Source organism: Dermacentor andersoni, chromosome 4 (genome assembly GCF_023375885.2).
Source record: "Dermacentor andersoni chromosome 4, qqDerAnde1_hic_scaffold, whole genome shotgun sequence".
NCBI lineage: Eukaryota > Metazoa > Arthropoda > Arachnida > Ixodida > Ixodidae > Dermacentor > Dermacentor andersoni.
Window position 1 is genome coordinate 49,662,785 of NC_092817.1, and position 127,636 is coordinate 49,790,420.

At 44.0% G+C, this 127,636-nt stretch overlaps 6 protein-coding genes across 17 annotated transcripts; 1 reads left to right on the forward strand and 5 right to left on the reverse strand.

Moving 5' to 3' along the window:
• Nucleotides 1-4,043: 4,043 nt before the first annotated feature.
• Nucleotides 4,044-6,044, reverse strand: LOC126536721 (uncharacterized). The gene has a single exon (XM_050183738.3). It carries the CDS (start codon nt 6,042-6,044, stop codon nt 4,056-4,058), a length of 1,989 nt encoding a protein of 662 aa, XP_050039695.2. The 3' UTR covers nt 4,044-4,055.
• Nucleotides 6,045-13,780: 7,736 nt separating this feature from the next.
• On the forward strand, nt 13,781-15,643 carry JMJD7 (Jumonji domain containing 7). The gene is made up of 2 exons (XM_050184258.3): nt 13,781-14,948; nt 15,373-15,643. The coding sequence occupies exons 1-2, from the start codon at nt 14,261-14,263 to the stop codon at nt 15,633-15,635; spliced, it is 951 nt and encodes a 316-aa protein (XP_050040215.2). The 5' UTR covers nt 13,781-14,260; the 3' UTR covers nt 15,636-15,643.
• Nucleotides 15,644-15,727: 84 nt separating this feature from the next.
• On the reverse strand, nt 15,728-32,055 carry Nf-YA (nuclear factor Y-box A). Of its 7 annotated transcripts, none has more exons than XM_055073718.2 (10): nt 31,968-32,055; nt 31,832-31,896; nt 25,224-25,445; nt 23,422-23,559; nt 22,616-22,663; nt 22,071-22,182; nt 21,857-21,963; nt 20,726-20,974; nt 18,932-19,120; nt 15,728-17,705 (listed from the first exon to the last, which is right to left on the reverse strand). In XM_055073718.2, exons 3-10 carry the CDS (start codon nt 25,386-25,388, stop codon nt 17,613-17,615), a joined length of 1,101 nt encoding a protein of 366 aa, XP_054929693.1. In that variant the 5' UTR covers nt 25,389-25,445; nt 31,832-31,896; nt 31,968-32,055; the 3' UTR covers nt 15,728-17,612. The 7 variants fall into 7 exon arrangements, with proteins under 7 accessions (XP_054929693.1, XP_054929694.1, XP_054929692.1 ...); XM_055073719.2 differs by having other exon boundaries at nt 20,726-20,965; nt 31,968-32,053; XM_055073717.2 differs by having other exon boundaries at nt 18,923-19,120; nt 20,726-20,965; nt 31,968-32,053.
• Nucleotides 32,056-34,857: 2,802 nt separating this feature from the next.
• On the reverse strand, nt 34,858-64,354 carry LOC126537113 (cholinephosphotransferase 1-like). 5 transcript variants are annotated; one of them, XM_055073713.2, is made up of 11 exons: nt 64,157-64,354; nt 63,372-63,400; nt 62,382-62,532; nt 60,927-61,056; nt 56,099-56,243; nt 47,424-47,565; nt 44,778-44,862; nt 42,924-43,064; nt 42,412-42,558; nt 41,389-41,523; nt 34,858-40,278 (listed from the first exon to the last, which is right to left on the reverse strand). In XM_055073713.2, the coding sequence occupies exons 3-11, from the start codon at nt 62,522-62,524 to the stop codon at nt 39,979-39,981; spliced, it is 1,368 nt and encodes a 455-aa protein (XP_054929688.2). In that variant the 5' UTR covers nt 62,525-62,532; nt 63,372-63,400; nt 64,157-64,354; the 3' UTR covers nt 34,858-39,978. The 5 variants fall into 5 exon arrangements, with proteins under 5 accessions (XP_054929688.2, XP_050040216.2, XP_050040217.2 ...); XM_050184259.3 differs by lacking the exon at nt 63,372-63,400; XM_050184260.3 differs by lacking the exon at nt 63,372-63,400 and having other exon boundaries at nt 64,153-64,354.
• Nucleotides 64,355-68,594: 4,240 nt separating this feature from the next.
• LOC126537115 (uncharacterized) lies at nt 68,595-95,720 on the reverse strand. 2 transcript variants are annotated; one of them, XM_050184263.3, is made up of 12 exons: nt 95,642-95,720; nt 94,695-94,790; nt 92,198-92,314; nt 89,438-89,594; nt 87,108-87,235; nt 86,661-86,711; nt 84,243-84,353; nt 81,273-81,474; nt 78,341-78,520; nt 76,647-76,847; nt 72,560-72,774; nt 68,595-69,679 (listed from the first exon to the last, which is right to left on the reverse strand). In XM_050184263.3, the coding sequence occupies exons 2-12, from the start codon at nt 94,773-94,775 to the stop codon at nt 69,491-69,493; spliced, it is 1,632 nt and encodes a 543-aa protein (XP_050040220.2). In that variant the 5' UTR covers nt 94,776-94,790; nt 95,642-95,720; the 3' UTR covers nt 68,595-69,490. The 2 variants fall into 2 exon arrangements, with proteins under 2 accessions (XP_050040220.2, XP_050040219.2); XM_050184262.3 differs by lacking the exon at nt 95,642-95,720 and adding an exon at nt 95,424-95,610.
• Nucleotides 95,721-100,912: 5,192 nt separating this feature from the next.
• On the reverse strand, nt 100,913-121,868 carry LOC126536722 (neprilysin-1-like). Its single transcript, XM_050183739.3, has 16 exons — nt 121,567-121,868; nt 119,090-119,217; nt 118,043-118,282; nt 116,966-117,043; nt 116,609-116,877; nt 115,481-115,639; nt 114,699-114,820; nt 110,657-110,885; nt 110,087-110,263; nt 109,040-109,140; nt 108,902-108,960; nt 107,855-107,906; nt 107,657-107,724; nt 105,323-105,606; nt 103,475-103,548; nt 100,913-101,076 (listed from the first exon to the last, which is right to left on the reverse strand). Exons 1-16 carry the CDS (start codon nt 121,647-121,649, stop codon nt 100,977-100,979), a joined length of 2,223 nt encoding a protein of 740 aa, XP_050039696.3. The 5' UTR covers nt 121,650-121,868; the 3' UTR covers nt 100,913-100,976.
• Nucleotides 121,869-127,636: the final 5,768 nt, after the last annotated feature.

The following is a 127,636-nucleotide window of genomic DNA, read 5'->3' on the forward strand; positions in this document are numbered from 1 at the left end:
TTGGATGAGGGAACAAACGCGAGTTAATGACATCTTAGTTGAAATCAATTAAAAGAAATGGGCATGGGCAGGACATGTAATGAGGAGGGAAGATAACCGATGGTCATTAAGGGTTACGGACTGGATTCCAAGAGAAAGGAAGCGTAGCAGGGGGCGGCAGAAAGTTAGGTGGGCGGATGAGATTAAGAAGTTTGCAGGGACAGCCTAGCCACAATCAGCACATGACCGGGGTACTATGAGAAGTATGGGAGAGTCCTATTTTGTCCTGCAGTGGGCGTAGCCAGGATGATGATGATGATGATGATGAACAATCAGGCATAAGAAAGGAAGCGAATAAAAAGTCAAAATAGAATCCCGATTCCTACCTAATTAAATTGGTGCCAAAAAACGTGCACTCGCCAAAATGAAATAAAAATAAAAATATTTTTGTTTTTATTTTTTTCTTGGCGAGTGCACGTTTTTTGGCACCAATATCTTTCCTCCCCAGAAGAGTTCTCGTCGAACACTTGACTATATCTAATTAAATCTAGCTTTGCCTGTGGCCCACTGGTGGAACACGAACTGGTAAAGCTAAGTGCAGGGCTGCCCTTTCAGGAGTGCCGCCCTATACATGGCCTACACAACGAAGAGCCCCTCGTCCCGGAGGTCTCCATGTGCAGAGGATATATTCAGTGTGCCTCCTGACGTGTGTGCCAGCGTTGTTTCTTCCGCCAACGCGCCGACATGTAGCAACAAACGAACAGGACATACACCTTGCATCATAAATTCTATATGTCGTGTACGTATACCGTGCAAATGCGCTATACTTAAACCCTGGTGTTTACACTACTATATTGTAGTTTGTTTTAAATATTGGCACAACTCCTGCTCCTTGTTAGCTCAGATGGTAGAGCGGCTGCCTCGGAAAGGCGGTGCTCCCGGGTACGAGTCCCGGAGCAGGACGAATTTTTCTTCAACTTTGAGGCTTTTCTTTCGAGGAACCCGTATGGGTTTCCTTTGTAGCAATTGCTACGAACGGGTGGATGTCTGATTTTCCCTTTATTAACCCATCTCAATATAAATGTCGACGGCATTCAATAGAGCGACACAGTGCAGTCTATATATCAATCGATCAGTGTAATCGATCAACCTAATCAATATAGCGACACAACGTATTGCCACCGTGGAAGCGAGTTATGTGGTCTCCGAAATGAGAAACGCGCGTGACCTCCTGCGCGTGGCAGCCGAATGCTGTGAAACGCGTGGCAACCCGGCTCCTCTCGCGCTTCGGATGGATGGATGGATGTTATGAGCGTCCCCTTTGGAACGGGGCGGTGGGTTGCGCCACCAAGCTCTTGCCATTATACTGCCTAATGTCCTACCTAGGTTAAACAATAAAAAATAAAAAACACTATGAACTACCACACCCAAATTTTCTGATCCCCTATTTCGAACTGTGTTTTTGCACGTCTCCGTTTTTTGTCGTTTCCCTACTTTTCTGCCACCAATCCTCCAATCGCCTCTTACTAATTCCTATTGCGGACATGTTTACTTTTCCATTGCTCTCGCTCAACCCAAGGGCTACAAGGAGGCCAGTGGTGCCTAAATCGACCGCTGGGTAGACGTCTTCACATGCTAATAAAACATGCTCCGTCGTTTCCCTAGCTTTACCGCAGCAAGCACATGCTTCTTCTTCCTTCTTATATCTCGCTTTATAGGTGCGTGTTCTAAGGCATTCCGATCTCGCTTCGAAAAGTAATGAGCTTCCCTTTGAGTTATCATAAATTGGTTCTTTCCTGATTTCGTTTTTTCCCCTTAAGTAGTTACTCATGGCAGGTTTCTTTCCATTGACGCCACCCATGAGATTATTTCAGCTTCTCTGACTTTCCGCTTGACATTCTTTGTTGCTGTGTTGCTCGCCATACAGGCCGCATACTTGCTGGTAAGCTTCCTAGTTCTTTTCCTCCACTGTGAATAAATGTTTTTCCTGTGCAGATACCTGAACACTCACCCAGCCCATTTACTTTCTTCCATATCCCTCAGCCGTTCTTCATACTCAATTTTACTGCGAGCTTCCCTCACTTCAATACTAGTCCAGCCCATATCACCCTGCACAGCTTCGTTTGTAGTCTTCCCGTGAGCGCCCAATGCGAGGCGACCCACTGACCTTTGGTTCCCGTCGAGTCCTGATTGTACCCCTGATTTAAAGCAAACAACCACATTTCCAAAAGTAAGTCGTGGAACAATTACACCTTTCCACATACCTCGGAGGACCTCGTACCTATTGTATCCCCATAGCGCTCTGTGCTTCATTATGGCTGAATTTTTCTTCCCCTTTACTGTTATGTTTTTTTTTCCTGTTTCCATATATCTATTGCCTTCGTTTATCCATATACCAAATTATTTATATTCTGTTACCCGAGGTATTTCCCGGCCCTGTATCTCCACTGTCTGTTCACTGTTTTAATTGAATACCATAACACCTGATTTTCTAACACTAAATTTAAAACCTAAATTGTTGCCTTCCTGTCCACAGATATTAGCCAGACGTTGCAAATCACTTTGCTTGTTAGCGAGCAATACAATGTCGTCCGCATAAAATAAACCTGGGAGTTGCTGCTCTACTACTGTACCCGCCTGTTTGTATGAGAGATTAAAGCCGAAATTACTTCCTTCTAGCGCCCTCTCCATCCTCACCATGTACACCATAAAAAGCAGCGGGGATAAAGGGCACCCCTGCCTCAGTCCCTTGTTGATATGAACTTTCTCCTCGCTCCTCATCCCTCCCCATTCAACGCAAACGGCATTTTCTAGGTGAATCTCTCTCAAAAGCTGTTGACAATCTTCGTTCTGGACACGCTGCGCCATCTAGTGGCGCTGTCGAGAAGTCAGGGCGTGGCCTCCGAGATTAGAAACGTGGCGCGTCGGTGCCTGCGAACTCGGAGAATTCCGAGTTCATTGCACTCATGGCGCTGTGGCGTTGTGGCGCGGTTTGGATTCCGCTGAGCATCGTAGAAATACAGTCCCAGTGACCAATGTCGGCGTGAAAGAGGTCTGTTGAAGAGCAATACATATGTTTGTTCGATTCAGAAAAAGGTGCGCGGCACCACAAATGAAGAGGTGCAGGGGGTGCCAGTTATGGTGTGCCGGGCTGCATGCACTCGCTGCAAGGTTCAAGGGTGCACTGCACCGCGGCGGCACCTTGCCTTGCACCCCGTTCAATCGAGCACTGGAGTGCAGGGTGCCCCGCTGAACCTCGGGGAATCCAAGGCCTAGGTGCAGTGCACCGTGAGTAGGTGTAGGAGGTGCAGAGAAACTTGGCTGAATTGAATAGACCTATTACACCTTGCCAAATACTCATTGACCCAAGTTGGCGGAAAAACGGTTACATACAAAAAAAAAGAACAACATGGATAACCCCTGAAGCGTAAGTGAATGACGCGAATGCTAACATGTCAAAATTATTTCAATTTTACCGGCTGTGGGCGGAGCCGAACTCGCGTCATAAATATTCATGCAGTATGTATAGCATTCACACACGCGCCACCCGGGGACTTTGCTGCGGCGACACTAGATTGCGCAGCGTGTTCAAAGGGAAGCGCGAGAGAGCATTCCGGCTGCATACATGCCTAATACATGACGCGTTTCAGTGGTTGCAATATACAGTGTCTCGACACATGGCTTCAACGCTGGTCGCATTAACCTCGACATCCGTCCTGAGATGGGTTCTGCCGGATTTTTGCGGTCCGGGAGCGTCTGCGCAACCATGTTCCTACACTGTACGATATTACGTTTTCCTCCTTAACAGCTCCCGCGCGCTATTCACAACGTTGTCCCACCACGTAATACATCTACATGTATTTTCGTATATGAAAGTGGCATGTGCTGTTTCACGTACGTGCTGGTGACAGCGTAGTGCGTGCAATACGTTAATTTTTAGCTGCTAATTGTGGATACAGAAGGGTGAGAAAGTGTGTACAAACGTTGAAGGTTACCACAGGCAAACATATGTATGGAGGACTGTCGCTCACCAGGAAAAGTAACGAGCTACAACTAGTTGTTAATTAAAAAAGATATTACATTCGCGATAAAGTACACTCAGCAAGAACTACTGCCGCCAGAGTCAACGCGAGAAGCCAAAGCCGAAATGGTAAAGTTTCCCGCGGCGTCGACGACCGGTTTAGAGACTTGCACGTGCAAATTCTCTCCCACTTGCTTCTGGGCAGGCACGTGGTCTTGCTGCCGTACTTGTCCAGCCTCAGTACTAGGTCCACACGCTTATCCGACGAAGACAGGTTACCGACAGTGCCGTACACTTCGAAGACCGCCGCCGGCACCATGGTTATCTGCATCCGGAGCTGCACCGCACCGGCCGCGAAGCCCCCGAGAATGGAGGCGTCATCGACGCTGCCGAGCCGCCAGACGACGCAGCGTTTCTGGAAGTACAGCTCCGCCAAGGCGTTGATGTGAGCCACGGCGTGATGTGCGAAGGACAACGACACCTCGAGATCGTCCAGCTTCCGGCTCTCGTCAAGGCAGGCGCAGAACTGACGTGGTATGTAAGCGTCAGCGCACGTCCTCTCCGGGGGTATCGGGCCGAAGAGACTCAAACCCTTTTCGGTGGAGCTCGTGTCAAGTTCGGGCAATTTGGACAGGGCGATCAGCGTGGCATGCAGGTCGTAATTGGTGATCAAGCGGCGCTGATTCACCTCTAACTGGGCGGCAGGCACCGGGTTATCCGCCAGAAAGCGGTTCGGTAGCGCTAAGAAACAGAAGGGGTTCTTGTCCTCGTAGCGACCGATCTCGGTACCCCTGAAGTCGCCCATGCGCAAGCCGTGGTCGCTCATGAACAGTAGAGCAGTGTTTTCCAAGATGCCGTATGCCGACAGCTCCCTGAGAAAGGCCTCCAGTGAATCGTCCATGAGCTGAAGTCCATTTATGATATCGTGAGTGACGTGCGAGAACCAGACAAACGAGAACATTGGCCTCTCGCGATTGAGTTTCAAGACGTCAGCTAAGTACTCGACCAGTATTCTCGTCTTTAAGCGAGAACCCATGCACTTTGTTTTGTTCCCATCTTGGTCATCCATCAGCCGTAGGATAGAACTTGGGCAGTAATCGGTAGGCACGCTCATAAACCCAGCATAAGTTGGCCTGGAATCGTCTGTGGTTTGCAAGACGAAAAGGCCTGCGATCTGCCATTCGTCTATGAACAGTGTCGTGTAACCTTTGCGCTTGTAAGTCTTCCAAACAAGCGGGAGCACATCGAATTTTCCATATCGTCTGTATATACTTTCCGCTTCGGAGCCGGCCATTCCTGTGAGAAGGGGAATCAAATTGGGATAAGTATTGTCCTCGACCTTGTTGAGCGCGAGAAATTCAAACGCGTTCAGTTCTTCTTTGAGATATCTGCCCGTCTTGACCATCCAGCGATGGAAGTTCATCCTGGACGTCGAGTCAAGGCCGAGGATTAGAACGCTCATCGTCTTGTCATCCCCTGGTGACCTTTCGTTTGGCCCCGCTTCATTTGTTGCGAGCGGTTTCGATCGAGGCAGAAGAAAGTATTCCTTGAAGAGAGTTTTATTGTACGCCTCGCACGTGACTCGCACGTACTCCGCGCTGAGTCTAGCCCCAAGTTTCAGTGGCACGGCTGGTCCGAGCATCGGCGTGTTGTCGGGCTGCCGAGCACTTTCATTTCGAAATACCTCGCGGTAGTAACACGTGATGCTCCGCTCAGATACATTGTAGTTGCGGCGAAGAGCACTGGCATTCAAAGTGAGGCGGTCGTACTGCTGGACAAGGACAGTGGGCTTTTGGCTCGAGCACATCCTTTCGTAAGGAACATCTTGGGCTAACGAGGGGCCAAGGGTCCAATGATAGGAGTCGTAGAGCGGAAGCGAGCAGCCGGGGGTCTGTAGCAGATATCCCTTGGACAACGGGCGCGTGTCCTTTAACAGGGGCCTCAACACGGCCACTACGACGTAGAAGAAAACGTAGCAAAATGCACTGCATAAGACACAAAAGAACTGCTTCTTCTTGGTAACCTGAACCCACAAGCGAGCCATGGCTAATCGACGTCGTCTTCTTCTCGTTCTTTTTAAGTGGTTGTTCTCGAAATTAATACAGTGGCGCAAAACCACTGCGTACGAAGGATACGTCAAGGATCTCGCGGTATGCGGTGCATCCACATAAAGAAAAAAAAATACAACAGATTTGTGCGACCTCGAAGAAACACAACCCAATTTCCAGCAAAGCTGATGATGATGATGATGACTGGCCACCCGACTGGCCACTTGTGGCACTTTGCTTGTATAAACGTACTTATTTCACACTCGGAAAAACATTATTTTATAGAGTAAAGCCTTAAGCAGCGCGAAGAAGACGAGAACAGGAATCGAAAATAAATTCAACAGGACGAGCTGTGTACTGCCGATTGAAAGACTAACCAGCTTTTATAACATGTTAAAAAAAGAATAAAGAACAATAATCAAGTAGGTTAAAAGGCGTGCGTACTGTCTACAAATAGATGAGCTTATTTAGAAAATTTCTCTCAAGTTTTGTTAGGCTGAACGACACTGTGCTAACACATGAGCTGCTGCTACCATAATGTAGCACGTATTGAGCAACAGAAAGCTGTATCGGGAGTTTATCATGTTTCTCCACAATTTTGTCATTTACATTTTTCATCTAACTATAATGTTTCAGATGTTGATTATTTATTAAGACTGATTTGGGACTGGGCGGAATGCAAAAAAAGACATAGAGAGAGAGAAAATAATGCAGAGAAAGGCAGGGAGGTTAACCAGAGGTAGTTCCAGTTGGCTACCCTGCGCAGGGGGAAGGGTTAAGGGGGATAAAAAGAGAAACAGAGTGGAAGGTTGAGATAGAAAGAAAGGGAGACAAGCACGAACAAAGCGCGTACGCTACAGAGCGGTAGGGGCCGGCATTCTTAAAGTCTGTCGTGAAGCCCCGCTGACCGCAAGAACCTTAATAGCGCGAGTAACGCCTTCAACGCGGATGTTCTTTCGGAGCATTGGCCTAAAGCTTTTAGTTCTGAAAGTGGACGATTGTCCAACTGGTCCAGTACTCTGCACATCACTTATCTCTCAGCACTGTATCGCGGGCAGACACAGATAATGTGTGCGAGCGTCTCGTCGATGTTACATGTGTCGCACGTGAAGCTGTTGGCCATTCCAATGAGGAAAGCAAATGAGTTCGTAAAGGCAACGCCTAGCCACGGACGGCAGAGCATGATCTGTTCACGTCGTGGTTACCCAGGCGGGAGGTACATCCGTATGTCCGGACACAAGGAACGCAACCGACACATAGTGAAAACATTTGAGTCCCACAGGGGCAAAGTGCACTCACGGGACATCAATCGCAGACCAGCCGCAGCGTCTGTTCGCGAAAGCGGAATGAAGACTCGTTGACCACTTTCATGTGCAGATCGGACGGCTTCGTCGGCGTGGTCATTCCCGCTAGTGTTACAATGTCCTGGAAGCCACTGAAAGATTATGTTGCGTACCTTGTCATGGCTTTGATGATATATGTGCCGAATTTCTGAGGCCAGTTGTTCATTGGGTCCGTGGCGCATTGGGCTTCGTATGCACTGAAGGGCTGCCTTGGAGTCACTAAAGACTGTCCATTGTTGGACAGTCTTTAGTGACTTTAGTGACTTCTGCTTAATGAAATCAAGTGCAGTACGGAGCGCCGCGAGTTCTACACCCGTCGATGTGGTCACACATGAAGTTCTTAATTTGATTTCCTCAGATTTTGCCGGGATGATGACTGCAGCAGCAGAGCTATTGAGTTTTACTGAACCATCTGTGTATACATGTTGCCGGAATCTGTGCACGTTGTGAATGTGCTCCAAAGTTGCTTGTTTCAAAGCTTGCAGTGGCGCTCCAGCTTTCTTTCTGATTCCTGGAATTGTCAGTTGCACTTGCGGCCGGTGCAGACACCACAATGGATCTGACAATCGTGTAGCGGGCGTAAATTCTGATGGCAAGTAGAACTGATGTCTTACAATAGTTTTAGCAGAAGCTGAAAGTGGCCTTTTTGCTGGCAAGCAAGCAAGATAGTGTGAGGGAATACGAGTCAGGTGTCGAATGTGTGCTCTCAGGACATCTGTATCAATGTAGACTGTCAAAGGAGCGTCTCTGGCTATGGCCACTGTCGCAATCGATGACGTAGTTTTAGGAATACCGAGACAAGTCCTGAGTGCTTGGGCTTGCACGCTCTGGAGTTTGCGAATATTCGTAGTGCAAGTATTTCCTAGTGCAGGTAAGCTGTACCGCAGGAAGCCCAAAAACAGTGCCTTATATAGTTGCAACATTGACGGCACTGCTGCGCCCCAGGACTTCCCGCCGAGAAACGCAAGAAGGTCCACAATGGCGGCCAAACGCTTTGTCATGTACGAGATGTGAGGGCTCCAAGACAAGCCTCTATCAATGATGACGCCAAGAAATCGGTGCGTTCGTCTATATCGTATAATTTGGTCATTAATCCGCAAAGCATACGGGGCCATCGCTTTGCGAGTAAAAGCAACGAGTGCACATTTCTCAGCGGAAAGCTCCAGGCCTTGTCTTCTTAGGTATGTTGACACAGCCGTTGAGGCTTTCTGAAGTCGTGCGCGGACTTGTACACATCACGTATGAAGCCCATATGCAAATGTCGTCTGCATATACGGAGAGCTGAACGGTTTGCGGTAACGAATCAGCGAGACCAACGAGCACCAGGTTGAAAAGGGTAGAGCTGAGTACTCCGCCTTGCGGTACACCACGATTGGTATAGCTAGATGGTGTTTGTCCGTCTTCAGTCAAAATAAAGAAAGATCTTCCATTCAAATAGTTGCGTATCCAGCGAAAGGCGCGTCCACCAATTCCTACAGCTTCTAAGGAGTCCAGAATTGCATGATGATCTACATTGTCATACGCACCTTTAACATCAAGGAATAGCGCCGCAGTGATTAGTTTCAGATGTTTCTGGTGCTGTACGTATGTTACCAGGTCGATAACGCTATCTATTGACGAGCGGGCGCGTCGAAAACCAGCCATCACCTCTGGATAGACGTTGTAAAACAGCAAGTATCATTCTAACCGTGTAAGGATCATTCTCTCCATTACCTTGCCGACACAGCTGACCAGTGATATTGGACGGTAAGATGACAATTCCAACGGGGATTTGCCAGCCTTGAGGAGTGGAACAAGCCGACTGGATTTCCACGTTGTAGGGACCAGGCCGTCACGCCATGATGCCTTGTATAGGGCAAGGAGGGCATCTCTGGCCTCTTGACCAAGGTTTGCAAGCGCAGAGTATGTGATGCCATCGTGTCCTGGTGACGAAGATCGCCTGCACCCAGCAAGTGCGGCCTCCAGTTCTTCGATGGAGAAAGCAGCGTCCATACGAGGATCTCGGGAGCAAGGGGGCACAATGGGAATAGGTGCGCAAGGTGAATACGTGAGCGCCGGACCCGCGATCATTGTGCGGTAATCTTCGGCTACCTCGACTTCTCGGCGTCCTTGATGTAGGGCTAGAGTCTTAAATGGACGACGCTGTTGAGGAGCTGTTCGAACTCCACGGATTGTTCTCCAGACAAACGACAGAGGTTCACGCGGGTCGAGAGGCTCACAAAACGATTTCCAGCGTTGATTTTGCAGTACAGCAAGGCGACGCTGAATTTTCTTTTGAATGCGTCTGGCCGCTCTAAGGTCGTAGAACGATTCAGTCCGTCTGTACCGTCGCTCCGCTCGCCGCCGGATTGCACGGAGGCTCTGTATTTCCGAATCAAAATCTGTGTATTTCTCTAACGGCCGAAATGAGCGCATAGCATCCTGCATAGCCTTGGCGATCTCAAATTCTAGTGTCGACGAAATGCCTTCGCGGCATGCGTCTTCCATAAGTGATTTAAACACAGGCCAATCTATTGTTTGTTTAAAAGTTGATGGAGCGGATTTGGTGAGGCCTTTTATCTTCAGGTAGGTAGGGATTCTATATCTGTGAACCAATGGGCGCAGCGAGTGAGGCATCGCGAAACAAAAGCTAAGTCTAAACAACTACTGTACGTCCGGCCGCGCAGAAACGTGGGACTGCCATCATTTAGACAACAAAGTTCATGATCGCAAGCAAAGGACAGGAGGTTTCTTCCTTTGGAATTTATCTTGTTGCTTCCCCAAAGTGGGTGATGCGCGTTGAACAACAATCCATGGACCAGGTGCGATCGCATCTATAATGTCACTCAGTCTCTGCCTATCGAAACGACTTGATGGAGAAAGGTAAGTGCCCACTAAAGTAAACGCAAGTTTTTGTTTTTCACGGTCAAACACACATACTGATTAGTGTCACGTGGCCGCACTGGATGAACAACGTAAGTCAGTTCACACCGTATGTAGATGATCACTTTGCTAATGTCAGTACAAGTCGATGACACATGAGGTCCATAGCCTGAGATCCGGACAGGTTTCTGTAGCTTCGGTTCACAGAAGACAACAATGGGAAATCGATTAGTGAAAACGTAATGGCGAAAATCACTGCGGGATTTCAGGCCACGGACATGCCATTGCATAATAGATGCTTCCTTGACTTGTCTGAAGAACGGCTGACGCGGTAGAGCCATTGTGCTTGTTACTCGAGGCTCACAAGAACCGGATCCAGGCCGTCCAGCACTTGTAGTGCACCTCGAGCAGATGGCGTCTGCATGTCATTTATCAACACGCGAATGACTTTCATTGAATATTTTATTATGGCGATTACTTGCTTGTCTTGACCTCGCACGTGATCTGTACCCTCATTGGTTCGTCAGTAGTCCGCCGTCGACCTTTGTAGGGCTGGAGGACTTAATGTCGGAAGTGCAGGCCAGTCGTTTGCAGTAGAGGTATTCACTGCGTCATCAGACACCGTGTTGTTAGTGTGGGTGAGCGCCTTGGGAGCACCAGCCTCAGGAAGTAGCGTCTGTCTTGCGACGGTATCAGTATTTCTAGTAGACGAAGACCGTCTACGGTGACGGCGGACACTACGCCGTCGCACTTTGGCGGCGGCCTCTCTGTGAGTTGAGTTGTCTCTCACCATTTGTTTTAGGACTTTCCGCTCTGTCTTGTGTCTCGGGCAGTCTTTCGACGATGCTTCATGGGGACCAGAGCAATTGGCACACTTGAAGTGAGTCGCACGGCAAGCACCAGCACTGTGCTGCTCAGAACATCTTGCGCACACGGTTGAATTTTTGCATATGCCGCTGACATGCCCGATCTTCAAACAATTACGGCACTGAAGTGGTCTTGGAACGAACGGTCGCACTGGATGACGAAAAAATCCAACTTTCACGTGGGACGGCAAGCTACCTCCCTTGAAAGTTATCCTCACACAGCGTGAATCTCCTAGGCGACGGATTTCAATAATAGTTACATCTGCTGTGGCGGGTTTGACCAAAATAGGCAGATCGTTGTCGCCGATTGACTCATCGACATCATAAATAACACCTGATATAGTATTGCTGTCCTGTGGTATTATGGTGCGAACATTTACCTTGCCCAGCATTTTCACTGTACTCAAGTTATACAATGCTGCTCTGTTCTTGACATCAACCGCGAGAATGTTCTTACGGGTGTTAATTCTCGTATCCGTGATCTCATTTGGAACTAGGGCCTCGAGTGTGACAGATATGGCTTGTCTGTTTAGCCGATTCAGGTTGTCGGTCGGCGTCTCGTGCAAGAAGAGGATGGTATGAGCCGTGTCATTGGCCTTTGCTGCCGCCGTCGTCCTTGTTGAAGACGAGGAAGCAGTGACGATTCTCCTCTTTCCTTTTTTGCCTCCCAACTGTCAAGTAGTCGCCGTCATCCGACAGATCTTCTTCTGAAGCAGAGTAGTACAGCAAGGTGTCCTCGCTGCCTGTGTCGCTCATCAGGTGATTGCGCTTCCTCGGAGCGCTTGACGCTGTGACGTCGGTCTCCTCCGGACGTCTAGCTGACTCCGCTTCCATCGCCGAAGGTCTCGGAAGCGGTGCCTCCCGAAAACACGCAAAAATACTCGCAAAATGAGAGCAGTAGAAAACGGGGTTCCACACAAGAGCCACTTCTTCCGCAAAAAAATAATACTAGCAAAAAAATCATTTTAGTATCTCCAAGTGACAGCAAACAACATTACCTTGGTTCTGTCCAGCAACGTGGCATTTGCATATTTTTAAATCGTGGCGCGTGGTATATCTTGGTGCATGATACCTTGTGTGTGTAATATATATATATATATATATATATATATATATATATATATATATATATATATATATATATATATATATATATATATATATATATATATATATATATATATAATGACCTGTTCGGAGGAGAAAACGCGAATCGCAGATCAACGTGGCGCGAGCGAGTTTTCAGTGTGGCACACAATGTATTAACGAAGAAAAATAAAGAAACCTCTCACAAGTTCTGTTGAGTACAACGAATCCTGACAGTTCCAAGTAAACAAGCCATGAAAAACATGATTAAATAGAAGTATACTCTTCTCTCTTATCGCGTGAAATCGTTTCGCCTCGGTTTGTTCCACAAAATTTACCAACACGAGTCTAAAACGCGAGCTCTTTTCGGCACCTTCATAGCTATCTTCACGTACTGATCACGCGCACAAAGTAAATGTCCCTTTCGTCCGTGCCAATTCCTTCTGTTATTCGTTTCTTGTGAACAAGTCTAAAGAATGGAATAACCTGCCGTCCTCCGTTGCAAATCTTGCCGATAGTGCTGCTTTTAAAACCGCTGTCGAGCATTTCTTTGCATCTAGCTGATTAACGGTGTGTGTTTTTTTTTTTTTTTTTGTATAATATTGTAACATTTTTGTGTGACGTGTTTGAGTTTCCGTGACTGATTTTGTGCTTTTGTTGTCATCGTAATTGTCGATTTTCCATGTATTTTACCAGACTTTTTGTTGTTGTTGTTGTTGTTGTTGTTCTGTAATATGTGAGTAAACAACCACTCCCTTCTGTAACGCCCTACGGGCCTTGAAGGTATTGAAATTAATAAATAAATACTGCAAAGTTAATTATATTACTTTTTTTTTTCTTTTCGGCAATGCGTGCAAGATAATTCGCGACAAAACGCGATTGTACCCGCGTTGAATGGCGTAGCCAGAAATTTTTGCAAGGAGGAGTGGGCACGCATTTGGCAGGGGACGGGTGCAGGACACTAACACAGCAATATCCAAAGTGGGCATGTACGCGGTGTGCCACCCTCTGGCTATGCACTGCCAACGTTTACTATATCTCAGGTGCCCAGGCTGCACCAAGCAGGTTGCTAGAAGCTAGAACACGTCTGTGAGTTTGAACAACGCTCTGAGATCTATACAGCAGAGCTGCGATCGACGACGCGTGGGCAGTTTCTTGTGAGTTATGTGCCCACGTAACGCAGCACTGCCGCACGCTCCGAGGATCTCATATGACTCTCAGTGTTTATAAACGAATATGGCCTCTAAATGTACGGTAATTAAGTACAGATGCATACGACTTGCACTCTCTCCGTCCCCTTTCGATCAAAAAGAAATTCTACTTTTGCGAGCCTTTCGTGGCTTATCCGCTCGTATTTCAAACGTTAACTTTGCGCACTATCTGAAAACAGGGTTCTCACACGACCCAAAATTTTATTTGCAGCTGGCCTTCAATGCATTTTGAGCACCAGGGTATGGCAGCAAATTCTTTTCTAATTGCCTAACCCACAGTGACAGTTTAGGAATACAATCTCCAATTAATGACGATGAGCAAAACGAGAACAAGGTGAAAGCAGGAGCCAACGTTTCTACAAGTGGACTTGTCTTCTTCAAGTTCTCCTTGTTCACCTTGTTCTCGTTTTGCTCATCGTCTTGAACTTCCATCTCCCGCCTTCCCCGTGTTTTCCCTGCATCTCTAATTAATACCATTATGCACTGTAAGCTGCTCCCGCGCAAATTCAAGTCCGCAGAACGTCTCGGCTTGACTTACGACGAAACTCCGTACAACTGAGTCAGCTAGTAACAAAAAAAAAACAAAAATAAAAATAAAAACTCATGTGAGGCTTTTCAGGGTAAGTGCAGCCACCTGCCGGTGCATTACGACAGCTCCGCGAATACGAAAGGGCCGGAGAAAAAGCACGTGTGAGCGCCTCAGAACACCCAACCACCCAACACCTACCTCCATTTGAGCACTGCCGTCATGCTGCCGTGTTGAGCCAGCGTTGGTTGAGCACATGTTTTCGAAGACGTTGGCGGTACTTCGTTCGCGCAAGTGGAAGTACACTGTGAGCGCCAAATGAATGGGATGGAATCGGCACCTCTGCATGATGCACTGGGACGCTTCAACGAAAACTGCAAGGACTTATTTCACCCACGCACTGTGGCCGAAATCACGGAGGTGCCGAGCCCGCTGGAGTTTCACAGGCGCTGGGTTTCGCCGAACCTGCCTGTCATCGTCCGCGGAGGCGTGTCCCACTGGGCTGCTGTGAATAAATGGACTCGTGCATACCTGAGGGAAAAAATCGGAGACCTAGCGGTCACCGTAGCTGTCACTCCAAATGGTTTTGCGGACGCTGTGCACGGAAGTGTATTCGTGACTCCTGAAGAACGTGTCATGAAATTCGGCGAGTTCTTGGACATCCTCGAAGGCCGCGAGCGCCCAAATGCGGTCTTTTACATCCAGAAGCAAAACTCGAACTTCACCGACGAGTTTCGGAAGCTCGCAGGGGACGTTGAGACGGATGTTTGCTGGGCGACAGCAGCTTTCGGTAAGACACCCGACGCAGTCAATTTCTGGATGGGCGACGAGCGGGCCGTCACTTCCATGCATCGTGACCACTACGAGAACATCTACTGTGTGGTTTCGGGCCACAAGGACTTTATCCTGTTGCCGCCGACCGATTTACCGTGGGTGCCTTATGAAAATTATAAAACGGGACAATTTCGTGAAATCGCAAACGGCCAGTTCGACGTAATCGCTTCAGGTATACCTGTGTGTGTCGTTTCGTATTTTTGTTCTATGTTGTACACTGGTATGTTCAGTCCTAAGAATTTATAATCAAGAGTTATACACAACACCGTACGACCATGTGCAATTGTTAGAAGAAAAAAAAATTGATCACGTGCGCATCGGCCAGTCTCATTTCTAACAATCTAAACGATAGTTCGCAATTTGTCCGCCGTGTACCTCGCTCATTCATGGAGGTAGCTGCTTACAGGACTGGACCTAGTTTCCTTCCGCTTTAGCATATGCGTAATCTGCCACTCAAGTCGTGTTCACGCAGTCGACAAATAGCGAATTACGCATTGTGCTCCAGCTTCGCAGTCAGCTTTGGTTTAGCTAAAATTTGCACATATTGCTCTGCTCTGTTACAGGCAACGTTACAATTTACCTTCACCATTGTGCAGGTGACTGTTCATCGGTGCCATGGATTTCCCTAGATCCAGAAAATCCAGACTTCGACAGATATCCACACTATCGACATGCATCACCAGTCAAATGTAGGGTCAGTGCTGGTGATATACTGTACCTGCCTAGCTTGTGGTTCCACCACGTCCGACAGAGCCATGGATGTGTTGCACTCAATTACTGGTATGACATGGAATTCGACATCAAGTATTGTTATTACAAGCTTCTAGAAGATCTTTCTCTAATCAGTAAAAACTGTTGAAGTGTTCATTTCCCGTTGCATGCTTGATGCCCATTTTTACAATGAGTAGTAGCAGCCTGACTGCTGAATGAAGGTGAAGTGCAACATACAACTTGGGAGTCGTCAATAAGAAATTTAATTGTAACAAGCACACATTTCAGGCTACTGCAACAGTACAACACAAAATTAAGAACAACTTGCTCGTCGTATGATCAGTAGAGGGAACATATTTCCATTCGTACAACTACAAAAGTGCATATGTTAGTTGGCATAGCATTTAACTCTAGACAACACAATGTGATGGCTAAAGCCACGCAATACGTATGCTGGCCAAATTTCGCTGAGCAGCTCTAACTGAAACCAGTGTGAAACACCTCAGGAGATGTACAATTTGCATGCTATTTCATTGCATTAAGTACCAGTTCTGTTGATAATGCGAACGAGTGGTATCAACAACACCTGGAAGCTTTCCTCCAGGAAGCTTTCCTCCAGAATGTAAATTGCCAATGCCATAAACAGATGACCACGGTGACATTTGAAACACTGCAGCAGACGTACAATTTGCATGGCCTTTCATTGCATTAAGTACCAGTTCTGTTGGTGATGTGAACATGTGGCATCAACAACTCCCGGAACCTTTCTTCCGGAAAATAAATTGCCAATGCCATTAACAAATGACCAAGGTGACTTAAACGACAGGCATTGCTGAAGTATATCTTCACTTGTGAAACAGTGTAAAACTCACCTCTCAACTCATTTCATTATATGTATATAAAAAAAGAAACAAAGCATACTGGCACTTGTTTAACTATTTCCCAGCGTATATGTACAAAGCTTGCATTAGCGTGTGCTTGCTTGCTTGAAATTAGGCACAGGCCTATATTTCACTACTAAAACAAATCACACAGGACAACACTTCAATTTCCATCCTCTCAATGGCATTTACCCATCGCGCCTTTTGCTTAAAAGGGCAACATCAAGCACTGAAAAGACAAGGTACATGGACCATACTAACCTGTCCGTAGAACTTGCAATAATTTTAGCCAGCGCAAACAAAATGCTGCTGTTATCAGAGCACAAACAATAAATGTGTGCACGACACGCATTGACTTTTCCAAGCAACTCATTAAAAACAAAACCCAGACTGTAGCATGCTTGCTTTCTTATTGAGAAGTTTATACATGCACGTTTACTGTCGCACACTTTCACACTTGTAAGCAAACGAGGTCTAACTCGGCAGCAATGGCGCTAGCGCGTAAGTGTGGTACCAAAATACCCAGCATTTCACACAACACGAAACTTTCAAGCTCTCTTGGCGCAGAATTCCATCGTTTCAACTAGATTTAGTGCTTCATTGATGTGATCGTAAAGTAGTTGTAGGCTCAGAGCACGAAACAATTGCAACAGGCAGAGCAAAGGTTCACGTGTTCAATAGAAAAGAAAAGTAGTACTTTAATTGTTTGTACATTTTCTGACCTTGCAAGTAATTTTTCAGTTCTTGAATTACAGCACACAAATACACTTCATCGGCAATCACAAATTTGGAATCTAACCTAAAAACACATTTTCACTAATGTGTTGGCATTGATATGTTTTATACTGCAACCCCGCATGCTGTACACACAAAACAAATCCACGACAGTTATCTCAGAAAATATAAAATTGTCGAGAAACAAACCATTACGTATAGTTCTATGATCGGCACAGAGGGAAACGGGAGGAGCACTTGCACTGCTAGACTTTCATCAACCGCCATGCACAGTCCAAGCAGACTATCATAAGCAGTTGTCGAGGTGTCAAACACACGCGTGGCAGCATCAAATGTCTTTCTTTCGTCGACAATGTCAGTAGCTTCTTTTTGAGATATGTACATATGGTTGCAATGCATTCTGAATGCCAGGTGTGGTGTCCTTTGTACAGATGCGAAGGTTGAGTGATGACGGTGATTATGATGATGATGACAAAGTTCTGATGATGGTTGCTGCTGGTCACCGGCTGTCAGTTTGAATCTCCACTCGCAACCATAAGTTCTGAGGGCATCACGTTGATGAGACCATTCTGCACAGTGAAGGTGTACTTTGACGATTGGTTCTGCAACAAGTGATGAAAGGCAGCCGATTAGTAACAGGTGGTAATAAGCAAAGCCAGCAAAAGGGCTCCTAAGAAATGCTTTTTGATGTCAATATGCAAAAAGCAGTTGACTTGTTGAACTACATACTGTATTAGTTGGTGATAAAATGTAATAAATGCCTATTTACATTTTTTAAATTTAAATAACTACTGTAGCCAATGTACCTTGTTAGCTCGTGTACTTTTACTGTTTGCAACACCTAGTTTTTAACAAATTTCAACATACACTGTACAAGCATTTTCGAAACTTGCTGACACTGACATCAACTTTGAAAACTAAATGTGTGTATTGAATGCAGCTACACACTGGCGCAATGAACCGTTGATAATATTTGCAATATAACGCAAAGAAAAAGATTTGTCTCCTTTCACTGTGACTTGCAAGTCAATTTTGCATCAGAGTTTCGATTTAACAAAGTGTTTATACCCTGCATGCAATAGGCATCCGAAGGAACTAAAAAAGACAGAACAGACTTCGTAATTAGTGCACATGTAGAAGGATCGACATTTGGGCGAGTTGGTACTGGTTGAACATCTTGGAGGGGCAGCGCAATAAGACGATGACAGAAGGCAGCGCTGTCCTGTGTGTTCCTGCCTTCTGTCATCGTCTTATTGCGCTGCCCCTTCAAGATGTTCAATTAATGCACATCTTTCTATCTGAAAATTTTGCTGACAAGTGGATGCAGAGTGAAATGCAGTGCTCTGTCTTTTGTTGCCTAGAGCCAAAGCTGTGCAGTCTCATTCCCATATTAGGAATGCATCCTAATTTGAAGCTTATCTATGCTTGACTTGATCTTAATGACGGCTGTCATGAACGTGGCGAAGGAAACGCAATGAGCGTCCTGGGCACATTCATGCCAGGCTTCATGTAGATCAAGTCAAGCATGTACTCCAAGTTAAGGTGCAACTTCTGAATAAAGGGGTATTCTTGCCACTTGTGAACGCTATCATCAAATCTTTTAATGCCAACATAGCTCTTTCCAGCAAAGGCCATCTCAGCACCATTACATTAAATTGCTGACACTCACTAGAAAGCACCTCCCTTTGACACCCACTTGAAAGGTCAGAAAAAAATAACGATCTGGTGTTCTAGATTCAAAGGTGTATAAACAGAGCTCCCATGCGGGTCCAGTATATGCATGCAAATAGCAAGCAATGAAAATGTCGTTTTGGCACACCTCGAGTACCTCAAGGGAGTGAAGCCCGTTAGAGACGTCATCGTGTTGTGAGGAGCCATCCACGGAGTTGTGGTTGCTGCCAGCATCACCAGGCGAGTTCTCTCCATGATCCTTGCGCGAGCTACCCGAATGAAATCGCCCACCCTCGCCGCGGATCCGGTTCATGGCGTGCCGGTGCCGCGACTCGTGTAGGTACTTCTGCAATATGCCAACATGCGACGAACTCGTGAGATTTATAAAGGTCAAGGCGCAAGTGCAAATTTGTACGTTTACAGGCTTCTGCAGAGCTGGCGACGTTTGTTATGCTTGTGCACATAAAACAAAACAAAGTGATCCTCAAAATAACTTGTCCTTAGTCAAGCTAACTGATACTTGGTGAAGGCACTGTAGCAAACACACATAGAGGACCGGACATCACAGGTGCTACGCTCAGAACTGATTTATTCCAATCATCTAGAAGACCAGAAAAAAAAAAGTATGTAATAGTGCCCATGCGTACACTTTCATCCTTGGAAAGAAAAAGATTTTAAAAAACTGAATGGCACTTCCAGACAGACAGGCAGACATGTCACTGAGGCAATGAGTTAGTGTTGTGAATGCAACAGCTGTGGCATCCAGTCTTGTGTGTGTGTGTGTTTTGTTTGTGCTAAAATAGCTTCACTAAAGCAGGCCTCGCATGCTAAGGGTGAGGAAAAGAAACAAGCTCAGTACGTGGCATGTGTTGAGGAAAAGCCTGTTTGTACATTCAGCATGTCAAAGAGCCAATGAGAAAAAACTCCCCTGCAACTTTCTCTACATAACTATGGCATTCTGTTGTGTAATTTTGAATGCACAAAGTCTGAACAGTTTAGATTATGTGTACCACTAATTCTGGGCGACTTTCTTTTGGTGGCGACACTTGCCATGCATGATTGCACTGACATATTGAAGAGATCACTTGTAAAGTAGTACTGAAAAATATACAATGGTAGAAATGAGAAGGTAAACGACGATAGTCGTCATACAGCAACTTTGAGGTGAGAATACCAGTTTAAAACAAGTAACGATAAGGTTGTTCGAAGCCAGAAGGACGAAGCTTAGACAAATTTATGTACTAACCATAATTTCCATGTCTAGGGAAGTCCTGCTATGGCGGCATGTGTAGACACTCTAGTGCTGGATTTCCCTTCCAGTAAATTTCGTAGGAAAATCCATCGAATTCACTGTGCAACCCCTGCCACAAAGGATGCCACAAGCTGTGATCCCTAGCAGGCTATGCTGAGGAGCACAAAGATCTTTCTTTAACCATGGCAAACTGGCTTTAACCTTTGAGATGATGAGGCGGGCAAGTGAGAATAAAATTATTCTACAACACAAGCCACGCTAAGAAAGCACCCCTCCCTTTAATACATTCAGTGGAAAAATCCAAAATGGCATTCCCCTCAATAGCACCTTGAACCCAAGTAAAGCGGGAAAGTGGCAACTACAGGAATCATGGTATGTATCAGCAGAGCAGGTATGCTGATGTGGTGAGTCGAGTCTATTATGCAGTCCCCTTCTTTCACAATCTTTGCATCAACTGAGTCATGTCTTGACATAAAACAAATGTTGCCATCTTTCTGAACAGGTGGTCTAACATATTTAAGATTGATTCAAAGTCTTCCTTTAGCACCCTTTCACTGCGATATGGCAACGTTGGACTATCACAACTCGCAGTGCAAGGACAAACATGGCTTTTTGGCAATAAATGAGCTTTCGTGCATCAATAAAGGTGAGGTGAACAGTTCTTTCCACGAGGGAACGATGGCCAACAGTAGCACTCACCCTCCGCTCCTTGGGTATGCGTCCTTCGGCTTCGAGTCGTGCCCTGGCTTGGCGTCGCTTAAGGATGCGATGGTACTGCTTGGCATTGACATACAGGGGCTCCTCTTCCACTACGTCGGCAGGAGCGGTCGTGGTGGTCGTGGTGGCTCCTGGCAGCGGGATGCGTTGTACTGCCTGCAGCGTTGCTGCCCCAGCATTCGCTGCCTGAGCTGCCGCCACGGCGTTATGGTTGGGCATCACCTGTTGGAACTTCGCTGGCGTCAGTGTCATTCACTACACCAGCTGCCACATGATGATCCTCAATAACATTCGGTGTTCCATAGCACTGGCTAGATGTGTTCTTTTCAGAAAGCCCATTTGCATTAATAAATGGCAGGTGAAATCATTTGTTGTGGGCAACATCAAAGACCAATCAAGACATATGACTGGGGGATTTAAACTAGCAAAGTATAAGGCTCGGTTTGAAGATTAATATGCAGGAAATTAAAGTAACGTCTCATTGTCTGGCAAAGGAACAAAAGCTTTAGATTTGCGGTCAGACTACTGAAGCAGTCACAGGAAACCCATGTCGCAAAATATCTCATGATCTGGTTGAAGCATGTTTGGCCCACACTCTGAAGCCGTGAACAGCAGCTTACCAATATTCTTGAAAAGTATATAATTAGTGCATTTAGTCAATACTAACTTACAAGGCTTATACTTGGGTGTTAGCTAAGAAACTTAAAAGGAATTAAGGACCATGTAAGATGTGATGGAACAGAAAATGGTATACAATGCAGTATGGGTTACAGAGCAAATGCAGATAGCTGATACAAATGCAAATAGCTGATACCCTAGTTGAGATTAAAAGGAAGAAGTGAAGTATGACAGGTCACGTATGCATTGCACAGAAAAGATGGCTCATGATCTATTTATTAGGAGTAATGAAATCAGTGCAACGGAAAGACAGTCAAAGGCAGGAAAGGTTTAGGTGGAGTGATGAAATTAAGAAATACACAGCACAGAAGTAATTAGAGCACCTTCATTTTCCCCTTAAAACAAACAATTGTGTATGCAATTTAACAGCAAGCTTGCAATGCCTTCTAGCATTAAGTCTGCAAGAAACTAAAACATCAGGCAAAAGCCACCCACCATGACAATGTTTCCTCCGCCCACAGAGGATGGCAGGGTTATGGTCTGTGGTGTTGCCTGTGCTGCCTGCACCATTTGTGGCGCACCCTGAGGAATCTGGATTATGCCTGAACACAGGAAAGAGAGATACAAATGAATTGGCAAGCTTCACACCCACACATTGCCACAACTGCACTTTGCAGCAAAGGCAGTGCCTGCCATGTGTTGTACACACCTCCAGGGCCCTGCACAAAGTTGGTGCCATCTACTGTGACAGGCTGGTACACGAGCGTTTGTCCATCTGATGTTTGCAGAATTTGGCCTTGCTGGGGTTGCTGGATAATGATCTGTTGGAAAGAAAAAAAAGAAATGAGTCTTTTACTACATAGACGTTAAATGTAATGGAAACTTGTTAAAATATGCAGGATTGCATCCTATTGTGCTTCCTGCACGACCGAGTTGGTGATACAGAGCCAGTCACAAATGGTTGCTTTGGTCGAAAAGCAGTTGTTTTGGGCGAGTTGCTCATTGTTTGATATTTCAGTCATGTTATTAGAATCGCAAAGCTGCCGAACCAATCAGCAGCACCAGTCGCGAGGTAGGGCGACGGGCAGGTCATGCTAGCCAGTGTGAACACGGTTGCTGCAAGCTGCAGCTTCGTTGCCAGTCGCAGTCCATTGAGCGACCTCTGTCAGTGTGAACATGCCATGAGAGCATGGCAGTCAAATATGTACCACACAAGAAACACACCAGGAGTCCACTGCTTTGTGGTGTACATACCTGCTGGCCCTGCTGGCCCTGGAGCTGGCTAATGGGGATCACTTGAAGCTGCAGAGAGGAGAAAGCAGAGAACTTCACTTAACATTTTTTTACAGTCACTTATCCATACAAGAGTGTCAAATTATTATTATTGTTGTTGTTTGTATGTGCGTGTGTGTGTGCGCTGGCACACATGACATCAAAAAAGATTCCCCTTTGTATTGACACTCTTGGTTCAGTACATTCAACGAATACCTGGAGGTCTTATTGTACAGTAGAGCATCGTGACAGAATAAATGCTGCCTTTTAACGGATGTCCACAGTGACCACAGGTATTACAAACTTGGTAGTTCTGACAACTGTGACCTGCCTAGCGCATGCCCTCTTTGGTTCTATTTAATTAGGACAAATATTCCCACATAGCAATCTAAAAATAGAAATCTCTCTTGAAGTAACTAAGCATTCAGGACAACACAGAACATTAAAGGACAACACATGGACTGCAGTCTTCATCAATTGCTTTCATGTGGGCTAACACACAGGACGATACACCACAGCAGTGATAGGGATCTACTGACATTACTGTCTCTATGGTGCTGACCCTGTCAACACACTTGACAACAACACATTATAGAAATAAAGCTAATAACAAGCATGCTGATCCCTAGGTTTGTGTCACCACATTCAGTCCTGGTCATTTCTTAGGCCTGTGCACATGAAGAGTTATGCTGCAAAAGTGGCTGGTCTAAAATAAACAAAATGTGCTGAAAGTTCAAACAAGTGGCATAATACACGGCACAATAACAGAAGCGCGAGTTGGCATATACCTGTGGTATCTGCTGGCCTGGCTGGCCTTGTATCTGAATGGCAGCAGTCTGGCCATTTGGCAATGTCTGCACCATGATCTGCTGGCCGCCTGCTTGCAGCAGCTGAGTCTGGCCATTGCCTTGGGAGACTTGGAGCACCTGGGCAGTGAAGAGCAATGTTTACTCATTAGGTGGCTTACACGTGCCAGTTGAGCATGGGTTTTAATAAACGATAATGATTCACACTGCCACATGGCTACAGGATAGGCAACATTTATTCTCAAGAAAAGTTAATGCTTTTATTTATTTGTTCCACTGCTAAACTTAGATTTATGTTTGAAGAAAAAGAAAACTGACTTATCCTGGCATCTGTTATTTCAGATCACTGTATTTTACTTTCGTTTAGCACTGATCAAATGTTTGCTTTTTTTTTTTTTTCATTGCTGTAGCTCAAGCATTGCTCATTACATGGGTCTGCAGGCTCATCAAGCTGCCTACTGGCAGTTTTTTTTCCGCTGTCCTTTATCTGTAATGTAAATGGTGGAAATAAAGATTTGATTTGATGTAATACTCTCACACTCACAAGTGAGCAAATTTTACACTACCAGCAACTTTGTTTCTCTCAGTATGGCCTTTACAGCAAAGGCCATACTGAGAGAAACAAAGTTGCTGGTAGTGTAATATTTGCTCACTTGTATGTTATCTGTCACTAGGAAAGCATATGGTGCGTAAACACAACAGTGCAATGTGAATTTCCACATGGCCACCTGTGTCACTGCAAAGATCATGTTGTACAGACAGTCTATAGTCATAAGATTGCGATGCACAAAAGTATCCAGATGGTGCTATTGGCTCCGACGCCATACAACGCCTTCGCAGTGCAGCCAAATGGCTGAATCACCTCAAGAGGAGAATGGGCTTGCTGTCCCAACTATTAACTATATAGGATAACATATTACGCATTGACAGTGTGATTGTACATCGAAGAAAGTATTCTCTCACATTACATGATCTACATGTTCCCTGCAGCACCAAAAAGGGGGAAACAAGAGTTTATGCATTATGAAGAGGGAGTTTTAACACATAAATGGTTATCTATCATAGATAAATGAGTACTTTTAAATATTAGCTACTCAGCACTGAAAGAAAGATGTTACCTCCAATATAAATGCATAATGAGCAGTTACAACCGTGAGATTTTCAGAAATAGTTCTAAAATATTCAAGGTCCTAAATAAAAAAATTTTTCCCCGACTAACTTTCTCTCTGAAATGTAAAAACATTCATTCAAATTGATCCAGCACTCCTTTCATAAAAGCATTTCTGTGTTTTACATATATCTGACGAGGACAACCAGAGTTGACCCCTAGCTATAGCCTCCTCTTAAACAGCAATCTATAATCTCACACCCTTAGTAGCTACAAATGTGAAAAATAAGTACAAGCTCCAAGCCTCGTCATAAGAAAATGACTGGGCTGCAAGCTTCGTTTCAGACTACACTGCACTAAACATTGAAGCATCAACATGAAAGTGTTGACATCTGCCACAACTCTTGAAAAGGAGCATTTCTGACAGGTGATACACATACGGATGAAAGCTGGAAAGCGTGTTAATGATAAAAGCATGCCTTGTTTGAATTGTAACTCAGTGCATGTTAAAGCGGTACTGACTATTAGATCAGAGAGCTAGAAAAATCGCGAGAACTGACAATAAGAAATCGCAGGGATGTTGAAGTACGACAGCGCAGGAAGTGTTGGTAGTGGGCCAATGTATGGTGCCTACCTCTGACATGTCTACAATTGCAAGCATCACTGGCACCCTCACCTGTGGCTGTGCAGTAGTGACATGGGCAATGGGCGTCCCCGAGAGGGACTGCATGACAGCCACCTGCTGCTGCTGCTGTTGGTCAGTGGCAGCCACAGCCAGAGGCTGCCCCTGCGAGGGGCTTGCCCCGACCGAGCTCACCACCTGGTACTGCTCCATCTGCATGCTTGCCCCCTCGGCCCGTCAAGCCAGGCTCCTGCCCTTCGTGCCCCACCTGTAGCACTGCAAGTTGGCAAACGTGGCGGCAACATCAATGTACATGCCTGCGGCTGTCACACATTCAGCTGTAGGCAAGAGGTTCCAGAAGTTGCGCCACACACCTAATTGGCATCAGTGGCACTAGATTTAGCGACTTTTTCGTCTATTTAGCAATTGGCAACATTTTAATGGCATGACATAACAATTTGCAACATCTTGGCGACCTTGAATTTGAAGTTGATTTGGAAATGGCTTTCAGTACGCACTTTTCTATTAAAAAACTACAAGAAAGCAGCCCAAATTGACCTTATCGCACATGATATTCACGACCATGATTAAGCAACAGTTCTCTTCTCATTGGAGGTGTCCACATGTGCTTCAGTTTCACAGCACGCTGGTCTGAACAGGTTTCACAATATGAGTCTTCTCATTTCGTTTTCTTGAAGAATCTTAGTGCTGCATGCTTGATAGTTTCAATAAATATGCTCAAGGTGAACATTCGCAACAGTAGCAGTAAAAAATAACCAGAACTAATTGCAAAAACGTGTATTGTGAGATTTAAAATGCAGCAGATGCATAATCGGACAGATTGACTATAGAAAGGCCTGCATGCCAGAGTGGCTGGGCTGATCCATTCGAATCTGAATGTAGCGCTTCAGTTTCTCACAACTTTCGGACAAATCAGTACTGCATGATGCTTTCAAGTGGCTCAAGAGGTAGAGGCTTCGTATTCGGCCTAAATAAAGATCACACAATTGTCATCACAGTGTTAAAAACATAAGACTAAAGGCATGTCAAAAAGATCTTGTTCTCTTTTGTAGAGCACATGAACTATAAAATTGGCTAAGATTATGTGGCCCAAGCAGCCGAGTTTTTGTGCTAAGAAATTAGATTACCCATGTTTCTTGTTTCTTTTTTGTCCTAGATGTGTAACCTTACAATATGATGGTAAACATAACATTCCAGCTTCTTTCATCTGTTGTTGTGTAGATATATTAGTCAATTAACACCCCTATACACCTTGCCCGTAAACTTGTTGCTTATTCCTCACCTCCACAGACACTACTTGAAATGAGTTGGCAGATAATTAGCACAATGTTAGCTGATGTTATAGTGTTTCAAAATGCCTGCGTAACTTCAAATTCACTCGACAGCTTTAGCAAACATTTGGAGACCTTGAGCAACATTTAGCAGAAATTTCATGCCTTTTTTGTCTAGGTATAGTGACACACGCCAAAAAGATACGGCGACAGTGATTGGCATGCATACAATTATCAAACATTTACAGACCATGGGATTCGAGAAAACAATAAATTTTCTAGCAGTTTGTGACCATAGCCAGCAAAAAACATACATTGATTGCATATATTAGTACAGCTTGGAAATCCAAATCCCAGGCTGCAGAAATATTTAGCCTTGTCTCTCAGATTCCACAGTCCATAAATATTTGGTGCCAACAGTACAGTGTGGCCCAGTATTAAAAGAAACATTCTAACTTGCACTGTACCGGCACTCTAGCTGCAAGTGCCAGCTGAAGCTATGCTAATGCACTTACACAAGTCTGCACAAAGGTGCCATCCTCACAAAACCACCCTGTCATCTGCTATAAAGCCGGGCAATTGTTCACTTGCCAGAGGAAAGAATTTGCGTGTCCTCAATAACTGCACCGTACAACAAGACGTTCATATTTATCTTGTTGCCAAAAGCAGCTGCACATACTGTGTGCTGCACCACAATACAGATACATATAGGTGGCTTGTGGTCTGCACTTTGGAAGGAGTGAATGGCAGGTTTGGATGAAGCACCCAATTATAATCTATTTGTGATATTAGCATGATTAAACTTGTTTGCTGATGGCTGCCCTGGTCCCCATTTCACTCACCAAGGCATCAGCAAGACATGCCTGTTGCAATGTGAATTCACTTAAAGGCACACACAAGGCAAGCACTGGGCTGAAACAGCAGAGGCTGCCCATAGATGCCAACAGATAACATGAAGTCCAAGAAAAGCCTGGCTTACAGCTTTTAAAGAAGGACTGAGACAAAATTTCAAATCTGAAGTGTTTCTGTTAACCAGTTTCTATAGGTGCCAGCACTACTGGTATTGTACATTCTATTAACTCCGGTTAGTTCAACATGACCTGACTCAAAATGACTTTTAATCTGACCATGTTGATGTGTTCCAGAAGGCATCCATTCATGCTAAACATTTCTCATTCAGATTGCGTTATACGACAGATACAGCATGTCTGTGAGGGTTCAAAGAAAGAAGCAGCAATGCCTTTTTGTATGCACCAGATCTTTATAAATTGTCTGTGACAGATAACATAATTCTGACTCCGTAGTGGGATTACTTGGCTAGGCACACCATCTTGAATAAGGAATAGCAAGGTTAAATTAGCTAAATAAACGTGTACTTCAGACGATCAAGGCACACCCATATTGAGGAACCGTGAAATTAGCACCATTTAACACATTGACATTCCACCTATATATTTTCCACAACACACTCTTACAGCCTGCAGGATAGCTACACGGAACAGCAATGCAATTCACTGCGAGTTTCTAGGAAAGATATATTGAGGCTGGCAATGGTCTCTTGAGTCTAGACACCTATAATTGAACATGCCTTCAGCATGACTGGCTTGCACTACACAAATGCAACATGTCTACTGAAGCAATAAACATTAAATTTAATTGGTACCTTCTACCACATTTCCATTATTAAAAAAAATAAATATCTGATGAAGTTAGAAGAAATATAAAAGTTTCACAGTAGTTTGTGAGCAGTTCGACTATACTTCGCATTTTAACATGCGTTGTACAGCTGTCTGTTCACAGGTACTTGGGGTTACACTGTTATTTTAATTTAATTAATAATTCAAATATCGAGCTTTGGAATTTCTTTACAAGATCGTATTTCGTGCTCTATTTGCATTGTATTGTGTAGTTCCATTTCAAACTTTGTGTAGCGTTCCAACCCACTCTGTAACAGCTGAAGAGCCAACAGTGTTGTATGTAATATGCAAACCACCACTGATGACTACATTTCATTAACATTTTAAAGCGATAGTGTTAAGGACCCCATGGCGCAGAAAATCTGGTATCGGCGCAGTTGTCCATGAGCAAAAATTTCCATATATATTTAGGTACATGTATATGCCGCGCCTTGCTATGTGACATGCAATATATGTGGGTTATATTGCCACACCATTCTATCACTGAAGTTGCTCATACCTTGTCTTACATTCTTGACAATTTTATTTCTCCTCAGAATGTTGAGAATGACAGCGCACTAACAAATGTCATGAAACAAAACGCTAACAGCACATGCCTTTTATGTTAAATCTTCTCAGACTTATATATTAAAAGTGCGAGAAATTAACAGAAACCTGAAAATGATGCAATTTTTTTGCCGCAGCTGTGCACTACCTCAGGGATCGGCACACGCAAGAGGCCGTACTTCTACCAGAAAGCTCGCCACCAGCATTGCCCGGCAAACATTATGGTTACATAAGCTGCAGTTACCGGGAGGCATGAGAAGCAGTCGGGGAACTTTGAATGCTATCGCATTCCGCTCTTAAAGCAGAGCTTAAGCGTCCTCCAATTTTCTTCTGTCTGTAAAAAATATTTACTTTTGCTTATAGGTAGTGACTGTGCAGAGCAGATAGAATCACCTAATGTTTTACTTGAAAGGCTGATCATTAGACTAACCGCAGCTGAAAGTGGAAAGTAAGAGCAAGCTCTTAGTGTAACCATATAAAAGAAATTTTTCACTTCCAGTTAACATTTCCAATAAACAATAAATTTTTTTCAAATAATCATTGCACATTTATTTTATGCATCTAAGAAAAAAAGCATTATTCTATATGCAAATCTGACTTACCTTGTTTATAATGCCAGCTAGACTATTAAAGTTATGTAATATTGTTATTGCACCTCATTTATTATGCAGCCTTACCATACTGTCAGTCAACTCTGAGGTAATTCATTATTGCGGTAACGTTTAAGTGCATGTGCATTCATTAATCTGCTTAATTCAAACAGACTATATTGATAACTTAAACTTCTCAGCTCAACCCCCCCCCCAAAAAAAATAAAAATAAAAACATTGTAGCTTTCATGGCCTAAGGAGGGAGGTAGAGGTCTACGGTGGCTGCAGGCCACCACAGACCATTTGCCTACATGCATGCCAGGTAGGCAAATGATGGCAGCCGCTTTCGATGAGTGATATGCAAAAACACTTGTACTTAAATTAGGTACACGTTAAAGAAGCCCAAGTAGTCAAAATTAATCCAGAGCCTCCCACCACGGCATGCCCCATAACCAGATGATGGTTTTTAACATTTAAAATAAAACCCCAGAATTTGATTTGACTTTAAATAAAGGTGTTCACAGAAAATTTTATTTTGAAAATAGCATGCTCACAAGGTAATTAACTACACAGAGCTTTATAATGCAGGTCATTACAAAGGCCTGCCTGGCAATGTTTGCTTTTAGTCCTGATGACATTGGACATGTCATTCTCCAAATGGGAGTTGTGAATTTCAGCATTATACTTATTTTTGCATATTTCAAAACCGGCCATTATAAACTAATAAGTGTGGTCTCCACAAGTCTGGCTTAATGTAAATCGAACGCCTTATGTTTAAAGTCACAGCTGGAATTCACATTTTGTAAACACTTATAGAACAATAAAAATGCTACTTTCTGCTTGATTGATCGGCTCGTTTGCTTCATGCCTTACAGCTCCGCTAGGAACATCGTCACGTGTAGGCCTCTTGCGAGCGTATCACTTTCACAAGCAGCTACAAATATGTTTGAAAAGGTCAACAGGTATTGTTTACAGCAAAAGTTAAAGCCGGCGCCGCCACGTATTAACACACAAGTGCATCGATGGAGCCTGTTCATGCATTGAAGTGCACACTTCCAAAGTGTGCTCCAAAGCAAGATCGTGTTTTTGAAGCTACGTGACTCATGCAACGATGGTCTGGAAAACGCGGCGTGCGGTACACAAAGTCACGTGAGCTCGCTCCACGCAGACACGCGCTCGTGCCACTGCTCGCGCGTTCTTCCACAGCTGGCTACGATGACAATCATCATGCCAAAAAAAAAATGCAACGGTAAGTAAGATAAGAGTTAATTTAGGCACTCGAACCCTCGAGCTTATGTGGAAGTCGAAACCACGACCTTTGGTGCGAGAAACACGTAATAAGTAACAACGTATTCGAATGAGATCGTCAACTAATGTAGTTAATGTCTCTTGAGTGCGCAGGCCTTCATCTCCACCCTCTTTGGCGTATGCTAAAGGTTTTCTTCTTTTTTTTTTGCACTCCTAAGCTTGCAAATCTGTATTAACCACTCATAACAAATGTTTCAGGCCACGTGTCGGCCGGGCCGTGATGTGCTTTTCACAGTACTCCGTTAAAACGTTCCAAAGCTTTATTGGTGGAAGTGCACAGCGGACTGGAGAACCACGAACGTATCGCGCGTCAATTCTATCACGAACACCAACAGGAACCCCGAAAACTATAGGAACATGTGAGCGATTAGCTCCCAAAACGCCGAATGCCAGTGGTAAGACAGCGCAAGAAAATTCCAATGCAGGAAACCAACCTACCTAAATGTGAATGCAAATTCAGGTTGAGATTCTTTCCTAGCGGATTACTAGCCACTACGCCGAGGAAACATTTTGCATTAACGAACGCACTGCACACCTATTTACACCACGCCGCGACTTTCGCTCAATGCACAGCTGCGGCGGAAAGGTTATTTACGACATAACGGAACAAGCATTGCGCGTCTCCTCTCCGAGACGGGTCACTTTTTTTTTTTCAATTGTGCCATGACCAACCAATGATGCTGATCACAGTCATTTTGCTGTTTTGCCTGCCAAAATAACGCATCAGCAACGGACCTTCTTTCTTAACGCACGGGCAAGGTGAACGACTGCTAGGCGGCTCGAATACTTGGTTGCCACGAAGCGAAAATATCCCGGGCAAGGTAGGCCTAACGACATGCAAATGGATAAAAATCTCGCCACACGACGACGCGCAATTTAGCTGATAACCTTTTTTTTTACGAACACTGTAACACACGTCGCACGCTCGCGGCTATTTACAATCGACGAATGTTAACATACGCGCGTTTAAGGTAGCGCACGATCATCCACACACGCAAAAGTGGCTTGCACGAAAATGTTTGCGGAAAGTGAGCGCTTCGCATGCTTTGTCTCGCAGGGGAAAACAACGCGAGAACGCCATTGCCTCGAGAGTCGAAACCACACGAGCATTCCTCGGGTCAAAATACTGAAGTTCACACGTGAAAACAGGGACCACAACGCAAACACCGCGCCAGCGAATCCCGAGCGAAGCACCCGCGGTCTAAATCGAAGATAATTTGCCAACTTACATTCGTAGAAGCGCACTGGTTCAGCGGGAGGTTCTCTTGATTGGCTCCGGTTGACTATGGAAAACCTGCGCCAATGGACAACGAAATCATTCGTCATAAAAACAAGAAGCTTCGTCTTTATTGGCGACCAACCTACCGGCTTCTTTCGCATGCAGACGACGCATGGAAATATTTATGTCATAAAAATAAAGCGTTAAGCACAGTATGGAACGTCTAAAGGCCAAATAAATAAGCTTTAGACTGGTCTTGCGCTCGTTTGATAGGGGTGACCACAGCCCGAGAACAGCCAAGATGGCGCCGCGCGCGGCTAGTAATGCGAATACGATCCTTGGTTACGATAAGCGCGGTAGCGATATGATTCCTTGTTCTTTGTGGCTTTTTTTTTTTTAACCTTTTATTTTGCAACTGAGTACTTAGATGCACATTGTGTCGCATAGAGCAGGATGCAGCAGATGCCGTCAGGCCCCGCACACTCTCAAGTTCAACAAATGGCCACAGAGGGCGAAAAATCAATCGAGGCGCGTTTCAGCGTAAGCGCGCAAGTGGAGCTACTGTAATTTGGTCGACTACTTTAATTTGTGCTTTCTCTGCTAGGGGCGCTGAACATGCTGAATTTTTTAATTTACACAAACCATTGACATAAACAATCGAGGTGTCTAAGGATGCTTTTTTACCTCAGGCAAATAGGCAGTTGACTTTTTTAAAAATTTGATTGTTGAAGCTGCTTTTTAGTCATAGCGTCAAGGTTTTTGTGCTCGATTAACCACCGACAGCCGACAGCCTATTGGTATCGATGTGTTTCCTGGCCGTTGGCGTTCGAATACTACGGCGGTAAAACATTTTCGAAAGCATGCTGGTTTCGTCTGCGAGTCATTACATAGACTTGCTGTAAAAAGGTCTACTCTTGGCAAAGAATAGTGCCTCATTTTGTTTAGGCGTTGATTATCATAATGAATGCGGCGGAGGTTGAGGGAGTACGCTTGAAGGTACGTTTTTATGCCGTTGATCTCCATAACACCGCTAGTACGCAAACCGATGTCACAGAACACCCGATGCATCATTGTGTGTTCTCCGTCATCGCTTGTTTGCTGTATGCCTACTAATTCTTCATTTCTTCAAGTGTTGTATCCTCCTTTTGTCCTTGCTCTCTTGTGCTTCACTTACAGTATGTCGTTCCGTCAGCTGTAATGCGCATTTGCAAAACCAATACGTTTGATGAGACGCAGTGGTTATCATAATTTCACTACACGTGTATTAAGCTGGCACATATGGTTCAGATACAGATACCTGTATGCGAACTTGCACGACGTTGATGCGGAGATTAGGATAATTATGACACCCGTAAGGAAGAGGCAGCTGACGGCCGTATAAGCGGTTGCGTTCTTTCCGCCAAACTACCCGGCCTGGTAGTGCTGTAAGGATGCTGTATAAAAGTGACACGCGGTGACAGGGAAATTATTATACTTAGCAGCCGACCGTACGTTTTGTAGCTTAGGTCTTCTTTCTTGTGCGTTTGTGCTACCCTTATTAATGAGCCATTTCTTGGCTATGTAACCGCGTTTGTGTGGATGCGTAGACGTGTGCTTTTTGTTGTACTTGTAAAATGCAAATAAAATATTTTCAGGCTTACTCAATCTTTGGTGTCGTGTGCGTTTATTCCAGTCGAGGCCATCGTGCCATCTGGAAACCGCATTCTGTCAGTAGCCCTACACGAAATGCAACAGCTGGAGCGCGGCGGCACAATTTAACTCAGGGTAACGGCGGCGTAATAAACGAAAAACCGCTCGGGATAAAAGTCAGGTTAGAGTGTGCCTTAACTCGATATGACTCAGCGCTACATGTATTCTGCTGCGCCTCGATCGTGCTCCCGCCAGTTTGGTTGCTGTGTGGCAAACGTAGCGCCTATATGTAGGCGCTACGTTTGCCACACAGCAACCAAACCAGAACCAAACTGGCGGGAGCACGATCGAGGCGCAGCAGCCAGGAACCCAGTAAAGCAACAGAACACCTGGTAAAGCGTGTGCAAAACCCCGTTTCCGTTTCCTGTTGTACAGCGCCACCTGTGGTCGCATACTTTAGTTCACGACGCCACCGCTATGCTTATTTCCGTAGCACTGTGGAAGGTACAGTTTCCCTTCTCTAAGTTTGTATAGGTGTTCTGTGATGCCGTCTTCAACAAGTTGCATGATTTGATTCTCCACGACCATTTGCGAAGTCAGATTCCGAACTTCCTTCTGCGGCCAACGTGATGAAGAAAATTAGGCATAATCTGCCGCACTAGTTCGTTTCAATCGGGCAACAAAATTGCTTCTGGTGCTATGCAGGCAAACATGTAGTCCTCCATGCACTTGCTGTGCGGAAGTAATTTCTTTCCGTTTGCCTCAACGGCACTGGCCAACTCTTGACTTAGTAGTGGGACGAAATTTCTTTTTAACTGTCCTTTATCCTTTCGCCCTTCATCATTGGCTTGTACGACGCCGTTATCTCGAGAGCCAGCCACTCGCTATGACAGATAATATAATCAAAATCGAAGGGAATTGCATCGAAATACGAACCAAAATACGGTAAGCGACCGCTTGCCAGAACGCAGAACGATATGCAGGAAGTTCACCGTCGCGATTTTGTAAAGCTGCCGTAGCCCCCAGTACACGTGCGCGTTGTACTTGCGATATTATTGCGTTAGCGTTGAGAAAGACTGCAAGCTTTATAAGTCCGTGCAGTGCAGTACTGGGGCGAACTTTAAAGATGCTCAAGCAAAGTTACCGTTGCCTTTCACGAAAAGGTTGTCGCTACCAGCTAGTCACCAGAAAAAGACCAACCTGCAGGTCGTCATATGTATTCCCAATTAGTAATGCGAGCTAGAATACGTGTAGGGTGTTCTCTTAAGTTTGACCCATGCTGTACACCTTTGCGTGCACTATGTAGCATGTCAAGAACATAGGTCTATGTTGCAATAAAACGGGCACGTGGACCCACTGTCTTCGCAGTAGTAGTTTGCGCATTGCTGAGTAAACAAACGGGGCAAGTAACAGTCGTACTGTTTTATTCAAAACGGCACATAACAAGTACATCACACTCTTATGCACTGCCTTTCCTTCTTCCCTTCTCTCTCTATGCACTTCTGATAAATCATCATTATAAAACTAAGAAAAAGCACAGCAGCGCTTTACAGCACTGTGTCAAGCCAAGAGCAGTACACTACACCGTTTGTACATAATATGCAATGAAAGAATACAGTAAGAAAAAGGGGAAAATGTTTTTATATCTTCATGAAGTGACATGTGCAAAAATGTAAAATATTTGTTCAGCATCTATCACCACATCATACTCTCGCCTGCACACTGTTCCTGAATAAGCTTATTAATGGTGCACCCTGATCTTGATCTGAAGCTTGAGCATTTTTTGTCAATTTCTCAATTTGGTTTGTTAATGAAACTTATTGCAATGAAATTTTGTGCGTGGCAAATGCTGGAAGAAGTAACACCATGCTCAAGAGAGACTGAGTTCATGTCCTGTACTAATGACACTTCGTAGATTGTGCGAAGAGACTGGAGAATTTCAGCGTAGACATATGTATACCAGTGGATGCAGATGAGAGTAGCAGTGCCGGCAGTGACACCTTGTGGCACTGTTTCGAAAACATCCAGAACTTATTTGGGATAACTAGCTAGCTGTATTCCGTTTTTCTGCTGGCATATGTGCAATCACCAGATGGGTACTTTTGTATACACCTTCAACCTTGAAGAAACAGCTTTGGGGAACAAGAATGTTTCTAGAATGTTGTGGCTAGTGATAGCATAGCATCCAAAGATATTGCCATTAGTGCTGCCCCACATCTTCTGCCATTACAGTATGTCTAAGCTCTCGCACCTCTATTATGCTATATATTTCTAATAAATGTAAATATTTCGCCCCTGATATGCTTGCACAGCACATTAAGGCATACTGTAAGTAGAAATTAAGCATGTGCACACTATCATCTGAAGTATTGCTGCACTACCTTTGCCTGCAACTTGTGCATTGAGAAAGCAAGCCACGCTCAGGTACTCTCAAAATCACCAGTCATTATCACTTGGGACTAAGCATGTTGCAGCAAGAGTTGATATTAAAGTTCAGTAGGACTAGCTCTAACACACACCTTGGCACTTCCTGCTGCCAAATATAAGCAGCCTCCATCTTTATTCACAGCATATTGACAAAGACGACAAGAGGCGACAAACAACCAAAATGAGCAACGTGCACAATGAAGACCTAAAAAGTTAAGTATGAAAAACTCGCTTAAAACAGGTAGACACAAAAGTTAAAACCTTGAGTAAAATAAAACTGGAAAAGAAGCGAGCTAAAAAAGTCAAGCAACAGAAACCATCCAAATGCTGATTAGAAAAGAAGCTGCAACGACCACAATGTAATGTTGAAGGCAGCACAGAGTACATGATTTCATTTGATTGTTTTGGTCATTCACCCTACTTTGAATTGCGCACGAGTGCAGAACACAAACAAAATGTACAAAAATATATTGCTATAACTAATTCAGAAAAATAAAATTAAGCTGCAAGGACCTCTTTATGCCCCTCATCTTACAGCATTCAAGAGAATCATTCCTTTAGACTACACTATTTGCACTAATAAAATGCTCTGTGGCTCCTGTTAAAGTTTTATTATAATAATAAACTACAGCCTCACCATAGCCGCATTTGTCTGTTTGGAACTAAACTTAATGCAGCACACACCTGCAAAAAGATGCACCAGACTAAAAGAAGAAAGTCTTGGTGACCTTCACAGACAAAATAAAACAAAACTGGCTCTCAACAACCAGACCAGAGCGTGTTGGTTCCAATAAAAATTTTTGACATGAAACTAATACAATCTGTAGCAACTTCATGCAAAGGGCACGCTACTCTATGCTGCCACAGCATACTGCTGTCTAGCAAATGCAACTAAGCTGTTTCCATAACAACCCTAAATTGTCTTGTCAGCAATGTTCAAAAGTTTCGGCCAAACCTCACCGCATGTAAGCACGTGCCTTGCCACACAATTGCCAACAACTTTTGCCGCACATCGCATACTTGCATCACAGGCACAAACCACAGCCCATTTGATTACTTCCCCAACTTTGGCTTCCATCACATGCCATGCATAAGGTCTCGCATATGCCATACACACATCACATATCACATCCCATACCAGCAAAGTCAATACGGGTTCACACTAAAAGGTTACCAAAGGCAAACATTCTGTTAAATATATTGATCAACAAGACAGAATATCTCATCATTTCTTTTATACCAAGAGACAACTTAGTTGACGCAAAAGAAATCCGAGCATGTCACCGGGGAAAACAGCAAATGCATCGCAATGTCGAAAATCATGCTCTGCTGAGTAATACTACCTCGGTGATTCACGGGAGGGTGCCAAATTCGTGCAAGCAGTACCAGCAGAGCAGTACTGAGAAACATCAGCAAATTTTTCCAAAGGGAAGTTTTACAAAGTTAGCCAGACTTAGATTTTCTTTAATGGTGAAATGAAATGTAGTTATCGTATAGTTACAAATTACCAGCAGTTGACAACTATTTACCATACATGAGGACACCACCAGGAAGGAGCTAGTGTATTTCGCAATAGTGCTGTACAATATTAATGCTGGCATTTCAAAATCTGAAGCCACATTTTTGCAATGATTCTGCCAACCTTGCCCTACATTTACATCACTTTCTAACTTGGTAACATTGGATATTCTAGAGAAGCAATCACCGGGTTGGCTTGACATGCTTTGCTTTTGATACCCCTTTAGCAGACTGCTTTGGTGCAATAAGCAGGTAGCCTCCCGAAGCTGCACTGAAGCACTGGCAAACATTGGAACAGAAAATCAAAAGTGAAATGTACATGCACATACAGTTGGCAAACACCTCACAAATATATGCTGCTATTCCCGTGGTAACAAAGCACATAATTCTAATAATGTTAACAACACTATAGAGTCACACACATCAACATGACTTTGATTTGCTCAACAGAAGAGTTCTTGAAGGCAGTGAGTTCCAAAACAGTAGCACAATAAATACTTGCATCACATACCATTATGACACCATCATCTTGCTGCTTTGTACACAAAAAGCTTTTTATTTTTTCAAAAGACCAGCTCCCCAGCTGAGAAACAATTTGTGAAAAGCAAAAGCTTTAAAAATGAAACTTAATAATGACAACATCGGTGTGCGCATGAGTGCATTACCATATCAGGCAGCCTGCCTGTTCTCTTGCAAAATTTAACAAGGTAGTGAAACAAATGCCATTGGTGGCACATGGTTAGTCGTCAATGTAAACAACAGGTCAAAGCAGGGAAGAAGTTTGGGCGTGTTGGTGGGATACATTCAGACTGTGATACATAGCGCAAAAAATGACACAGGGACAAGCGCTCGTCCTGTGTACTGCTTGTCCCTGTGTCATTTTTTGCGCTATGTATCCCAGTCTGAACAGGTCAAAGACCTGATAATCAATATCTAATGTGCACACACTTAGCAGATGGCAAAAGCATGTGGCTGCTCTACCTTAAATTCCACTTCACTGCAGTTGGCAATCTGTTGCGTTTCATGTTGTTTCCATAGAATTTCAAGACCTCCTAAAGAATAAACAAACAAATAAAGGGGGGACGCCGACTACAACAAAGTTTGTAGGATTAATGTTTCAGCTCTCACACGGAAACCTTTCTCACAAATAGTAATCCAAGTAACTTTTGTGGTTGATCTTTATAAAACGAACCTCCCCAATCAGACAGGATTCCATCATCCACTCACATTCATCTAAGCTGCTGTAGAAGCAATCTCTGGCCCTATATCCTTCCTCAATCAACCACAGTTATGCACTAGCTAGATTTTAGTTACAATCGAACAATTCTCTGTTGGTAGCATTCAGTGCGTGAATAACATGCAAGCCTAGTCATTTGTTTAAGTAGAGAACATTACTGACTGCCGAACAACTTTTCCGATGTGAACTATTCTCCACTATATTAAGCAACTGGCCTTGGCTTGTACACTTCACTCAGAAAGTCTGAAGAATGCACAAATAAAGCCTCTTGATGAAAAAAAAATTGCCTTAGAATATTCTGCATGCTTATAACAACGGTTCAACAATGCATCACTTTATGTGGATGATATTGGTGGTGCTGTCTGGGGCAGCAAACAATTTGATGCTTTTCCCTTCTAACACAAGGGAGGGCTAAACTTTCATTCTATTTAACCTTCTTTTTATTTTTATATCTCTAAAATCCTCATTGCATGCTTCATCTTTAGGTAACAATCAAGTGGTCAAAAACTCGCACCTCCACAAACAACCAGAACACACAGGAAACAAGTGTAAATAAACTTTTTTTCATCTCTCTATGAGATGTTTCTTTCCACAAAAACAAGCCTTGATGCTGCATTTCTGCAACAGCGGTTTCTCATCATGGAAGCTTTCTCTACTCTTCCAATTTTGCCTCAGTTAAGTATTATGACCAGTTCTAAAATTAAGGCAAATGATTAAAAACTGCTAGCTGCAGTTTAACCAGGGTTGGCTGGACAAATTGATTGCAATTATACCATAAATTGCGCATCTGCCCTTTCAAACACTTCATTCAAATGAGTTGAAATGTAGATGAAATGAGACTTCATTTAAATGAGTTATATATTAACTTTCCTTCCTCTCTTCCGCTTTCCATCATTAATGTTTGCAGATACGGCATCGCATCCAATCTCCTGTTTTAAAGTATTTCCCAAGTTTTCCCTTTTGTGCGTGAATAAGACTACAGATTCATTATCGTAACTATTTACATAAGTGCCACAATATTAAGTGTTCAAGCCTGGCACAAGCAACCATTCTCATATAATTCCTTGCTTCAGCAAAATTAAACTTCTGCACATCCCCTTGGCACAACTCACCAGTCTGTTGCATTCAACCGAAGCAGTCATTGTTCATATCCAGGGACGGTATAATGCAAGGATTCTTTTCACTCAATTCTATTCATAATCATCTACCGCTCATGACCGGCCCACCCCAGTGATATACTGGAGGATGCCAGTGACAAAAAATCAAAAAGGACTAGCACTCAAATAGAATCGTTACATTATTCCCACACATATCTCGGCATCATCTTCTGCACACTATGGCCACTTTCAGTTGAGGCACTCCTTCCCCATGCAACGACCAAGATGCTTTCGTAGCCTCAGCTTGCCACTCTTCTGCTTTGTGCTAGTGGATGACGCTGCCCCAACACTGGCAGACGATGCTTCAGCACATGCCTTCTTAAGCAGCTCATCATTGTTGAGGCCCGTCAGGTACACGCCGTTATTGCCATTACGACATCGTGGGTCTCCAACAGGGTACTTGAGAGAAAATATCCACACGTCCAGTGCATCCCGCATGTCCCAGCTAGCGTAGGTGAAGTAACGAGCAAAGTCCATCACACTGTACACCTGCAGGTAGAGATGAAAAAACAAAAGAAGTCCTTCCATATAGCATTAAAAAAATATACACTGTCTGTGATTTCATGTTTGCCATTCCAGAATTTGCACATTTGCACAAAATGAACAAACACAGTAGACTTCTGTTAATTTGACTCTGGTTAATTCAATCCCAACTGAAGGGCCCGGCCAGCGCCTATTCATTTCTACGAGCCTAGAGTTTCATTATTTCAATCCTAAAATTACCCTTCACCAGATCATTTGAACATTACCAGTCAGCACGCATCTGCCTGACCCCTACGATGACCCTAACGGTGACCTCTTTAGTGGCAGCGTCTGTCTCAGCGGTGCTTGGGGGCAGTGAATGCATTGAACATTGACACGTCAATCTGCTGTTGAAAACACCTATTTTCAGCCTGCCTTAAGAATATTTTTAAACAATAACCACTGCGCACAATGTCTCATTACAGTTTTACCTAATTCTAATGTGTGCCTTTGTTTCTCAAAAAAAAAAATAAAAATTGGCCGAAAACTGCTTGCGCATTGCTATTGGACACAAAACCAAGGTCAACCTAACGGAAGTCAACTGTGGAGTAGGCCAGAGTTTCCTTTTGGCGTGAGCAGAAGAGACTGTCAAGTATTTAAATTCTGGAGTTTTACGTGCCAAAACCCCAATTTGATTATGAGACACTGCGGCATTGCAGGTTAGAGGCGATGCGGAACTCCGGATTAATTTCGACCACGCGGGGTTCTTTAATGTGCACCCAATGCATGGTGCCCATGGGCATTTTTGCGTTTTGGCACTTTTAAAAGAGGCAATATGCAAAGACGCCACCGTTCGAGATTTGAACCCACAACCTCATGCTTAGCAGCACAATGCTAAAGTCACTAACACGGTTCTCGATGGCTTCGTGGTGGTCGGTTCACCGATTTGCAAGAAGTCCAACAGTCTCAACAGACCCATCTTAACAGATGGGTCACAACCACAGAAAGCACACTTTTTATATAGGTTCAGAATGACATTGGTGTGTGTGTGCGTGTGTACATGCGAGCGTGCGTGTGTGTGTGCATGCGCGCATGTTTCTGTTGACGAACACAACAGCTTAACTCTTGGAGACTTACCATAGCGCACATGAGTGCTGAGGAGATGGGTAGCGAAAGGGGCGTAGCACTGAGCAGAGCATTCAGGCAGAGGAACAGGGGTGCCACCAGGCTGCTGTCCCAAAGGTCCAATTCTCCGTCGGACACCGTTGTCAGCTGCAAATGTGCACACAATGAAACTAACAGCATCTGCAAGGTATGATGGCACAGAACAAAGCGTACCTGTAGTATGATTATAAATTCCTGGCACTAAGTTCTCACTTATGCTTTTAAAGATCAGGTTTAAAGGCAAACTTCAGCACAAACTTGAATTGTGTAGAAAGCCTAGTTTCAGATAACGTAGATACAGAGCACTCTCACAGCAAAATTAAACATTTGAAGTACGAGCGGGCACGTCACAAAACGCTAATGAATATTGGCACTTTTGATACAAAACTAAAATTGCCGCCATCACCGCTAGCTGGAAATGATGCAATACCTGTGTGTGAAGTGCTCTCCATAATGAAAGACACAGTACACAGTGGTAAGAACATAAAAGGGCATTTATTGCTCCTTCTATGCAAGAACACCAGCTAGTCAATATATGCAGTACAAGGAATAGTATCTTGATGGAACACACTATCGAATCAAGGAAGGTCGACTAACCAGTAGAGGATACTGAGCATATTGTTACGGGGAGACTATGTTTGACTGTGTCGGTGCTGCTTTCTGAAGTTGAACGGGGAACCTTTAGTGGCTTAGTCCCGCATAGCACAGCAGTGAGCACACAGTATATCTACAAGTGCCGCCGCCCCATAGTTAAAGAGAAAGAAGCAAGTTCCTCTTGTGCCAGAGTTGCCCATGCCGTTACATCATGGCAAGCACGTGTGTCGCCCACTTTCATTCTCGGATATTTTCTGGCCTATCAAGCCTTCTCTCAAGGTAAGAGCGGCTCTTTCTTTTATATATATGTATATACTGTAGAAGGGCACAGTATCGTTTTAAAATTCTGAGGTCCTTTAATAAATGCAAACCAAACAATAACGTAAAATAGTTTTCACTCACCACTAGCCTGATGGTGATCTTTGCAAAAGCAAAGCCATATGTGACCAGGAACATCACAGGGTGGGCAATCATGAGACCAGCCTTAAAGGTAGTCCATAGACAAGCAGACAGGCTCAGAAGAGCAGCCAGAGGGTACCATGTGCGCTCCTAAAGAAAGCACAAAAACAAAGCAATTATTCCACATTGAATGCTTCACTGCTGTTCATTGCTGCTTAAAACTGTAAAAGCAGTTTCATATCATTTTGAACTCTGACCGAATCACAAAACAGCATATGTTATGCAGAGACCAAATTGTGGACAAAGCAAAATGGCTGGAAGCAACCAGCGAGTAGTTTTCAGCTAAACATTTCAGTAGCATCATGACCAATATTTCTTACAATCTGTCTTGCCGAGTTGTCAGACTCATCCATAACAACCTGTCAGAGTATAGTAAATTCTTTGGCAAAGGCAAGCATACCCCCTATGTAAAAGTAAAAAGGGGAGAAATATTGTAGCAATAAGTAGTTGCATACCGTACGGCGAGGGATCTTGACAAGGCCATCAAGAGGGGTCTTGCCACCAAGGACAATGCGGATGTTGCCTAATGTCGCAAAGACCAGGCAGCAATAAGACAGAAGCACCATGATCTCGCGTAGCTGAACGCCGTAAAACACCTGCGCAATGAAAGAAGCAACCAACCAGGTTAAAATTATAACACAAGACATTTACTTATAAATAAAAAGTAATAATAATAACAGAGGTTAAGGGCATCTAAAGAGCCTACAGAGCTTAAAGGCATCTACCAACAATAACCTCCCTGCCTCTCAAATAATGTTGACCTATGTAGCAGCCTTACTCGTGCAGATTTTCATACTAAACACACACATGATGCCAAGAAGCTACCATGCCTACACCAATAGAAATTTTTCACTTCATGAAAAAGTCACAGGCCTGTGCAGTACTTGCAGCACAGTCACACCGTAAGCAGGAGGAGCGGCTCCATAGGAGAAGCTCTACTTTCAGCAGCATGAACTAGAGGGCCTTTGCAGCGAAGTATCTTTGCGTCATTTTCGCTAGAACAAACGGAACTGTCCGCCCGTCATCGACAGCGAGCTGCGGCTTGTGCTCCTCTGTGCACAGCGGTCTGCGGAGCCCGACATTGCCCGATTGCAGCCGCGCGCATAGCTCTATGGTTTGTTTCTTCAGCAGCGGTTCGTACCTCGTGAGGAGACGCCATAACATATACCGAAGAGTAAACACAAGTATCGAGACTACGCAGAGCACATGTCACATTCCTTGACATGTGGTACAATATGATACAACTGCTGCATGTTGTGACACCTAGTGGAATACAATGTAACTGCAATGCAAAGTTGGCACGTATAGACGCTACGCAACGCGCATCTCACATCGTGTGACAGGTGGCACGATACAGTGCCGCTGATGCTGATTTACTGGCATGCCCTTTGAAACCGGGCAGTGACAAATAGTCACCTAGCCTGCTTGATTTAATCAGGTATGTTTACATGTTTTTAATTCTAGCATTTTTGTATACATTTTCTTAATCTTCTTCTTCCTCAAAGCTTCTCAATTTACCTTGTACCGCTACCTATGCAACTGCTACAAAGTGTGCCACCTGGTACAATATGAATATGCAATGCAAAGTGTGCACCTATCAACACTACACAGCACGCATCTCGCATTGCATATTCCTTGCGCGCTAGGACGTGTGTGTAGGGCATGTTTTCGCAGCAGCTAGTGAGCACTGGCGTGGCGTCGTGGTAGAGTAACTGACTCCCAGGCAGAGTGCTCAACTTTGATCCCAGAGGGAACTTGGTATTTTCTTTTTTTGCTCATGCGGTGGCGGACATCGTCAAACGAAACACCTGTTTGGATGAGCCTATAACAGCTTCTCTGTAAAACAGTCATTACTATTCTCAAGGAATGAAAGGTGTCAGTTTAGGCCTAATATGCATACTTTCGCTTTTGCTGTCTCCAGTCCATGTTACGTATGTGTAGTTTTGGTTCTTGTGCTTGGATCAGGGTTCATACCACCTTCAGCAATCAGATGCATAGTGGCTTGACATTGCACACTCAATTAATTGCACCTTATTTGGTGTTCTACAATAAAAATTCCCGTTGATTCTGCGAGTACTATATACTAACAGGGAAGATTCCAAACTAACGGAAGGTTGAAAAGCAGCCTCGCATTAAGTCTAACGAAGAAAAGTTATACGAGAATTCAACAATATCTAATTATTACAAGATTAAACAAAGGAGGAGGATTCTGTAGTGGCAAATTGTTCTCGTATGTTAATGAGGTGTGCATACTCATCAAGGTCATAACACTCAGTATCTTTTAGTATAGACTAGACATGGTTACTTACGTTCTGCATCCACAGATTTTGGCCATAGATAGCTGTTAAAAGGTGGACAGCCATCATGGTACACTGACACTCGGAGACGTCCATTCTAGTGAAGAAAAAGAAAAGACCATCGTGTCATTGCCTTCAATCATCTGCAGCATGACAGAATATGATACATTGCCCAAGCACACCTTATACCATTTGAACACCACAAGCTAACATTGCAAATGACTGAAAAAAGAAAGAAAATCGAGACAGCAGCACATATGTAGAGTGGTAAACAAGTCCACAATGGAGTACCTTCATTTCAAATATTTATAGACTATTTCATTAAAGGGCCCTTACACCAACTATGATAATTCAAAAAAACAATTGCATGCTCTTCTCCAGGCTTTAAAGGTACCTTTTCACACATCATGAGGCTAACAGAGTCATTCATGTGACATCACCAGGGAAAAAGCTGTCAATTTGTACATATATTCTCCAGAGACTCCCTCATACATATTACAGTTAAACCTAGATATAACTAAGTCTTTAAAATGGGAAATTTGCTTTGTCACATCGAAATTTCGTTGTATTGAAATTCAACATTTTACACGAATAAGTACAGTCACCGATCGATTTTTCTTGCACGGAAGGGGCCACAAAATTTTCCAAATTATTGGGCAAGTGAAAAAAGCAAATGTGAATAAGAAAGAATATTCCTTTTGTTGAGTTTGAGAGTCAGTGACAAAAGATCCAGTTTCATGCTGTGTCGGCGATATCTTTACATTGGCATTATTAATTAAGCGAAACAAGCCGCATTCTCACATCTACTCTGCCCCTACAGCTGTCAGCGTCACCCGCAGTGGGACGATGCTACCATGAAAAGCACCAGCAGCAGGGAGCAAATGCCTTGTCTACCTCTCGCTTCAATGTGTCTCGAAAAAGAAAAAGGTAATTACATAAGGGGTGTTACGTGCCAAGACCACTATTCTGGATTAATTCTGACCGCCTGGGGTTCTTTAATGCGCAACTAAACCCAAGTACACAGGCGTTATTGCACTTTGCCCATGTTGAAATGTGGGCACAGTGGTCGGGATTTGATCCCGCGACCTCGTGCTCAGCAGTGCAACACCATGGTCACTAAGCAACCATGGCGGGACACATCTCAAAAACTCAATATTACGCAACCTCTAGTACTAAATGCACACGAAGACAGCACACATGATGCTATCTCGGCATGCCCACTCTTTGCACACGCGGCAGATTACCTCTAAAACAGGGTACATGGGCTGCGTAAGTGCTCAGCCGTGCACACAGATGTGTGCAGCCACTGTCATGCTAGAAAAGGGAATGCGCACCAACCTGCCCTTCACTCCCCAGCCCTCGCACGTGCTTGAGTGCATTAAAGGGAGCAACTTCTCTCCCCTTCTTTCCCACTGTTCGCACGGGTAGGCGGCGCTCATCAACACCATCCTTCTTGGCTCACCCTTGCATGTTTTCACTCGCACCGAAAACATACAGTGCGCGGGGTGCGATAGGATCGTATCGCGCTTGCATTTTATATGGAATGTGACGCTACTCCGCTTCAGCGGTGGCTCTTGGTCGCAGGGCGCCAGCAACAACATATAATTCCACTATTTAACATCTGCATCATTGGAAGTTTCCATTTATTGTCTCAGTATTCTTTCATGGCAGCAGTGAAATTTCGTTATATTGAAATCACTTATAAACACACTTCGTTATATTGAGGTTCTAAAGTAGGACGTTCTGGCGGGCTAGTTGGCTCATAGCTTTAGACGTTTCTTCTAACCAAGCAAAAAAAAAAAAAAAAACACGAGGACACAAGAAAGAGCGCAGACTGCCAACTGTTGATTTTTGGAAAGCAAGCAACATACATATATTTCATTCATGAACCTGTACATGTGTCCGCATCGTCACTCTCATATGTGCTGATAAACATAAAAATAACTTTACGTTTTTATGTTTATCGGCACATGTGAGAGTGACAATGCGGACACATGTACACGTTCACGAGTATTCATATTTACGTTAATTTAACCTGGACTGCCATGTCATCATAGGCAACAAGAAGTGCCAGTGAAGTCCGTTCTGAATACTGCAACATGACGAGAAAATACAGGATGCAGCATCAACATGACAAGCCACTATATGGTGTTATGTCTCGATCTTTCAGTTTTACTAAAGAAAAGTGGTTTTTACCATAACGAACCTGAGGAGATCGTTACTTTGACCATGTACATGGAGATGCTGCATACAGCTACTAACTGTGGTGCTTAAATAAAGAAATTAGCTTTTCACGTTCGTAGCGAACCAGTCAATAATAAGAGCCAACTTGGAAAGTGGTTATGCCTTTCAATGTCCTTCAGGTCTCAGGCTGCTGTATCAGGCAAATACTGGAACAATGCATTCAATGCTTCTCTAAACAGATATATCAGGAGGATTCCCACATCAAAGGCAGACAAAATATCACAATAGACAGTACGTATTAGCGACACAATGGTTGCTGACCACAAGGAATTCCTGCCGATAACAGGCCACAGAGTGGTCCACTTATTGACAGAAGAATGTACATGCACAGCAAGAAACGCATGCAAGGCGTGAGTGGCAAGAAGCCTCACAGGCAAGCAGATCAAAGAATGCCAAAACTGGAGGACAACTCACTTGCCAAAGACCATTACATGAGTGACATAGTCCTGCCAGTGAGTAGAATAGAATGCCAGTGCAGACAGAAAAAAAAAAGTGACCAGGAGCGCAGGAGAATCCCCCAGTTGCATGGCGATGGAAGCAGATGTAGTGACAAAGACTGCAAAGACATGCATTTATGCAACCAATAAGTTTATGGGGCACTCAAGTCAGTCCTGTGTGCATTCAACGTGACAGCCTTACACATTTGATCAGAACTTAAATGCAAATAATATATCAATCCATGTATTTGATCATAAATGTCCTAGATAAGTTGTTTGCATCCTACTGCAGGTACATAGTACAGCCTCTGCCAAAAGTTTCAAAGCCACTGCACCCTAGGTAAAAGCTGTGGCTGTTACTCGTGGCAGGACTCTTGTAACAACTCGGGCACTTAGAAGCTCACAGGTATGAGGGGTACTGGTCCTCCAAGTTTCATACAGACTGCAGTAAGTGGAAAACCAATCAATGCTAGGTAGACTCAAAACTATTGGCAAAAGCTGTTGATGCTTTTCTGCTTTTTAATTTTTTTCACCACAGAGCAGCAAAAAAAAAAAAAAAGAGAGAGAGATGACTGCATATTTTGTTTGTGCCCCAGCTGGCACTCTGGGAAGCTGGCTATTTATTCAAGTAAACCAAAAAAAATAGAAAAGCACACACCTACTTCAGTGCCATGTCTAGTGTAATGTATTCGCTTTTACTGATGGATGTGCAGCTCAATGTTGTAAGAATTATCAAAGCAAAATACTTAAGGTTTTCTTCACTGGTCAAGGCCAATAATATCACAAGCCAAGCTTGTTTGCAGAGTTGTAAGAGAAAGCTATGTTTTGACTGATTACTAAAGTTAGTGGTCAACTATCCCAGCAATTCAAATTTGCATGCTTTGCACTTCTGGTTAAAATATTAGTTGGTACACAGCGTCTTCAACACATCAACGCCATGTAATGCAAAATGGCATATGCTTAATTCAAGCCTCTTGTGGCATCATGAAATACAGGACTTCTGCTGAGAAAAAGCAGTTTTGGTAAGTGTTTGTGCCTGAACACTAATATTCACATAGCAGTACAGAATTACTATGATTAAAGGGGCCCTGTGACACTTCTTTAACATGTTAAACAAGCCTGATTAGTTGCTACACAATGGCGTAATGAACCTCCGTTCCAATTAATATTTCTGAACATGCATCATCAGAGACTACAATTTTGCTACAAATAGCTGCCCTTTTTTTTTCAGCTTCCTCATGTACATGCCACACGATGTGTCTGTTATACATCAATAAACACAATGACTTTTAATTTCACAGATTTTGTTAGACAACTAATTAGTGCATCTGAGAGAAGTTAAGTAAACAAAAATGAAATCACTGAAATGAGGTGGTATCATCTGGCGGCAGAGGACGATACTACAGTGTCAACATTATGGCCTCCAAAATTGGGCAGTTCGAAGGGCATTTTACCAGCCCGTCTTGAAGGCTACACCAATATCAAAGCTGGTGGACGTTGTGCTGCATAGTTTAAGTGGCACAACTTCAAGCATAGTAAAAATGGCAAAGGGGAAGACAAGGCCTAACAGCATGGAAGGGGCATCATTTGATCACTTATGCGCATTCAGAAAATGTTTTGCAAGAAGTCCTATAATACCAGACACATTAAATAACTCTCACAGATAGATAGTGTTACAGGCCCTCTTTAAGCAGTTCAGGCACAGATGCACAAGAAAGAAAGGATGTAAAAGTAAATTTTTTGGCACATGTTACTAGCTTCAACGCTACAGTATATATATCTTTTGCTTCAAAATTCACTTGCTTCGTTATTTAGATTTGATTAATTCAATTCCTTGCAATATAATGCCAAACCTTAAACAAGTCAAACATGAAACCTGCAATACGAAAGTATTTGAGTTATCATGAGCCTAATGTAACTACAACAACTTGCACTTACACAGTACATAAGGGCTTATGTCGCTACAAGTGTGCCTGCCCACTTGTTAAGGTTTACTATAAGCAATTCAAGGGCTGCAACATGATTGCTGGAAAAGGATCAAACAGTAAGAATAAACTAAAAATGAAAATGAAACTCGTTAATTTTACAGACAACAGCAGATATAACCAGCAGCAACTTTAGTATTGATAAAAGAACCTAATTAGTTTTAGTAACTGCATGTGTGAGCAATAGCAGCTAGTTAGTAGGCATTGAGATAACTTCCAAAGTGATGCAAATTATTAGCATAAACCTGTGCTAATATGAGCAACAGCAGCAAGTAGTAAGCACTCTGACCATTTTCCACTTTATGCAAACCAACAGCAACCACCTGTCCTTCATGTCATGCTCGTACAAGACCAAAGAGCTCCTTTTCTTCATCTTCTTCTTCTATTCTTTTTTTTTTGCCTCGCATTTAAGCGACTAAAGTTAAAATGTATTGATTAATATGTGAAAATGAAGCTAAGCTGTGTTGTTGTGAAACATAGTTGTTAATTGAATAACTGGCATCAATCAGACGTCCAAACACTCAAATGAATATATTGAAAAGCTTAATTAGAAAGGTGTAGAGCATCAAACAAATCACCTCTAGCCATTGTTCCTCTCACCCCCCACAACTTAAGAAAGAATAATAACAATAAAACAGAAACATGACACTTCCATTTGGAAATTTCCTCCAGAACAGAAGGGAAGGTCACTAAGTAATAATATTATATGACCATTATTACACCGAGATTATCACACAGAGTTCCGTGCTAGGAGTACTAGACAAAAATCTGGTGCCAGTGTCGGCTTACACACTAGTATGGCAGCTAGGACAGCACTGGAATGATGGACTGCTTAGTAATTTGTCTAAGCTTTGTCCCTCTGGTTTTGCACTGCCATGTCGACACTAATTTATAATCACAAATTCGGCATACTGCAATGTTTAGTATCAATTATCCTGCAATTTCCACAATTCAACTGCTTTCAAATGATCACAGACAATTTGAATTCTTTAATAAATACTCATAAAAATTTTTACACACAATAAGCTATAGCAAAGTATCATCCATAACTATAGATTTAGTGGCACACATACTCAAGAATGCCAAGATTTAATTTATGCTCTGAAAATTAAGTCATAAAATGGATCACTCATGAGCATAAAACACTTAAATAGTATCCCAAATAAATATTGTGAGGCAAGCACACTACCTAAATGAACTTCAAAGAACAATAAAGAAACTGTGCTCAGCATTCTCAATGAATCCATGCCAAATAGAAAAATCTATGTGCTACTAAAGATTACCAAGGTCCTTTGGAAATTTCCAGTGCCAAATTTCATCCCAGTAACCCTATTATGGAATCCTTTGGTGGCACCCACCATTTAACGTTGCCACAGCTCCCCTCCCAAGTCTCACATCAGCGGTAACAATCTTTTGCTCCTCTGATGGCTCACGCGGCATACCATCCACAACCTGGCAAAAGCTTTCAAGACAACAGTGTTAGGTATTTGAGTTGATGCTCCGCAACCACTGAGCTGGAAATGTTTGCAAGGTGTCTAGTTAATCGCTCTTTATGAATATTTCGTATGTTTTTCCCGTTGCCCATCAATTATCTTAGTACAATTTTCGGGGCTGTCAAAGCAGCAGTATTTAAGAAGTACACATTGTTTAACTGTTATATCAAATTTCTGGATTAGTATTCATGAGGAAAGTAAAATATAAGAGTAAAGCTAAGCAAACATGACCAGCATTTTCCCATTTATGTAATTATGCTGAGCAGTTTGTCTTTAATATCACTGAAGAGAAGACAACGAAGTCAGTTTAGACTGGTAGGTTATTTTAAAAACACTGTCTGCTCTTATTTAGAAGACAGAAAATGGTTCAATGTAAGTAGAAAAAATGAATGTCCAAATTTTCAAATTTTTCACTCAAACAGCAGCATCACTCAAGTCAATCTAAAGTCATAAATTCCCTAGTATTCTTTCATTTTTGGTGTTCTATGTCACGAATAAGTTGCCATGCTGCATCTTTCCTTACTTAAAATTCAATGCATTTTCATTGTCAAACGTTTTACTAGCATAAAGCAGATGCTGTTGAGAGAGAGAGAAAATAACCAAAGGAAAGTTAGGATAGTTAAAATGAGAAGTGAGCTAGTGTGCTACCCTGCACAGGAGAATGTGAACATAGGAATGAAAAGATAACGAAAACAGAAAACAGTCGTCACTGGCAACTTGTAGTCACAGACTTTCAAGTAAACCTCTCACTTCCAAAATCCACAACATCAGAGAAAGTCAGTCTGCAAATTTCAAGATGGTGTTGCCACTTATCTTTCGCTCACACATTCCTTCTTGTTTAAAAAGCCTCCATTCCCATGAAGGTTGCTAGATTTGCAATTTCTGATATGCAACCTATCAATCTAAGTTATTTCTACTCATATTTTGCGTATATTTGGGGTAGAAATGTGCTTTACAGAAAATTTTTCAGCTCGAAATTTGGCAGAGCTCTTTGGCTATGACAAAAAGCCAAGATACAGAGTTCTGACATTTAACATGTCTCCCATACCGTTAATTTTTTCTGACAGGTTTCCTGACAACCCCACAACTTATCTGAATTCCCTGATGGTTTCATATCTTTAGTTTTCGAGGTCGCTAGACACCTTGCTTAACAGATCCTGAACAGTCTTCAAAAAGCTCCTCTTATTGAGGGGCAGTGGCTTTCCAGATGCAAATTCACATGTTAAAAATTGTACATCAACAGTCTGAAAAATGAATTATTCACCTCATCCTTGTGGAGCAGTGAGCTCAGAAAACCATTTTCTGTGAAAGTGAAAATGCCATGGAGCCAGAGAGGCACATGCAAGGCAACAATGATAACAATGGATGAAGAAGTTCTATCGAATAGCCAGATCATGTCACACATGCCCCCCAAAACAATGGTCTATCCTGTATCCTAGAACTGCCAAAATGGGCCACAGTATGATCATGCCACCTGATTACAGTTAATGCAAGGCCGCAAGCAAGCATTGCTGTTAATCGATTGATAGTCACCTTATCCCCTTTTTGCAAAACTGCTAAACTACATGGCAAAAAGAAGCATGACCTAATACAATACCCATGATCAGGACCTTTCACAACTTGAAATATAACAATCAAGAATCCCTGACAGTTTTGTTGGGTCCCAGAGTGTCTAAAGTGCACTGTACTGTTCATGAAAGTCTACAATAAACTTCAATATATCAAAAACGTTACATAAAGATGGCTGCACAGCTTTACTACCTGCTAATCAAAATTGTGCTCTTCAGAGAACCTTAATGGCCGCTTCAGTAAAAAATGTCACAGGCCTGCACAACACACGCAGCACAGTCACAGCGTAAGCTGGAGGAGCTGTTCCATAGGAGCTCTTTTTTCGGCACCACGTACTGCAGGGTCATTGCGTTGTTTCCACGAGAATAATCTTAACTGTCTGCCTGGTGTCGACGGTGGCAAGCTGCAGATTGTGGTGCGGCTTATCCTGCTCTCTGCACAGCAGTCTGCTCAGCCCAATGTTGCCTGGTTACGGCAGCGCGCGTAGCTCTATGATTCACTTCTTCAGCAGCAGTTCGTACCTTGCAAGGAGGCACCATAACGTGTACCAAAGAGTAAACACGTGTATCCAGACTACGTGGCTTACATGTCACATCCCTTGACCCGTGGAGCGGCACATTGCTTTTGATGATGATGATGATAATAATAGTTTATTGGCATCCCCTTCGGCCTAGTCACCTAGCCTGCTTGAGTTAACCAGGCCCTGCTAAATGCAGCATGCAAGTGCTATATGCGACGGCTACAGGTCGGGACACCTGGCGGAATATAATGGAACTGCAATGCTAAGCTTATACATGTCACTATGCTAATAATGATAATGTTCATTTAATGTCATTCCCTTTGCAACGAAATGGTGACAAAGCGTCGCCTGGCCTGCTTGAATTAATCAGGTATGCCATATATGTTTTACATTCGAGGAACCCGTATGGGTTTACTTTGTAGCAACTGCTACGAACGGGTGGACGTCTGATTTTTACCTTTATTAATTACACCAATATTTGTACGTCTCCAAAATCTTTTTTTTCTTCCTCAAGACTTCTCTATGTACCCTGTACCATTATCTATGCAGTTGCTACATGGCATGCCACCTGATGTAATATTATGCAACTGCAATGCAAAGGGCGCACATATAGATGCTGCGCGGCACGCATCTTACATCGCAAGGCATGTGGCACGATACAATGCTGCTGCTGATGATGACTGTTTGCTGGCATACGCTTTGAAACATGGCAGTGACATAGTCACCTAGCCAGCTTGGTTTGACAAGTGGCACGATACGATGCTAATGACGGTGATGATAATTATTTATTGGTATCCCCTCTGAAACGCGGCGGTGACAGTCACCTAGCCAGCTTGATTTAATCAGGTACACAATATTTTTTTTTCCTAGCATTCTTGTATACATCTCTTTAAGCTTCTTTTTCTTCCTCAAATTTTCCTTAACTGCCTTTAACCTGTGGATCTGCTACATGGTGCTCTACGTGGTGTAATAATATGCAACTGCAATGCAAAATGTGCACTACGATCATTGCACAGTGCACATGTCACATCGCGTGTCTCCTCGCGTGCTAGGACACGTCTATAGGGCATTTTTCCACTGCACGCTAGCAAGCGCTGGCGTGGGTCAGTGGTAGTGTAGCTGACTCCCGCACAGCAGGCCCAGGTTCAATCCCGGCAGGAATTTGGGATTTTTTTCTCATTCCCAGCAACAGTTGCTACAGACACTGGACACTGGTGGCGGCGGACACCATCGCCAACTGAAACGGCTATTGGAATGAACCCATAACAGCTTACGCTATAAAACTGCCGAGGCTGCTGGTGCCTGTATTACTTTATCTGGTAAACAAATAACACGCATAGAATAATCAGCAGTTCTTATGTCAGGTCAAAAACAAGAGTCACAGTACAACAGTGTTAAAAGACTGCATTAATTGGCACTGCTGATTAATTAAATATAGCGATGAAGGTAACTTATAAAAATTTCTAGTAAATCCTGTGCTATGACAGCTTATGCAGGCTTACAGGCAGACAGCCTTCTGTGTTATAGCATCCCAACAAGATAAAAGGTCAAGCCTGTCTGTCCTACAAGTAGATTATCAATTACAGGTAGCAAAGGCACAAATATCATGCTAGGGCAGTTCAAATTAAGGATTCACAATGTAACAGCACAAAAGTGCGGATTTTTTCCAAAAGTTCCTTTCCATGGCTATGATTATTTTATCATTTAAAGCAATACAAGTTCAAGGAAAAGTCTGCATATAAAGAAATCAGGAAACTTGCACAAGTATCGTATTTGCACGATTATAATGTGAGCTTTTTTTAGAAATTTCCTACCTCAGAACACAACTTACATTATATTCAGGTTCGTGAAATGTATAATCACAATATATATTATATATATTGTTACAGGAGGATAAAAGAAGAGGAAGGAAGAAGAAGATCGTGAGACGCTGACTGCTGCGTGTTGTTGCTGGTCAGCCATCTTTAACTACACTGACTCTGCTTACGCATATATTGTAAATACAGTCTTTCTTTACTCCTAACATCCCCGTAACAATTTATTACGTACAAATACAATAGTTACTAAAGCAATCCATTAAATAGCAACTAAATTCCAGTTGCACATCCCATTTGTACCCTGCACAGCAATATTAAGTTAGTAACAGGACTATGTATATAATAATGCACTTATTTTCCACAAATCAAGCTAAACCAGAACAAAAGGGGAAGGTCATGCTACTAGCTCCACTTGCGTCATCATCTAATGTACAATAACAATTATCAAGGATTGATTCTACCATCGGTCTATGTGCGGCAGGTTTTGTTCTATAGTGGTAAATGGCAATGCGAGCAAGATCAGTTGGCTAGGTTCACTGGCCGAGTTCAAATGGGGCACTAGTTTTCTGTTTATTTCATATCCAGCACTGAAGCATCCAGATGTATGTACTGGACATTCTAAGTAGAAACATTTTTGAAATCATGGCTTCAGCCTAAAATTCAATGCTGGGTTTACTACGAGAACAAATGTGCACAGACTATGGAATGCAACCCAAGGCAGGACTTTGTCTCATTTTACAGTAGCACAGGTAATGCCAAAAGCGTTATTAAATGAAGGAGACACTCACATCCTATCAACATGCAAGGTTAGGAACCGATCCTGACAGAGGTGCAACTAAAGTAACTTCTCCGAGGTGTCATGTCAAATGTGTAAGTTCCGACACAAGCCGAGGGCCACATTCTCGACTGATCACGTTTAGCATGTGTTAGTTGGCCAAATTATTAAGATCCGACATGATCACACAAAATTATGAGTAGACACACTCCTCACTACCATTATCGTTCATGTGTACAGATAAAAAGTGCATTGACCATGTGGGCAGCAGAAGTGCGATGAATTAATGCTTGGTGCTAAAGTAAGTTGCCACACCTTATCATTGCAGGGCAGCAATGCAGCTGTCACCAAAAGTAATCAATCGCAGGTACATCTGCCAGTAAAATGCTCAGTGACAGAAGGGAGGTCTACATCTGTACAAATAAGTAATTTCTTTCGACCAGTACTGCAGTGAAGAAGAAGAGTCACTAATTAAAAATGAGGGCAGACTCACAAGTAGACAGGGCATCACAACCATGGTCATAAACTTCCTCCAGGGCGGTATTCTGCACCTTGATGGCCTGTTTGCCATCTAAAGCGTCCAGCAGTTGGTACAGGAACAAAGACAATGCACACAGCACAAAGGTCCACCATGGCGCCTAGTTACCAGAGTAACGGTGAGGGGTAGAGAAAGAGAGAGAGAGAGAGAGAGAAGACACGGCAGCCCTCTGCCTGTTAGTCCAACTTGCGCACTTTGTCCATCGATCACATGTTGTGACCCGTTTCCCTTTTTTTTTTTTTCAGAGGCGAGAAGCAGTAGGATTTTCCCGCAGTGCATGCGCAAGTGCAACACGCTTTTTACTCACACCACAACCAGTGCAGATAGCAGCAAGTAAGAGAATGACCACATGTTCCTTCTTGAAGCACATACACAGAACTCAAGTCTTTTGAATATACTTGACATTATGAGCATTGTTTTCGACAGGACAGGATAGGTGGTTGGCAAACAAACCTAACCATTTATTTATTCATTCTCATAAATGAAGAAACAGTATTCTTTAGAAATTGAGATACGCGAGACTATGAAAGCTTTGGAAAGTGTGAAATACAGCTGATCTGAACACATTTAACAGTGGCATGTGTGTGTGTGTGCCTTTTGCAATGTTCACACTGGGCTCGCATGCATAGCCAGATGCCCTGTTTAGGAACCATTTCTTTCCCTAAAATTGTGACATCTACTCTGACAGTAAACTGAAAAAAAAAAAATTTGCTTTTTTTCTTTTACAAAGACAATTTTAAACTGGCAGGCTACTAAATCCCAAGGGAACCTAACATGCACCAATCTCCATAATGGCATTTCTAGAACATGGAGCTCTATAAGCACAATAACAAAACTATTTTCCAGGCCAAGCTAAACCCAAATCACCAGCGTTAGCATCTCCTAACCAGCACAGGTAGTGGCAAAGGAAAATAATTAAAGACAATTTTACTGTACTTTACCAGCACTCTAGTGGAATGTGAGCATAGCCAATTGTCTATCTTTCATTGTTCTCATTACTTGCCTGTCCATGATTAGGCTAATTTTAATTATGGGCTTAAAATATATAACTGTGCCATATAAGGGAGTTAAGGATGGCTCATAAAATTGAAGACTTGTTTAAACGAATAAAAAGAATTAATTATCCTCTCAGGTTTTATGTGCCAAAACCATGGATTATGAGGCACACATTTATTAATGTGGGACTCCAGATTAATGTTGACCACCAAGGGTTCTTCAATGTGCATCTAAATGTAAGTACACAAGCGTTCTTTAGTTCTCCCCTCATTGGAATATGGCCTCCACAGCCAAGATTTAACCTCGAGCCTCAGCGGCGCAATGTTGTAGTCGTTGAACTTCCACGGCAAGTCCATTTAAACAAAGGAAAAAAAAAAGAGAAAGTTATGGGCAGCTCTGAACAGCAATAAGGCTCTCAATAAAAACACATTAGCTGTTTCCTTTTCTTTTATGCCCCTGTATATAGGTTACGTGTACCTTGCCAATAAACATTTTTGAGACACAGCCACATTTGCTTTCTATTTCTTGTTGCCTTGCTCACCGTGCACCCCCCTCCCTCCCTCCCTATTTAATATTATTTTGCCCAAGCCTCCACTTGTACAGCCTACCATTTCATTAGACCAACGAAAGAACTACAGGTAACATGAATTTCAACATGATCAAAATTAAAGTTCTAGCTCATTGAAGTTAGTATTTCATTTCTGAATCGCACGATTTTCATATTTACAAAGATTTATTTTGGATTAAAAAGATTCAAACTGCAGAGGTTTTTTTTTTGCACATGTTGCGGAACAATAAGCCTTGAACACGCACGAACACAAATACTGCAACAAAAGCAGAAGGCATTTTATTTAGTAAATACAGATTACAGTTTCAGCCCACTTCATTGCACAGTTTCCTTACAGCCTTGATTGAAATATGTCAGTAGCAGTCATGCACAAAATCAACAGAATATGCCTAGCATAGGGCACAACAAAACCAATACAGAAAACAATATATCCCTATAGTCGGGTACAACTTATAAAGGCAGAAGAGGCCTCCGTCCAGATAACTGAAGCACGGCAGCCGAATGTCTCCGCGACTAAATAGTCCTGCTGACGCAACTCCGCCCAGTTCAAAGCACGGATTGCCACAATTTCCGTCGGCAGGGTCACCGGCCATGAGGCTCATGGCGTCAGTCTAGAGTGTGCGCCTATTGGTGGAGGCTTGTGTACATCTGCCTTTGAATGGCAAACACCACTGTCTTCTAAAGCTGTACCCGAATATAGTTTATTGCAACCACTGAGACAGTCTTTATTGGTATATGTTGTAACGCCTTCAGTGGATAAATCTGTTCTTTTCCCAGATGGTATGCATTCTTTGGATATGTGTCAAAGGACTATGGAAGTACCAGCTTAACAGACATGGCCGCCATGGCACAACAGACTCCACCTCTTTGAAATCGAACTGTATGTGATAATATGCTTCCTATTATAAAGGCTCGATGTGCAGTGGAATACAACATGACAGAACAGATTCACATTTAGAGCCTGCAGTGTACAGCACGGTCTCATCTTAAAGGGAACACCTCGCTGGCAGCAAAGCCAATACAACAAACACTCCTACATTACTGAGAGAAAAACAATAGCCAAGAGCATTTATTAGGCCAACATCTATGCATTACAAAATAGTCTGCTGCCTTCGTGCCATATTTCAGCTACACTTGGTAGCCAATACAAAATGGGTGTTCCTTTTAACAGTGCACTATACTTTATCTCCTGTGTACAGGTCCGCATATCAAGTTATAATCCATTCACAAAAGTGATGGCTGCTTGAAAAATAAGTTGGTGTTCCCTTACATATCACTCAAGGTTGTGCACGGTGCCCATGGAAACTCGGTACTTCCCATGTTCAATCAGAGCAGTCAGCAAATTAATGATGTGGCGCATGCAAAAAAATGTACTTCTGGAGCTCACCATATACTAACACGCTTAAATGGGTTGAAAAGTGAGCTACTTCTTATGTCCAGACTGGTGGATTACTTTTATACGACTCTCTTCTGCCATTTTCGAGCATTAAAGAATTATATTATTGAAGAAATTGAACTGCGAGGATTTCCATCTTTGAACCGCAGGCCACAAGAATGAAGCCTGATTACTCTTTCTCCATCTATTCATTACTTGTATTATCATTATTATTTTCTGCAAATAAACAATTAAATGCACATGACACATTTCACAGTAGTACTTTTGCATACAAATGCTGTCTCTCTTTGTTAAAAAGTTAGTTCTTGTCCTGACCTATGGCATGATGTGAAACACCTATGACATGACATTCCAGCGCAGAATTTTTAACGCGGTATCACCCAGTTTCATTGTCATGCCAATCCTCCACTGCTGGTGAACATTGCTCATTTGGTGTGCCATATATAAAATCTACCAGCCTAGGTTTGTATTTAACGTCTTCCACAACGTCCTCACCCCGACTTTTTTTTTTTTTTTTTAATGCGACAGTGCTAGTTCTGCACACTAGATAGCACTACAGTTTGTTAGCCGAAAGTCATTTTAGGAAAACAAAAACTTTTTTTTTTTACATCAGGTTTTCTTTTTTAGATATACTAACATTTTGGGAAACACAGAAAGGAAACATTAAAAACAGCAATACACCCTACACTATATTCATACAAATGTCCCCTTTGTAACGACTTTGCCTCCCTATATCACACCACATGGGCGTGCCCTAACGTGAAGGCCGCCCCGCAAGTACCCAACCCCACACCCGAGCAGTGGGAGGCCATGCTGACTAGTTCGGACCCTCGTAACCAGCAGCAACCGGTGCAGCGGGCCCGGGAGACAGCAAGAGCCGCAAGAGCCCTGGACTAAGGGAGCCTCCCGCACAAGCAGAAAGACACCTGCTTGTCCTTTCCTTTTTTTCTAATAAATGTTTCTCCTCCTCATCTCTCTTGTATCCCGTCTTCTAAGATTAGTGTCATGTTAGCAATTGCTGTTGCCGATATTTGGCCACAAATAAAGCCAATCACTATTTGAAAGGAGTGAAAAGCTCATTTATGCGACAACACACATCGCCTTTAGAACTCACAGGCTGCAACAACTCACGCACAACTATGAAGAATGCAATGAAACAGCTGCATGCGTGCAATGACATGCTTAGAGACATAAATGAGCACAAGGTGTCCCTTCCAGTGACATCTTTATGCGTTGTTTATTGCAGGTTCCAGTTCATCCTTTTCCAGAACTGCCATCTGGATAATAAGTACATGGCATTAAGCCAACTTCAGCAAAAGAAATGGTATGCCCCAACCACATGTTTCCGTAAACATCACACACATGCTGCAAGGCAACCGACGCACAGGAAGGCCACAGAGTTATTTATACACTGCACAGGAATAACAAGCAAGCGGTGAGCTCTCCCACCATGCAAAACCATCGAAACGGAATGCTTGAGAATAGAACAAAAATGATCCAAGCAAAGGTGGGCTGTTTCCGCATTAAAAAAAAAAAAAAGAAGCACTATCAAAAATCACTAAGGCAAGAAAAGCTACATTTCGATTCTTTGAAGTATGCTGGAAATAATAAGGAGGTATTAAGCTACTCAGTTACAGTTGTATTTTTTAAAAAATTTTACCAACCTTTTCTTTTATTTCAAAAAATGTTTAAGGGGTCATTATTTCTTCAGAATTGGTTACTCCCTGTATAAGCTTTCTTTTTTTTTTTTATTCAGCTTGCTGGCGAGTACACAGACACAGTCAGAGGCACGGTCACGTGCATAAGGAAAATGGAAGGCTTACCTCTGAGCGCAGATCAGTGCTGTAGCTTAGCAGAAGCAAGCAGCAACACACATTTATTAGAAGTCCTGAACACGTGAGAACACACGGTGCTATCCTTGCAGGCACAAACTGGACACACCACACCCAAAACCTATGTGGATAAATTGAATATGCTGTTTAGTGAAATGCTGCCATCTAATACATTGTGAAACCAAACTTTTATGACAAAACTCAGATTTGCAAGTTCATGAACATCACTACAGGAAATAAATATGGAACGTGTTAATATGGAAGCATTTTTCACTCTATGACAATAACAGCAGCAGTAGCTAGCTTTAACTTTTAGCTGAAACACACTGCCAAGTAAAGAATGTGCCCCAAAACCCCATCATTTTAATCACGTCATATTAATTACCACTTTATTCACAGTAGTTTGTGGTTTCATTCTTAAGTGAGAGTTTTTTTTTTTATATACACCAGATCACACGAAGTTGAGTGGCAAGAAACTTTTAATACAATGTGGGAGTAGGAACATAAAAGTCAATGTGTTATTTCTGGAAGTTGTACACCTGCACTCGCACACATTTGAAAAGAGAAACATGTTCAACAACAATGTGATGGAAGTGATACTTAAAACATGGAAAGACATTGCAAAAAATAATGACAATAATAAAATTAAATTCACACCGTCATACCAAAAGTTGTCTCGCTTCTCTAGTTTTAGTGGATTAACAAAGTGTGGACCAAGGGCAGTACTGCCAATGCTCAAGTGAGAATGTTTGATGTGCCATTGCAGAAGGTTATGCTAGAAATGTAAGGTAGCTAGGCTAAATTATAGATATCAGATACCTGATGATTTAACATCAACATTAAGGTGAGATTAGTGGCTGTAAATGCGAACCTATGATAAGTGCCATGATATTATAAAAAGAAATCCCTAGTGCTGGCACTAGCAGTTACCCTACTGCAGTTACACTTTTCCTACACTTAGAAATGTCGCACCACGAGGGACTATATTCTCGGTTGATCGTGTTTCAGTAATGCCATTTTCATTGCACATTCACTGGAAAACCCAGCAGACAGCATACCCCTTGCTCCAATGTGATGCATTGTGTCAAACATTAGATCATGCAAAACAGAAAGCATACCAAAGGTGACTGGCCAAGGAAAACTTGTTTTTGGTAAATCTACAATCAATTTTGCCGTAAATCTTCCAGGTTACTATATAGCTGCCTTGGGATTCCTGTGCATTTATCAATACTGGTTATAACAGCATTTTAGTTGTTGCTGCTTCATTATTATTTTTTTGAAAACATATATGCTTTAAGTAAAGAAAAAAGCAAGGAGCAGGCTAGCAACTGCCACCAGAATGGGTACGGTACCTTTCTACTCTTCAGGCACGATATCATGAAGGTTTACCGCATTTATACACAAATATCTTCTTTTTTTTTTTAAAGGTCACTCAGTGACACTAACCTCTGGAGAAATAGAAGCTCCAAAACCGAGCCTGCACTTGCATTGTACACATATGGCTTTTTTTTAAGATTGTCCATCTGCTCGACGGGCAGCACCCAACCACCAAAGTTCTCTCGCGTCTTCGTTGTTTTACCCAGATGCATGATGAATCCTGAAAAGCAAAACAGCTCAGGTCAATGGCAAGTGTTAACTTGCGTACAAATTAACTGAAAAAGGACACCGCACAGCTAAGAAACACAACATAAAATTCTTTTTATCAGTCATAGTTTCACAGATTCACAAATAGTGTATCTGCAATACCGAGACGATAACCAAATACTGCTCCTGCAGGCATTCGATACCATTATCAGCTCCAATAGGCTATGCTAGTGACAAAAGTCCGGGCAAATAAACGTGAGCGATTTTCGATTTTCTTAGCCTGAATACTGCAATGCTTACTGAATGAGAACAATGAAGCAATGCAGCCTAATGCGTATGAGTCTCGTTGTATAGGCCCTGCGAAGGCGCGCTACAAACCGCAATTAACAAACGTACTGGCCACGACTTCCTGGGAATAGACGTGTGTCTGGTATCAGTACCGGTTGTGCCGCTGCGAGGCAACGCACGCGACAGGACCTTTGGCTTATCGAACGCGCACTCGAGATATTAAGAGCTCCACATCCGCCCGTTAATGCTCCCAAGTCCACAAAGTGGGTGGCAGGAAGGAGGGGAAGTCGTAACTATCTGTCAGCCCATGGTCACGTTGCCTATGTCCAAGTACTGACACAACGCGAGTTATGATCGTATTTATCAAGGAAAGACACCGCGTTCTGCATTTCGTCAGCTCACGTGCACGCGCATGTGACTCGCGTCCGGTGGAGAGAGGAATCGCAGCGACAGACAAGCTCCGCCTCTCTGGGTTCAGCTGCATACGGCGGCGATGACGCGCGCGGAAGATTTTTGAAAACACTACGCAACGCCTGGCTGCCGCGATAGGAAAAACAAGCACACCTTCAAGGCCACTCGTTCAGTGTTCCGTTCTGCAAAACATCGGCCTTGATGATCGAAACATGCAAGCGAGTTTGGCAAACACTTAACGCTCTGAATTTCAAGAGCCACATTAGCATTTAAAGGTGTTACGTTCGCTTCTCTTAACCCGTTTTCTTTCGATGCTTTGCAAAAAAAGCATGCGTGTTTTTAATAACTTGCTCGGTTTTCCGTGATCCTCGGCACGCACTCATGGTGGCCTATTGAGTGGCTGGCATCTAGAACAATGTTTTCCCGCATATTCCGCCAACTTTTGGTGCAAGGAAGCGCCGGGCCAAGGCTTCCAGTATCTCGCACGTGAGCGACTTCGCGCACGGTAGCCCGGAAACAAGAGCATGGACCGCTTCTTCCCGCGATGCAAAGAAAAAAAAAACGTTATAAACATGTACGAAATGTATTCCAAGCAACGCACAACGCTGTCAACTAACAAATACGGCATGACGGACCAAGGGGCGACATAATCTTGTAAGCTACAAAACGCCGCACGGTGATCGGAAGCCTTTACCAACATATATGACGGTCACGACTCGCCGTACGAACTCCTCGGCGCGCTTCTAACATAATCTGTTGATGTCAAACGTCAACAAGCTCCGAGGATGGCATACCCGAACAGCTGCACAGAGTATACGACTCATCAGGGAAAATTTAATCCAGTTTTTACAAACACAGAAAGTGCGCGTAAATCGAAAGGCTGCTAGAGAAAGCTCGCGCCTCGCAAGGAAACCGACTGGAGATTAGCACGTACTTACGTAGTAGCACAACGCACGTGAACAAGAATCCTCGGCACGTAGTTTAAGATCACAGTGTCCTTCAGACAGGACAGTGCACGCGCACAATTAACCACAATCTGCGTAAGAGTACCACACAACAGACCACTTTCAGCAGCACGAACACATCATACACTGACGTCCCAGCTAACCTAGCCGCCTATGATCGACTGGCCGATTCACGCAGGAGCAAGCGGATCAAGGTAGAGGGGAGAGTTGGAAAAGGGGAAGGGCAAGGAGAGAGAAGTCGCACAGGAGAAGCGCGGCCAGCGCACCTTACGGAAAAGCGCTCTAATAAAATATTCCCTTGTCATTAAGTTTAAAAAATAGCCATGGATATGGCAAATACAGTGACTCAAACTGTATTATGACTGTGTAGTGACTCAAACTGCTCTGTGGGAGGGACGCTGACTAAAGATTAGAATGTGATACATTCGTTTTGCTCTTGTTCTTCCACTTCATCCGCGCGCCTGCGAGGCTTGGGTGTGGATATTGCAACAGCAGCTTTTGTGAAAGCGCGCGATGAACAAATTTGAATGTGTCAACATGTACTCCACTCTTAAAAAAGTTCGCACCTTTTGAGGCTTATCTTGTCACACAACGATAATCGTCAATTAGCTTGCCCACATTTCCTTTGTTTAACTCTGTGCGCCCGTTACTTCCAGGTCGAGAACGGCATGCGCGTTAGAAGCGTAACATAACATTCTCGACAAGAAAGTAGCAGGCAGAGTTTTCAAGAAGGAAACGCAAGGAAGGCAGATTGCGATTATCGTTGTAAGACATACTTGGCAGAGTATATAGGACACCTCTATCATGCACACGAGCAGGCATGCATCACTCAAAAGCCTCAAGAAGGGTCCTTCCACCGACCGGACAGTAGGGACATACAAACTACGCATCCCGGCCTGCGGCGGTGCCAGACGGGACGCGGGATGGTTGGATGGATGCATGATATGAACGTCCCCTTGGTAAGCGCCCGGCCAAAGGGTGCTGACAAGCTTGGAGTGAAAGATACGCCTCAAAATGTGTTACACTTTTAAACAGAGCGCCGCGGGACTTCCACACTCTTAAAAATGTTTGCACCCTTTGTGCTTATCCTGTCACACAACGCGATAATCGTCATCTGTCTTGCTTGCGTTTCCTTTCTTGAAAACTCGATCAGCACTCGCTACTTTCCGTCTAGAATGCTGTGTCACGCTGACAACGCTCAAGCCGTTCGTGACTTGGAAGTACCAGGCTCCGAGTTAGACAGAAAATGCGAGGAAGACCGATGACAATCGTTGTTATGGGGCAAGATACGACCCAAAGGGTGTAAGACTTTTTAAGAGTGCAACACGTGCAGTTTTCAAGAAAGATACGCAAGCGGCGATGACTATCACTCTAAAAAAAGTTTGCACCCTTTGGGGCTTATCTTGCCCCCAAACGATAATCGTCATCTGCCTTGCTTGCGTTTCCTCTCTTGAAAACTCGGCGCTCGCTACTTTCGTATGGAGAATGCTTTGTCAAGCTGATAACGCACAAGCCGTTCGTGACTATAGGAAGTGCCGGCTCGCAGCATTAAAGAAAGGAAATGCGGGCAAGACAGATATGACTATTAATGTTTGGGGACAAAATACAACCCAAAGGGTGTAACCTTTTATTTTAGAGTGTATTCACGTATGGGGAGGGCTGATCCCGATAGTGCAATGACGGGCCGACCCACAGCGGAGGTGAAGCAGGCGTTGAGTACTCCCCATACATGGGCCGATCCCGAAGATAATGCAGTGCCGGGCCGACCTGCGGCGGAGGTGAAGCAGGCGTTAAAAGGACTCCCAATTGCCGATCCCGAAGATAGTTAAATGCCGGGCCGACCCGCGGCGGAGGTGCAGTTCGTCATTCAGGGGCCCACATACACAGCTTCCCTGGTCATCCTTCTTCACAGATTGGAAGGGCACTGAATTTTTTTAAAGTGCACTCTAAAAAAAGTTTACACCATTTGGGGCTTATCTTGTCTCCTAATAATAATCGCCACCTGCCTTGTTTGCGTTTCCTCTCTTGAAAACTACACTCTAAAAGAAAATTACACTTCTTGGGTCGAATCTTGTCCCACAACGATATTTTTCATCTGTCTTGCACGCTTTTCCTTTCTTTAGCGCTGCGAGCCTGGTACTTCCAAGTCATGAACGGCTTGCACGTTATCAGCGTGACACAGCATTCTCGAGAGGAAAGTAGCGGGCGCGGCGTTTTTAAGAAAGGAAAAGGAAGCAAGGCAGATGACGATTATTGTAGTGGCAGATATACACCCCAAAGGGTGTACCTTTGTCTACTCTTAAGCAAATGTGCTTTTATGTCACGGTTAAGTCGCGAACGGCTTGCACGTAATCAGAGTGACAAAGCGTTCTCGACAGGAAAGTATGCGAGCGCCGAGTTTTCAAGGAAACGCAAGCAAGGCAGATGACGATTATATTGATGCGGGACAAATATACACCCCAAAGGGTGCAACCGTTTTAAGAGTGTGTCTTGCCCGCATTTCCTTTACCACTGCGAGTACGGTACTTCCAAGTCACGAACGGCATGCGCTTTATTAGCGTGACGTAGCATTCTTAACAAGTAGCGAGCGCAGCGTTTTCACAAAAGGAAACGCAAGTAAGGTAGATGGTTATTGTTGTGGGACAAATATACAGCACAAAGGGTGCAACTGTTTGAAGAGTGTATGCACAAGCTGTTTGTGACCTGAAAGTACTGGGTGCATAGCGTTAAAGAATTGAAAGGCACGCACGTTACAGGCTATTGTTTGGGGACAAGATAAACCCCAGAGGGTGCTAACTTTTCTTACACACTTAAAAATGCTTACATCCTTGGGTCATATCTTGTCCCACAACGATAATTTTCATCTGTCTTGCCCGCTTTTTCTTTCTTTAGCGCTGCGAGCCTGGTACTTACAAGTCATGAACGGCTTGCACGTTATCAGCGTGACACAGCATTCTCGACAGGAAAGCAGCGAGCAGAGAGTTTTCAAGAAAGGAAACGCAAGCAAGGCAGATGATAATTATTGTTGTTGCACAAGCCCCAATGAGCGTAAGCTTTTTAAGAGTGTAGAGTGTACTACTGGTCGAGAAAATTAGCTTAATTTCTTGAATTTCGCGCCAAAACTGGTGCTTGCGATTTCATGGAAAAGTTAACAATTTTGCGAGTTTCTCACATTTCCATCCTCTTTGTGGAAGTTCGCAAAATTTGCGTGGCTAAGCTTTCGAAGTGTTTTCAAATTGAGCAAAAATGATTTTTTTATTCAGACAATTACTCGACCAATTGTCATAGACAATAACAGACTCAATTGTTCTATGCTTAATTGTGGCCCACAGTCTATACAAATTCGGCTTTAACAGGTAGCTTTAGCGCGGGGGCTCGTACCTAAATATATTGGAAAGCAGATGACCACTGCATCAAATTTGATGGCTTGTTGATGCATATAAAAGAAAAAGTCAAAATCTAGTGAATGGTGGTAACGAATCTGATTTATGCTGTCAAGTTTTTTAAGAAAGATTGTTGAAAATTGGATTTTCAGAAAATGAAACAATAAAGTTTAGAACTCTCCGATATCACAATTACGTAAATCGTATATAGTAGTGCATCTAAAGTGTACAAAATTTATTTTATATGGCTCTCAAATAGACCGCTAATATGTGGGTAGGACTTCTGCAAAACTCTTGCAAACAATGCATCAAATTCACGCAAGATGTGAATTGACGCATCAAATTTGTCTGCTTTGGGTGCCCTGATGGATGCAGTTCACAGGATATATCTGCATTTAGTGCAGAGCTACAAACTTCGTGCTTCAATTTTTTTCTAACTTCCCAATTTTTGAAGGGCTCTTTTAAAAAATTGCGGTCCTAAATGAAAATTTTGCTTCCAACAGTCACTAGAATTTAACGTTCTCTCAAATGCAACAAGTTTCATTAAAATTGGCCCAGTGGTTACCTTAAAAAAGCACTTCTGTGCTTTACATTAATAGATTTACATTTAATAGGTAGCATCGGAGTAGGGCCCAAGCCTAAAGCTTCCTCTTAACTTATTTCACTTGCAATCAAAAGCTGTAGAGGCCGACAGATGGAAACCACTGTAGAATAGAAATAAGCGGGGCTGGACCAGGGCGGCACGTCATGGACAGGCTGACAGATGTCTTGGTAACTAGGGCTATTTAACACACAAGCCCTGCTTACAACTTAACGTGCTGCATGTCACTGCGTGCAGTTCACTGGGCACAGCATAGCGTCTTTTGAAACAGTAGTGATTATGTTGTGGCCTCTGAGACTAAAGGCATGGCACTCCCACAATCTTGGAGGCCATATAACAAACACGTCAGAACACACCTTCCCTCTAGCTTGGAGTGACAACGCATGAGCACAGTGCAAGTAAAAAAAAAAAACGGATACAACCAGACTACACATTAGCTATATCCTTTATTTCTACACTCTGAGACAACTTCTGATGCACAGCATTAACAATGTCTCGGCATTTTTATACAAAACAAAAAGTGACTCATTCAATCTATCTTTCACAGTCATACATTAGTTTGTGCGCTCAAAGGCATTTTTATTATCCTGTACACTGATTTACATTTGACGAGTTCATAAGGTGACTTTCTTTAATTACAGAAGGAAATTTGACGTGAGATGATCATTCTTGTGATCCAAAATTCCTAGTGGTGACTTACACCAGAAACTGAGTAGACAACAATTCATTAATTAGCAAAGCATCACTTATATACAGACCTTTAAAGTAAAAACATTAGTGAACATTCAACAACTATGGAATTCAGGCTGGTCAGTGATCCACGCATGTTCACTTAGCAGCAATCCTGAGACTATCACCAGTTTTGGCATACCTGTTGCTAGACCAGTGGTGAAACATACCGATGTTCCACATTGTTCAGCAATCCCAAGGAAGGTTTTGTAGGGCAAATTATAGGTAGAAAGCCAATACATTCTGCAATGAGTTTAGGGATAGATATCATGAAACTGGTGATAATCTCCAAATTCCTACCGAGTGGATGTGCTTTCATATCGACCACCTTGAATTCCATGTTTGCAATATCTCCACCAAAGTTCTGTAAAAAGTTGATGAGCTTTAGATAACAAACAACAATTACTACACCACTTCTGCTATAAACATTGGTCAACGAAAAATTGTGACATTGTCTCAAAATCCCTTACATTTAGTAACTAGTGCCAGTGGATGCTGTAATGCCTCATTATATGTACAAAGAAAAAAAAAATAAGAAAGAAGGAAGGAAACAATGAACATTGGTGATGAACACAGATGAAGGCATGCCAATGCTCAGTGGTCGGACATGGAGGCCGTAGCGATGACATCGTCCCCTCCGAGGACACTGTCCTGTTGCTCTTCGGATGCAGTCAAGGCTTGGTCTTGTTGAAGTGCCAACTGCTGCAGTGCCAGCAGCTGAGCAGGGTTAGCCACGAGCAAGATTTGCTGGCCGGATGGTGTCTGTACTAGTGTGCCTTCCTCCTGGAGAGAGGACAAAAGAGTGAAACCATATCTCAGTCTTTCAGTCTATTTCTAGTCTTTTATGTAACAGTGGTTCATATTGTCAAGTTGCAGTAATGTTGAACCAGACAGTACTATAACTGTGAGACAAGAATCCATCTCTTTATTGGGCGAACTTGTGTCCAGAAATACAAGTAACACTGAAAGTACAATGATAGCGGCGAGCACAGTCATTGGTTGTTAAAGTCTGTGATGGTACCGAGCAGACGCCAGGTGGCGTAGAGTCGAAGGCACGAGACGGTAGGCAACAGTGGGTGGCGGGGAGTGAGAAGATGGAAGGCGTGTGTGGCATGCTGGGAGTGCGCGACAACGAACTGACTGAGTGAAGTAATCGGCGGAGCAAGCCGCGTGCGGTGCGGCAGACTGTGTGTGTGTGCGTGCGTGCGCCGAGGATTTCCCAAAATAAAGAACGCACTTGACAAGTCCGATCTACAGGCCAAGTGTGTCGGCTATTTATACATGGCTCATCGTACATTACAGTGTAATCACTGGGGCTTGTGTACATTAAAGAATGTACAGCACTATTCGCTTTGTGCCTGCCGATTAGACAAGATTCTTTCACTAAGGAATCGGGGAAAATATTTGAGAAAGTTCTGATATATAGTTCTGAATGCTGAATGATAACATTGTAGCAGTGGTTGGCCAGTGAGAAACAGTCACCGGAAAAAGATGAACAATGTACGCATGTTAATGTACTGAGTGTTGCCCACAGGAGACAGGTACGAAATGGCTTTCACATAGAAGTTTTCGAACAGTGAAATTTTTTAGCTGAATCAAATATGAATACTGTTCAATTGATTGGGCTTCTCTAACGTCAAGTCAAGTATACTTAATATTTTTCAACATCTGAAGATATGACAAGAAATGCAGAGAGGAACGGTGACAAAAGAAAAGTATGTTTATTTCATTAAAAGCAATTCTATTTCAAAGTTTTTTAGCAAAAGGCTCTCTCACCTCTGGCAAGCTCGCTTCTAAACATTGTATATCAGTGGCATGAATGCAAACTACTTCTGCATTAACACCTTAAAGCAGTGTCACTCAAACTGCGGGTCATGACTCCCAAATGGGTCATGAGGTTTATTCTGGGAGTCGTGGAGGGTCCAACTATATATACATTATGCTTGCCGGAACAGAAATGAATTGTCAGTCTTGGTGGACGTACTCTTTCAATGCCATTTTTTGAAGAGTAACACACACACGCACACTTTTTCGTAAATCCTGAAAAAGACTGGTCCCCTGGTCGGAACTGTTGAAATTAAATACTTGTTCTGTTTACCTTGTAGCATCGCTCAAGCTCTTTTCGTTTGAAAAGGTAGCCATTTGGAAAGGTAGAAACGGTAGGTTATTATGCAGAGTGTAATATTAGGTTTGGCCATAAGATCGACGGCAAAATGGAAAGACAGACAGCGACCTAAACCTTCAGTCGCCACAAAGAAAACTTCACTGAACATGGCCTCCCAACTCCAGCTAGTCTTGCGTCACTGAAACTGTAGAAGAGGGGAGTTGAGCAGATAGTTTTATCAAGAAACCAAATACATCCTTTTTATTAAAACACATGAATAAATTAATCCTTGTTAAAAACATTAAGAAGTATTTTTGGTTGCTCTCTTTGCTGTGGTTAATGCCTCTTAAATAAATTAAAATGTTAATGTATCTGTGTCATTGAAAAAGGTAAATGTTCAGAAGGTTTATAAAGATGGAGGGGACCATGGTAGGTTTGGTACAGTAGACTTACGTTAACTTGACTTTGTTCAATTCAATTTTTTGGTCAATTTAATCTTGACTGAAGGTCCCCGCTGGCATGTATGCCCATAATGAAAGTTTGCGCCTATGGGCCCAAACTTTCATTATTTCGGTCCTAAGATTGGCCTTAGGCAGATAATTTGAACTTGTCCAGTCAACATGCCCATGCATGACTCGTATGGTGACCCCAGTAGCAACCACTTTACTGGCAGCACCTGTCTTGGAAGAGCTTAGGGGAATGTATTGAACACATGTAAAATCTCCTGTTGAAAATGCCTATTTTTGGCCTGCACTAGAATTATTTTTAAAAAATAACGGCTGCTCACAATGTCTGATTACATGTTTACCCGGTTCTAACATGCAACTTTTACTCCCCCCCTCCCCCCCAAGGAAATAGCCGAAAACAGCTGAAACAAGCCAAAAACAGGCTCCAGATCAATTCTGACTACTGGGGTATCTTTAACGTGCCCCTAATGCACGGTACATGGGCGTTTTTGCATTTTGCCTTGAAATGCGGCTGTGGTGGCCAGGATTTGATCCCGTATCCTCATGATTTGCAGCGCAACACCACAGCCACTAAGCCACCGCGGCGGGTGCTCCTTGGGAGGAATACCACACATTTTCTAAAGTCTGCCCCAATTATGCACCTTATGTGGAATATCATATGCAGCTTATTAGCTATTCTTTACCTCTAGGCGCAGGCACACGAGCAGAATTAAATTTGTAATAGCAATGACTGAGAAACAGAACAATGTTTTTAGAATACAGTGACTTATTGACTGCATGGTAGCCGGTTTTACGTGCTTCAGAAGCTTGTCAGAGCTTGTCTGAAGCAAATAACTATCTGACATGGTGTCTTGTGCTGCCACATGAGGATGGCACAGGTACCACCATTTTATTTATTGAATGCATTTCTTTTTGCTGTTGCACTGCCTCACCTTTGATCACCTTTACAACTTCTTTGCAAACAGCATTTATTTTCCGTAAAACTTGACTCAGCATTTGTAGAATCACAGAATGAGTTGCAATTTGTTAACTTTATGAAAAATTCGGAACTGCCAGGTATGCCACCAGCAGTGACCCCAGATAAACACTTGCCTGTAATGTCTGGGGGTCGAACGAGAGGCGCAGGGTGTCGCCAGCTGCACCACCCGCCTGCTGCACCACCAAGGTTGTCGTAGTGGCAGCCGTGCTAGACATGTTCGCCGCCCTACGGCGTCTTCCAGCTGGCTTTGGCTCGTGCATGACCTCTACGTCTTGGATAGTTTCTGCTTCATCCAGGTCTGCTTCCAGCTCTTCCTCCACACCCAGTTCTGCATGTGATAAGGGGGCAACGATACACTACTTTGCGCAGGTCCTTTGAGAGACACCGAAGTAAATTTTATTTTATTTATTTATTTATAAACCTACATCCCCCAGTAAGGCATTATTGTAGGGGTGTTGAAACAAAAGCCACAATCAAAATAAGAAAGCAGACAGGCACAGATGTCACTTGAAAATTTAACTAGAGCATACATCTTGCAAGGAAGAGGAAAACTTATTTGCGGGAACATGGATGACACTCGCATCTAACTGATTCCACTTGTGAATCGTAAAAGCAAAAAACCGATGCGGAAATACATTCGTATGGGTTCCTTTGTAGCAACTGCTACGATTGGGTGGGTGTCTTATTTTCCCATAAATTAATCACTTCTCTCCACTTTGCAGGTTCCCGCAGAACTATTTCGTCAAACTCTTGCCTATACTTCGAGTTGACAAATTCGACTTCACCCTGCCATCTGCTAGCCGCCTGGTTAGCCCAGATGGTAGAGCGGCTGCTCCAGAAAGGCGGTGATCCCGGGTTCAAGTCCCGGACAGGGACGAATTTTTTTTTTTTCCAACTGTGAGGCTTTTCTTTTGAGGAACCCGTATGGGTTTCTTTTGTAGCAATTGCTATGGTTGGGTGGATGTCTCATTTTCCCTTCAATTACTTCTCTCCACCTTGCAGGTTTCCGCAGAACTATTACGTCAAACGTGAAGAAATGTTTTAAAGGGGTTTTTCAACACATTTTAATGAACTCGTGACATAATTGACATATATGTATATATTTGACTCGTGACTTTGACATATATCCTGACGCACCACTGTGCAATGCTATGTGGAGTAGCAATGCTTCCCGACAAACTGCAGCATGCAGATGCACACTATGGTAGAGGTCAGCGAAACTTCACTGGTGGCGTGGTCTTGCACTGCATAGAGCCCTTCCATCCAAACAGCACCATGTATATAAACAGGCTTTAGCACTGTGGAGGAGCCGGTACAACTTGAGAAGATGACGGATGCCGGATACCGAAGTACATAACAGAATTTTTATAAGAAGACTGTTGATGCAGTGGAATATTGTCAGCTTTAGACGCGTGATGCAATATGAACACTGTCAGCTTTGCAGACACTTTTGTGGCCTTTGATAATATAATAATTGATTGTGGTGTTTCCATAAAATCCAGCAAATAGCCATACGAGGGCGCCATTGAGTCATCATGTGGAGTTCAAATGGCAAGGATCTGACAAAGCTGCGGTAAAGCATGAAGCAATCTTTATACATTACTTGCTTGCATGAAAGTGAGTAATACTTGGCTTGTGTGCTCACAGCAGCATTGTCTCACGTCTAGTACAATTTATTTACCATGTTCAAAAAGTGTTGCAGGGACACTAACATACACACCTGGGGTGTATTTAATTTGTGTATTGCCCATCTGGTTCGTGTCGCTAGCTGCAATTTTGTAGCATTTTGCGAATTTCAATACACCGTGACACAGCAGCAAATCATATTGTATATGATGCCTGAAAAGTGAGAACACCAAATGCCGACACAATCGCTGCACCACTGGCGTGAGTGACAACACCTGGAAGTACGACACATCCATACATAGTACAATGTTTTTGGCAGCACCTTGTTTTAATCCTGCTTTTAACTGCTGTTCTTGTTCCTTTTCGCTTTTAGTTCAGCAGCAGCACAAGGCCGTTAGCCTCATTCAACTTGTGATGTTTTGGCTCGTTTAACCCTTTGAAGGTTTTTGCCATACATGTACGGCGGCAGTTTTCTGTTTCGCAAGGTCTTTGCTGTACGGGTACGGTTCCGATCCTCCGTTTGAAATTTCGCGCCATGATGACGATGCGTGCTCACCGAGAGGTGCTGCCACCTCTTAGCGCTTACCAGAAGCGTTTGAAATTTGTGCTACCTTCTTGGGGAGATAAACAGAACTGATTGCTAGCTTCAGCGCATCGCTCAGACTGCGGCAACGCCCCTTTGGCGGTCTCGGTTTCGCCGCATGATCGCAACGGAGGCGTGCGAAACGTGATTTTCTTTGTCGGCACTCTCTTGCAGGGCGGTGGAAGTTGATTTCTATCTTGATTGGCGCTGCTCTTAGCATGTTTATCAGCGCCATTCGCGAAGTATTCTCGCTCTCAGTGGCAACGCGCTTTCGCGGTTTCGGTTCCACCGCGTGATCGCAACGGAGGCGCGCGAAACGCGATTTTTCTCTTTGTCGGCACGCTCTCGCAGGGACGGCGGAAGTTGATTTCTATCTTGATTGGCACTGCTCTTAGCTTGTTTGTCACCAACGTCTTAGCTTGTTTATCACCACCGCTCACGAGGTATTCTCGCTCTCTGCAGCAACGCGCTTACGTGAGAGGGTGCATCAGACCTCTGCCCAAGGCAGCCGCACGCAGAGATGTCATGTGTGCGCCAATACAACTCCTCGCTCCAAGAGAACAGACACATTTTAGGTGTGCAGACTGCGATAAGGCACTGTGCGTAGACCCATGTTTCAAGGAGTACCACGCTCAGAAATACTATTGAACATTTTGCAGTTCTGAGTGATGCCGACACCAAAATACTGTTCCTAATTATTTTTTAGTATTTATTCCCAACTTTATACATCTTGTACATTCAAGATCCGCAATAAAGTAATTTGACCACCTGGGAAAGTTTTTTTCAAAATAATTCGACCCTCAAAGGGTTAAGGGCCATCAGATGTAATGCACCCTGAGCATCCAGCCTATCTGTACAGTAAAATCTAGTTAATTTGGAAAATATGATAATTGGGACTCATCCTCTTGCCCTGGGAAGCATATAGATTATTTACTGGCATTAAACTCTCATTAATTCAAACGTTTTTGGCTGTGCAATAGTTAATTCAGATTACCGCCAGTGCACACAGAATAACTGTAAATGTGCGACGCAGAGGAGCAAAAGCAGGGCAGGTAGCACTAGTGTCCAACGGAAGCGGCAGAGTCTGTATCACCTTAGTCATCAGTTGAAACCACCTGGTAATTACAAGAACCCTTTGCACCTTTTTCTTGCTTTTATCATCATGCATAGCACACCATTGGCTGTGTGCCTGCAGTACTGCATGGTTGCTATCCGTGGTGGCAACAATAGCAACCCCGAATTTTTCTGCACCAGCTGTGGAAAGCACTAGTTTCGTTCTGTCTTAGTAAATAGCATGCGATGCTAGAAACACCGCAGAGACCACTGAGGATGAAAAGCAGTTTTAATGCAACCCTCACACTGGCGTCAAACTGACATCAAACTGAATTCAAACTGATTGGCTAAATTGCGACAAAAGATTAATTGTTAGACAGCTCACAGACAGAAAAAATAATCGGACTGCATGTGCAGTAGTGGAAATCACGTCAACTTGAACAAAGATGCGCATCTCATGCTGATGACATACTTTGAAGGAAGCTGAAAGGCCCTCGCCGCTGTGAGCACTTATCAGTCAAGAGAAGATGAGAATCACCGCTTCGACGCCGATTTTGTGTAAAATAAAAATGAGACTAGCAGAGTACATAAAGGCACGTTAATGCAGTAAGACCACTTACTTACTGGTTTTATTTGGCACATTCATTCTGGCCCTGTGAAATCCAAGTTTACAAGATTTTAATGTAACAGAATGCCTAATGCCATCTGCAATATAATGCACAATACATCAGCTCATAGAGCTGAGGAAACACCCACACACGTGTGCAGCACTAATGCTATTTGAAGTACAACGCATTACACATCAGTGGTAAGAGTACTAAAAAACACTCGCATACATGCACGTGTATGTACGTGCATACATGCACATGCACGTGGCCCCAGAGGGATGGTAACAACGTAGCAAAAGCTGACAAGTATTCCTAGAAGTGCCGACATACCAAGGCGGGGGTCGTCCATGAGCAAGCCATGGGCTGTCCGCTTGTGCATGGCCAGAGTGGAGGTCTGCCGGTAGTTCTTGCCGCACAGGTTGCACATGTACGGCTTGCTGTGTGTGTGCACCACGTGGTGCTTGTACAGGGACGAGTATTCGGTGAAGCGCTTACCGCAGGATGCCACCAAGCACACGTATGGCTTCTCGCCTGCATACGCAGCGAGAAGCAAATGACAAAAATGGGAATTGTCGAAGACCAGAGGCTCGCATAGCATGAGCCAGAGACACACGTATCAATTAGATCAGTGCAGCTAGTCAGAACAGTACATTTTCTGCCACTTGCATGTACAATGATGCCCCCTTTGATGAAAGCCCTTGCAACAGTCAAGTTCATGTGTGACTCAGTGTGGCTTTGAAAATCTACACAATTAGCAGCTCTGAGTATAAGTCATTAACAGCCATCATCTGTGATAAAGGAAGTACTAGTAATTGGCACATAACAAAAAAGAAATGTGATATCTATGCACTCATGCTGGTATGCTGCTTTATTTTCTCAGTAACTTAGGTGGGTGTGGCATCAAAACAGCATGACATCTGAAATGACATGCTGTTATGATTGTCTGCTTCAATGCCACGCCAGAGCTTAAGAAGGTGAAGAAATTAAACTATGACAAAAAAACTGTTCTCTCAGTCCCTAAGCAACTATGAAATGGAATTGCCTGTGATGCAATACATGCCCTACTCTCATTCCCACTGATAGTTGTTAATGAACATTTACATAGCTTCCAACGCATGAGCATTGAATTTCGTAAACAACTGAGCTTTATTTATGATTATTTACATTAGACGCAGCACATAATAACCAGCAACCTAGGCAAAGCAGACACTTAGAGGCAATGCAGTGTTCTTAGATCACTGTGACTTTTTCAGTGCCTTTGCATTTGCTGATTTAGCCTGCTTCAGGAAGATGTCCCAATAAACATGCCTGAAGCAGTAGCCCTCTATTTAGTGCCTTGCATTGCCACAAAAGGGTGGCACAGCGTACTACTGCAACTTTTTTCTTGTATGCATCTTTTTCTTCAATCTAGGTCGCCTTATCTTTCCACACCTAACATTTTTATGAACAAAGCATATTTTTGTAAAAATTGATGCAACATTCATAAAATCATCGAACGAGCCCAAATTTGTAAACTTTCCGACAAATTCAGGAGACTTGGCAGGTATGGATTGCTAGTAGCCCTGAAAGTGTCCCCAACACAAAAATTAAAACTGGTTGAGTAATAGGAAATCAAATGTTATAAGACTGCTCCAAGGAGGCAAGGATTCTCTTAGAATCTTAGAATTCGTGCAAGGTATAGACTTTCTAGCAAAACCTTATGGGTCGAGTACTTTACGATTTCGACTATGCCATTACACCTTGTCCCCTAAAGCCTGTAGTTATGTCCACTACTGCTGTGAAACTCGTTCAGCAAAACTGATCCTTTTGTCTCAAATCCCCTATTCTGACTAATTAGAGAAGGTCAACGCTGAAACACACGGTACATGTGGTGACTGCACGTGATACCACTGGGCCTGCTCACCAAGCTTGATGGGTGATTTTGTTGTGACAATCTTTCTAAATCGCTGTAAATCACTTTGAGCTTGCTACAGGTGAACAAGAATAAAGATCCAGGAACAGGGCAGCCCTCCCACAATACAAACCTGTGTGAATGCGTATGTGATTCTTGTAGTTAGTGGCACTGGCAAAGGAACGGCCGCAGTTCTCCTCTTTGCAGACGTAAGGTCGCTCGCCAGTGTGCGTGCGCATGTGCACCTTTCGGATGTTTGAGGTGGTGAAGGCACGATTGCAATCCTCAAAAGGGCACTTGAAAGGCCGTTCCCCTGCACAGGTAAACAATGCCGCAACGTTCAAGATATGCAGTGAATGTCTGCAGCCCAACAATGCAAAACAAACTAAAAAACAACTGTGACTGCATTCGTTTACAGTCTAACTGGTTTATAACGACTACACTTATTACCTATAAGCTGCTCAATTTATCAGGTAAGTTAATATACCCAAACATGTCTATAACACACATAAACGAATTTTGTGATGCATTCGTTATATGTAGAATCTCGAGTAGAGTAAAGGAGGAAGAAAGGAACATATCTTCTTAGACCTTAAACAACACGTAGTAAGCAATGATGCTAGTCTGTGCATTCACCTGTTTCTCAGCATCACTAAGAATGGCGTTCTCAATGCATAAGATAGTGTAGACCTGTTCCAGCCGACTTCACTGTTGGAGCAGCACCAGTGCAGGACATTCACTGTGCTTTCTGAAGCATCAGGCAAGCCAGATCTTAACATTCAAGAGTTTGATAGTGTTGGCAGTGGAAACCCAGAGTTTTATATATAACATGTCTGGTTCATTATGAGGGAATTAGTGTTTTACATGAGTATCAGTCAGTAGGTTTCAGACGTTTGATATAGAGAATAATTCACTTTATATGGCTTCATTATATTTGGGTTCGACTGCAGTTACAGACTGCACCACTTTTGAGAACAAGCCACCTGACTTACGTGAAGGTGAACATGAACACAGGATAAATTATGAGCTCTTACGTCTAAAGCAGAGCATATTACCTCAGTAACAAACACAGACTATTTTGTACCAATTCCTTTTCTCACTATCAGTTCTGATAGCAGAGGCATGGGTTCATGTGAGCCAATTAATGAAGGGCAAGAGTGGTAAATGAAAGGAATAAAGAAAAACACCGTATAGTAGACTTGTGTAAGGTCCGCACTTTCCTTTTCACAATTTGGACGAGGTACAGTCCTTACACGGGACCGAACATACTGGCCAAAATGGTGCCAGCGCAGCCAGTGACTTGTGCACATCCCAGATGTGTCCCTACATCAAAGGTCAATGCGGAGCTCTCTCCATCTAGTAGCGGCCCGGGAAAGTGCGCAGCGCACGAAAATTCACCGATGCGCGAGCGGCATCTTGGCACCGAAAGCGATTGCTTCTCCGTTGCGAATTCAGGCTGCCAAGTAGGGGGTACGGCCCTTACATGAGTCTATATGGTATGTCCCCAGAATTCAGCCTGAGGGAAAGCTTTATCAGCAATACTACTTTTGCAGTTGCTTTTTAACACTTTTAACATCCAAATTGATTCCGAAAAAGACTTGCCAAATCTTCTTAAATAGTCCTAATTTTTTTTTTGTCATTCTGATTCTGAAAATACATTACTTGATTGGTTTCTGGTTTGAATCAATGTGAAAATTAACACGCACTGTGACTCACGCGCACTACCCAATGTGTCCTCGTCATCACCTAACACTGTCTGATACTCGTACAACTTTAGTCGCTCTCAGAGACAAATTTGAGGTCTTCAGCAATGCTGCTGACAGAACTACTCCAAGCAGCGGCTCTTTTTCTAGAGACATCACTGACACATGCATTCCTCATGTGTGCCGCCATTTTTAAATCTCCGTTGCTGGGCTAAACACATGGTAAGTGTGCTAAATGTGTTTTTTTCTGGACTTCTACTGCCCTCTAGTGTAGAAAATTGAAATTAAAGCAAACTATCAACTGTTACTCGTCTTTGGTGATGAAAGCAGCACAACATTGGTCTGAACGAGTGTTACTTGTCATTTGCGATATTGGTGCAACCTGCTATGACGAGTACAACATGGGATTAGGCGTTAACTCTCTCCCTACTGTGGGAAAAATAGGTGTTTTTGTAGGTTACACCAGGTTTCTTTTTCCGAAGGAACTGCTGCACTTTTCATGCATAAGTTTTATTAACAACGTCTACGTCGTAAAAAAGATATAATTATAATTGCCATAATCAAGATTGTGGGATGAAATTGAACAAAGGTTGTAAAGGCATGCTTGTATCTACTAAGAAAAAAGTGTAACAAGAATTATGAGATATACAAGATGTACTGTTGTCTCATAACAGGTCTACAGGTCTACCACTACAAAAATTTTACTGGAAGCGCTACAGTTGGGCGTGCCATGCAGCGAAGCAGTTCCTCAATGTAGAACATTGTGGAATGTTGCATGTTTTGCAGTAAACACTTGATTTCTGCTCAAATTTCCTGTCAAAGCATTTCTTGTAGTTTCTATAAGTTCTATCAAGCACTACAAACGACAACGGGCCAAAGCAAAAAGCGAAACTAGCTGGGCTGCGGCCACCGATTTTCCAGGCTGGTATGTGTCGTCGTCGCCCTCAGAGTAAAAGAGTGACGAAAAGGCAACATCTCGACTCACTGCTGCTCAATCTATTGATAAAATCAGCCGCAGAGCAGCAGAATAATGAGATCTGCAATCTTTCAAAGTGTGTGCGGTGCTTCCGAAGGCAGCTATTTTTGCTTTCTACTTTGATGATTGCAAAACTTCAAAGCGCGTTCAAAAATTACCACAAACCGAGAAAAATGCGGATTGATTAGGAATCGAAAATATAGTTCCTTTCTTTCCTGTCCAATGGTGCAGTGCGTCCATGAGCGGCACAGAAGAGGTTTCACAACATTTAAAGATCAGTCATAGTCCAGCACTAATCTTATGCCATGTTTGCACTTAGAGCTGGTTAATTATGATCCATAGGTTACAGAGACAGCGTATGTTGCAAGACGGCCACACAGACACACCTGTATGCGTGCGAACATGCTTTTGCAGGTCTCCAGAAGTCTTGAAAGTCTTGGTGCAGCCGTCATGTGTGCACCGGTAGGGCGTCTCGCCTGTGTGGACGCGTGTGTGGCTCTTGAGGCCATAGCCAGTAACGAAGCTCTTGTTGCAGCCGACCACCAGGCACTTGAAGGGTCGATCACCGGAGTGTATGCGCCCATGCACCTGTTCCACCAGGAACAACAGGCTATGGCAGCAAAGCCCACACAGCCCAACAATCACAAGATAATCTGGGCTGGTTTGCAAACAGACCACTCCATTTAATATCTATGAGAAACCTGATAAGGGTAATTCATTGTAAGATGAGCACAGTAAGAGTGCAGTGAAAAGCAAGCAGCGAATAGCATTGGAGATTGTGTCTCCTTGCCTGACCCCGTTCTTGATAGATAACTTTCTGCTTTTTTTGTGGAGACCCAAGGGAACTGCAGAATCTTTGTAGACATTTCCCAAAGTGCTCACTCATGCCTTTCGCACTCCTTGATTACACAATGCCTCCATGACTGCTGGTATCTCTACTGAACCAAATGCCTTTTCATGATATATAAAAGCCATACTGAGTAAAACGGAAACAGCATGACACAGGACGATCGAGTAAAGAGCACAGGATAGAGCGCTGACTAGCAACCAAATGCTTTATTTGCAGAAGCACCATATAAGGACATCATTGAAGGCGACATAAAAGAAAGAAAAAGAAAATGGGTAAGCGTTAGCCACGGACGTAATCCAGTTATTTTGTTGATAGCGTGAGGTACATGGAACTGAAGCGTGGGTCACCACTTGAGAATATGCAAAAGGCCTCAAAGATTTCCTGGGCGCACTGTTCACTATGCTCTTTACTCGCTCGTCCTGCGTCGCGCTGTTTCTGCTTTATTCCTGTGATGAACCAACCAGCCCCTTTGAACACACTGCTAATGTCTATATAGAGAGGCTGATTGCACTCGGTAGATTTCTCAAATATCTGATTGATGACATGAATTTATCCATTGTAGAATATCCCTTCCTGAAGCCAACCTGTTTTATTGGTCGATTGTAGTCAAATGTGGCCCTCATTCTACTGAAAATTATCTTGGTGAATATTTTATACAATACTGAGAGCAAGCTAATGGGCCTATAATTAACTTCTTTAATGTCTCCCTTCTTATGGATTACTACAATGTTGGCATTCTTCCGGCTCTATGGTACACTTGAAGCCGTGAGGCATTGCTTATAAAGGGCCCCAAACATTTCAAGCATATCTCCTCCATCTCTGATTAAATCGGCTGTTAATCAATGTTCTCCTGCTGCTTTTTCTCGGGACATGCCTTCCAATGCGCTTCTAACTTCATCTCTAGTTATATAAGGAGCCTTTGCATCCTGTTCATCGTCACTTCCAATGAAGGTAGCATAGCTGCTCTAGGTACTGTACAAAAGGTCAGTATAGAATGCTTCTGATGCTTTCACTGTATCATCAAAATTGCCGATAAAATTATCCTGTTTACCTTTCACAGCATACATCTTGCCTTGTCCTATGCCAAGTTTTCTTCTCACTGATTTCATGCTGCGGCCATTTTTACTGCTTCCTCAATCTTTCCCACGCTGCTGAATTACAACAATGTTTATGAGTCAGTCAACAATGTTTATTGGTGATACAGAGACCATATACGTGTTTTTGATACATGCTGTGGTAGACCCAGGAGGCCTTGCTCTGGCATCTGATCCAATCTCGGATATCGAATTAAGGACCATCGCTGGTTCGTGGGCACAAAAGGAAAAGGTTCATGTGTGTACAGTCGAACCTGGATAATATTGAACCTGAAGGAGGTCACGAAAAATTACAATATATAGGTAATTCAATATATAAAATAAAAGTTCTATAAAAAAATTTTCATGCAGATTTTACTGCTGTTTGTTATACACAATAGTTTGTTATATGTGGGTTCAATATATCCGGGTTTGACTGTATTTCTTTCTGTGTTTCTGCCTTCCGCACTGTGCTCGTTTTGCCATGAGAAACTTGCCTAAACCTTAAGAAGTCCACAGCCGTGATCATCATAGTATTACAACACAACCAATGCTTGCATTGCCATGACTCATGAATAGGCAAATGACGTAATAGTTCTACGGAAACCCACAAGGTGGAGAGAAGTAATTAATAAAGGGAAAAATGAGACATCCACCCAATCGTAGCAATTGCTACAAAGGAAATCCATACAATGTCCCTTGAAAGAAAAGCCTCGCAGTTGTAGAAAAATTTGTCCTCGTCCGCAACTCGAACCTGAGACCACCGCCTTTCCAGGGCAGCCACTCTACCATCTGAGCTAAACAGGCAGCTAGCAGATGGCAGGGCGAAATTGAACTTATCAAGAACTCGAAGTGAAGGCAAGAGTTTGACATAATAGTTCTGGGGAAACCCGCACGGTGGAGAGAAGTAATTATAAAGGAAAAACGAGACATTCACCCAATCATAGCAATTGCTACAAAGAAAACCCATACGGGTTCCTCGAAAAAAAATCGTCGCAGTTGTAGAAAAATTTGTCCTGGCCTGGGACACAAACCTGAGGCCACCGCCTTTCCAGTGCAGTCACTCTACCATCTGAGCTAACCACGTGGTTAGCAGATGGCAGGGTGACGTCGGAACTTATGAACAACTCGAAGCAAAGGCAAGAGTTTGACGCTTTCTAGCCGCCTGGTTAGCCCAGATGGTAGAGCAGCTGCCCCGGAAAAGCGGCGGTCCCGGGTTTGAGTTCCGGACCAGAGCGAATTTTTCTTCAATTGCTTCCTTTATTAATAGGTACAATGTAGAAGACTGATTAAAAAATTTCATGGTTTTAAGCAAGGTACTTGAGCTTCACACTTACATTAAATTTACGAGGTACTTCATTAGTGATTCACTGAATTTTAACACAGCCATCGTTGTTTCAGAGTCCCTTTAAGAAACACAGCTAAATGCATACCTTGAGGTGGTGGGGTGTAGTGTACATTTTGCCACAGCCTTCAAAAGCACACATAAATGCTTTTTCACCTGGCGTCCCACTGCTGGAGCCCCCATTTGAAATGTGAACAATCTGCGAAGGAGAAAAGAGAATGCAGACGTGTATAATACACGATTAAAAGATGCACCACGATAGAATTTTTTTTATTGTTAAGTACGCTTTTAAACACTGCACATTTAATAATCAATGAAATGATGCCGATTGAAAAAAAGAAAAAAATTTGCCAACAATTACGATACGCCCTAATGCGAAATTTGCATGTAGCTCTACACATGTTTTCATTTCGTGTGTCAATATTTTGTATTATGATTACAGTAAAAGCTCGTTAACTTGAATTTCGCAGGGATGCAACAGAAATTCGAACTAATGAAAGTCAGAGAAAAAGATTGCTTGGTTAAGGCGCCTATATAGTCCGATGTGGCTTGAGCACATGTGCACATACGCTACGTCATGGTGGCGTGAACAACGTCTATACTTCAAAGCACTGGTGCAGCCAACGTAACCAGACACGGTCAACGTGGTCCAACGTGCCGACTGGCGTGGAGAAAAATTTCTTTTTCGCAGTTTCATCCGAAAAGCGAAGCATCAATTGGGATAGCAAATTAGTAGATAGCTGTACGAAGTAAGGATAGTAGTTTCGTCGGGGTATAAACTTGCAAACATTCTATTACTAACTAAATTAACAAGTACAGTGTCACGGATGCACAGGTAAACATGAACACATCTCACTCAATGAGCGCGGAAACTCGCTGAAAGACGCTGGAGTGAGGAATCGCGGCAGTAGCAGCGCGAATTGACCTTCGTATAGCTCTTACGCGAACGAAACGTGGAAAGCACACAGCATACGAAGCTACCAGCACTATGTGCACTCTGCAAATATGGCAGATCGCTTTGAAGAAGAGGCCCACGCGGGCGTGCACTTTGGCGGCATCAAAGATACGGCCCCTGCATGGTCGCGCCGTAAGCAGCAGCCGCTGAAGAGAACGTCCCCGCCCCCGTCGCTCCCACCTTCTGCCTCACCCCCGTGCCTCACGTGCGACAGGACAGGGCGCACATCTGCCTTGCCTTCCTCGCTCGCTCGCGCACGCGAGATTGAGCCAGGTACGCCAGCTCACCCTCGCACGCTTTCATTCACACATATAGCATACGGTGCATGGCGACAATTTTATTGCCCTGAAGCTTTAAACGGAACCTCATGGGAGAAGCGACCTGCAACAGAGGCGTTGGCCATGTCTGGCCAGGCGCAAACGTGTCTTTCTCCAGTCAGGCCCAAACAAAGGGAAGCAAATGGAAAAAAACAAAGTCGCACGGCCCACCAGCGTTGCCGACATGCTCACGCGCACTAGCACTCTCCCCATCCACGATGGCATGGAGTTTGAATTATCGACGACGGTGGGGATTTCAGTGTGAATTAGCGGGATGTGTTACATATTGGTTTGAATACATTGCTGGACGGACCGCGGCGGCTACTTTGAACTATGCGAAATTTCGAATTAACGAGTTGTTAATTAACAAGCTTTTGCTGTATATAGGCCCATGGTTTATATTAGGAAGAGAATGCTGTGAGTAGCACGCTTCGTTTCCATACAGACGATGTGTGCTACTCTGGCGCCATATCACAGCCATCGTCGTCGCACAGCCTGTCTTGCGCAGCACTACGCTTTTCGTCTCCCACTTTCATTCCACCAACAACGAGAGCGTCCCTTCATCGTGGGGAAATTGTACCACCAGTGTCCGTGGCGACAACACTCAAGGGAGAGCCACATCAAGCCTTACTCGTAGCCGCTCGCCATTGCCCCTTGAAAGATCAGTGATTCCCGCCCCGCTCGCTGGTACCGCGAACTGACCTAAACAGCTGATGCTATGGATGAGCATAGCCCTTCCTACCACACGCCACCCCCCCTCCCCCCTAAGCACAGATGAGACCGCCCACGCAGCTGTGGATGCCATGGCCACCGACAACCCAGCAAATGCACAGGCCATTTCTCCTCCGCTCCTCCTCCGCTTTCCTCCTCGCGCGCTCTTCTTTAATCTACTGCTGTACTCATTCACTCGGTTACGCCGAAGTACGAGGAGGCTCACCGACACACAATGCGGGCGCCTATGAGCTGTGTTCTAAAAGAAAGTGTAAAGTGAGCATATTAGCTCTTAACAGCTGCACATGAGGTTACCATGTGAGACAAATCAACATCTTCCGCAGCTAACACCTTATCTATGACCTTGCGACAAAAAAGCTGAATGTACGGCCATTGCATTGGCAGACTGCATTGTAAAAAAGCTGATAAACAATTAAGAAACACTACTCACACTTCAGGAATATTTCAACTAAGGCACATTATTGTAGCCGATATACTGCTTGCTAGGAAGAACTGAACTCACATTTGTAGATCTTGCGCCAGTCTCTTCTTCTTGAATGTTATCACCTGAAGCCTGCAAAAGCCAACACTCTTGTAAGAGAAACCAGTTTCCTCGAGGAAAAGTCAAGTCATCATAAGATTCTAACCTAAAACCTAATGCAGAGATAGCTTCACATCATATGTGTGCAATTATTTTAGCTGAAATTGCTTGTGGAATATTTTACTCAACTCTCACTAAATGAAGAGGTAAATGACTGCAATGCCTGTAACCATCACCTCAAATTACATTTTTTTTTTTTGATAAGCACGTAACATAGACAGTATGTTAACTCATTATTGTTACATAAGTACATGAGAATGCTACATGCATATGTTCAGCAATAGTCCACTGACATATATTTATATTTATTGTGAAATGTATATTGAATGTGGAAATGCAAATAAAGAAAAGAGTAAAAGCAGGACCTACCTGAGCAGCAATGCTTTCTAACCCAAGTGTAGCCTCTGACACATCAGAGCCGAACAACTGCTCAGCAGTTGTCGTCGTGGAGATGTAGGCAGTTGTGCCGTCTTCTAAGGTCACTGCCTGGAGGCCCTCTAAAGGCAGAAGACGGAATAAAAAATTGTGGCTATTCACAATAGGGACCGTGAGAAAAAAAAAAAAGGAGTGCTTGTTGCAAGGCAGGATTTTGAATAAGAAAAAGCAATGCACCACTGACTCTCCGTCTCATTCGGTGCATACAATTAAGGAGCTCAATACCAAGTTCTACACCTTACCTCCTTTCAAGAGCTTTGCAAAATTAAATTGTGGAATTTAACCTTCTGAAACTGCACAATGTGTTATGAGGAATGGCATAGTGGAGGACTCCGTGTTAAACCTGACCATCTGGGGTTCTTCAACACGCACCTAAAACGAATGGCACACGAGCGTTTTTGACGGAAAAAAGGGAACACCGACCAAGACAAATTTTCAGCTTCCACATCAGAGCCTTGATGTCTTGTAATTTACCACTAAAAAAAGTGTACCTTTTGTTCGTCGTGCCTCTTCCGACTAGACCAGATCCCTTCAAACCCCAGATTTCTATGAGTGTTTGCATTCCTCCCCCATCGAAATTCAGCTGCTGCAGCAAAGTAGAATCAGTGGCCTTGTGCTCTGCAGTGCGATGCTAGAGCAACTGAGTCACTACAGCGGTAAGTGAGCTTTACAGCTTGTCTTCCTTGGTGTTCATTATGTTCAGAAGGCCATCAATACAGTATTATCAAGGATGAAGATTCAATTGAGAGCACGCTGCCTTGCATGGCTTTGGTGTCACTGCATTGCACATGTAGCAGTGTCCTTTTTATTTTCCCTAGTTCAGAGGCAACTAGACTGCACCAGAAGCTGTAATAAAACCCTGTTGTTTGTTTACTACAGTTCTTTAGTTTTAAGAGCAATAGCATATGTATGTGTTTCCAGTAGCTAAAGAAACTGCATAAAGGCTACAGGCAGTCTCCTAACATGTTGAAACTGTTAAAGGGCCCCTCACCAGGCTACATTGCAAATTTTGGGGACATATTCTCGGACAATCACTTTCGGCTATACTATCGCCTTCTCTTGACACAGTGCTCAACTAGCCAATTAGCTCATCCAGTTTTGCTCAACCAGCCAATCAGTGCACGCCTGATGGCTGAGGCGATAGTATTGTCGAAAGTGATCGTCCCAGAATACATCCCTTGGTTACACACTGTAGGTTGCTGCGCACCATTAAGGCAGCATCTTACTGGAAGGAATAATTTTTAAAATGTGTTCACAACTACAGGAGATGGGAGAAATTGAAATTCCGTATTGTCATGCTGCCAGGAGGAAAGCTTCCTCGCCAACGTAGACACTCTCTCCTTCTGCCTTGACTATGGTCCACAAGCAACGTTCCTTCCTTGCCTTCTCATGCACAGGACCCAAGGAATTGGTCACGTTTATGTCACAAGCTCTGACTCACTTTTTTTTTCTCTTACTCGTCTTGCTGCGGGGCACACTCCCAGTGGGTGCGCTGAGTGATTTACCGGGGACACATACCATAATTGGTGAAGTTGACACTCTGTCTTATGTAGAGGCATCTGTGCATGTGACATTGACTCTCTGGCTGCAATTGGGGCAAGATCAGGGGGCGCGCTTGTTTGAGATTTGAGCTGTTTTTGCACAGTGCAGCCGCCTGATACTTTGTAGAAATGACTGCCACCGTGTGATCCATGCACGCCGTGCTTGCGTGTTAGCAACGTCCAAAACAGGTGAGGGGTTATTTAACCACCAATCAATCCCAAGCTGTACTCGCCATGGGAGGTTGTACCAATATTGCCAATGACCAGTCACGCTCATTCAGCTCGATGTTGTGCTGCTCCCCCTGCCAAAGACGAGTTACAGTTGGCATTGAGGAAAAGCTGCCCTCAAGAGAAACTTTCTTCTTTTTTTAAAAAAAATTTTTGTGTTAATTCTAACCAGAAACCAAGCAAGTCATACTTTTCAGAATCAGAATGACAGCAAAAATTATGACAACATAAAAAAAATCTGGAAACTGGAAACTTCGGTAGTTTTCCCAGAATTAATTTGGGACTTAAATGGTTGAAGAGGATTCTGTCATTAACAGGAGCACGTAAGACTGCGATGAAGGTTTATGGTCTGATAGGATAAGTTCAATGATGAAAAGTTAACAGTTGTTTATTCTTTCTTCTCGTAACAATCATCTGTGTCAAGTGCAGCTAGTAATGTTTGTAAGTTCCTTCCTTGTCACCTTAGAATGACAAAGATGTAATTGGCCAACAAACCTATGGCTCCCCTTGGTCCAGCTTGTATGTAAGCTGTGGAGCCATCCTCCAGGGTAATGGCATGCGTGGTTCCACCTAGAAGCTTGGGATCTAAGCCTTGGAGAAATGCCGTCGAGCCATCTTCCAGTTTGACTCCAAGGCCACATGGGTCAACTTCCTATGGCACGTACAAGAGAAATTTCAAAAACTTCAAATTTTAAGGTAATTTTTATGCTTAAAAAGGGAACAGATATGACACCCATGCAACATTAACATATGGCCTCATTCATGAAACAGGATCAAAATGGCAGCTTTGATGTGAAAGTTTATCTGACACAACTCTGGCAGTTGCTTTCAAACCGGTAATTTTTCAAACTGCTTTCCTGTTATACACAGAACACAGTGATAAAACAGAAAATTCCGGGATAATAATTTAACAAGGTGGATGGTGGTATTGCAAACAATACCATTCACCATGCACATTCACCAGGACTGACATGACTATTATTGAGCTGATTAGCAGATTTGCAGACATAGCTAAAGGAAACAATAGAAAAGAGCACACTGCAAGGCTTGAGCTTTCTCAAAAGCCATGACCTGGCACGGCCCAAGGGCTGATTTTAGAAATTTTGATGCGGGCCTAAGAGCTTTGGGCTTAGGATGGGAGAGTGACTCGTAATGCACTCATGATGCATCACGAAGGCTCTCTCTTTCATGTGATAGAAAAATGCACCAACTCTGTGTGCCTAGTGGCCACCAGTGATGCTAACGAGGGCCAGCAAACCTGCGGTCTGAGTATCGCATTTCAGGACGGAGAGCCAGGACGGGTCCACATTTTCCAGGCCCTTGCGGGTCCAGGCCAGGTTTTAAACCACCGGACCATGCATGGGTGGGCCAGTTCATGATACTTTTGAGCTTGGGCCGAGCACGTACCAGAAGAAAAAACGACCAATGCAGTGCTCCACGAGAGACTGCCTTAACCTCTACTTGAACAATGGCACAGTACTGGAAAGCTTGTATGTGCTCTATTAAAGGGCTCCTCACCAGGCCCCATAGCAAATTTTGGTTATACGCTGGAAGTTGTTACGTGTCTGCTAGGTAGCATTCTGCCACAAAAATTTTTCAAATCAGCTCATTAATAGCCAAGATAGAAATATTTCAGTGCCGCGAACCCAATTTCAGAAGGCAAGCTCCACTGCATAGCGAGACACTCTCTCCACTTGCACTGCCTAGCCTCCGCAAGCGAATTCCTTCCCTGCATTCTCCCATACCGGACCTCGAGGATCACGTGATGCACACGTCACGGGCCCCGCCTTCATTTCCTTTTTTCTCCTCACTTTTTTTTTGTTTCCCCTGCGCTTCTGCTGACGGCGTTGCGCATGAGCTGTTGTGATGTCTCGTCTCGCGCAGCACTCGATTTTGCACGCTGTGCACAAGGCACATGACTAGCGGTATAATTCAGTGCTACATGAATACCGAGGCAGAACAAATGGATCGCAGAGCATAATCATGCACTGGAACATGGTAGAAAATGGCATAGTTTCGGTACCTGTGCACGTGACTACACGACCGTGGGAATAAGCAAACGAAGCGGAAGTACAGCTCTCTTGCTTCGGTGCGAAACATGCAGACATTCCGTTTGTGTGTTTTATTATTTCTCTAAACTTCAATTCGTCAATTCAAGCAACAGATCAAACAAATTACAGATGTTGCCTTGAATAATTATCGAAGTCACGTGTCATCACAAGCAATGTCACACTGCGGACACGACTACGTATGCACAGGGACATGACTACGGTACCGCCCGGCTTGGAGTGCGGTCGCCGCAAGGGTAAAGGGAAAACGGCGTTCGATTGAAAGTTCAGACCTTTCCGGGGCGTGTAGCGATGTAATTCTTTGCAGACACGATCGTTAGCGCGCACTATATGCTCTGCGCTTAGTCAGCTCAAAATGGCCAGACCTGGCGAGGGGCCCTTTAATCATACCGTGAAACATTCACCTAGTGGCACTGTTCGATAACCACCCATTTTCAAGATTTGCCAAGTCCCACAGAAATGCATTTCGACTCACATAACTTGTGTGGTTAGAAATACCACATTTGCATGATTCTGCCGTGCCACCCATTGTAACACGTAGTTACATTACCATCCAAATATAGAAATCTTGCAGCCGATTCTACTGCACACATCAAGTAACGAAACATGAGTTGATGCTAGCATGCAGAAATGATTTTATGGAACATACAAAGGCACACAGCCATGTATACAGCTGAATCTTAGCAGCTAGCTAGTCACTATCATAGACAGACGACACCTACTTTTCGTTGTCTACTGGCAGCAGAAAGTAATCTTCAGTTCCATTTAATGTATTAGAGATGCCACGCTTCTTGAAGACTTGCATAACCACAGTCTGCGGGTGGGCATTCCATGCACCATTAACTTACCTCGCTACGTCTCCAAGCGTCGCTTTCTTCAAACGACCCGTTTAATGGCCGTGTGGCTAACTACCTTGCATAGAGTGTTTTTTTTTTTTTTTTTAGTAAGAATCAGTTTCATTTTTGATTTTGATAGAATTAGTTGCAATTGTAATGCACATGCAAATTTGAAAACACCTTTTATTAAAAAGAAGTGTGCGTTATAATTGTGCAAATATGGTATTTCCTGTAGGACAGTTAGAAGAGGACGGTTTTCTCGTGTCTTGTAGACAAAGCGAACTTTTCTGACAAACACTGCGAAAAAAAAAAAAAAAAAAAAAAAAAAAAAAAAAAAAAGCACTACTGACCTGTGAGAGACCAAGAGTAGCCACGGCCGAGGCAACCTCAGCCCCTCCAGGATCACACAGGTCTTGGTTAGACGTTTCTTCTTCTATCTCTGCTGCTGCCACCGCGACATCTTCGTCCTGAGAAACAAAAACCCTGTGATTGACATCGTAGCTGTACGTCAAACTGCACGGTGGCCAATTAATTTCAAACAATTTCATAACACTGTACAAGTGTCTACATCAGACAGTCCCTAAGCAGGTTGTCCCATTGTGAGCAACCAGTACTCTTTCATCTGCTTGCTTTCCTGTTAATGCGCGTGTGCGTGTCCGTGTGCATGCACGTACGTATAACGTAGGTCGAGTGATAAGAGCACTGCATGTGACGCAGAGGTTGCAAGTTTGATTGATGCAAGTAGTGAAATGTAGCGCCATCCCTTTTCTTGTCTTGCTTTTTTTTATACGAAATTATTACACTACAACAAGTTCCCTCTCATAGCGCATGACACATTATCTCGTCTATACATCCCTTGTCAGCCGTGACTATTGGTCTAATCTGATATGGTATTAAAAACTGAGCCCTTCATTCTTTGAGCATGACTTGGCAAATCATGTCTACAAGAGATCAAATTTAGGGATGTTGAATAGAAAAATTTCCATATTGAAGTGAATAAAAATATTAGAGAAAAACGACCTTTGACTACTGAATCAAATACAAAATATTTTGTCCCCCCCCCAAAGAAAGTGAAATATGAAGTTTTCATAAAGTCCATATGATTGTAAAAGAAGAATACTTAATTAGCACGTGTGGATAGGCTAATTGGTCCTTTTAGTCTTTCCTGCATTGCTGCCTTAATAACCTTATTTAACTTATTTGATACATGCACATAGAGTCGTTAACTGAGGAGAGATAGAATTGCTTTCAGTTACCCAGTGAACCATGGCAATGGTAGAAATGAAACGAGGGAGGAGCACGCCAGCAGACACATAAAGAATGTCATGTCCATTGAAGGAGACAAGAGTGATACTACGGTACCACACTGTTTCAAGCCGATAGAGACCTTGCAAGATTGGCCAATTAAAAAATAAAAAGCTTAGCCAATCCTTGAATGCCTGGAATTTTTTAAGCAGAAGTTATCTGTCACTTGCATTTGCCTGGAAACTCATTTTTTCTGCGCAGCAGCTGTGGCTCTCCTGCAGCGAAATCCCTTGGAACACTCCCCTCACCCATCGATCGCTCTTCCTCGAGCCTCCTATAAGTGTTAAAATCTCTATATATGCTTTATATTAGAAGAGAAATCAATATTTGACTATACTGTACAATGAATGCTCGAATTAAACACCAAGACAAATTATTTAATGTCCAATTATTTGCACACCCCTAGCACACCTGTTAGATAACCTGTTTATAATATGGTTCCTGGGTTATTGTCAAAGAATGCTCATCTGATATCAACACTATAAAATGCAGCCCAGCACTACACAGGTGGGACATGTACAGTTGTACTGTAGCACACTAAATCAGCCAGCTAACAACCAATTACATCAGTCCATCCAAGTTCAGAAACAAACAATGCTGCTATACAGTCGTGTAATCTGACAAACATGAAAACTATTACACACCAGCAAGAAATTTTCGCCAGAGCTATCCGATTTTTTACAACAATTTCATTCAAATGCATTAGATATCAGTGAAACTGCTTTACAAGTAGTTTAATGTACACTTGCAGTGTACAGCTACAAGGAAAAGTATGGAGAGCGAAATGGCACAAAATTTTATTTTTTATTCACAGCCAAAGCATGCAGACCCCAATGCAATATGCTGCCCCAACTCCACAGTGGATGGCTGTGCTTGAAGAAATATTCAATATTAGCTGATGCCGTGGTCACTAAATGTTTGCTCCAGAGAGTGCAGATTTTCTCTGTGATGTAGCGGTCATACATACTGGCTCTCAACTGCAGTGTGTATATGGCACTCTTTGGTCATACATGGCCCTTGCGCCATTAAACACTACTCATAAACTACAGTATGTGGAAACCTTGGGGTTCTAACTTGGCTAGAATTCAGTGAATTCAGAGCTGTCCACAGATATTGCCAGATAAGTGCTTCAAAGAGCACACTTTATGAAAAAGTGAGGCAAGCAAGGCATCTACAGCATATTGTGCTCACCTCAATCAATTATAGAAAGAAAGCTTGTGGTGAACTCGACTTTTTACAGTCTGCAAACTAAGCACTGAATATGACAGCAGCCAATGTTTAATAATAAAGAGTATGAAACGAAAGCTTGGCAGCAGAAAATATTTTTTTGGCTGCAGCTTGAAGTTTAAGAAAACATCTATCGAAGAGAAAAGGTTACTCAAAAGTGTGCCGCAAAGACTTGTGGGAGCATCAACAGTTTAGCAATGGATGCTTGATAACCAATCGTAAAAGATTTAGAATTAAGGCATACTCACCACCTTGAGCCAAAAACAACAAACAACAAAAGTAAATAAATACGCTTTCAGAAAATGTCTTGCCTACCAAGGTCACGTTTGGAGTAAGCAGGAGGCTGACGACTTCCTGAACATTACTGGCTCCTTCATTGCTCTCTTGGTCATCCATTCGAAGCTGCTAGACCTGCATGACGTACTGGCGTAAGTAAAGATACACACAAAGTGTCCTTTCAATATATTTATTAAATTCCCGAGTTGCCTACTAAACCAAACAGGCACCGGCAGAAACAAAGCGCATGGCTTTTCTGGTCAGCACGGTTGCAAAACATGCAGCTGAAAGTTTGTGTATTGTGGGCATTGAACGTAATGATATGCACTGCAGTGAGCGGTGCACATGCGCCAGTGTTTTGCGCCTGCGCTACAACAATGGAAAACAGCCTTCTCACAGGATAAAGGATTCACATTTCAAGATCGTCCAAAAGACTATTTTTGTTATCCCAATGTATCGCACGTAGCAGCACTACCTACGTCGTCGACACGAACTAATAAGGTGTTCGCTAAATCAGAGAACACGTGCGTAATTCGCAATACGCGGCTGGCAAGAGCAGGATGGGCCGGCCGTGAAGGCTGCATAACCTGTGGCGAGGCACATCTGTCAAAGGTACGCGTCTGACATTCACTGAGTGCTTCCAAACTACGATGTCGAATATAATATAGCCGTTTTGGAACTACGCAGTGCCTCCCTTAACGTAATGGTGCACCTCAATGCGAGTGTTGCAAAACAAGCAAGGCTAGCAACGTGTCGGGCATAGTTTACCATTTAAAGAACGACGTGACGGCATCTCGTTTCGGCAAATGGCGACCTCGCAGCACATTTTGAGCATTTGCGATCATAAAAACAGCCGCTATGGGTTATTTTTTGCCTAAAATTGACCACACTTGTCGGCTCGAACACGCTGCGCGGTCGACACCAATGAAACAGCATCCGAAGACACTCGAAGAATCTTGGGAAAAAATTGAACACTGGGAACTCACCTGCCTGCCCACCATGCACAGCGAAAAGAATATGGCGACCGGAGGGCGCCCTCATCAGTGTGGCCAGACGCTGTCAAAACTGAAATTTTATGACTCCACCTTTGTCGGATAACGGAAAGTAGTTTTAGTGCACCGATGGAATTAAAAACGTATAGTCGACCATTTCGTTTAACTTGGCTCAGACAACCGCTGCTGTACGATAGCCGGGTTTGCGAACGGCGCCAGTTTTCCGTTTCACATGGTGAGATTTTACTTGCGATTTCGCATATGCGACGTCCGAGCTGCCGGTGCCTTCGTGCGTGATTTTTTTCAATGGTACGGAGTTCGTGCCGCGAGGCTGGGAAACCAATAAAGACGCAAATCGTCGGACGCTTGCCACCGTGACGAACTAATTTTCACCAACTAATCTCACGAAATAATTTCTAGTATATTTCACATCTTTTTCGAGCAATAATTCCGAAAAGGAGGAGGAGGATGTTGGTCACTGGTGGAGCTGCCTTGCCGCTCCAGCAACTTTATGGTAATTGGCAGAATTTTCAGTTTGATAAAATCGTGCGGGCTCTACAATCTCTATCGTTCGATTATAGCTTGCCTATTATAGAATTTTGACTTATTTTGCACTTCACTGTAACCTAGCCGATTCTTTGCCGATCCCCCAGAGTGCGTACTTGCCAGCAGGTCACAATAAGGATCTACATCTACACCCAGCGCCGGCTTGCAGCAGACCAAGTGTAGGCACGACTACATATACACCGTCAAACATCTCTGCAAGAAGATCGCAGAGAAAGCTGGGACTCGGTTGATCGATTGGTTGCGTAAAGCTGGGACTCTAGTTTGGGTGGATTGTTGTTGTCTCAAAACATGGCTCGTACACACGAGGAGGATTGGCCATAGTGGATGGATAGAAGCGTACACCCAATAACAACATACCAAAAGGGGTAAAGGTGAACATTCAGAACGAAGCAGTTGGCAACTAACTGATAACACAGATGTTGAGAGGACCTATACACAAACTAAATAAAATATAATAGAAAAATGCCCCACAGTTGGTACCCTAGCAGTGTATCCTCCGGATGCTTCGATGAACTTGTGCAGATCAGTAATAATCGAACTGCCTAATTGACAGGCACCAAAAGACAACATGTTTGGTGTTGTAAGTGCTAAACCCAGTTTTCTAGTTGGAAATATGAGGGACATTCTGGGGAGGGAGGAGAAGCGGCAGCAAGAAAGAAAGAAATGGTGGATAGTTTCTGGTTCATTACACAAGGACAGAGGTCAATTATGGATAAACCAGATCTACGGAGGTAAAAATTTAGTTGGGGAATTCTACAGCGGAAGCTTGAGAACGTCACCTCACATTGGTGTGAAAGGATTTGCTCGTGTTCCACCGAAATTTTAGATGTCGAAAATCATATCTGCGGAAAATATTGATGATTCATTACAATTCGACAATAAAGGGCGTTTAAATCTAGCTCCTGTTACAAAAGCGAAATCAGGAAAGATATTTAATAATATTTAATCAGCGAGTCAGCTGATTCATTAAAAAAAAAATTCCACTGTGACCGGGGACCCGGACAAAGCGGACTTCAGACAAATTGTTTGGGGCAAGCGTCGAAAATATACCCAGAAGGTGTGACCGCTTATCGGAAGTTAAATGAATGCAAACCGAAAGTGCATCAGTAACAACTATTACTTTAGAATTCTGTGTACCCAATTTTCTCATAGCTAGAATAATTGCCAGAAGTTCTGCAAGAAATATTGGGGTATAATCAGCGAGACGTAGAGCAAAAGACCAGCCTTACGCTGATTTGAAAAGATGCCAACTCTGGCCTTGCCTAAATTTTGTGTTGCATCTGTAGAAATAACCAAGTTAGACTGAAATTTACAAAGACGATCTTGAAGCAGACCTTCAAGTATGCGTGCTGGAAGAAATTTTGCGTGTTTTGGAAAAAAATGTCATCAAAAATCAGTTTCACCTTTAACGAATTAGTTTTTGGAAAAATCAGGCACGGTAGCCGAACATCAAGTTTCGATAACAGCGTCTGAACAAAAACAACTTGTGGTTGTCGATAACGCCGCCAATGTGTTCTGAAAAATGAATCGGGAGAATTGATGAAGATGGATTGCAAATGGGAAAGGGGTGCATCGTATAGCTTCAGAAAAGTCAGGACAGTAAGTTGCTTAAATGTGGACTCAAGTGGAAGGATTCCAGCCTCCAGATAAAGCACGTCGTTAGCCGCGAAACGTGGCAGCCCAAGACACAGGCGCAGCGCTTGTAATTCTATTAGTATTACAGGTCTTAGCTTGTATGTAGCACATCCTGAAAAAAGAACACAGCCAAATTCGAGACTGGGGTGGACGTAAAGTTTATAAATCATCAGCAACGTAGCTCTACGCATCCCTGTGCTTTTATTACTGAATCGGCGCAACAATGCCATTGCACATTCCTTTACTAGCATATGATTCGATTTGGGCTGCCCGTTTAGCTAGCCATCACAACTTATGCCTCAGTTCGGGAAGTACGAATAAACCACTGCAAACGCAGCGCAACCCGGCAGTAAAAAAATCTAATAATAAAATTTCGCAGTCTGAACACACATGTTCAAAAGCGACAGTTTTGAAGCATGGCTTGTATGGGTGCCGGGACACACGGGCTTCGTCTTCATTAGTCTTTCTGACGCTCGGATTCTTCTTATGTTTGCCGGATGACGCTGATGTCCTAGGACGCCCCACTACATACAATGAAATCACTAAACACTACTACCTACAACGTAGAGAGAATAGCGCGCCACACCGCAAGCTCACTCGAGCTCAAGCGGTTACACTCATGCAGAATGCTACAAACAGACACATACCCCACGCAAAACAGACTACACCACTACATGCCTGAGCTCTACGACAAGTCTTATGGCACCAATTGCAATACATCCCTTAACGTCTGTCATTTACTCTGGCCGTGCTCGCAAGCTCACATAAACTCCGAACCGGACAAGCGCAAGTTTGAAGAAGCAATCCGGAGCGAAGAACTCGATCCCCAACTCTGGGCCGTCCAGCATGGTTAACGACGCCGTCAGGAACCTCAACCTCCCGGTTCCGTTGTGGGAGACGCCCACTCCATGAGAGCCCCAAAGCTCTCGTGGCCAGCAGGACCTTGAATAAAGTTGATTTCCTACCTTCTTTCCTTCCTTCCTTCTTCAAGGATAGCGTGAGGACTGCTTTAACGAGGTAGCCCAAATATAAATTCGAGGAAAGCCGAACTAATCGAGCAGTAAGAATCGCTAAAGAATTATTTTAGCACAGATCAGTCCAGATAGGCAAGAGGAGCAAGAAAAGCCGAGTCCTCATTCTCCTCCTCTGATAAACTCCGCCCGGTAAACTTACTCCAGATAAGTGCATGTTGATGAGCCAGCCACAAAGAAGTGGAGATCTCAAACTTGAAGGAGACATGTTTTTTCTATTAGGTGACGATCGACAACATCGACTGTATGTCAATGTCGGAAATGAACTTATAGAGAAAATAAAATATGGTTTATAAAAAAATTGTGCTTCTTGGCAGAGTTTCTTACAATAAGAAAATCTACGCTTCGCGCTAACTACGATTAATGCAGCGGAGACTCCCCGTTCTTGAAAAACCGTTTCTGTAGCAGCGCATTCAATCGCAGAGGCACACTCGCTGGCTTGAAATAATTCTCGAAATCACAATTTTCTTCCCCGTTGCACACAGCAGATGTGCCTTTAGTGACTCGATCTCTACAAACAGGTTGATGGAATGAATTTTTCCCGATTCTGGGAAGTTCCTTTATTGCAAGACTGCAGGCCATTTCCCGATAACAGCTAGATCCACCAGCGATCCCAGCTAAACGAGGATGTTGGAAGAGGTTGAAAAGATGGTTGAAGGTCCTTGCTTTTCACTTCGTCTAGGGGGAAGGGTGAGGGGGGAGGCGGGGCATGAGATTTCTGGGCAAGGCATCAGTGATAATTTCGGAAGCGATCGACCTTTAAGCTTACAATATGCTTAAGAGATGAGAGATTAGCAAAAAAAGAAATCGAACGCCAAATGACTTTCATTGTCTTTGTTGTAAAGTGTGCATGTCTTAGACCATGGTTTCAGGCAAGCGGCTGACGAGGATGATGATGCTGTTGAAGCCTCAATTAATGGCACAACCCCACTATGGGGGATAGGACACGAATCGGGTGGTAATATGACTGAAAAATAAAATAGTGGGTTGTCCTCTTGCTTCCAAGCGGCTGACGCAGGAATCTTTCGCTACCGCTTTCCTTCGCGTTGGAAAGCGCACACGTGACTCCTAAGCAATATGAAAGGGTACAAAGACTGTTTTCAAGCAAATGTTACTCGCGGCGCGTGGTTTTAAACACGGTGTTTGAATATGCGCCAAATAGTTTTCCTCTTCAATTAACAATTCGACTTGCATTAAACATCTAACGTTTGGAGTCGATGTTGGGCCGTTATAACCTATTAAAATGCAATATAGGGCGTTCCATTCCGCAGCGAGAAAACGCAGCTGCGCCAACAAACGAAACACAAAGCGATATGTGAAAACTATTGACGGGCGGTGGACTGGGCGAGCTGGTATACTTGCATCTTGATAAAAACAAATCGCGGGCATGAGAAACGCAATGCCCAAGAAAAAAACAGACATGTCAATTTACAGCACTTTTCCTGTTTCCTTCTGCTTTGTGCGCTCTGTCCGTGTTGTTTTCCTCAATACGAAATTGCACCAGTTGGAGCACCTTTCCCATCTTTTACGAAAGAGAAAAGGTTCCGTATGCCTTACTCAAAAAAAAAAAAAAAAGTTCGGCGGCATATTACTTTGCTGTAACACTTGAAGGCGAAAGCCTGTTGCACACGTGATAATGCATTAAGTTATACGATCGAAGGGGTTAGACTTTCCGCAAGACATAACGAGCCGCAGTGCGAAGTAAACGTATGAAGGTGTAGGTCGACCTCCTCAACGACACATGCGAGCACCTAATCCACTGCCTAAAGGTTCTTTCATTCTTTCGTTCTCTTTCCGCCTTTGTTTCTTTGTTCTTACGTTCGTTCTTTTGTTGTGCAGTGGCGTAGCCACGAGGTGGGGGGGGGGGGGGGGGGGGTGTCATGGGGCGGGGGCATCTAGGGCACTGGTCACAGGTACCTCCCCCTCTTAGGGGGAGGTACCTGTGGTTACGCCAGTGTGCGTGAGTGTGTGTGTTTGGTACATATAGTAACATAGCACGCAAGGCGTCTAAGCGATGAAATGCTGTGCTCGGTGGGATTAAAGAAACAGGTTGTATTTGTCGTGACGACACCCGCGGAGCTCTCATCGCCAGCCGTCTACCAGAACATGCATCTTCTCTGGGGGACCATGTGCGCGCTGGAAGGACATTCGTAGAGACTCTTGAACATGGGCCAGTGCGTCAGGGCCATGTTTAGCCTGCGTGGTGCACAATATAACGAAGGTCACCACTACACGCAGCACAACGAATATCTTGATAAGAATGGCGCAATGAAATGAAAAAAAAAAGAAGAGAACGGCAGGAACTATATCTCAGGATGACTGTCAACGTTAATGCGATTATCGTCGAAGCAATGTAGTGACACGCCGTATTACCACCACCAAAAGGCATCCCGCATGAGGCGGGTTCCTCTCTCGCACTTCCCTCCAGACACGCCGCACCATCTAGCGGCGCCACCACAAAGTCCCGCGTGACATGTTAGAATGTACAGGGTGTCCCACGTAACTTGTGCCAAATTTTAAAACAACATGCGAATGCCACGCAGCTGGATAGAATCAAGGTAATAGAGAGTTATAGCTCAGCGGGTTTACGGCCGGGTCAGCGGGCCCAGCTGGTGAGTGGTGACGGCACATGCGCAGTGGCGCCTACGCTATCCTGCTGGGCCCGCTAACCCGCTGGACCCGCTGAAATCTCTAATGTTGTTTGCCGTAGCTTGGCGCAAGTCAAACTATTTTTGTATGTTACCTAAATATATAACTAATTCTAAATAATTATCTTCTCGGCTATGACGCGATATTTAATTTTCTCCATTTAACACGAATCAACTTCTCAAAAGCGCACGTGTTTTGCGGGCTTGTTTTAACGCTTGTCTCTCTCTCTCTCTCTTTCTCACACACACGCACACACGCATGCACGCGCGCGCACACACACACACACACACACACACACACACACACACGCACACGCACACGCGCGCACACACACACACACACACACACACACACACACACACACACACACACACACACACACACACACACACACACACACACACACACACATACACACACACACACACACACACACGTATAGAACAATCGGAAGATCGATCGGGCATATTTTATGAGGTCATATTATTTTCCGATTGGTAGTTTTGTTCTGATTATAATATTTGGGTAGATAATATTTAGCAACTAATTATGTAAGTAGACAAAATACAAAAAATAGTCTGACATGCTCCAAGCGACGGCAAACAACATTACCTTGGTTCTGTGTAGCTACGTGGAACTCGCATATATTTTAAAAATTTGGCACAAATTAGGTGGTAGACCCTGTCTATTCAGACAAAATTGTGCGAATTTATATATGACACGGGATTGATTCCGCCCAGCACCGGAAAAATTTCGAATACTTTTTTTTTGTCATTGAAGAGTTGTATATACCCTCTGTCGCATACCCATGCAGTGGCACATGCCCAGTTACCCGAGTTCGTCTGAAAGAGGTTCATTGAAGAGTGGCACAGAGCCATCACATACCCGCTGATCCAAGTTGTTTCAAAGCCGGTTCCCTCATCACAGTCGCCCGATGCTTTACCCATTAGACCATGGACTGCCCAGTGGCCAAAGTTGGCGCGAAAGAGATTAGATAGGGTGAGACAGACAGACATAACGCAAACTGAGTGAATTTTCCAAAGAATGCTAATCGCATTAATGAACAACTGACACAAGAGCTTCCTGTCTGTAACCTCTTGTTTGCGCTTGTCCTGTTTGTGTCGCTCATTGCGTCCATCTTAAAACCAAGTTTTCTCTTCCTGTGCGTGCGTGTACCCATGTGCAAAGCGGTTGTAAATCTGGCTTCGCCACTATGTAACAACTTATGTGAAGAAACCCGCTTCACTAATTCCGTTCGTTTTACTGGGGACATGTAACTACTAACATACAACCGCTGAATACTCAATGCATGCATAGCGACGCAGCCTGTGGTGTCCTTGCAATAAGTTGATAAGTAATAATGATTTCAGCATCCATTTGGCGGACAGGTCATGTGAGAAATGTGGCACGAAGGCATCTGTTTTGAAAGTGCACGTACGAATACATGTGCGACTATCAGCTGCAACGCTTCGACGTCTGGCTGGGATGATAAACTAAGTATCCTTGGCTTACTTGGCCTACTACATAGCTGGTACCACATCCGACCCTTCGCCATGTGGCGTCAGTAACTGCCTGCCACACGTAGGACAAATCCGTCGATACATCGACGAAAAGAAAAGAAGATAGCCCGTATAATCTGTGTGCGTTTGCATTATAATGTCTTTCCCGCGCAATATAGGACCAATGGAACCTCACGAACTGTTGTAGCTTTCTTTAGAATCAAATATTTCATTTAAAAGAATGTTAGTCTACGTCGTCTCCGGGCCAGTTGCGCACAGTACACGCTTGCATTCAATGGAAGCTGCAAACAAGCAGGGCCATTGTGTTCGTTCAGAGAGTGGTGTTTTGCAGTTTCTCAACACCTCCTCGAAAAAAATGCCACCCAATCCAACGTCTCCTTTTCCTATTGCTGCTGCACAGAAATTTGACGCAACGCAGGCCTCACCTCTCCTGTGCAATGCGCTTCCCGCCTTTCTTCTGTACTTGCGCCGCGTCGCTGAAAATCCGCGTGCATACACCCTGAAAAGAGAAATGGGGGGATAAAAAAGGATTAACTCGCCCGTTTTAATTCCGCAAAACAGCGTGCTATCATGGTGAACAACGAACTGGAGGGTTTCTAAGCTGGGTTAGTTGCTCATGTCCAACACTGCGAATAGCGCAGACGACGGGACAAGTTGATGAAGAGTACCGTGAGATTGTGACATCGTATGACGTCCTCTTCCCAGTCTTGGCCCCCCACTCTCTGGTAAACGGCTCCAGTTTCATCATCAGCGTGCCGCTGCATCTGTCGCCGTTTCAAGGTCAAGTTGCTTCACCCTCTTAGCCAAAATGTAAAAAAAAAGCCAAGGGCTAAAATACGAACAAGATTAATTGCAGAAAGGCCGGAGGCTGCGTGTTCGGTTTGCATACCGCCGCTTGATGATACGCGACCTTGTCAACATAGCGTCCTTGCCACTGACGCTGGCGTCGCTTGGTCGCTGTCACCTTACATCAAAGACGTCATGCTACGTCACACAGAGGCGAACAGGACACAGCTATGGTTGCTAACCGTCCCGTATTTAGTGGGGCAGTCGTGACTTCTGACTAAATGTCCCGAGACCCGACTTAACACAGCCGGCATGGCCAAATGTCCCGACTTTTGCGTTTTTTTTCTTACTCGGCGACAATTAATAGAACAAATTTCTTTTTTATAATGCCTGACAGCTCGTTTGCACATCCTTCTCGTTTGCATGCTGTTGCATTACCATAAACATAAATGCGATTTCGTTTTGGTCTGGGTTCTAGTTCTGTTGCAGGCCGTAACTATTTACTGCAGCTCTACCGTTATTCGCAGCCATATTAGCCAAGCAACCATATCGCAATTTTTTTGTCGTGAATCGCGAAACAAGATGATTAAAAAACTTGTCCAACTTTGTTACAATATAGACTGGTGCCCTCTTGCACTGATAGGGTAGATCGTAGCCAGCCCTCTCTTCAGCTTCTCTCTCCGTGCAACCATATGATGCACTCGACTACGAAGGGAAGAGGGGGGGGGAAGAGAAGGAAGGGAGGGGGGTGCTGGGCAAGCCGCATACTATCACCAGAGTCCTGCTAATACAAAAATTTCGGGGAGGAAGCTCATGCCCGATGTGCCCCCCCCCCCCCCCTCCTCACCCGGCTAGGCCCCTGATGGGAAAAAGAGTTATCGCGTAGGTGGCAAGTGTACTTCTCCTGCCACGAGTGCTTGGTTGTTATTCTAGTAATTCTCAACCTACACTAAACCTACACTTAGCCTACAAAAAAGAAAAGGTACTAAAAATCCTATCGAATATTAAGTGCTTGGGTAATAGCTGCAGTTGGTCTTTAGTGTTATTACTTAGTCCTTAGTCTTAGTACTTAGTCCTAACTAAGTACTATAGGGAATGACCTCCACATCTGCTTGTATGAAGAGTAGCTGTTGCTCCCTTGCATAATAGTTTGTGGAATTCGGCATTTTAACTGGGAGTGCTCACGTGAGTTTCAGAAAGTAACAATCAAGCACCCCTACACTGATTTTGTTTTCCGAATTTCTAGAAAACGAATGTTTCGACTGTATTTGACTCGATGTCATGACGCACCACACAATACGCACCATCTTTCCGTCCGAAGACGAAGAACTTCGATATTTGCGCCACGGTTCACTCGTCCTTGCATTTAGTCACCACAGAGACTAACGACAGGTTTTTAGGGCTAATTGCGTGCACTCGCACTTTCGCAGGCATTCTTTTTTTTTGGTTCTTTTTGAGTGCACCGCAGTCAACCCTCAACGACTCACGTGCGCCAGCGAGAGGAAGAAGAGGTTGTCGCCGGAGAACTGCTTGATGTCCCGCAGCCGGATGTCCTTGTCGGGCCCGACGCGCGACTGGACGACCCGCTTGTACTCCCGGAAGAGCACGATGACCACCGCGCTGTCGGCGATGTGGTCGTACAGCTCGGACTCGTCCGCCAGCTTGAGCGAGCCGTGCGCGTTGCGGAAGCACTTCTCCACCTCGTTGTAGCGCGCCATCAGCGTCTCGCCCCACCAGTTGCGGTACTGCGCGCTGTCCGTGATGGTGCGGCCTGCGTGCATGCGTCGTGAGCACATTCGAAACCGAGCAGTGTCGAGAAAACACCAAAGCGGTTTTGTCTTCGGGTTGTATTTTGCGCGCCCCCTCAAACTCAGTCGCATCTGTTTCATTTTGCCAAGAAGGGCACAGGGCACTTCGTTATAGGTAGCGCGTGCCGCCAGAAGCGCGTGAATATTTTGCCTTGTTGTGGGCATATGTGCACATTGAACAAACAGGCAGGTGCGCCAATGTGCCGTCTCAGATATCATTAAGTAGCGCGCAGTTCTCTCATTCTGCGTCACATCGACAATCGCGTCAGTGTAATCCGTCGTAGTAAAGCCATTTTAGTACCGCCATTTTGTTACGGCGCACTGACCACACCACGCGAGAAACCTCGGAGGCATATCATATCACCTAGATCGCCGCTCTATGCGTAAGCCAACCATCCTTGTCACTTCATGATAAAACGTTCAGCTACATTGATCATTGTTATACAGGTGTCAGACGGGGTACTTTTGATCGGAATTGAGAGGGATCCGGATCGAATTTTTCGATCGCGACTGGCTCCTGTGCGCAGGATGAGGAAGGGAGACAATAGCGATTGATGAATTCAATCCGTATATGGCTCGATCGCAATCGGAAGTGCCCCGTGTGACTGGGATATTAAACACGTGCATTTGTCTGTTGGTATATAGCTAAATTGGCATGCACAATGTGTCTGTATATTTTTCGTTGAGCGCAGTGAACATTCTGTTTTGAGTAAGTGCTTGTATTTGTCCTCTTCGGCGTTTCGTCGTCCCAGCGTTTTTAGTTACCCCAAAAGCGACGAGTCTCATATAGACGGCTGTGACGTCTGTCGAATCCTATAGCACACTTTGATTATTTTAAAACATCTGGGGTTTTACGTGCCAAAACCACAATCAAAACACAGCTATAGAACGTGCGCTCTTTATAATTACGTGCTACTGAGACACGTTGGCTGTAGAACTCTGTAAAACGTTATAAATGTTGCCAGGTTAATACGCCATGGAAGATCATGGGAGAACGCACACTTATAGAGACTATAGTGAAAACACACAAAATGGGCGCTAACGCACCCTAACTCTTATTTTGAACGAACAACACACATTTCAAGAGATTGCATGGAATCTTACCTCCTGTTTTTAGCCTCCTACAAACGTGTGCTACACGCTCAAAATAAAGCTTATAGTTGCTAGCACCTGTCATTTGTTCTCACTCGTCTTTAGCTAAGCGGTCGAAGCGTGTGTTTTATTTATCTCTAGCCAAGGTTTGTTTCTTACCAAGGTCCTAATTATCGGACGCAACTGGATCGTTTTCGATAACACTGCATGCTGCTATACGGTCCCTTTCGACCCTCACTAAGCTCGACCTGAACTGAACACTTCGATCGCGCTCGAAGACGCATGACTGAGGCAAACATGGACCGGAGGTCAGAGGAGCTTGAAGATGATGACACGTGGTTGAGTACGGTAGGCATTGGCTCACGCACTTTTTAAAATTCTCGTATGACAGAGATATCGTATGACGAAGATACCTCTCTAAAATACTCTAGTGTTTGTCCGATCCACACAGACAACAAATGTGAAATAAGCGGCGCGTGTGGCGCAGTTCTTTGTTCGATCTATCAAGCGAACCTCGAACCAATTCAGTGTACATCTAGAACACAGAGCGGAGCCTTACGGTACGTTGGTACATACAAACTCTGGAGGGATCGACCCATAATTAAGTAGCGTAAATCTGAGAAATTAGAGCGAAATAAAATGAAAGGTACGTAAAACAAATTGAGAATAACTAGGTCAATATAAAAAAAAAACAATTTGGTGAGTATACTTCGAGAATACCGAAGTCCGTGTTATGCATGTCGAACTGGTGGTTCTTGTGCCCTGATGCTGACTGTAACATCTCATTCTTGCGCTTATTTCCGTGCAGTGAAGAGCATATATGACATTGACTGTTAAGTTAACAGATAGACATATGTCATAGCCGGCCACTATAGCCAGCCAGCCACATGCAGTGTACGCATGTGAACACATCTTTCTCACCTCGGTAGTCGATGGCCTGGAACATCTTCACGCCAATTCGCCAGCCGTACATGGGAATTGAAAACGGCCTGCACGCAGTGACAAGACGGAATTACACAACACCACGTTGCACATGTCTCAGTGATCCGCTACAGCAGTTGACGAGGTTGTAGATAAATTAGGGTCAGTGTGAGGTGTATAAACACGACGCCAACTTACAAGAACGAGTCTCCGTAATACAGCGGCGGTTCGAACAAGCTTGCAGGAATGTCTGAAAAAATACATACATAATAAAATAAAGCAGTTGTTGTGGTAAGCATAATACTGATAGAATCTGATTTTCAAGATAAACGTTTCAGTCCATGCCATAGGTGGCCGCTTCATTTTTGTTTTACAGAGCGGCAATGAACTAAAAAGATTTTGTCAGCACTGAGAAATTTTTTAGCATATTTTTGCTAGAATTTCATTCTGTACTGCTGCCCGTATTCTGGGTACCTAAACATGCCTTCCGTTCAATGTAAGTGTTATAACATTGGGATTCACCAAAGAAGCCTCTCGGTTACTGCCACACCATGTGCTAATATTATTTCCCGACAATATTTCCCGACTCTTCGTGCGAATGGAACTGGGAATTGCTCTCATTGCGAATACTCTATTCGTACGAACAAGGACTAACAGTTAAGTAAACAGTTACTTGTTGTTATTGTTTAAACAAGTTTTGTGAGCATCTTTGCAATTCTCAAAAGAAACAGTTAAAGTGAGCATCTTTGCAATTCTCAAAAGAAAAGCAAGAAATGCTTACTTCCCAACGAAATACTCTGATTGAAAGTTCTCTCATGCAGAATTTTCTTTAGTAGGCCGTTTCTAAGAAACATAGAAGGGGCTAGCTAATGTTATTACAACCTTCGACAGGGCAGTGTGAAAATCGAACTAGACAAGGATGGAATGAAACGCAGTAAAAAAAAAAAAAAATGTAAAAACCGGCGAGAAAAAATTCCTAGGGAGATTGAGATTACTCTGTTATATCCATTAGTTCGTTATAATCGGTTGAGTTTGACTAGGTAAAATGGGAGGTTTTGCTACCTAACTAGTCTATGTAGGTTCCACACAAATGCTAATCATTAAAAACCAAAGTGAATCAATGGATTTTTTTTGAAGACGTGTAAACAACAACAACAACAAAACTAGCTTTGAACTTATATTTGTTTGAGTTTATTCGTGGTCCTACAGTGTGGGCGAAAGGGAAAGGTAACGGCAACGACTCACAAAGAGCGTTGTTGTCGGCGTCGTAGAACGGGTCCTGCTGGAACACGGAGCCCTTCCACCTGAGCGAAGTAGCAGCAGCAAACTGTCAGAAATATGCGAAAGCACGCACACGCAAAATAATTTGGCACGACTCCTTACTCGAAGTCCTGGATAGTCTTGTGAGCTTGGGACTTGGCGAATTCGAAGCCAGCATTCCGGAAACTCTTGACGATCTGGCCGTACTTGTACTGCAGCTTTTTCTGCATTTCGCCATGGACGAGAAAAACAACGGCTATGGTTAGAACAAGACAGGCGCCCTAAGACAACGCATTACAACGTCACATACGACTTTCTTACACACTTGTACGATAATGTACAGCCTTACACACGCAAATTTTCTGTTCTGCGATGTGCAATGCGGTTATAGTTGCAACTAAATCTTAAATACTTCTATGGAAGGTTGATGTCTGACTCCACCTTGTCCTCTGAAAGTTTTCGAAGCGAAACGTCCTCAATTATTGTGGGCACTGTTTCCGCGCACTTTCACACCCGCGTAATCTAAAAACGCGAAATCTGACCTGTGTTTGTCGTCCCTCGCAGTCCTTATCCTCTGCGCTGTACGTCGTTTTTACCATGAATTACCAAATAGCCCAAGCACCCGCACTTGTTCACTTCATAACCTTTCTCGGTTGCTAAAAGTCCAAACATTATCGAATTCAAAAACTCCACTGTCGGTGCTACTCTATGCGTACGGCAATGGTACGCTACGAAGTATAGTGAACAGGAGCGTGAAAATAAAGAAGCCAATGCGATGAAAGACACAGTTACGACGGCAACAAGGCGTCCATAAACTTTCTCAGTAAACTATTATGCTGTACGTCGAGTAAGCTTTATTTTGCCCTCGCTCACTTTTTGTCAATGCTGTTGTTTACTTGCGCTGTCAACTTACACTTCTTGAGATGTGACGGGCATTGAGGTAAAATTTAATTCTAACCTTACTCACATTTTTGTAATACTATCGGAAGCTTCATTAATGTCTTAGCCCGTTAACCTTGTAAATTAAAATCCTGCGCTCAACTTCTGCTATCAAACGGAGTTTATTGAAAGTAATAATTTTTAAACAACTCTTAGCGTCAGCTGTACTAAGTTCTCGTAGGTGGCGCGCACTCACGAACTACGTCGACGGAGGGTCACGTGCATGCTTACCCAGGAGCGGTACCACTGTTTCATGTACTGGTACTCCTTGGTCTCGTAGGGGTAGAAGTAGTAGATGCGCATGCGCCGGAGCTTGTTGTTGAGCGTGCTCTGCTCCGTGTGAGGGTAGAACGACTTGATGGACATGCGCTTGAACGACTCCTTCAGGTTGGCGATGGCGCGGCTCGCCTGCGTGACGCACACACAAAACATGTCGTCTTCATTTATTTTTCTCATTTCGTATTTCCATTTCTTTAATAATAATAAAAAAAGGAAATAGTGAAAGGAGCTGTTAAGACAGAATGGAAAACTACGGTCGAACTAGATGCAAATAAGCGGCCCTTTTCTTTACCAGACAGGATCAAATCAACCTTTTATTGCTTCATTAATACGGTAATTATTTTAAAACAAGGAAGCCAAGTGTATGTGATAACACGTCTTAAAGCATGAAAAATGAATGAACGAATGGACCCAATAAACCTTTCATCACAATTTGGCATTTTGTTTTGCAAGAGAAGAAAGCCCAGCGAATGTGTTAACACGTATTAGGGAATGGTTTAATCAATGAACTAACGGACGGACCTCGGCCCGTTTGGTCTCGGTGTCCTTGAAGGTGACCTTGGCGGCGGTTAGCAGGAGCGGCTTGAAGTAAGGCTCCATGATGTCCAGGCAGCGGGTTCGCTTGGAGGGAGGCGGCCGCAGGGCGTGGCCATACTTGTACATGAACTGCAGTATCTTGGACTCCTTGGGCATCAGCAGCGGGCTCAGGAACTGCACCAGCCGGAACACGATGAAGTTGTTCACCGTGCCCCTGCACAGTGCGCGGAGCGGACGAGCCGTCAATCGCGCACCCAGCACGTGGTTTGAGCGCTGTATCTCGAGCAGTGCGCCAGCAAGAAGCGGTATAACCACTTGCGATGTAAGCAACAGCAAATCTACGCGGTCGACATAGAATTGAAAGCGAGCACGAAAACTGGCGTCAATCATGAGAGAACAACGTGACAGCGTCTTGAAAAATAGTACAAGTATCGGAGAATGGCACAGCAGGTAACGTGTCCGTTACGCCACAGGCCTAGTCGGAGTCGCGGGTAAAAAATACGACATGGGAATATACCGCATTTCCTTCTGTAAACATTCATGAATACTTTAAGAGTTCCTCGATTGCCGATCAACGAGATTTTCACGTGTTTCTCGTTCTCGCAGTTTATAGTCTGTCTTATAGCGTATTTTTTTTTTCTTTGTATTTCTTATCGTTAAAATCGTAGAAGTTGCAGTAGTTGTTAGGGCGTCTGTGCATATTGTGTACAAAAGAGTTGCGGCGGAGAGAATATATAGTTTGGGTAAAAAAGCCTTGAGCTTCACACCATGCCGAAAGCGCCAATAAAGGGACAAGTGCCATTAAACTGTTAACGACTGTAGAAGAAAAGTTGTTATTTTCTATGTACGCTGACATAATCTCAAGTAGAAGAAATACCACGAAATGTCGACGTATGCACGGTGTCACAGTGTACGGCCTATCAGGCGCACACCACCAAGAGAAAATGAACGAAAACTGTTGAAATGTGTGCAGAGGCACTCTTCTCAACTACGCCTGTATTCCGTCTGTCATTTCTGTGGTGTTTAACATTTTTAACAGTGTTCATAGAAATTGTCACTAACACTTTCTGTGTTGTACAGTCCTACCCTACTTCTTTTCTTCTTCTGTAGAAGGAATTATTTCGCAAGGAACCGTGCTAAAATCGTACGCTCTCTGTGTCACCGTAGAGCTCCGATGTCTTTGTCAACGAACCTTTTTCGCTACCCTTTGACTGCATGGAGTCACAAAATGACAATTCGTATTACTAATATTCGTTGAGATAAGAGATGTGCCAACTGGGGAATGAGGCGCATGCACAATGGTAACATATCATATAGATCAATAATTTTGCGCACCCAACCAGCAAGCTAACTTCAACCTTTGCACAACAACATACAGGTGAAGCAGAATTTTTCATCTTTTGCTTTGCAGCAAAGCTTAACTACATAAAAGTGAGCTCGCGGGCTCTGTAATTTCGAGTCAGTGATTCTCCCTCCCTTACCCCTTGTGTTTTCTGAATGCACGCCCTTGACGCGTAACTGTGTGTGTGTGTGTGTGTGTGTGTGTGTGTGTGTGTGAGTGAGTGTGTGTGTGTATTTGTGTGTGTGTGTTTGTGTGTGTGTGTTTGTGTGTGTGTGTGTTTGTGTGTGTTTGTGTGTGTGTGTGCGCGCGCGCGTGTGCGTGTGTGCGTGTGTGCGTGTGCGTGCGTGTTTAAACCGGTTAATTTGCGTACAAACGAGTTACGAAGAAATAAATACATTCGCGTGCCTCCGGTTTCCACAAACACGAGCGGTGCATTTGGAGAGACAAGTTCGCTTGGGTTAGAACTACTTCGAACCATTTTCTTTTGCATTATGCGTGCACTATTGCACTATGCAATATGAACTATGCGTACACATCGCCCGTACAAGGCTCCATAATTTCTCCAAACATAGACAAGGTGGCTTGTTTACTACACAGGTAACACCGGGATAACTTACTGCATGAAAACTTACTGCATAATGCGTAGAAATGGGGAGAAAATGAGGGCTCACTAATTATTTATGAAGCTCATAATTAAGCAGAAACGTCAAGTTTTCCCCGCAGGTGCCTGATAACACGGCCCCTGCTTCCACTGAATATTGACACGTGTACTTATCGTTATCGGGCGACCACGTTTCGCCGCTTAACAACTGTAATCGCACAGCGACGGACGCGCCTTCATGTATCCGACGTTTCTGGAAAGTTATCGATGCTTCTACCCGGCTGTCTGTTGTCGCCGAACCTTGTGTTATCTGATTTCATCGCGTAACGCGAATGGTGTAGAACTTTGTGGAAGGCACGCGGGTCCAAACGATTAGTCTGGAACGTTCGACGACTGCTCTATAAAAGCCGACGCGCTTGACCCGCTGATCAGATTTTCGACGAGCGCCGACTGTGTTCGCCGCTTTCGTTGTGCTATAAGTGTAGCCTGTTTTGTGGGCACAGGTTCGCCCAATAAAATCTAGTTTTGCCTTTCACAGTATTGCCACTGTGTTCTTAACGTCACCACCACGTGACAATATGAACTCGGTATCCCGCACAGTCCCCTCTGGGAAACAGCGTTTAACGGCCGTATAACATTTTTGAACACTTGCTTAAGAATTTTTGCAATACTCGTAATCAACTGGTGGTATTGAAACTGCCCACATCACTCATGGGATGCACCATATCTACTTGAAATGGTATTTTTTGTGGCACGACAGCTTGTTTCGGGACGTGGGGCAGACTTCCTACGCGGTTCATAAAACATGCTCGCATAGCTCTGGCACGCTTATCAATTTTTATTCATTTAGCCCTTACCGTGTCGCCCCCCCCCCCTCTCTCCGCAGGTTCTCTAAATATAAAGCTGGTGAACGACGTAGCACTTTCAAGACATCGTAAAAATATGCGTATAACATTTCTGAGCGCTTATATAGTCGCAATAACAGCTTCGATGTCTAAAAAGCAGATAAGTATGTAGTGCGGACAGCGAGCAGAACTCGGTAAACATCGCGTGGCATTTTTAATAAAACGCACCGCCGGACTATTTGTGTATGCATGTTCATAGCTGAAAATTGAGGACGAAAACAAGGAGGGACAGACTGGAACAGATGTTGATCAGTTGTTGAGAACCTGTTTGGTAGTCTCTCTCATCCCGTCATGAGTTCGTGGTCGCATTTTAGGTCTCACATTTGTAGCGGCGTGATTGGAGATCTCGGTCGAATACAACTTTTTTTCTGGCATTCCATTACAATAAATGTTCCACCCTAATTTTCTCCAGGAGTGCCTGCGCAAACTGCTTCACAAACGAATAATTATTTTAATTCAAACGCTATAGAGACAGTCTAGTATTGCATAAACTCGCGAATAATAGGCAAGCACGCGAAACAAAGTCCGCTCTTATTTCATTAAGTTGTCGCTGTCTGGGCTTTGCCGTGGAAAATTTGCACGAAATCACAATCGTACTGCGGAAGTAACAGCAGTCAGTGGAGGTGTACAGCACAAACGACAACACGCTTATTGGATAGTGCAGTCAGTTCTGTACTGTTCCTGAACACAACAGGTTCCCTGAGCATAAGCGGTACCCTAATCCCTGACGCAGCGTCAGCGACGGTCAGTGAGCACCGACTCCGCGCACAGTGTACAGTTGAGCTGACCACAGGTACAGTTCAGTGAGCCAGTTCGGCGAGCCACATAACTATTCCCGCGCCAAAACACCGTGCGCTGCATCGAACTTTCGCAAGAGGCACGTATGATTTCGTAGAATTTCGGCAACGACGACCCTGGGCGGGATCTGTTGTCGAAGCGATTCGGAACGGTTCCTGCATGAAGTTCCGGTTCAGGTTCGGTTACAAGATGTCGGGATAAATGTAGGTTCGGTTCGATTTCGGTTCAGCGGAAAATAACGGTTCAGCTCCGACTTGCATGTTCAGTTCCGGTTCGGTTCGACAGCATGCTCAGCAATTCAGCCGATGGCGCGGGTCATGCAATTTCTCGCAAACGAAGCATAATTGCGTACACGTCACAAAGATGTACAGACGCGCTTACCATTCGGTTGTCTTGAGAGACTTGAGGAACCGCGAGAAGTACTTCTCGGAGCGAAGTGCCACTTCGTCCTCGGGCGACATGTTCTCGCCGAGCACATTGCTCAGGTACATGTAGATGTTCCACTGCGTCGTTAAAAGAGAAAAAGAAAGGGAGAACACGTGACCTGGCCTTTGTCTAAGAGAATTCACGCCAGTAAACCGCTACAAACTCGTTTGCTCGTTTCACGTTTGAGCGCAGCAGCAACGATAGAAACTAACACTCAGAATGCATTCTCACCAAATTAACATGATGTCCACGTATTGCATGCACACTCGACACGGTGGTTCAGTGGCTATGGCGTCCTGCTTCTGAGCAAGAGGTCGAAGGTTCGATTGCCGACCGGGACGGTAGCATTTCGAAGAGGATGAAATGCGAAAACGCTCTTGTCCGCTCATTTTTAGGCGCACGTTAGAAAACTCATGATGATCGAAATTAACCCGGAGACCCCGACTATACACCGGCTCTCAATGCTCGTGTGTGTTTTGGAACGTTGAACTCCGCAATTTGATTTCATTTCACATATGCTATGCTACGTTCGTAGGCGATGGTTGGTTGCTTGCTTGCTTGCTTGTTTGAGTCAATTGAATGAGTGAAGGAGCGAGTCAGTAAGTCAGTCAGTGAGTCGTCCGGGTGGGTCAGTCCCTACGGGATCGGTTGAGTAGTTATTAAAGAGGGTACTATAGGTTCATCAAAAAGAAACGACAATACTAGTTATTATTTAACAAAGGGAGCAATGCGGTTACCTTGTCCAGGAACAACGAGCCGAGCTTGACCTTCTTGTAGTACGGCGCCCGTGCCCGAGAGCTGGTGGTGCCTTTGGACAACATCTGCTCCAGCTTGAAGATGCGCCCCGTCTCGTTCACGTTGTCGAAGCCCAGATTGATGGCCAGGTCGCGGATCGCCTGAGGTTAGGCACAACATCGCGCGTTTTGGCTCAAGAGTTTCACATTGTCATGTAGTTACTACGTATATGTGATATGCCGGATGTAAAATATAGAGATTGTGATTTTTTTTAATATAACCATGCCTACTCGTACTAGCATACATTCACCCTTATACGAGTCATAACGAGGCAAAACAACTCGAGCGTACCACTGGTTAAAACCAGTAGTATCAGGAGTCTAGGACGTGCCGTAAGACAAGTGACATATTTAGGTCACTGAGTTCATTTTTAAATGCCTAGTTTGGTGGCGGAAGCGCATCAGACTTCTCGTGTTCTTTACTTGCCAAAGAAAATTAGAGTAGCAGCCATTTTTCAACAATATGTTTAATGTCCATCAAATTTAAAGATTGGCATTGAAGCTGCTTTGTGGCGAGTGAAAATGGTCTTATGGATGCAAAATGCGCCGGCTACGAGTTCGCGAAAAATAACTTAAAAGTCGCGTAAACACTACAGGCGCCGGTTTTTGACGAGACAGGAGAGAAATATATTGACCAATGATATAAGCACGTGGGCTAGATATGTGAAACTAACATGCTATCAGTGTAGTAATATCTGTCAGGCTTCGGTCCATGTACCACTGTTCCTTCCAGGATTCCCGCAGTAATTTTCTTCACGGCAACTTCTAACGGAACTAATAGAAACTATGACAAACTAAACCTCTGCCAAAAGGTCACGTGCAAATCACCACGATAATGATCTTCATCAGCTTGTCCTTGTCCTATATTAAGCGCACTACGTCCACCACTAAGCTGTGAACTTTTCAGCTCATTCCCTGCATCCACCATTGTGCTCCCCTTCGCTTGGCGTCCATTACATTATGCTTACATAACGCGACTACCACATCTGTTGCTGCGCTAGCAACGCGCCTTGTCCAAGCCCACTTTCTGGCGCCGTGTCATCAACGTGCGTACTCTGCACTCTCCCTAACCTGCAGGTATTCTCGCTGGAAATCGGCGTCGTCGAAGAGGGCGCGCGGCGCCGTCAGTTCGGGCTCGTCCAGGTGGACGATCATGCGCTGGCGGTTCTCGAGGTCGACGTCCTTGCGCACGGTGATGAGCGGGAAGAACCAGAAGTTGCGGCCCACGCGCGAAGCCAGCGTGTGCGGCTCCAGGTCGAAGCTCTTGGGCAGGAAGAACGGTTTGTGGTTGTACGTCATGTCGGCGAACACGCTCTGCAACTGCTCCTTGGCGTCCGTCACTGCGAGAAATAAAAGAAAGAATAAAAAATGAAGCCGGTCGCAACACGTCTGAGCGACGCGGACGGTACGCCATCGCGGTGCACCTACCTCCCTGCATGCACTCCTGGAACAGGTTCACTCCGTAACGCAGGTAGAAGTTGTCCGTGGGTTTCATGTTGGCGTGCCCTGGAAGACGACGAGACCTTGAGCCAATGTCTGTGCTACTAGGGCAGCCTAAGAGAGCAACTCTTGTTCGTCGAATTTTAGCGCGGCATTGCCTTTTATATCTAGCGGTTTTACAATTGTTTTAGTCAGTTCACGCGAGAATCAGTCGCGCCAAGGTTTCGATGCGAGTTGCTGCAGGCACATATGTGCTACTCTGCGCTGATGAGTATCTCTATAAAAGCAAGCAGACAAAGCAAGCAGACAAACGAAGAACTCAGCGCCCTTCCACTCTGTGAAGAAGGAAGACCAGCGAAGTTGTGCATGTGGGCCCCTTAATGGCGAACTGCACCTCCACCGCGGGTCGGCCCGGCATTGCACTATCTTCGGGATCAGCCCACGTATGGGGAGTGCTTAACGCTTGCTTCACCTCCGCCGCGGGTCGGCCCGGCATTGCACTATCTTCGGGATCGGTCCACGTAAAGGGAATGCCTAACGCCTGCTTCACCTCCGTCGCGGGTCGACCCGGCATTGCATTATCTCTGGGATCGGCCCACGTATGGGTAGTTTTTTTCCTTACCGCGCCAAGAACGACACGAAAATTTTCTTGAACAGTAGAGGTACACAGCTTCGCTGTAAAATGATTACGTAACCTCCAGAAGCATAGCTATCCTGCTCAGCAACTGCAACAAAGATAATCGCCGAAAGTTGGTCTACAAGTTCTTCGCATAACCTTGCCCATTGTCAATGCTCGATCGTGATTTTTTTCACCGATGCTCTGACCGAGGCCGAAACAGTTCCCGCTACAGACGTAGTGCCCACGAGACTTATTGTGTCCACTGTACACACTAAACAATCTCGGAACTGCACCCTACCGTCACTTGTGGAACATTGTTCCTAGGTGATTTCAGAAGTAATCTGTGCAAAATTCGAGCACGTTATTCTCTTTCTTCGTGCACAAAAACATGGCAAACTTATTCGTATCCAAGCCAGCAGGCAACGTAGAGAGGCACGCCCACTCACAGTTGGCGAGCACCTCCTCGACAGCGGCCCTGAGCTGCTCCTGCGCGCCCTGCGTGATGGGGTACTTGGAGGCTGAGTTGGCCACGCTCACGTGGTAGCCCTTGCACGCGTACGTGTAGAAGTCGTCACACGGTTCGCGGCTCCACTCCACGTAGCCCATGACGCGACGGGCTTGCTCGAAGCACGTGGCGTTCTCGCAGAACACTGCGTTCTGCAGGTTCACCGGTGCTTTGTTCACGGCTGCAAAAAACGAAGGCACGATGGAAGTTTGCGCCTGCGTGGTGAAGACTTTCGCGACAGAAAGAGCCTGCGAACGGTATCTGTATGTTTAGCTATGTAACTTTATTACGTAGAGGTCACGCGGGCACTGGGCGCACGGCAGTTGACAAAGATCCCCAAATGCTATGTAGCCTAAACAACTCTAACAACCCGCATACACAAGCACGTCGCATGACTGGTACGTACCCTACAGGCATACGAATCGAATTTCTGCGTACGTTCTGCGGATCTTCATTACTTTGATTGTGCACAGAATAAACACAAACAAGTACAACAAGAGAAGCGTTATTGGCACTGATACTCGCTATAGTCTCTGTATGTATTCAACACAAGTATATAACGTTACCTTAACATTCGCTCTCTCATGTACGCGCGCTTCGGAAACACAAGCGTGCAATTTTTACGCACGCAACACACAAAGCCGCGATCGCCATGGTCTCGACTCTATACCACACGCCTCCACCAGGTGTCACGTGCAAGTGGCGGTGCTCAGGCCGGTAGGAAATACGACGAGCAAGAATAAACTGCGAACACTTTATTGCGCAAACTTGGTCCCTGAAAAAAAAAAAAGAAGAAGCAAAGCACAAATTCGTCGGTGGCCAAAGCAGCACGCGTGGTAGGAGGTCGTCGAATCTTATGCCGGTTCTTGTGTGTGGCAGCTTTTAGCTTCGATACACGCGTCACCGAATATTCTAGATGCGCTCGAGCCGACGGCGGGCATTCTAGAACGCCCGCCACAATCGATCGTCTATTCAATAATGAACTCACGGTTTGTCTGCAGCGTGAGCACCACGAAGAGTGTGAGGGACAAAACGATGAGGAGCACCAGGCAGATGCTGCTGATGAGCCCGACCTCGATCTTGCGCCGGTTCGGACTCTCCTCGATTATGTCGAGCCTACGCTCGCAGAAAAAAAAAAAGAAGAAAGTGCAATTGCAAGAACAGCTTCTGTAATCGTCTTCATATGTAAAAAAAAGTATTGCTGGATATTTCAGGCTATCTAGTGCGAGATGTGAGCAGAGTTGGTCACATGACCTGATTCCAGCCGCGCCAATTTTCTTATACAGGGTGTTTCAGCTAACATTAACCAGAATTAAAAAAAAAAATATGCCGATGCACTCTAAGACGACGCGACCAAATGCATGTTGCTCACTTTTGTATGTAGTGTGTCACGCTGTATTTTTGTATTTTGCTTAACTAGATAATTAGTCAAGAAAGTTAACCAACTTCTGAAGCAACGAAGCTAGGAAGAAAGATTCCAATTAGAAAGTTGCAGAGCGCTTTGCAAAACGTCTGACTAGGCCGTTTCTAACTTTCTATCTATTAAGTATTAGTGTTTTTCACCTTACTGCGGATGCCCGCGAAATACAAAAAACAAAAAAATACCACGTGACATACCCACTTGCACGCCGTGATTGCAGCGCTCCCAAACTGTCCGCGCACGAACGAACATAGCGTCTAGCAGGGTTGTGCTGCCGCTTAAAAGGCGACAGCGCAGGGACGATAGCGTTGGCTGTGCTTCCTTACACCAGCGATGTGTTTACCTCGCGGCGTTTCATGATAGCGATAAGCAGACGCAGCGGCAGTACACCCGGCTAATTGCTATTTGCGTTTGTGCGCGGACAGTTTGGGAGCGCTGCGATTACGGCGCGCAAGCGAGTATGTCACGTGGTATTCTTTTTTTTTGTATTTCGCGGGCATCCGCAATAAGCTGAAAAACACTAATACTTAATAGATATAAAGTTAAAAGCTGTCTAATCAGACGCTTTGCAAAGCGCTCTACAACTTTCTAATTGGATTTCTTTCCTAACTTCGTTACTTCAGAAGATGGTTAATTAATCTTGACTAATTACATAATTAAGCAAAATAAAGAAAGATTGCGTGACACACTGCATACAGAAGTGAGCAACATGCATTTGGTCACGTCGTCTTAGAGTGCATCGGCATATTTTAAAACTCTGGCTAAAGTTAGCTGAAACACACTGTATATTTTTTGTGAAATCTAAATAAACATTCACCGAATTCCTGAAGCTTAGGGCTGCCCCAGCTGCGATCCATTCGAACCCTAAAGTTCAACAGCGTTCAAATGAAAACAAAGAAAGTAATATGCTTCATTGTATTTCTCAAAAGCAATCAAGTGAATATGATTTGCATGATTCACTGAATGACACTACTCTTCTATTAGCATTGGCAACACAATAAATATATTTGGCGTAGTCATATATAAACAATTAAATTAAATGCTAGATTAATTAGTATAATTGTTTTAATTACACGCTCATTGTTGCAATGGTTCTGGAAGTAGTAGAACTAAGCTGGTATTTCAACCAATGCCCATGAACATATGTAGCCTTGGCATGGGTCCCCTTTATTTTGACAGCCGATAAGAGCGGCGCGAAATTAGTCGAGAAGCTGCCTCATCAAGTGCGCATGTGTGTAAGCAAGCCGAGATCGAGATAGGTTATGCCGACGTTTTAGATCCACGAAATTATGTTACCTTGAGGACACGTTCACAAATTTAAAGGGTCTTAAAAAATCGTAAGCTATCAGCACTATTTAGTCGCCAGACGTGATGGCGTACACAGAGTTCTCTCCACAAAAGATTGCTAATAAGGAAACCGCGGACCAAGGATGAGACCAAAGGAACGAAATAGACCAACGTAGGCTGCAGTGATTGCTTTGCTTACTTCACATCCTTTTTTTTTTCTCTTTCTGAAAGCTAGAAACAACGTCTGAGCTGATGTTGAACACGGTTGAGCACGTGGAACGTTGCGGCGACGAGCAGCAAACCAGGAAGCAGTGATTTACTTGGCGTATCGACAATAGGCTTCCACGAAAATGCTACGGCATCCACAGCGGTGTAACTTCCATAGCACGCACCAAGCGTAAGTAACATCTGAGTGTAAGATTCAATTAGAACATGCTACTTCGATTTGTCCCAAGTGACACCTCGCAGGCGAACAGGCGAACGTAGTGACGAGCGTAAAAAACAAACAAAGAAAAACGAGCAAGCGAGGTGTGAATAAAGCGAACAGCGTGTTCCTTCTGTCAGTTCGCTAACAAAACGACGAGCACGGCGAAGTGCCCGCGGATCTTGTGTGTCACCATAGGATGCGTGTCACCTCGCAGGGTTCCGTCAGGCTAGCTCTCACGCTCCTGCACAGGCTCTTACAGTTCGCCCAGTGTTTCCGGCACGCGCGGACGCTCCCGTGATTCAGCGAAGCGAGAGCAGCGAGGTTCCCTTACCATGACCGAGGGCGCGGCCTGGTCGACGTCGTCGCGTTGGTGCTGGTGGTTGTGGTGCGCCGCTCCGTGGTCAGCGTGGACATGGCGGCGGCGGGTGGTTCTCTGTTCTCGCTGCAGGTCCGAGTGGCTCCGCGCGGGCAGCGCCTTGGTGACTGGGTTCCCCCCGTGGGCTACATGCGCGGCGGGCTCAGCGAGGCTCGCAGGGGGGGTTCCGAAGCGGCGCTCGCGATGCCGGCGGCCACCCCCTCACTGCGCCACTGTCACTGCGCGCGCCGGGGCCATCCACGACAACGTGCGGCCGAAGGAAGACGACGAAGGTCAGTGCGAAATTCTAATTACCTCTTTCCTTACTGTTCCTATTGTAATTTTTTTCTAAATCACTTCTATTCGAAATTGTTCAATGAATTAAAAAAATTAAGATTACATAATGGGGTTTTACGTGCCACAACTACTTTCTGATTATGAGGCACGCAGTAGTGGAGGACTCCGGACATTTGGGCCACCTGGGGTTCCTTAACGTGAACCTAAACCTAAGAACACGGTTGTTTTCGCCCCCATCGAAATGCGGAGGCCTTGGCTGGGATTGGATCCCGCGACCTCGTGCTTAGCAGTCCAACACCATAGCCACTATGTAACCGCGGCGAATGCTCAATGAATCGTCTTTCTTATTTCTTTCAAAATATAATCGCTCATTTATCTGGTGTCACTTCACATTTACGCGCTCCGTCTTCTTCTTTTCCTTGTTCTTCTTTTTTTATTTCCCTGAATGCAGAGGTATTACATAACGGTTAGGATTCACATATGCATGCATTTACAAAAAGAATGACAAATACACAGAAAGAAGATTAATGAAAATATGAATACATGAACACACATGAATACATCTCTAGTCATGCTTTTTTAAACTATTGTTTGATTTCCGGTTATGCCTTTTCAATCTCATTTTTAAATATTCATTAACTGTACGTAAATCACCCAATTACAGAGCCATCCCCCTTAGCGGGTACGAGCGATGTTCTGAAGCCACATCTTCGGGATAATCATCATCATAACCGGAGCATGTGCTCAATTCTTAGAGCGAAGCTTCTTTACCTCTTCCCGCCTATCCTCGACAATTAGCCTGTACCATTATTGAAGAAATCATCATCATTACCACTTACAACGCTTACAAAACGCGCTTTTATGTAGCACGTATTGAGCAACAGAAAGCTGTATGGGAAGTTTTTCATGTCGCTCTGCAATTTTCTCATTGACATTTTTCATCTAGTGATAATATTTTGTAAGTTGAATAATTAATTAGGACTAATAATCTAATTAAGGCGGAATGAAAACGAGATAGCTCGAGTATCACCAAGCGACAGCAAACAACATTACCCTTTGTTCTGCCCATCTACGTGGCATTCGCATGTTTTTTTTAAACTCTGGCTAAAGTTGGCTGGGACACCCTGCATATTCAGACGCATGCCACACGCGGACTTCGCGGCAGCGCCGCTATAGATGGCGCAGCGTTTCGAGAGCGAAGCGTGCGGAGCACGGCTGCAGAACGTGTGTCATACATGACGCGTTTCCTTCCTTCCTTTATCGTTTTAGACACAACTTATTTATGCAATTATAACGTTTTCTACTCTATATGATAAATTTACAAAATTTACGTACACATTCCCTTTATCAAACTAAAACATAGATACAGAAGTATAATGTAGGATAATGCCTGTTATGAACAGGCATAATTTCCTATTATTTAGCGGGATAGGACTGGAGGTGTGATTTTATCATGTCTGTTTCTTAATTGAAAAATTACGTTGATTGCTTTACGAGTCCGATGAAACCTGGGCATGTGTGCAAAAAGTTTGCCATTTGATAATTAATCTATGCTGTTGCATAATTGGTCCTGTGTTGCGGTGTCTTCAAGCGAACATGTCTAACGTTTTATTGAGTGTTTCTGGGTAAGTACGCATCATAGAATGAAGACTCATATCGTTAAATCTCACAGAATATGTATGATGCGAATTTTCAATCAAATAATTCATTCACTTTTAAAATACCGTGCTTTAGAAAGAGTTCTGCCGTATGATCTTCACGATTCAATGCGCCGTACTGCTTGTTTCTGAATAATTATTAAACTATCTATGTTTGTTTTTCTTGTTAAACCTCATATTAATAAGCAGTAATTGAGATTGGATTGAATGGGCGAGAAATACAACTGTCTTTTCAGCCATTGCAGAACGTTAAATATAAACTTATAAAAAATCGGCTAATAATCCACACACATTGGTATGCATTTTGTTTACGTGCGCTTCCAATTGAGAGATTCTTTAATAATGACACCTAACAATTAAAATAAACGGATACCCGCTCTGTCATGCAACTGCTGAATTTATTAGAAATATTTCTAGGCTCGAAAACAATAAATTTGTTTCTTTTTAACATTTATATTTGGTTTCTATAAACTAAACCAAATTATTACCTTACTTATGCATTCTTTAACCGCTACTTCCAATTCACCTACGTTACTTCCTGAAAAAAAAAGAAAAGCTAGTATTATCGGCGTAGAGAATGACGTCCGGGATAAGTGGAATGTTAGCGATGTCATTTATATACAGAATGAAAAGCAACGGACCCAGAATGGATCCTAGAGGTAAACCATGTGCACACATTAGATAGATTTGGAATCTTCTGGGTCCGTTGCTTTACATTCTATACATATCCGTGTCTAACGCGCTGTAGGTGGACCTCCTGAACTACACATGCGAGCACCTAATGCACTACCTAATGGTTTTTTGGTTCGCCGCCCCCTACCGCTCTGTAGTGTACGCGGTTTGGTCGTGCTGGTCTCTATTTCTTTCTATCTCCCCCTTCCGCTCTCTTTCTATGTTTATCCCCCTTCACCCTTCCCCCCCCCTCCCGTGCAGGGTAGCCAACCAGAACTGCCTCTGGTTAACCTCGCTGCATTTCTATGCAACTTTCTTTCTTTCTTTCTCTCTTTCTCTCTTTCTTTCTTTCTTTCTTTCTTTCTTTCTATTGTTTCTTCATTCATATTCAGCCATTGCATTATTGCTTGTTTACATGGGTAAGAGCCATTCCTGATGATGATATTTTTTTGCATCACTGGACTAGACGCCGATTTTTTCGGGCATGAGCCATTGCAACGAGCCACTTAAGGCTTTAGCCTTAAAAAGAAAGGATTGCCGACCGCACTGTAACTGTCTCTATAGCGCAGTTTGCTGACACCTGAACGGCGGTCAGCATTTTCTGGGATGGGGGCAGGGGAGTAATAGGGCAGGGAGAGAGCGCAACAGAGAGGAGAGAGTAAAGAAGACAACTATTTACATATATACACAAGAGAGCGAATACAGATCAATAACGACATTTCAGCGATGCACGAGCAGTGTGGCGAACGGGGCCCCATGCGGGACGTGGAGGCGCCCTAATGCGGGAACCGGAAGAACGGTGCATGGTGGCGGCGAGGAACGTGACGATAATAGTATCAGCAAGAAGTACGAGGAATCGACACGTCGAATGCTGCTCATTATACGTCTCACATTTCTCGACGCACGTACCGCTACTCACCGTTGTGCCAATTAAACAACACCACCAAAAGGGGTGCCTGTCTGCAACCCCTTACTATATATGGCTAAGGGACCTGGACTCTCCGCAGAAGCTGCACTGCGGAGAGAGAGAGCAAATGACAAATGAAGGCACTGCGGAGAGAATTGTGTAGAGGCTATGAAGTTAATTTCTGGTTGGGTGGGGGAGTGTATTGACTTGTAGAGCTCGGAGGAATCTCTCCTCGTCTCTCTAGGTTGTGACTTGTGTGGGGGAGGGCGTCCGGCGCTTCCAGTAATACGCTCGATAATTCATGCACTGCGAACTAAAAAAAAAAAGAACCCTATACAAATAAGGCGATTCCGTTTAACAAATATTACCGTAGTTCTGTGTTTGAATCTTTACATTATTTGTGGAAGAAAGCTCGAGCTACGGTATGCACAAGTCACTTTTAAAGAGTTCTAACTATGGAATGTGCACAGCCTATAGTCAAACGTAGTGTTCACGGCGAGGTAGAATAAGAAGATTTCAGGGGCCCCTGGGAGAGGAGTGGCATATGCGTTGCCGTTCTATATTTTGCCCATACCCCTGCCGCGTACGTGCAGTAACTTTTTCGCTTAAGGACAGCCGAACTCTTCCTCTGCCGAGGGAGAGGTGGAGAGGCATCGGGAGCCATGCGTTCCCACGCGTTCTCTTTTGTAAGGACTGACCGAGCCAAATACTGCTTAGGTTCAGGTAAATTTAGCAAGACATGGCCGATGGCCCACTCAGTAAAATGAACAAAAAGAAAAAGGAAAAGAAAAGAAAGAAAAGCGAACATAAAGCTTCGCTGCCCCTGCGCTTCCTTCCGGTGCCTCATATAATGTCATACACTCCACTTCGATAGCTTTTCCCGCATAACCTTTAGACTGGTTTCGGTGTTCCTGAGTCACATTGATACACCTGACGACCGGCACCAGTTTTGTCTGCAATGTATATGATTATATAAAAAAATGAAATTTTATTTTATACAGCGAGCTTATCGAGATCGCCCTCAAGAAGCTTTTGTCGGTCGGATTTATTATTTTTGTTCCTGTGCATCACACAAGGGCATCTGAGCGCAGTGCAATACTGTTTCGACTTGACAAAGACAGGTCCCCTTGCCAAAACTCTGGCTCCAACCTGAAACATTCTTTGTTTTACCACTGTTGATCCCTTCAAGCGTCCGTCCTCCTGTGAGTGTCTGTATTGTTTGAACAGTTGAGCAGCGTGATATGAAACTTGGCTGGATTCTATAGGTCTTGTCCAAATGCCTTCGTTCACTTTGGATACGTACAGAGTAGTAAGGTAGACGGCGTGCATTGGCCGTCTGTCCTATTTAGAGGAATTTGCGATAGCCGCGTATTCAGCGTTACAACATAAGTTCATTTTTGTGCGAGCAGGTTCCTTTTTCAAATGATTTTAATCTCTTAATCGATTCATCGAGGATTCACCAAGCCCACCGAGCATTGATCGCAAAAAATGTTGAGCGCTTGAACTGCAGCCTGATCTCCTTCATTCATTCGTTTCTAATCTTTGAGCAACATTGGTCACCCATGGCCACTACCTATCAAGGCGCGCTCGCTTCGTTGTGCGCGCTGCCCCTTGCGTTTTTTTGCAGGGAAGAGGAAACCTTGTCTTCTACTGGGTTTTCTTTCTTATCGCAACAGAACCCAGCGCGTATACAGCAAGCTTAGTTTCATGAACTCGACATACTGACGGAAACGCATGTGCCCCACACCAGTGGCTTTGTTAAACGCGCTTTGAAACGTGCCTACATGACAGAAAATTTGGACAAGCTCTTATAAATCGTGTCAAGGACGGGCGCTTTGTGCTATTCGCCTAGAAAACGAGAGAATCGTAGTTCTCCTCGCAAGGTTCTCTGTTGTTGTCGAGCAACCGTGTTTCACGAGTACTCTTCAGGGTGTTAAGGCGGATGTTCGGACACATTCGCAACTTCTACGGAGACGGAAAAAAACAAAAGCGGCCAATGAATCGGGAACCACAGTAGAAATGCCAAAGTGATTGCTAAATAATCCGTTAACTTATAGTGACCATGGAGTTGATAAAGCTGGTGCGGCCTGGAAACATTAGTTGCATCACCAGTGAAAGCTGCGTTCGCGTATCTGGGGCTCTTCTCATCAGCGACGCATTGAGGACGGCCAGTAATTCGTCTTCTTACTCTTTAAAGTGAATATCCTTCTTTGCCTTTTTCGTCTGTTTTCGTTGTAGGCCAGTGGTCGGGCTCAGCAAGAAAAACGTTCGTTCGTTCGTTCGTTCGTTCGTTCGTTCGTTCGTTCGTTCGTTCGTTCGTTCGTTCGTTCGTTCGTTCGTTCGTTCGTTCGTTTAGGCTTTTCACTTATATTGACTATTATTTCCGATGGTTTCCGGGCAATTTTTGTTCTGTCCCTTTATTTTATTACAGGTCTTCGTCTACTGTCTTTAATTTCCTACATTCCGTTACCCCAGAGTTCAGGGCAGCCAGCCGATTTCACACTTCTTTAAC

What these genes read in the sequence shown, in the direction of transcription:
- LOC126536721 (XM_050183738.3), bottom strand. Translation starts at nt 6,044, where the DNA reads ATGGCTCGCTTGTGGGTTCAGGTTACCAAGAAGAAGCAGTTCTTTTGT.
- LOC126536722 (XM_050183739.3), bottom strand. Translation starts at nt 121,649, where the DNA reads ATGTCCACGCTGACCACGGAGCGGCGCACCACAACCACCAGCACCAAC. An exon ending in AACAGTGGTACCGCTCCTGG is followed by an intron (nt 109,141 to 110,086) that starts GTAAGCATGCAC and finishes GGCGAAATGCAG; the next exon opens with AAAAAGCTGCAGTACAAGTA. An exon ending in TCTTCCTCTCGCTGGCGCAC is followed by an intron (nt 103,549 to 105,322) that starts GTGAGTCGTTGA and finishes TTCTCTTTTCAG; the next exon opens with GGTGTATGCACGCGGATTTT.
- LOC126537113 (XM_050184259.3), bottom strand. Translation starts at nt 62,524, where the DNA reads ATGCATCTGGGTAAAACAACGAAGACGCGAGAGAACTTTGGTGGTTGG. An exon ending in GCACTGATCTGCGCTCAGAG is followed by an intron (nt 56,244 to 60,926) that starts GTAAGCCTTCCA and finishes TCTGGTAACTAG; the next exon opens with GCGCCATGGTGGACCTTTGT. An exon ending in TCAAGATCCCTCGCCGTACG is followed by an intron (nt 42,559 to 42,923) that starts GTATGCAACTAC and finishes TGCTTTCTTTAG; the next exon opens with GAGCGCACATGGTACCCTCT.
- Nf-YA (XM_055073715.2), bottom strand. Translation starts at nt 25,388, where the DNA reads ATGCAGATGGAGCAGTACCAGGTGGTGAGCTCGGTCGGGGCAAGCCCC. An exon ending in CAGGCCAGCAGATACCACAG is followed by an intron (nt 22,664 to 23,421) that starts GTATATGCCAAC and finishes TCCTCTCTGCAG; the next exon opens with CTTCAAGTGATCCCCATTAG. An exon ending in GCGGAGGAAACATTGTCATG is followed by an intron (nt 20,975 to 21,856) that starts GTGGGTGGCTTT and finishes ACGCCAGCGAAG; the next exon opens with TTCCAACAGGTGATGCCCAA.
- LOC126537115 (XM_050184263.3), bottom strand. Translation starts at nt 94,775, where the DNA reads ATGGATGACCAAGAGAGCAATGAAGGAGCCAGTAATGTTCAGGAAGTC. An exon ending in TAGAAAGCATTGCTGCTCAG is followed by an intron (nt 86,712 to 87,107) that starts GTAGGTCCTGCT and finishes TGGCTTTTGCAG; the next exon opens with GCTTCAGGTGATAACATTCA. An exon ending in GCATGTTCGCACGCATACAG is followed by an intron (nt 78,521 to 81,272) that starts GTGTGTCTGTGT and finishes TTACCTGTGCAG; the next exon opens with GGGAACGGCCTTTCAAGTGC.
- JMJD7 (XM_050184258.3), top strand. Translation starts at nt 14,261, where the DNA reads ATGAATGGGATGGAATCGGCACCTCTGCATGATGCACTGGGACGCTTC. An exon ending in GTTCGACGTAATCGCTTCAG is followed by an intron (nt 14,949 to 15,372) that starts GTATACCTGTGT and finishes ACCATTGTGCAG; the next exon opens with GTGACTGTTCATCGGTGCCA.